The sequence below is a fragment of the Hyperolius riggenbachi genome, chromosome 10, assembly GCF_040937935.1.
Source record: "Hyperolius riggenbachi isolate aHypRig1 chromosome 10, aHypRig1.pri, whole genome shotgun sequence".
NCBI classification, from domain to species: domain Eukaryota; kingdom Metazoa; phylum Chordata; class Amphibia; order Anura; family Hyperoliidae; genus Hyperolius; species Hyperolius riggenbachi.
In genome coordinates this window covers 218,765,727-218,906,862 of record NC_090655.1, presented here as the reverse complement: position 1 = coordinate 218,906,862, position 141,136 = coordinate 218,765,727, and the positions used below count along the sequence as shown (strand labels likewise).

General features: G+C 44.0%; 4 protein-coding genes across 6 annotated transcripts in view; all 4 read left to right on the top strand.

Moving 5' to 3' along the window:
- Positions 1-20,325: 20,325 nt before the first annotated feature.
- LOC137534516 (oocyte zinc finger protein XlCOF22-like) lies at positions 20,326-44,922 on the top strand. The gene is made up of 3 exons (XM_068256048.1): positions 20,326-20,371; positions 36,297-36,700; positions 43,306-44,922. Exons 2-3 carry the CDS (start codon positions 36,319-36,321, stop codon positions 44,292-44,294), a joined length of 1,371 nt encoding a protein of 456 aa, XP_068112149.1. The 5' UTR covers positions 20,326-20,371; positions 36,297-36,318; the 3' UTR covers positions 44,295-44,922.
- A 6,270-nt stretch (positions 44,923-51,192) lies between these two features.
- LOC137534515 (zinc finger protein 271-like) lies at positions 51,193-101,141 on the top strand. Of its 2 annotated transcripts, XM_068256046.1 has the most exons (4): positions 51,193-51,246; positions 72,642-72,770; positions 77,000-77,767; positions 96,133-101,141. In XM_068256046.1, the coding sequence occupies exons 3-4, from the start codon at positions 77,032-77,034 to the stop codon at positions 97,749-97,751; spliced, it is 2,355 nt and encodes a 784-aa protein (XP_068112147.1). In that variant the 5' UTR covers positions 51,193-51,246; positions 72,642-72,770; positions 77,000-77,031; the 3' UTR covers positions 97,752-101,141. The 2 variants fall into 2 exon arrangements, with proteins under 2 accessions (XP_068112147.1, XP_068112148.1); XM_068256047.1 differs by lacking the exon at positions 72,642-72,770 and having other exon boundaries at positions 51,199-51,246.
- A 10,649-nt stretch (positions 101,142-111,790) lies between these two features.
- On the top strand, positions 111,791-115,320 carry LOC137534513 (uncharacterized). The gene is made up of 3 exons (XM_068256045.1): positions 111,791-112,185; positions 113,429-113,591; positions 114,102-115,320. Exons 1-3 carry the CDS (start codon positions 111,900-111,902, stop codon positions 114,919-114,921), a joined length of 1,269 nt encoding a protein of 422 aa, XP_068112146.1. The 5' UTR covers positions 111,791-111,899; the 3' UTR covers positions 114,922-115,320.
- Positions 115,321-133,305: 17,985 nt separating this feature from the next.
- The window catches only part of LOC137534481 (zinc finger protein 260-like), a 13,911-nt gene continuing 6,080 nt past the window's right edge, over positions 133,306-141,136 (top strand). The window contains exons 1-2 of one of the 2 annotated variants that reach the window (XM_068255994.1): positions 133,306-133,368; positions 133,847-134,015. The gene's annotated coding sequence lies outside the window, so the exon portion shown is untranslated. The remainder of the gene's footprint in view (positions 133,369-133,846; positions 134,016-141,136) is intronic. The other variant, XM_068255995.1, reaches the window with a different exon arrangement.

Genomic DNA, 141,136 nt, shown 5'->3' with positions numbered 1-141,136 from the left:
TTTTCAACTGCTCCTTGTTTGGTGCTTGTTGGTCCTTATCAATGCATGGTATGGATTGATATGGCTCTATGAAATAAGGGTTGGAGCAGGACTAAGGAATACCCAGACAGCTCAGAACCACCTGGAATGTATAAAGGGCATAAAGAAACAAATAAAACCTCTATTTAAAAGCAAGGCTAAATGTAATTTTGTCTTGTAAACACAGAATATATTTGCAATAATTCAGCTCTTAATGAGCAACTGTGGTGCAAATAATCTCTGTATGCCCTTGAAAATTACGCTGCTCAGGAAACACCCGAGAATTAAATAGCAATATCTAGCTCTGGCTAAGCCTAGTGGAGGTTTGGGGGGCGCTGATTCTTCTACACTATTATTTTGCAGCCATACTTGCTCAGCTATCACAGTGGGCACCCCCCCCGGGGTACAACTCTTTGGGCTGAGTTTGAGGCTGAACTTCTTCTGGGGAGTCTGCTCCCCCTAAATGGCTTTTAGCCATTTATTTAGGAAAGGGTTCTTTACAGTAAGAGTGATTAAGAATTGGAATGCATTGCCACAGGAAGTAGTTATAGCAAATTCTGTATCTGCATTTAAAGGGGGCTTAGATGCTTTCCTTGCGTTGAAAGACATCCATAGCTACAATTACTAGGTAATGCGTAATGATGTTGATCCAGGGATTTTATCTGATTGCCATCTGGAGTTGGGAAGGAAATTTTTTCCCTTTTGGGGCTGATTGGACCATGCCTTGTAAGAGTTTTTCGGCTTCCTCTGGATCAACAGGGATATGTCAGGCAGCAGGCTGGTGTTATACTTTATTTCTGGTTGAACGTGATGGAGGTATGTCTTTTTTCAACCCAAATAACTATGTAACTATGCTCTGGACCCCTTGGCCAGAGATCCATGTCCCACCACCACATGCTCATATCCTTTCCGAGCCCTTATTCACTTGGAAGTCCATACTTAAGGGCCTTGAAAGGCTGAACGCCTGATCATCTCGAAAGTCTTTTTTATAATTTTGAGAAGGTAAAGAGGCGCCCAATATATATAAAACACTCTAAAAACAATAAAATGAGGCGCCCCGAATGCAGCAAATAGACTGCAGCGGCACTTTTATTTGGCCTGAGGAAGTGGGCATAGTCCCACGAAATGCGTTGCCTGTGCTTATTTCTCAATTAAATTTCTCAACCTAAAAGTGAATTGTCGTCTGTGAGGTAAGCCACCTCATCGTTTATTTTATTGTTTTTAGAGTGTTTTATATATATTGGGTGACTCTTTACCTTTTCCTGTGCCTTACTCCCCCCGCTTTTTAGTGAGGGGAGTCTTGCGCATCTGATCCAGGGTGGAACTCCACCACCTATGGTATTCAAGGTGCGCAGGATCTTTTGCTAAGAGAGCGACTGGATTGCTGATATACCTTAGTGGGGTCAGGTTTAAGACACTCCACCTGCCTGAAGTGGTTGGTTGCCCCTTGTGCAACCCACCTTTTTGAGTATTATCATACAGACACCTTTTAGTACTCATACTTGTGACATATTGCACCATTTGGGCTCCCAGTATCTCGCACTCTTTTCTATAATTTGGCATTTGCGCCGGGATGTGAACCAATAGTCTGGCTTCCATGGTTATCTAGAGGGGTTAGTACTATTCGGCACCTGATGTTGGAGGATAAACTCCTTTCTTGGCCTGAGGTTATGGAAAAGTATCAACTTCCTGCCACACAGGTATTTTGATACCTCCAGGTTCTTAAAAGTCTGCACATGGGAGTCATAAGGGATATAGAAAAGGAGTACGCAGGGGTCTTTTATACTCTAACAAATTCTCTGTTTTCTATAGCACTTTGTGGTACGAGAAGGTCCCTGAGATGATTCCTCCAATACAAAAATGGCAGGATAGGTTGGGGACTGAAGTTGATCAGGAGGGGTGGATTGAGATATTTGAGGGTATGGGTAGGGCATCTACTAATTGCTTTCTAAAAGAAAGAGCATATAAAGTATTTTTTGATTGGTATAGAACCCCTATGCAGTTGTATAAGTGGGGCTTACTTCAAGATGACTCATGCATCAGAGGTTGCATCGAGCCAGCCAATCAGACCCATGCATGGTGGCTTTGTCAAGCTGTTTCCGAATTTTGGGACATGTGTTTCTTGGTTATGTCTGAGGTATTACATGTTCAGGTGGTTAAGGATCCCCTAGTTTCTCTTTTTCATAATCCCTCCCTATCTTCGGATAAAGCCCAGAACGCTTTTGTAATTCAAGTTTGTAGTGTGGGCCAAGCAGTCTTCTTGGCTGTACACTGGAATACCCTTCTGCTCCCACATATAAAGCTCCTTAGGAATATCCGTTTCATTTATGCTATGGAGAAAATAACGCTCTCCTTTTTGCACCATCCTTGTAAGTTTTTCGACATTTGGGATCCTTGGCCTGCCTGGTATGCTGCCAATGCCCGAGTATACGTCTGATATTAATAGTCAGTTTAGTTCTGACCAGCTCCAGGATTTTATATGAACCTTAAAGAGAACCCGAGGTGGGTTTTAAGAATCCTATTAGCACACAGAGGCTGGTTCTGCATATAATCTACTGTTCCCCCCCCCCCCCCCCAAGCCCCTCCTGCGCTCTGCTGTCCCTCATAAATCAAACCACCATGCTAGCAACACGCAGTGTGTCACTAGCAGGCTGTTTACATGCAGACTGTCACTCTCCGCCGCTCCCCCGCCTCCTCTATATCACCGCTCCACACCTGCGTCCCTTCCCTCCAATCAGCTTACAGAGGCGGGGAGGGAAGGGACGCAGGCGGGGAGCCGCGCTATAGAGGAGGCGGGGGAGTGGCGGAGAGTGACAGTCTGCATGAAAACAGCCCACTAGCGACACGCTGCTTGTCGCTAGCACGGCAGTTTGATTTATGCGGGGCAGCAGAGCACAGGGGGGGCCTCGGGGGGGAACAGTATGGTAACAGAGGCTGGTGATTATATGCAGAACCAGCCTCTGTGTGCTAATAGGATTCTTAAAACCCACATCACGTTCTCTGGAGTAAAGTTATCCCTGTCTTAGACATTGCTGTGGGAGGTATAGGGGATGTTGAGTGCTTCATGATAGGTCAACTTTTATTTGGGTTATGTCAATAATGTTAATGCGGTCCCAAACCAAACATTTTTTTAATTCAAAATATTTAGTTGCACCACTCTGACACATATAAAGATAAATAAACACTCCTTCAAGCCTATGAGCATTTCAGAGAAGATGCTGGAGGCTGGCACTTCCAAACATAGAAAAAGCTCTTTATTGAACCATTAAAAACAGTGGCAATACAGCGACAGCCCGCTGTTTCAGGTATCAGCCCTTTTTCAAGCTGTTTTAACCAGCTGGTAAAACAGCTTGAAAAAGGGCTGATACCTGAAACAGCGGGCTGTCGCTGTATTGCCACTGTTTTTAATGGTTCAATAAAGGGCTTTTTCTACGTTTGGAAGTGCCAGCCTCCAGCATCTTCTCTACACGTCTTGGATCTATAGGTGTGAGGATCCTTTGAGGCTTGGGCACCCACATCCCTATTGATGAGTGCTACTCTTTTTACCAGTATTTCTATGAGCATTTCAGTGCATTCTTTTCACCCTTCTTTTTTCACAACTAGGTTTATACAGGTGGCAGCCATTAGCAATTCCTCCTTTGCTGGACACTACCTACTCCACCAGTTTGCCGGATCCTGTCCCGGCAATATGAAAGGAAGGGAGGGGTTTCTCCATTAAATGTAAAAAATTTTATATTTGTCATAATGCAACTGAAAAAAGGCTGCTATTTATCATTATAATTTAGAAAATAGATTTTATTTCTGAAATCTTGTATTTTTAATTTGGGTCCACTTTAATAGATGAACATGTTTTCTTTCTTTTTTCTTTTCTTTTTTTTATCTTTTTTTTCTTGCCTCTTCAATGGACATAGTGTGCTATAATACTGTATAGCATGTCTTTTCTTTCAAAAATAAATAAAATAAATATTGATTGTTGAAAAAGAAAGTACGGCTGCTCACTTGCACACTTAAAGTAGAATTATCGCTAATACCTTCTGTTTTAGGAAGGCAAAATTACATTTAGCATTGATTTGTAATAGACTGCTTTTTGGTCTCTTTAAGCCCTTTAGGACTTCCAGGTGGTTCTGGATGTTCTATAAGTTACCAAAGATTGGGAAAAAAGCCTTTGTGTTGCTATATGATTGTAGTTACTGGAAATATATGTGACTTTTAAAATTTGGGTGAACTATGATAGTTGTCCTTTAAGCACTCACATGTAATTGCTGGCCATACAATCCTTGCCCATATTCCTCCCCCCACCACCAGTATTTTGCAACATGTTTGGTGAATGAGCCCCCGTTGCTTTATCAACTGGTTGTTACCAGAGTCTCATGGGATTTGCACCGCATTGAATGCCTAGAAGCTGCTCTATTTTATTATGGGAGCAGCCCCAGGACTCTGGTGCACCGGCGCCACTGCTAGTCCTATTTTGAGAAACTCCTCTGTTGAATGCTTAGGTGGCCATACATCTAGCGATGATGGGCAGATTCAGCCAAGAGACAGATTTCTATCTAATCAGAGAGAGATCTATCAGCTGCCCACACACTGCAGGCCGATTACCGATCAATTTCAGCATGAAATTTTGCGGAAATTGGCCTAATGACGCCACCTTGTCATCTACCTTACCCCCCTTAGTGTAAAATGTGCCCCACTGGTGCCCTTGCATGAAAACTTTACCTATCAGTGTCCAACGCTAGCTCCATCTCCACGCTCTTCCTCACATACTATGATCACGCAAGCGCCCACGTAATGCTGGCAACCACGTGGGACAAGTGAGTGTTTGTGAGGAAGGGGGAGAAATAGAGCCAGCGGTGATGGACACCGAGAGGTGATGTATTCCTGCACAGGCCCTGGGGGGGGGGGGGGGGACACATTTTTTACGCTAGCTGGGACAGCAGCACCAGGGGTTCCGTTGCATTTGATGCTCTCCTGATATTGCGGCCGTTAGTGCCGCGCACCCAATCGAGCATGTCGGGCAGACATTTTGCAGCATGTCTGATCGATACATGCAACCAATTTCGGCCTGCAATTTGTTGCATTGTCAATCGGGATTGCTCTGGACAGTACCGATTTTCATCCAATTTGATTATAATCATCAAATTGGATGGTCGATCGGCCGCCAAGTCGCCTGATGTATGGCCACCTTAAGCTCCCTTTGTGTTTAGTTATGCTGCTGGTCAGTCTCCTGGTCCATTGTTTCATTCAAACAGATCTGACACATTGCCATGGCTACTGCTACAATCACCCTGATATCACATAATGCCAGTGGATTTAACTCTTCTCCTAAAAGGTGGAAAGCTTTTATGGAATATGTTAAACATTGTCCAGAGGATTTCTATATATGGGAAATGCACTTTATTACTACAGTACCTATTGTTTGTCCTCCGCTTCATAGAAACCTAGAGGAATGATTACTTTCCTTTAGAACTACACTCTTTAGTCTCCAACACTGATGGGTGTTTTGTTATATTGGTGCTTGTTTAGTGAATATGTATGCCCCACCTGAGGGAATTGTATCAACTCTAAACAAGATCATCGAGGTTTAAAGTGCCCTGAGCACCCATCACCCATCACCCCTTTTTCACAATGTTCCTAGTGCAGTATGTTATTGGAGGGTTAGCGGGGGGCGTCATTGCTTACCTATGAGGGGCTGCTCTTGCCATCCGTATGGGATTCAACATCAGGGGCCACAGTTCAAGGCGTATGCCTTGGAGCGCACTCCCAGCTACAATGCATGCCGGGAGATGCATGCTGCAATGCATGCTGGGAGTTGTAGTACTTAGCTGATAGTACATCTCCTGGCATGCTTTGTGTCTAGGAGGGTACTCTATAAGTGGATTCTATAAACCGTGACCTTTGTGGCCAGTGATGGTGAATCCCATGTGGGGGGGGGGGCATCATGGCCAATCTCCTAGTGGGGTCCCTACCCTAACATCTGCATTCCCATCCTACACATGAGCACAACTGAATACGTTTGGTACAGGATAAGAAGCCTGAGAGCAGACTTACCTGAGGTCACCTGCAGGGCCATGAACACCTTACCTTGCAGGATGCAGTCTGTGCCTGTCGGATATGTGGCACCAATAATCTTGTTTATTTTGGGGTGTTTAGTTAGCTGCTGGCGATCTGTGCATTTTAAGACTAGCTGTCTTTAAAGCGGACCTGAACTCAGAACTTCCTCTCTGCTCTAAAAGATAGCAACGGCATAATAACCTTTAAACATAAAACATTTCTTTGTTACAGCGGATACAAATCCTAAAATAAATCTGCACTGTTTCTACTTCCTGATTCATGGAAGCAGACATATTGTTAACAGCCTGTGCTTTCAAATGGCCTTATCTACCATAAGCAGTCATGTGACACAGGGGAGATAACAAATTACAACTTGCAATGAGACACAAATGAGGGGCAATGAAACAGGCTAAAACTCTCTAAATACATACAGGGTGCATTTCTCTATGAATTTCTTCAGTCCTGTGCAAGCGTTCAGGTCCACTGTAATTTTTGTACTGAACTGAGGAAAGTAGATTTCCCAGTCTCTGTCTGCCTGTGTCTGTTTCATATTCAGAAAAAAAGTTTTAAGCTGAATGCACAAAACATGTGAACTATTTGCATTTTTATATACACGCTATCATTTTTATTAATAAGATTGCTTTATATATGTACAGTGTATATGTGTGTGTATAAATGTATGTGTATATGTATATCTATATACAGTGGAGGAAATAATTATTTGACCCCTCACTGATTTTGTAAGTTTGTCCAATGACAAAGAAATGAAAAGTCTCAGAACAGTATCATTTCAATGGTAGGTTTATTTTAACAGTGGCAGATAGCACATCAAAAGGAAAATCGAAAAAATAACCTTAAATAAAAGATAGCAACTGATTTGCATTTCATTGAGTGATATAAGTTTTTGAACCCCTACCAACCATTAAGAGTTCTGGCTCCCACAGAGTGGTTAGACACTTCTACTCAATTAGTCACCCTCATTAAGGGCACCTGTCTTAACTAGTCACCTGTATAAAAGACACCTGTCCACAGAATCAATCAATCAAGCAGACTCCAAACTCTCCAACATGGGAAAGACCAAAGAGCTGTCCAAGGATGTCAGAGACAAAATTGTAGACCTGCACAAGGCTGGAATGGGCTACAAAACCATTAGCAAGAAGCTGGGAGAGAAGGTGACAACTGTTGGTGCGATTGTTCGAAAATGGAAGGAGCACAAAATGACCATCAATCGACCTCGCTCTGGGGCTCCACGCAAGATCTCACCTCGTGGGGTGTCAAGGGTTCTGAGAAAGGTGAAAAAGCATCCTAGAACTACACGGGAGGAGTTAGTGAATGACCTCAAATTAGCAGGGACCACAGTCACCAAGAAAACCATTGGAAACACATTACACCGCAATGGATTAAAATCCTGCAGGGCTCGCAAGGTCCCCCTGCTCAAGAAGGCACATGTGCAGGCCCGTCTGAAGTTTGCCAATGAACACCTGAATGATTCTGTGAGTGACTGGGAGAAGGTGCTGTGGTCTGATGAGACCAAAATAGAGCTCTTTGGCATTAACTCAACTCGCTGTGTTTGGAGGAAGAAAAATGCTGCCTATGACCCCCAAAACACCGTCCCCACCGTCAAGCATGGGGGTGGAAACATTTTGCTTTGGGGGTGTTTTTCTGCTAAAGGCACAGGACAACTTGATCGCATTAACGGGAAAATGGACGGAGCCATGTATCGTGAAATCCTGAACGACAACCTCCTTCCCTCTGCCAGGAAACTGAAAATGGGTCGTGGATGGGTGTTCCAGCACAACAATGACCCAAAACATACAGCAAAGGCAACAAAGGAGTGGCTCAAGAAGAAGCACATTAAGGTCATGGAGTGGCCTAGTCAGTCTCCGGACCTTAATCCAATAGAAAACCTATGGAGGGAGCTCAAGCTCAGAGTTGCACAGAGACAGCCTCGGAACCTTAGGGATTTAGAGATGATCTGCAAAGAGGAGTGGACCAACATTCCTCCTAAAATGTGTGCAAACTTGGTCATCGATTACAAGAAACGTTTGACCTCTGTGCTTGCAAACAAGGGTTTTTCCACTAAGTATTAAGTCTTTTATTGTTAGAGGGTTCAAAAACTTATTTCACTCAATGAAATGCAAATCAGTTGCTATCTTTTATTTAAGGTTATTTTTTCGATTTTCCTTTTGATGTGCTATCTGCCACTGTTAAAATAAACCTACCATTGAAATGATACTGTTCTGAGACTTTTCATTTCTTTGTCATTGGACAAACTTACAAAATCAGTGAGGGGTCAAATAATTATTTCCTCCACTGTATATATATATATATATATATATATATATATATATATATATATATATATATATATATATATATATATATATATATATATATATATATATATATATATATATATATATATATATGTATGCTTTTTCTCAGTGGTAACTGCAAGCCGGCTAACAGGTGTCTAAAGCTTGCTAATCTTTCTTCTGAAAATGTGTAAATGTGTGGTAGACACTATCTGTGAGTTTTGAGACCAGGTCTTTTTAAATTTTGCTCTGAACTGAGGAAAGGAGATTTCCCTCTCTGTGTCTGTTTCTTATTCAGAAAAATAGAGTTTTAAGCTGAATGCATAAAGCATGTGAGATATTTCTATTATTATATACAAACTCTATCATTTTTAATAAGATCATTATATTTTTTATTCAGTGTTAGGCTTATTCTTTAAAGGTACCCTGAGCAAAAGAATACAATGGAAATCTGAATTTACCTGGAGCTTCCTCTGTCCGTCAGGTGCGCAACTTCTGCCAAAGTCGTGTACAACTGTGCATGAGTGGCTCGATCACGTGACGTCGCCTTAAGCATCTTGTGCATGCATGGTTCAGTCTTTTGAGAACCTGGCTTGCACAGAATGCTCACAATGACGAGCGGGTGATTGAGCCTGGTGCATGGATGGACGGAGCATGCACAGCTGCTCATGACTTTGGACGAAGTCACGTACCTAACGTCGCCACCAGCAAGACTATGGAATGGACTCAGAGGACGCCGAGGGATCTCGTGGGCTGCATGGGACTGGAGGCAGTCTCAGGTAAGTTCAGTTTTCGATTTTATAACTCTGCTCAGGGTCCTTTTAACTGTTCTTTGTAACTGCAAGCTGTCTAACAGGTGTCTAAAGCTTGCTACTGTTTCTGATGAAAATATGTGAGCAGACTCCTATTCAAGGTTTAAAAACAGCTTGTTGCAAATGTTTAGAGCAATGAGTTGACTGTAAGCATCTGAGCTGCAAAACATTATAGTCTGAATCAGAGGACTTGGCCTTTTGCAATGCATTATGGTCTGAATCGGAAGGCTCAGCCTGATGGAATGCATTATGGTCTGAATCAGAGGGCTTGGCCTATTGCAATGCAGTATGGTCTGAATCAGAAGGCTCAGCCTATTGCAATGCATTATGGTTTGAATCGGAAGGCTCAGCCTGATGGAATGCATTATGGTCTGGATCAGAAGGCTCGACCTATTGCAGTGCATTATGGTCTGAATCAGAAGGCTCAGCCTATTGCAATGCATTATGGTCTGAATCGGAAGGCTCAGCCTAATGGAATGCATTATGGTCTGAATCAGAGGGCTTGGCCTATTGCAGTGCATTATGGTCTGGATCAGAAGGCTCGACCTATTGCAGTGCATTCTAGTCTGAATCAAAAGGATCAGCCTACTGCAATGCATTATGGTCTGAATCAGAATGCTCAGCCTGATGCAATGCTTTATAGTCTGAATCAGAGGACTCGGCCTATTGCAATGCATTATGGTCTGAATCAGAAGGCTTGGCCTACCACAAGGTGTAAAAATACTATAAAAAATCAACTTATTAATGTGGAGGATGCATCTGTGATATTTATGTATAACTGCATGGCTGTTAATCACAGGCTTAGTAAGATTGGATGAAGACTGCTTACATTCTGATTACCAATTCTATGTTATATGTAACTTTGAAATGTTACTAGATGTGATTGCTAGAGGTATTACAATCATATCAGTGACTGCTTATTTTTGTATATAATAAGGTGAATAAATGATTGTTACATTTACAGGCTGGAGTAATTGTCTTCATTTTATAGAGGAATATCATCATTTAAATTCTTGTTAGTTATGAACCGATTCTCACAGTACCCAATGTAGTCAATGAGATGCAGATAAATCCGAGTTGATGCAGTATTATGCAAATGCTGTATGCAAATTTATGCGGCTTCAAAAGGGACCAATCAAATGAAACCTTGGTGGGACAAGCATCCCGAATCGACAATTTGACCAATTTCAGGTCAAAATATGTTGAATGTATAGATCACACAAGCTGGAAAATCTCAATTTGACGTGGTTAATTCTGTGCGTGGCAGTAATGCCGTGTGATATTGCGAAGACTGCCTAACATGACGGTCCCCCGGCCACTGTACCCCACAAATGTAAATGTGACGCCCTCCCCCCAGTGACCGTGCTTTGTAAATCTCACCTGCTCCAACCATGGAGACTCCTGGTCTCCTCAGCTGTCTCCCCGAAGCACTGCAGGCACATGTATGTGATGTCACACACACCACGTGCTATATGTGGTTGCACTTGGTATGACGAGGGGTGTCGCCAGGGGAGACAGCAGAGGTAACCAGGAGCAGCTGGTAGGTAAGATTACAGGTAATGGCAGGTAAGATTACAATGCATGGGCACTGGGTGGGGGTGCACATTAACTTCTGGGGGGTAGGGGCTGCCAGGCAGGGGATGTGACATCACGAGATGCAGTGTATGGGCAGCCAGCATATCTCTCTCTGATCAGATTAATCAGAGAGAAATGTCTGTCGATCTGCCTATACATTGATAGATATATGGGCACCTTTAGACTTTCACATACAGGTAGTTCTGCTAATGTGGAAACTGACAAGTCCAGTAAAATATGGATAGAGGGATTTATCTTCCAGCAATGTTAAGCTGGACACACACAGGACTGATAGTCAGGGAGATTGGATCCAGTATTGTGTTCTACGAGTAGCTATGAGTACATACTGTAGTTACTCATAATCGAAAAATGTAAATTAGACCATGCTGCTGCCTTAGTCGATGCACTCCACTGACGTTCCATGTCGCGTTCCACCTCACTCCTATGCTTCTTGCTTAAACCCGGAAGAAGGAAGCATGAGAGTGATGTGGAGAGCATAGTCTAAGGCGGCAACATGGGTAAGTTAGCCCCCCGCCCGTAGGCAGCGCTGTCTAATTTTGATTACGAGTAGCTATTTACCCGTAGGAACTTGTAGTATTTGGATCACTCTAAGGCCAGAAACCCACTAGGAGTGATTTCTAATCGCTAGTGATTTGAAAAAGCTCTTTCTAATGTAATGTTATGGGGGATTCTTATAAAATCACATCACTTAAGTGGAATCACACCCATAGCATTACATTAGCAAGAGCTTTCAAATCGCAAAGCGCTCAGAAAATCGCTCCTAGTGGGTTTCTGGCCTAATGGTATTTATTAACACCGAATTATTTCTAGCAACAGCTTCCCACATTTACTAGAAATATACAAAACCAAGCTATAGGTTTTTTTTTAGGAACAGCAAAAGGTCCTTTATTCAACAATACAAAATCTTCTCGATTGCAGTTGTGAAATGTCGATAATCATTGCAAAGATTCCACCATACAGTAATAATAGTGTGATCAGTTGTGGTGATGGTGGACAGCGCATGATACATTTCCGGCAGCACAGATTGCGGTTCCCTAACCTAGAGTCTTTCCGATGTTTATGCAAGTGTGTGCCTCTGACTCTGAGGAAGCGGCTTTTGGCCGTGAAACACGTGTCAGGTGCATCTCCAAGTAAAGTGGGGTGTGAAAGTTTGGGCAACCTTGTTAATTGTCATGATTTTCCTGTATAAATCGCTGGTTGTTACGATAAAAAATGTCAGTTAAATATATCACATAGGAGACACACACAGTGATATATGAGAAGTGAAATGAAGTTTATTGGATTTACAGAAAGTGTGCAATAATTATTTAAACAAAATTAGGCAGGTGCATAAATTTGGGCGCCAAAAAAAAGAAATGAAATCACTATTTAGTAGATCCTCCTTTTGCAGAAATTACATCCTCTAAACGCTTCCTGTAGGTTCCAATGAGAGTCTGGCTTCTGGTTGAAGGTATTTTGAACCATTCCTCTTTACAAAACTTCTCAAGTTCATTCAGGTTTGATGGCGTCCGAGCATGGACAGCTCTCTTTAACTCACGCCACAGATTTTCAATTATATTCAGGTCTGGGGACTAGATTGCCATTCCAGAATGTTGTACTTGTTTCTCTGCATGAATGCCTTAGTGGATTTTGAGCAGTGTTTAGGGTCGTTGTTTTGTTTAAAGTTCCAGCCCAGGCGCAGCTACAGCTTTGTTACTGATTCCTGGACATTGGTCTCCAGAATTTGCTGATACTGAGTGGAATTCATGCGTCCCTCAACTTTGACAAGATTTCCAGTCCCTGCACTGGCCACAGAGCCCCACAGCAGGATAGAACCTCCACCATACTTTACTGTAGGTAGCAGTTCTTTTTCTTGGAATGCTGTGTTCTTTTTCCTTCATGCATAACGCCCCTTGTTATGCCCAAATAACTCAATTTTAGTTTCATCAAATCAAAGCACCTTATTCCAAAATGAAGCTGGCTTGTCCAAATGTGTTTTAGCATATCTCAAGCGGCTCTGTTTGTGCTGTGGGTGGAGAAAAGGCTTCCTCTGCATCACTCTCGCATACAGCATCTCCTTGTGTAAAGTGTGCCGAATTGTTGAACAATGCACAGTGACTCCATCTGCAGCAAGATGATGTTGTAGGTCTTTGGTGCTGGTCTGTGGGTTGACTTTGGCTGTTCGCACCATTTGTCACTTCTGTTTATCTGAGATTTTTTTTGGTCTTCCACTTCGAGCCTTAAAGGGAACCTTAACTGAGAGGGATATGGATATTTCCTTTTAAACAATACCAGTTGCTTGGCAGTCCTGCTGATGTCTTTGGCTGTAGCAGTGGCTGAATCACACACCTGAAACAAGCATGCAGCTAATCCAGTCTGAATTCAGTCAGAGAACCTGATCTGCATGCTTGTTGAGGGGCTGTGGCTAAAAGTATTAGAGACACAGGATCAGCAGGAGAGTCAGGCAACTGGTATTATTTTAAAAGGAAAAATCCATATCCTTTTCAGTTTAGGTTCCCTTTAACTTTAACTGAGCCTGTGGTCTTCTATTTCCTCAATATGTTCCTAACTGTGGAAACAGACAGCTGAAATCTCTGAGACAGCTTTCTGTATCCTTCCCCTAAACCCTGATGGTGAACAATCTTATGTTGCTACTCTTCAGAGAAAATGAAAAGAGGAGGGAGGCTTACCATTGACTCTCTTAAAAACTCTTTCTCATAATTTGATTCACCTGTATATGTAGGTCAGGGGTCACTGAGCTTACCAAGCCAATCTGAGTTCCAATAATTAGTTCTAAAGGTTTTGGAATCAATCAAATGACAACAGTGCCCAAATGTATGCACCTACCTAATTTTATTTAAACAATTATTGCACACTTTGGGCTTGATTCACTATGCGGTGCTAACCTACTTAGCACATCTAAAGTCTTTAGGCGTGCTAACCAGGGTGCTAAGTAGGTTAGCACCGGTTTTCTCAATCAGATCGTGCGCTAAGTCCCGCGCGCAAAGTCCTATGCGCGCGCTAAGTCCTATAGGCTTTAATGGGCACTTCGCGCGGAGCGCCCTGCGCTCTGTGCAGTGCGTGCCTAAAGTTTTACGCGCATAAAGTTTTGCGCGCCAAAAGCTCATTTAGACGTGCTGAGGGGGTTTTCACAGGCGTGCTAACAGTTGACATCGCTTTGTGAATCAAGCCCTTTGTGTAAATCCAATAAACTTCATTTTACTTCTCAAATATACAGTAAGCGTCTCCTACATGATATAATTACCTAACATTTTTTATCGTAACAACCAAAGATTTACACAGGAAAATCATGACGATTAACAAGGTTGCCCAAACGTTCGCATCCCACTGTATCTCTCAGCTGCTAATAATGTTATTCTTCTGGATATTATGCTGAATGTCCGCTGTATATTGTTTCCACAGTGTGGAGTGTTTTGTTCCTCCGCATGTAATGAAAGATTTCCTATTAACCGCATTATTCAGATCGGTGCAAGAAATAAATTGCACTGTTGCACTGTTATAATTAATTAGCCCATTCTAAGACCAGTGTTTGTAGCCAGAGCACTCTGTAACATTGTTAGTCTGTAGACTGTCACTAGCAATGGTTAAGGTGATGCACAAAATTCTGAGCTGATGAAAAGTGAAGTCAATTTTAAATGTAAATGTATGCAGCTTGAAAATGATCCCATCAAATAAAGCTGAGGTGGGATAAAATTGGTCTGTTTTTGAACTGCAGAAATTGAATTTTTTGCATCTCTGTGATCTCTTCTATCTTTCACCTATGATGTATACAGACATAAGCTGGAGCACACGCTGCCACCACGAAGGGACCCCTCACCTGCTGATAAAAGGATCTTTGAATAATAAACACCAAGAACAGTAGATCCACCCAACTGCACCAAACCAACAGGTAATCAGAAAGTAATCCAAGCTTTCTTTACCAAAAATCAGCAAATTTAAAAAAATAAAATTAAAAAAAGAACAATGATAGTAGGACAAGATTGCCAGCTGGCCGGTAGAGATATTCATTATTGTAAGTCTGTTCTTTTTAAGGTCCATACCCACACTGGTCGAAAATTGGCCGTGGTCGACAAAAGCTACCCCCATGGCTGAGAATCGGGCGGTCAGACCAGCGTGGGTACAGCAGCGCAATCAGGGGCGTAACTAGGAATCGCCGGGCCCCCCTGCAGAAATTCTGGAGGCAAATGCAGAGGGGAGAGCCTGAGGTGAGGTAGGGGGGCCGTCCCCCCCCCCCTCCCCGCCGACATGCTACCAAGCTCTCCACTCATGCTGCGACCCCACCAGCCCCCCAAAACGTCCCTGAGTGGGCCACCCACGAGAGCAGGAGCTGCATTCCCTTATTGTTACGCCCATGAGCGCAATAATGATCATGAAAAATCTGGTTTGTACGGTCTTTAGCGATGCCCAACACCTGCGGATTACACAATTGTTTATTATTTATTTATTGTGTTTATGAAGTGCCAACATATTATGCAGCGCTGGGCACTAGTTATGGTTACATAACTTCAATAATTAGGGGTGAAATACAGCAATAAGACAATACAGGGATACATGCAAACCAGGTCATACAGCACAGTATAAGGTAATGCTTAGTCAGTCACTGGATGGGAGCATGGAGATTAGGCAAGTCAAGGTCATTTAAGAGTACACTCAGATCCATACGATGGGTGTACGGTAATGGAGGTGTGTGAACACGTAAGAGACACAAGGAGGAGGACCCATTGTTCTTGCTGATCTGTAACACGCTTGTCCTTAGCATCCCCCCCCCCCCCTGCATAGCAACGTAGGCATCGATGGGCAGAGGCTAATGAGTTGTATGTACAGCATCTTTAATGCTCTGTCATCCTGCAGGAATTGGTACCCGATTCCTTGGGGGACAGAGATCCAGCAGACCGACACAGATCGTCACCAGGTGAGTATATAGATTTATTTCTGTTTCTCACAACAGATTAGGAGGATGTATTTATTGGTGTTTTCAGATACTGATCACTACTCTAAGACCTGTAACATTTTACTGCTACTATAGAAATTACGTGTGCAGTCCTGTCCCTCCATTATTGTTCTGGTTTTTTTTGTTTTTTGTTTTTTTAATGGCTCTTCATCAGTCAAAAACAATCTTATCAGTCTGCCGACAACTTGTACTCACGTGCAATTGTTAGCAGAACGACCGCACTGTGGGAAGGTCTGATGGACCCGTCGTTTGAAAAAGTACGGTGTGTGTACGCGCCTTAACTTGCATATTTTTGGTACATAAAGCTTGGATTACTTTCTGATTACCTGCTGGTTTGGTGCGTGTGTGTGGCTCTTGGTATTTGTAGTAAATTGCTGAGGAATTGCTCCAATTCTAAAATCAATCATACCAGTATTCATTATTATTTAGCTGATATGTAAATGATGACGTTGAATTTCCTTTGAGTTAAAATATAAACAGTTTTACTCCCAATACAAACTGCAAAATTTCACATATGAAGTTGTGTACATCCCAACCAGGGAATGCTTCATTCAGGAAAACGCTGTCTAATACTTCTGCGCAAAAACAGGGATCCTTAGTTACATTTACTGCAGTAACCAAGTAAGCTAACCAACCGTTCATCAATGTGATCCCTTATCTGGTGACTCCTCTACCTGGTAACCTGCCTCTGTACCTGTGCCATGCACCATGCTCAGACTGGACAACTAATTTCAGGGCATGACAGGAAGTAGCTGTGGACCTGCAAGCTCCGAGCATAGTATATAGGCATGCTGCCAGCTAGTGTAGGATTGTCCAGGTAATGCATCACACTAATGAGCCGTATGTTAGCTTACCAAATTACTGCAGTATTTGTATTTAACTTGAAATATCTATTCTATAACAGAAGCGTATAGGCAAACCCTGCGATTATGGGGAGGGAGGAGCATCACTAGATATCAGAGATTAATCTATGAGGGGGGGGGGTCCACCTTGACACCAGGGATGCATTTATGGGGAGCAGGAAGGAATCATTAGACAACAAGAATGACTGCATGGAGGAGGGGGGCACACTAGATAACAAGGATCACTGAATGTGGGATGGAGGGGGGCACACTAGACACCAGAAATCACCGTATTAGGGAGGGAGGGAGGGGCACACACAACCTGGGATCACTATTATGAGTAGTAGGGGGCACTGAACATAACTGATCAGACACAGTACTGTAAGTGGAGGGTTAAGTTCACACTAGATGCCTGGGATTACTGTATGGGGAGGCATACATCTGAAATCGGTGCCAGTACACTTGGGCGCAGGATACAGCCGGTATATGGCTGATCCTGCTTCTGCACAAGTCCCGGCCGTGTTAATTACTATTCCCCCTCCAGGCCGCCATGGATAGTGGGGGAATGATATAATTCGGCTTCCAGCGATTGCTGGAGGTCGAATTATTGTGTTTTTTAAGCAACCTCGGCTCCGTCTTCTGACGGCGCCGACATTACTGAGCACCGCTCAGTTGTGATTCCTATTGTAGCCTATGGTGGCACCGGCTGCGCCCAAATCTAGCAGCGCCGCAAAGCACTGCTCCGAACCACTCAACACCATTGATCAATGCATTTGGGGCTGGGGGGGACTAGACACTGTGGATTACCGGGGGTGGGGGCTAGACTAGCCTCCAGGGATTACTGTGGGGAGGAAGGGTGCCACTAGACACCGGGGAACTTTATAATGTAGAGGGGACCACTAGACACCATGGAACTATGTTTTGCCAGAGACCAGAGAACTGTATAGGGGATAATCACAAGGTTAAGGGAAAAATGGGCAGAATCTTAAATAAAAAATCCAATTATGTCACTTGTACGGGAGTATTCAACTCTGGCTAACACACTACTGTATTAAGTAAAAACGTGAACAGTCGTTTCATTGTGTTCAAAAATGTATTTAACAGGTGCAAAAACAATATAGCAAGGCACTAAAAAAAATACCTAAAGATAGTTACAACTTTAAAACAACAGCATTGTGGTCAACAAATATACCATTGCACACATTGCCACGCTATACCAGTAAGCATTAACATACACACAGACACATATGGGCCCAAATCAGCCACACAAAGATGTTCCAAGGAGAGCAACAAGCCTCCCACCACTTGATCCTTTTGCATCAAACAATTCATGAGTTAGGGCTGGTGCACACCAAGAGTGGTTCTGAGCATTTTTAAAAACGCGCTTTGAAAAGCGATTGGCTAATGTACAGTATTTCATTGGGATGGTGCACACCAGAACGATTCGTTTTTTCCCCAAATGTGAAGTCGGTTCCTGCAGCATTTTTGTTGATTTCTGAGGTGATTCAGCCTCAATGTCAAATATAGGAAAGTTGAAAATCGCTCTGAAAATCGCTAGATCAGAGCGATTTTTCAAGCGTTTTTGTTACAGAAACTGTTCAGTTACAGCTCTACTGTAACAAAATATAAAAAAATGCTATACCAAAACGCTCCAAAAATCACTAGGCATGTGTAGAAAATTGCTCTGCACATGCCTGAGATCGCTCTAAAAAATCACTTCAAAAAGCGTGCTCCTTAGATTAAAGGACACCTGAAGAGAGAGGGATGTGGAAGCTGCCATATTTATTTCCTTAAGCAATACCAGTTTCCTGGCTATCCTGCTGATCCTCTGCTTCTAATGCTTTTAGCCGTAGACCCTGAACAAGCATGCAGCAGATCAGGTGTTTCTGACATTTTCGTCAGATCTGACAAGATTAGCTGCATGAAAGTGAAACTTAAGTAAAACTTAAGTGGAAAAAAAAGTAGGGGCTTCTACCGGCCCCCTGTAGCCACCCTGTGCCAGCGCCGGAGCAAAATTATCACCCGATCCACTGCCACAGCTCTGTTTTGTTTTTGGCATCTGAGCCTGTCACCGGCCACTGAGCCTGCACAGCCCTGGCCACATGCGTCCTTGATCACGCTCCCACTGTCAGGAATGTCCTGTGCAGACACAGTATGAGAAAATATCTACTGCGCCTGCACAGGATGCTCCTGGCGTCTGGAGCGTTATTGAGGACAGTGACCGATGACAGGCTAAGTCACCAAAAACGAAACTGAGCCGTAGTAGGGGACTGAAGGATCGTTTTGTCCTGGCGAGGACACAGAGTGGCTGCAGGGGGCCAGTAAAAGCCCCAGTTAAGTTAAACTCTTTTTTTTTTTTTTTTTTTTTTTTTTCTGCTTCACTTTAAGACAGATTATAGAGAACATAATTCTGATGATTTAAGTAAACATCTTGTTTGGTAGAAGGGCAAAGTCAGTTAGTTTTATTTTTTATTTTTTTTTAACAAATCAATTTTTATTGATTTAAAAGTAGCAAAAACAAACAAGTACAGCATACAGTAAAGATGAAAGCAGCGAGTCATCATCAATACAGCATATAGGAAATACAAGGAGCGAGGTGACAAAAATAACCCATTAAAAGTGGAAGTATAAGATTGTTAAGCATATTACATCTTGTATAGGTAATCAATTCATGGAACAGTGGTCAGGCAGAAAACAGGACATTTGATTAACAATGTGTAGCTCCATACGATCACAGTTTTTTCAAGCCAGATCGATGATTAGAAGCAGAAGTAAAGAGAGAAAGAAGAAGATAAAGACAAGAAAAGAACTCTGGTGCAAGCCTCCGCATCCCAAACTCTATTTAGAGAATGGACTTATAAAATTGTCTACAGTGATAAATGAATAAAGAGGTGAAGTATTTAAACCTAGTCCTCTGGACCTGCAGGGAGTGCCTCTACATTGTTATACCAAGGGGCCCAAATTCAAATGTGCAGACTGCCTGGGACTAGCAGGGTAAACAGTGCCGTAATTTCCAGGAACGGCTGGAAGAACTCCAATTATAGGTACAATACTCTACTGCTCTATCATTATAGATTGAATGATTGACAGGCCATATATAGGCCATCTGTGAAAACTCTAATTATGGAAGCCGATAGAAAGTTCCTAAAGTGATTGACATCCATAACACCCCCATGGACCACCTAAAGTGGGATAGAACTAGTTAACCCTTGCAAAGCTTGAGGTTTCTCTGTATATAAGAGCAGTCCCTAGTGTTTATGGGTATTTAACATTAACTTTTTGCTTTCCTTTGTTGCAATGTAGCCTAGTGTAGTTTACATCTGATGGAACTTAGCCTAGTTTAGTAATGCTGACTTCAGGATAATGGAGCCATTTACAGGTGAATGGAGAGGGACACAGCCACAAGGGAGGCATGCTAAGAGACTGCACACCTGCCCATACACTAACATAGCGTCCTATGGTCTATACCCCTTCGCATCAGGAATACTTTAAAGGTGCTAGCACTTCTTTTTACTGTTTAGTTGAAACCTTCTGTAACTATGGAGCCACGGTCAATTGACAGCTCTTCATCTCCAGGAACTGGAGAATAATAATAATACATTGCTGATTGCAGGTGATTCCACAATTAAATAAGCTGCAGTTAGCCTGTTCACCACAAGATGGCAATCTCACCTCCCCCAGGTGGAACGCACAAGCTAGAAGTCATGAAGCCAAAGACAGGAAGTAATGTAAATGTAACACAGCAGGAGAAGAAGTTGAAATGGAGAGCAGACAATGTTGGAAAAGGTAATTGAATGAATATTGTTATATATTGAGCAGTACAGAGGCCGGGGTGGACATACTTACAAGAGGATGTTATATTATACATGTCAACTATCCTGATCATTTCCTTTGAAGTAATTGTTATACAAGAGAGTTTTAAATAACTGCTGTGACTTGTTTACCAGTTTTCTAGTGGTCACTTTACATGTGCCATAGATTATGGTTGTCATCTCACCTTCCTAATAATGATTCAGTTCAGTCACATCACAGAGACAAGAGATGTATTGTATATGGAATATAGGCATGTCCCTGCAGTGCTGGCGTTTCCTCTGTATAGCCGCTTCTGCCCCCAGTATTACCGTATTACCCTGCAGTGTAGCCATATGCACAGGGCCGGATTAACCATTAGGCACTGTAAGGCACATGCCTACAGGCGCCTGATGATGGAAAGGCAGATCACTCCACTCCCGAAGTGCCTCCCTCCTTAACTATGCAGAGACCCAAGCGGAGCGTAAATGAGAGGTTACTCACAAGGGTTTCTACATTCCACTGATGAGATCTCCCTCCAGTCGGGGGCACCTCTAGCTCGGGACAGATAAAAATGGCGCACAGCTCCTCGGGATAATTATGGCTCCACCATTCAACTGTATGGTAGAACGTAAAATACCGTATTGAAGCTAAAATCGTGTCGCACGGAATCACTAATTACCTGCAAGAATTACAGTGGTCTGCAAAAGTATTCAACCCCCTTGAAGTTTTCCACATTTTGTCATATTACTGCTACAAACATGAATCAATTTTATTAGAATTCCATGTGAAAGACCAATACAAAGTGGTGTACACGTGAGAAGGGGAATGAAGAACATACATGATTCAATTTTTTTTTTTTTTACGAATAAATAACTGCAAAGTGGGGTGTGCGTAATTATTCAGCCCCCTTTGGTCTGAGTGCAGTCATTTGCCCATAGACATTGCCTGATGAGTGCTATTGACTAAATAGAGTGCACCTGTTTGTAATCTATTGTCAGTACCAATACAGCTGCTCTGTGACGGCCTCAGAGGCTATCTAAGAGAATATTGGGAGCAACAACACCATGAAGTCCAAAGAACACACCAGACAGGTCAGGGATAAAGTTATTGAGAAATTTAAAGCAGGCTTAGGCTACAAAAAGATTTCCAAAGCTTTGAACATCCCACGGAACACTGTTCAAGCGATCATTCAGAAATGGAAGAAGTATGGCACAACTGTAAACCTACCAAGACAAGGCCGTCCACCTAAACTCACAGGCCGAACAAGGAGAGCGCTGATCAGAAATGCAGTCAAGAGGCCCATGGGGACTCTGGACGAGCTGCAGAGATCTACAGCTCAGGTGGGAGAATCTGTCCATAGGACAACTATTAGTCGTGCACTGCACAAAGTTGGCCTTTATGGCCAACTTTGTGGCGTGGCAAGAAGAAAGCCATTGTTTCCAGAAAAGCATAAGAAGTCCCGTTTGCAGTTTTCCACAAGCCATGTGGGGGACACAGCAAAAATGTGGAAGAAGGTGCTCTGGTCAGATGAGACCAAAATGGAACTTTTTGGCCAAAATGCTATGTGTGGCGGAAAAATAACACTGCACATCACTCTGAACACAGCATCCCCACTGTCAAATATGGTGGTGGCAGCATCATGCTCTGGGGGTGCTTCTCCTCAGCAGGGACAGGGAAGCTGGTCAGAGTTGATGGGAAGATGGATGGAGTCAAATACAGGGCAATCTTGGAAGAAGACCTCTTGGAGTCTGCAAAAGACTTGAGACTGGGGCGGAGGTTCACCTTCCAGCAGGACAGTGACTCTAAACATAAAGCCAGGGCAACAATGGAATGGTGTAAAACAAAACATATCCATGTGTTAGAATGGCCCAGTCAAAGTCCAGATCTAAATCCAATCGAGAATCTGTGGCAAGATCTGAAAACTGCTGTTCACAAATGCTGTCCATCTAATCTGACTGAGCTGGAGCTTTTTTGCAAAGAAGAATGGGCAAGGATTTCAGTTTCTAGATGTGCAAAGCTGGTAGAGACATACCCTAAAAGACTGGCAGCTGTAATTGCAACAAAAGGTGGTTCTACAAAGTATTGACTGAGGGGGCTGAATAATTATGCACACCCCACTTTGCAGTTATTTTTTTTTTAACAAATGTTTGGAATCGTGTATGATTTTCGTTCCACTTCTCACGTGTACACCACTTTGTATTGGAACGTGGAATTCCGACAAAATGTGGAAAACTTCAAGGGGGATGAATACTTTTGCAAACCACTGTAAATAATGATTGTATTCTGGTATTCTGGTCAGGTGGGGGAGCTGTAACAACACCGCAACTATGGGCTCGCTATGCACAGTCCTACCTCTGTAATCATCGCGACTACAGGCACTTGCCTGAGCCGATCATCCTGCAAAGTCTGCTTGCTGATGGGACTTCACTACAGGCAGGAGAGAGAGGTAAGCTACAGAGCGATGGGAGCTCTCAGTCCTGCCTTAGCTGCTTATGGCTCGCCCCCTGTTCAAAAAGTAAAATATCGGTAAACCCTACTGATATTTTACTAACAGGAAATCAATTTAAACTGAAATGTTCATAGTAACTTTATTTAACGTTTTTTGTTTTAAAACGTTAAATAACGTTGCTATGAACATTTCAGTAATGTCTTCACAATGCACCGTTTTTTTATTTTTTTATGTACTCCCTCTATCTAACTAATACTGAGGATAGCTCTGGCTACTTAATACTAAGGCCCAACTGTAGTTACCTATGACAGGCAAGGGAAGTAAGGGAGAAGTGACAGCGGAGCCGGCTTGCACACTTGCGGTTTGGTGGGGGTTTGTGGATTCATGGAGGGTGAAGTCTAGGGTGCCCGCACATATGTGCCTATAGGCTCCTGTAATGTAAATTCGGACCTACATATGCCCTCCACATTATTATCCACCTTGGTATCGTAACACCCTCCTAAGGTCTTAGGTAGTTGTCATCTCTCTTGCCCCTTCAGAGCAGCTCAGTTAGGGGGTTTGAGATGTATCTGATGTCTTTATGTTTAATGATAATGATAGGGACAGAAGCAGGTAAAAGGACTTCTGAGGCGAAATTAAAAATCTATGTTTTACTCACCTGGGGCTTCTTCCAGCCCTGAGCAGCCATCTCAGTCTCTCGCTGCAGCCCCGGTCTTCTTAGGTGTCCCCGCTGGCCACTCGCAATGAGGAGACCCACTGTCAGGGTCGGCTCTTCTGTGCCTGATGCCCAGGAGTCTAAGTCATCTGGCACATACTGCGCCTGTGCAAAACTACTACCCAGGCACAGTACGCGCCAGATAACATTGATGCACAGGCTCAAGTACCCGCGCAAAAAAAAAAAAGTACCCGCGCAGAAGGGGCAACCCTGCCAGCGGATCGCCATCATTGCGGGCAGCCAGCAGGGATAACCAAAGAGGACCGGGGCTGCGGCGAGAGACTGAGACTGCTGCTCAGGGCTGGAAGAAGCCCCAGCTGAGTAAAACTTATATTTTTAATTTCGCTTCAGAAGTCCTTTAAGAGGAGAGGGTAAAGATCTCACTGTGTAAATCATAAAGGTGCATACACACATCCAGTTTTGATTGGCCAATCTTACCACTTCTATGTAGTATGAGAGCTTGTCTGTTCATAGCATTCAAAATTCGTTAGCCCTCATACTACATGGAAGTGGCCAATCAAATCTGGATGTGTGTACACTCCGTAACTTTTCCAGATATTTAAATTGCGCTACATTGCTATGTTATCAGTGACTGTAGTGAAACAGCTCATATGGCTGAGAGATGTCTGATGAGAATTTTATACCAATGTAATAGATGAATTTTTAGTGATATGAAGGCTGTAAGCAGAAATCCAGGTGTGTACATCTTTGACGACTTATGTGGTTTGAGACAGTATATCTACTTCCCACAGGACTCCAGTTCTTGCCCTGGGACGTAGATATTCATCTGTTGCGGCGTATGGCTACCGATTGCTCCCGCACCGTTACTTGTTGCCACTCTGTCAGTTTTCATTGATTGATCTACTGTATATTCCGGCGTATAAGACGACTGGGCGTATAAGATGACCCCCCAACTTTTCCAGTTAAAATATAGAGTTTGGGATATACCCGCTGTATAAAACTACCCCTCTTCCAACGCACACCAAATAAAAAATAAAAAAATCATATACTGGTGCTATGTAAGGTCCTTGGGGCGTGGTTTGCGGGAGATCGCGTGCATAGGGTCCATCCCCGCTCTGATGACAGAGCTCAGCTCCGCCTTAAGTCTTCCAGTGGCAATCGCCGTCTTTTTTATTGCTGTACAGCACTGCGATCTACTGCAACGCTGTACTGGGGACAGCCATGTGACACGGCTGTCCCCCTGGGAAGCACCACAGCGATCCGCTGTCATGGGCTGAAGTCTATGACAGCCAATCGCACAGATGATATATTTATCCCGTTTGATTCATGGATTGAAGGATTTTGTGGTTTTGAACAAGATTTCAGTCCACAGGACATTTGATTTGGCTGCTAGGGCAGCGTTTGGACCCTGTGAAAAGAAACTCACGGACTATTCTCCTTCGTGCCAGAGTAAGATGGAATCTTCATTCTTGTACAAGGGAAATTCTTTTTTTTTTTTTTTTTTTTTTTTTTTATAAAGAGCTTTATTGTACAATAAGGCAAATACAACAACAAGCTAGAGATAGCAGAACAAATACAAAAAAAAAGAATAATATCAAACGTGGATACACATCCTACGCATATATATATTGAAGAGCGAAATACCAATGTCCATACCGTTGAACCTAGGAAATGGGGCACAAGAGTGCCTCCTACTGAGATCCTAGGGATCAGTCCAATCTAATAAGTTCTATAGTACGTTGCTCTTCTTGACTGAAAGAAAAACCTCTAAACTAAAACCAACCCCAAAATAAAACCAAAAAAAAAGGAAAAAGAAAAATAACATCCTGTCTAAACACAAGAGTCCCGAATGTCATAGAGGTATTCAAACAAATAGAAACCCATCACACATCTGTCCAAGGGGAACTAAAATTGTCTATACGTTTTCCATGCATCCCAAATAAGATCAAATCTTGTTATATTCTCAACACTATAATAATAGACTCGATCAATTAACATCATCAAGTCAAGACGCTGAGTAACCAAAGCTAACTCCAAACCAGTGGATTTCCACTGGAGGGCTATTGACCATTGGGCAGCCAATAACATGTATCTATATAAGGGCCGGAAACTTCCAGGAACTTCATCATTAGCCATATATAAAAGGGCCTGGGGTTCAGTCAAAGAGATTGGAAAACCGAACACGTCTCGTATTGTTCCATGAGTCCCAAAAACGTGCACGAGGGACAAGGGAAATTCTATGCTGGCAAATGAATGGTAGAGGTCTTGCCCCAAAAACCATCAACACAGAAGTTTGAAGTCTCTTCCTCTCTCTATTTTGTAGTCCCTTAACATGTTCCTCCCCTCAGATGGCATCATCTTGTTGCTTCCAATCATCACTGATTCCAGGTCACTTTAACTTTCTGGCTGGGTGGGCCTGCTGTGTCTTTGAGAGTAGCCTTTGAATAATTCCTTGTACAAAGAGTTTTGAGTTTCCAATTCCCCTTCAGGCTATTATCTGACTTCCATTTCTCCTTGAAACTGTTCTCTGAGTTTCGATTCCTCTGAGGCCAATTCTGTGTCTCCTTCAAGAATCCCTGGAAGGGGTTTGGAATTCCGGTTCCGGCGCCTGCATGAGCAGACGGAGATAGAGGAGCTCCATGGCCGTCAGCCCTAACTAGCTCCAGCAACCCACGAGACGAGCATACAGACCGGGCGAGAAGACCTCTGGGACAGCGGACGCACTCACACGTAGTCTCTGCGAATGGAGATGTACCACGATCGCAGCATAAAAGCCGTTCCAAAAACTCGGAAGGACAATCATCCAAGATGGCGCAGAAGCGGTCACAGCGTGGCGGGAGCCCAGAGAGAGGCCGGCACTCAGGTGACTGGGACAATTATAGTGGGGGTGAAGAGGGAGTCAGGCCCTGACCCAAAAAAGACTTGAGGGAAATAGCGGCAGAGGTGGCAAAGCTAATAAGCCCGGACCTTCAACACATAGTGGAGGGCGCAGTGAAAAAGTCGCTAGGCCCCATAACGAAACAGTTGAAAGAGCACGTGGGGTGGCTGGGGGATGCAGAGAAACGTATCATGCAACTGGAAACTGATCTAGATGAGGTAAATAAACAGTTAGACATCTTGCAGAAGAAAAAACAGTTCTTTTATGAAAAGCTGGAGGATTTAGAGAACCGCTCACTGAGAAATAACCTGCGGGTGGTGGGTCTCTCTGAAAAGCATACACAGGAAGATCTAGATGATTTCTGTGAGAAAACTTTGCCGGAGCTTCTAGGCCTACAAAGCCCGTACAAAGCAGAAAGAGCGCAATAATAATAATAATAATAATAAGCCCCCACGCATCGTGATGGTCAGATACTTAGATTAAAGGTTAAACAGCGCTTGCTGACGGCATTTAAAATACGTAAGAACGATCTCATGTATGAAAACCGGCGTATCTTGATCTTTAATGATTTCTCCCTTGATGTCTCAAAACGCCGCCAAGAATTCAGTGCAGTTTGCGCACAGAGCTGGTAAAAAGATTACGTTTTGCATTGCAATACCCCACCACCTTACGCATTACGGGATCGGATGATGAAACGTACATCTTTAAGAACCCAGGAGATGCAGAGAAATTCCTATCACACCCAGCAGCTATGCGAATCTCTCCCAGAGCTTCCCTCTCGAGACGAGATGACCAAGAGGAGGAAACCTAATTTGGGGTAACAAAAAGTGGGAGACTGTTGTTTTCGTGTTTGATCGCCTGTTTTAACACTATGTCTGGTGATATTTACGGAGGGTTGCGAGACTATATCTTTTTGAAATTGTGGGACGAGGGCAGTGGAGTCATTGAGAAGACTCTGCGTCACGTCTATGGCCATGCAGGGAAGAAGTGAAGGCCGAATGGGTGTGAAGATACTGCTCCTGGGAACTTTTTCTTTATTACTCAAGGGTTTTTTCCCCCTTAGAAACATCTCTGGAGAATTCTAGGATACCTTCAGGAGCTCTTGGAAGGGGGGGGGGGGGGGGGAAGGGTTGTGTGGTGGGGAAGGGGGGAGGGTTAGGGTGGGTCTAAAATTACTCTCTGTTCAGGGTCGAAGGTAAGGCAGATGGCTGGGGGTAAGACTTTATTTGCCAGGTGAGACTATGTAAATCTATAATGTGTATGGACCGAATGCAAACCAAAATTCTTTTTTACAGAATCTACAATGGAAACTCTCTGATCAGTCACATGTAAAACGTGTGATAGGTGGAGACTGGAACAAAGTCATGAACCTACATGAAGATAGATCTGGGAAGGGGTTACCACAAGCTAGAATACAGTCAGGAGGTGCTACCCCTCTCTCACGTTTTAGGAGAGGTCTTCGTCTGGTGGATGCCTAGAGGTTTCTCCATCCTTATGATCGAGAATACTCATTACATTCCATAGTTCATAATATGTTTTTCACACATTGATTGCATTTTTGTTAATGAACACCTGATCAATAGAGTGCAAAGAGCGGAAATACTGGATATGGTCATATCAGATCATAGTCTGGTCACAATTGAACTGAGTGAACAGATACAGAGAGGCTCAAATATACTTTAGAGATATCCTGAGCATCTATATAAGGACGAAGACTTTCATCTATTGTTATAAAATTGGTGGCTAGAATATAGGGAGGATAATAGGGAGCATAGAGGGGACCCCCATCTCTTTTGGGACACTGCTAAGGCAGTATTGCGAGGTAGGGTAATGGCGTACACGGCAACAAAGAAAAAATAAACAGCCAAATTATACAAAGAGGCGGTTCAAAGAGTGAGAGAAGCATATAAACAATATAGAATAAACCCCAATACACAAAATAGAGCTAAATGGTTGCAGGCTAAAGCTAATGCAGATCAGTGGTTCAAAGAAAGAGAGGTACAGCAAAAATCATATAGGGACTTACAATATCACAAATTTGGAAGCAAAGCAGGTCGTCTCCTGGCCCTTATGGCAAGAGGCAGTTTCTATCCCCTGGTCGTCAATGCCCTTAAAGACCAGACTGGAAAGGTGGTACATCATCCACAAGAGGTAAATTAAATCTTTGCTCAATTCTATCGTGCATTATATGGCAAACAGGGGTTGGTAGATGTCCAAGGAATGGAAAATACTTTAAAGGATATCAAACTCCCAAAATTATCCCAAGAGGACCTAGAAATATTTAACGCGGACATAACTGAAGGAGAAATTAACTTCCTTAGCGGTATGGACGAGCTCAGCTCATCCATTATCGCCGGAGGGTGCCGCTCAGGCCCCGCTGGGCCGATTTGCATAATTTTTTTTTCAAACACGCAGCAAGCACTTTGCTTGCTGCGTGTCTATTTTGAACGCCGCCGGCAATACGCCGCTACGTGCCGCGATAGAGCCCCCCCAGACCCCTTGTGCAGCCTGGCCAATCAGTGCCAGGCAGCGCTGCGGGGTGGATCGGAACTCCGGATGACGTCACGACGTTGATGATGTCATCGCGATCGTCGTCATGGCGACGGGGGAAGCCCTTAAGGAAATCCCTTTCAGAATGGGATTTCCTTATGGGGCTACACGCCGACGGCGATTGGAACTACGCGCTGGACGCTGCAGGGAGGGGGGCATCATGTAGCTAGCGCTAGGCTAACTACATGATTTTAAAAAAAAATTTTTAACAAAAACTGCTGTGCCGCCACCCTGGCGCAGGTAATAGAACACCAGGGTGGTTAAAGAAACTATAAAGTACCTCTCCAACCATAAAGCACTAGGCCCTGCTGGGTTACCTGGAGAGTTTTATAAAATCTTGAAAGATGACATTGCCCCTGTTCTGTGTCGGATATATAACAAAGTACTTAAAGGGGAAAAAATATTAGATTCAGGGTGTAGGCTTAACTTATCTTAAACAATTATAATATAACCTTAAAATTGATTAGTCACATAATTTGGTCAGCAAATGGCATGCCAAGGGATTCCATTCACATGAATAATACACGGACAAAAGTGCTGTCTGGTACAAGTGAACAGAATGACGTGTTTAATGAATTCTCAACTTAAATAGAATTTAACCACAAAAGGCACATGCGCAGTCATTATACATCTTATAGGGAAACATTTAAACTTATAAAAAATATCTAAACCTTTTGTTGCAGGAAATATCAGAACCAGTCAACAAGTGTGAAGCTGTTTGGCTGTGTGCCCAGAACATGTGGTGGTGGGCCATTAGGGGAAATGTATCATAGGTGTGACAACGGATATAAGCTTGTGGTTTAGGCTTCAAAGGAACATATCTGTGTAGTGACATTTAATATCATAGCTAAATCATATCATTCCGTCCCATCTTATCATATGGAGATACAAAGTATATATGATTAACTTAGACTGGACAATATGGTGTCCTTAGGCCTATGAAGCACCTTCTGCTAAGCCTCAGTGTGCATACAGTCCCTGAGCCGAGCATAATATCCTAATAGTAGGATTATATGAATATATCAACACTTATGTTCTTTTTTCCACATTACTGACACAAAGATGTCAAAGATTCAGCATTACAGGAAGTAGCTCACCTGCGGTTTAGCAGCTTCCTGCAGTTGTTACTGCTAAGCTTCTTGCGGTTTCTATAGGAACAGTGCAGCTGATTAGCAAAAGGAACATAAGTTCCAATTACCTTAACTAACAGTTTCAGCTAATAAAGCAGATATCATAGTTTCTTATATATGTGTTTTGATATAGAAAGATACAAAATGGAGGATGCTATGCATGTAATCCTTCACAGGGCAAATAGCATACATCAAACTACTCTTAAAAACAAGGGAGGGATCCTCAGAGCCCAGGCTCATATCACCCAGTGTCACTAATCAATCAAGACTCCAAACTTTTCACAAAAATTATGGCAGATAGACTGGCCCTACTACTCCCAAAACTAATCCATGGAGAGCAAGTCGGCTTTGTGAAAGGCAGAGCAGCTGTTTCCAACATTAGAAAAGTACTTTCAGTTCTTGAACAGGTGCGAGCATATCCCAAAACATACAAGAAAAGCGCCATAGTTACTTTCAACGCAGAAAAGGCGTTTGACGCTGTAAGTTGGGCATGGACTGAAAAGGTCCGCATGAAGATGGGCTTTGAGGATTCCTCCCTAATATGTTTTGCCTCCTATATAAAAATCCTAAAGCTATAGTTTATACCCCGGGCTTTCTATCAAATCCGTTCAGTTTACATAGAGGAACATGGAAGGATTGCCCCTTGTCCCCACTTTTATTTAACATTGCCTTGGAACCTTTAGCCAGGAAATTGCACTTAGAGCTTAAAGGAATGCAGATAGGAATGCTGAAAGTAGTCCAAACTCTATTTGCGGACAATCTGATGCTATTCCTTTCTGACCCTGAGAGCCAACTGCCAAAAGCCTTACAAATTATCAAAGAAATAGGCTCCCACTCAGGTTTTAAGATAAATATAGACAAACGTGAGCTCCACCTGATTTCAAAATTAGCGAATCCACAGGATCTAGGGGTAAAATTAGTACATAACAAAATTAGATATTTATCCTACCTCCCTTTACTCGCTTAATTATTCCCCACTATTCAGATCAATAGCATCACAATTGCAAAGTTGGCAGAATATCCCTTTAGGATTCATAGGCAGGACTGCTTTAGTCAAAATGACTATAAATCTATAAATTACCATGGGAAATTTCTAAATACTTCCCCCTAGTGGGGAGCCCGAGCTTTATTCCGGGTAATGTTCACACCAATTATAGTAAATGGGCAGACATGGGAATTACCAGATTAGGTAATCTACTGGATCTGCGGGAAAATAGATGGCACACCCTCAGAGATCTAAAGCCCAATCTACACGATACGATTCTTTGTACGATTAGATTACAATTCTATTTACGATTCGATTAAATCCGACATGTCCGATCAGCATTCGATTCGATGCAATTCGATTTGCCATTGTTTTGCAATTGCAAATCGAACTGAATCGAATCCCGATCGGACATGTTGGGTTTAATCGAATTGTAAATAGAATCGTAATCGAATCGTACAAAGAATCGTATCGTGTAGATTGGGCTTAAGGCAGCAGTATGGCGTTCCAGGACGAGATTTTCTAGTTTTGGCACAAGTCCAGTCTTCTGCTCGTGCCCATATACATAATATCTCCTCCATAGCTCACATTACACCCTTTGATATTTTCTTGAAACCCACAGGAGGTAAACTGTCTTTATCAGAGATACAAATGGGCCTGAAAGGAGTGAACATGCAAGAGAAAGCAACACGTAACATGTCAGGATGGAATAAATTCTTTCCAGTACCTAATATAGAGAATAGGGTTATAGAAAGGAATAATCAGATTACAAAAGTGATGGCGAGTGAAAGATGGAGGGAATCACATCTTCTTATGATATATCAGACCAAATATGCATATAATATTGTATATAACAAACCACATCCAGGCTATTTAACTCATTGCCCTAAATGTTTGTTGCAGAAAGCAAATTATGATTTATTGTCTGTGGTTTTGTCCATAGATCCAAAAGTATTGGGATGAAGTCATCAAATTTGCCAACAAATTAAGCAAGTATACCCCAACTAAAGATCCTATGATAATTTTGTTCCATTCACCAGAACCAACCAACCCCCCAAAGCAAATTCCAGATTTGACACATGTATGTTTAACAGCCCGGAAAGCAATTTACAATAAATGGATTTATTCCACAACACCTACTGTTTGGGACTTGAAGGAGGAATTGAAACATGTTGTGTTGTTGGACAAATTAGATGCCTATACACATAAAGAAAAATCAACCAAACACTTTTTCAAATGCTGGAAGCTTACCTGTTACAAACAATGTCTCATCAGGATCTACAAGTGCTAGTGAATCCTTTCAAACATACCTCTTGGTATGCCACGGAGAACTGGTTAACAATCATCCTACTCATCCAAATATATTGTCTTAAATTCTGAATGAACCTGGATAAGGGCTCCACTGGTAATGTGGACAACATAGCCATTGGACATTATTAATAAGAAACTCAAATATTTTGTTTAGTTATTTGATAACACCCTACGAGAAGAGAGAGTGAAAAAGGGGTGGCTGGGTGGGGGAGGGAGGTAAGCACGTTTGAGAAAGCTTTCATTTTATATGTACATGTCATTTGGAAACTGTTCATGTGTTTTACATTTTCTAAAACCCAAATCTGCTGTATGATCTAATCCTCCAAAAAATATCCTGCGCCTAAACCTACTGTAAGGATATGTATACCCAAAAATGGGGAGCCACTAGTGAAATTAATTGTTTGCAAGAAATAGAAATGGATCACTAATGTCTACAAACATATCTTCCTTTATTCAAATTGTGCTAGTACAAAACGCCCCTCTTGACCCATTAAAAGAGCAGATCTGCGGTGTCCCACCTAAGCTGTATCACAGCCGGCTGTGCCATCCATCCATGCTCTCACTACACACAAGCACACCAACTCAGGTAGTCTTATGTACTCCCGGGAGTGTTAATGAGCTGTCTGCACCTTTCTTGATGAAAATTTAAAGCATTTAGTAGAAGAGTTACCCTCGTACGCAAGAGATACGTGACAAGTATTGTACCTTTTGGAGAATCTGCAGGTGGGACCTGGGGAACACCTAGTAGGTATAGATGTTGAAGGTCTGTACACATCAATCCCACATCATGTGGGATTACGAGCAACTGAGTTCTTTTTAAGGAACGTCGCTAAAGTACAACGTGGTAGGTGCCAGCTACTCATGGACCTCCTAGAGATGGTGCTTACCTGCAATTGCTTCAGATTTGACAGGTCCTACTACCGCCAGATCAGGGGGGCGTCCATGGGCGCGGCATGTGCCCCAGCCTATGCTTGCCTTCATTTAGGACTTTGGGAACGCCAAGAGGTATATATTAACGCAGCTTTTGGGGCACACATCGCAACCTGGATACGCTACGTGGATGACGTCTTCCTGGTCTGGAGGGGTACAAAAGAGGATTTGGCGGTCTTTTTAGACCATTTAAATATGAACGACAGGAATATCGTTTTGACACACACTGTCGACCAACAGGAGATCAGTTTCCTTGACCTTGTTTATACAGAAGGAGGGCAGCAGACTGAAAACTTCAACGTTTATAAAACCGACTGCCGGTAATACTTTACTTCATGCTACGAGCTTTCACGCTCCATCTTTATTAAAGGGCAATCCAGTTGGACAACTACTTAGAGCACGCAGGACTTGTACAGATAGAGGGGACTATGAAAGGGAAGCAGCAGATATGTGCAAACATTTCAAGGATAGAGGATATAGGCCTCAATTCACTAAGCTTCTCACCTGTCTTTAATAAAATTTCGAGAGTTATCACCATGGTGATAAGGCATGTAGTATTCAGGAAACATTTTACCTCAGTTAAACCTAAAATTAACTCTTCTGTTTTTAAAAGAACTAGAATTCTTAAGTTAAAGACAGGCTGTTAATTAACTGCGTGTGAAAATAACTACAGAGGAGGTAACTTAACTACAGAGGAGGTAACTTAACTACAGAGGAGGTAACTTAACCTCCTTGCCGGTTATCCCGAGCTGAGCTCGGGGGGGTGACTTGCGCAGGAGGATTGCTCAGGCCCCGCTGGGCCGATTTTCACAAATTTTTTTTTATTGCACGCAGCTAGCACTTTGCTAGCTGCGTGAATAACTCGATCGCCGCCGATTGCCGCCGATTCGCCGCTACCTGCCGCGCCACCCCCCCCCCCCCCAGACCCCTTGTGCATCCTGACCAATCAGTGCCAGGCAGCGCTGAGGGGTGGATCGGGACTCCCTCTGACGGTGACGACATCCCATCCTGTCGCCATGGCTACGGGGGAAGCCATGCAGGAAATCCCGTTCTGAATGGGATTTGCTGCTTGCGCAGATCGCCGGAGGCGATCGGAGTGGGTGGGGGGATGCCGCTGCTCAACCGCTATCATGTAGCTAGCGCTAGGATAGTTACATGATTTAAAAAAAAAAAAAAAAGTGCTGCGCTGCCCCCTTGCTGCAATAATTGGACCGGCAAGGGGGTTAAGGAATGAAGAGATAAGATAACTATCTCACTGTGTGGTGGCAAGTTTTCTCTTGCCTTATTATCTCCAGCATGATCTTAGTGAATTGAGGCCAATGTGACAAGCCCTAAAGCAGGCCATACACTGGCCCGATTTGCGCCCGTTTCGACAGCAGATTCGATCACTGGGATCGAATCTGCTGCCAATCGTTCACGCTACACGCCGAATTTCGATCCATTTCGTCCGATCCCGTCAATCATGCCGTGCGGAAAATAACCGTCAATCGCCCGCGGGTAAAGAGCGTATCGCTAGCGGCGTTCGAGTGCCCGATGACCGACGCAATAGAGCCCGCATACATTACCTGCTCCGCCGGCGCGACTGCAGTCTCCCGGTCACCGCTGCTCTGTCTGCGCTCTGGTCTCCAGGTCCGGCATGCCTCGCTTCTTCTAGCCCGGCAGGAAGTTTAAACAGTAGAGCGCCCTCTACTGTTTAAACTTCCTGCCGGGCTAGAAGAAGTGAGGCATGCCGGACCTGGAGACCAGAGCGCAGGCAGAGCAGCGGTGACCGGGAGACTGCAGTCGCGCCAGCGGAGCAGGTAATGTATGCGGGCGGGCGGGGGCAGCAGCAGCAGTACCACCACAACAGATTGTGAACGGTTTGAGGCTGAAATCGGTTCACAATCTGTTTGCTGTAAAGGTAGCCATACGATCCCTCTCTGATCAGATTCGATCAGAGAGGGATCTATCTGTTGGTCGAATCTGATGGCAAATCGACATCGACCAGTGTATGGCCACCTTTAGAGACAGCAAGACAAAAGCCTCAATTCACTAAGATCATGCTGGAGATAATGAGGCAAGAGAAAACTTACCTCCACACAGTAAGAGAGTTATCTTATCTCTTCATTCCTTAAGTTACCTCCTCTGTAGTTAATTTACCTCCTCTGTAGTTATTTTCACACGCAGTTTATAAACAGCCTGTCTTTAACTCTGGAGTTATTTTAAGGATTGAAGAGTTAACTTAAAGACAGAAGAGTTAACTTTAGTTTTGCCTGAGGTAAAATGTTTCCTGAATACGACATGCCTCATCACCATGGTGACCACTCTAGAAACGTTATTAAAGACAGGGGATAAGCTTAGTGAATTGAGGCCAAAGAGTTGAGATAACTCCAAGAGAAAACCAGAGACAAAGAGTTTGAATTTGAATAAAGGAAGATATGTTTGTAGACATTAGTGATCCATTTCTATTTCTGTGTATGATCTATTTATCATTGTGGATGGACATTTATTTGCTTGAAACAAGCTCCTGTGAATCACTTGCAGGAATATATGATTGAGTCAAGAATACATGAAATAGCAACTGGCTTGTGAGCTCAAATTGTGATAAATCTTTGCCTGCTTATGCAAGTAAATCTTTAGGGGATTCCATTGAGTCCAGACCAGGGACACTGGGGACCCCCAGTTCTCAACCATGAACCAGTTAGCTGTCTGGAATATAGGCAGGGGACATCTCAGGCCATTGTGATCTTATGGGGGAGGGGCTTTTTCCTTGCTTGGGAATGTATATTGGATTATGGGATGGTAATACTGTATTTTGTAATAAACATTTTTGCTTTGTAATATATTTTTCTTACTCCTTTGTATTGATTATTACAGTTTTTTTGTTATGGTTAACAGGAAGTGTTCATTACCCAATTCCTTTGTTGTTTTTTCAGAGCTATATCACGGGTACTATATGTATGTCAGTATAGGCAGTGTACCCTCTCACTCTAAGGTTGTTTAATCATATATAATTTGTTACCTTTTTCAGAAGATCTGAACAATAGACCTACATGAGGAGTGATCAGCAGTCTATGGAGGAGGGTTACATGATGGAGACAGTTAAAGTGGAAGAAGAAGAAGAGAAATATGTGAGGAGTGAGCAGCTGGCTGTTGATGATGGTGACATGATGAGGACAATTAAAGAGGAAGAGACAGATGTGAGTGGTGATCAGCTGTCTGTGGAGGAGGGTGACATTATTAGGACAATTAAAGTGGAAGAAGAGGAGACATATATGAGGGGTGATGAGCAGTCTGTGGAGGAGGGTGACATGATGAGGAAAATTAAAAAGGAAGAAGAAGAGGTGTATGCGAGAAGTGATCAGCAGTCTGCAGAGCAGGGTGACATAATGGTAACAACTATAGAGGAGGACACTTTTACAGAGAGCAGAACAAGTGAGTAATCAACATTAAATATAGGATATCTTTTAGTTATTGTGACCGTGTCACTGCTCACCTACTGGCCTGATTCAGGGTTATCCTATGTACTCATGTTAGATGTTTATCATCTTAAACTCTAATTCTTGATTTTACAGTATTTTGTGAAAGCTTAATAACACTATAGACACCCTGATGGTTTCGGGGTACCATGTTCTGTTCTGGGGAGTGGGAAGTTGAGGTGATGAATGATTGAGACTTAGCCCACTACATCTCATAGTAAAAATACAATGCTTATCAGTCACTGATACAATGCCGCTGAGAGTCACTCATGTAGCTATATTTAAAACTTAATACAGGCATATTGTGCAGTCACATTACACACATCACACCCCTATTACTTCTCACATTTCCTATGTACATATTGTGTTTATACCTCATTACAGGTATACCGTGCAGTCATATTACACATCACACCCCTATTACTTCTCACATTCCTGTGTACATAGTGTGTTTATACCTCATTACAGCCATACAGTGCAGTCACATTACACATCACACCCCTATTACTTCTCACATTCCCTGTGTACATAGTGTGTTTATACCTCATTACAGGCACACCGTGCAGTCACATTACACACATCACACCCCTATTACTTCTCACATTCCCTGTGTACATAGCGTGTTTATACCTCATTACAGTCACACTGTGAAGTCACATTACACACATCACACCCCTATTACATATCATATTCCCTGTGTACATAGTGTGTTTATACCTCATTACAGGCATACTGTGCAGTCACATTACACACATCACACCCCTATTACTTCTCACATTCCCTGTGTACATAGCGTGTTTATACCTCATTACAGTCACACTGTGAAGTCACATTACACACATCACACCCCTATTACATATCATATTCCCTGTGTACATAGTGTGTTTATACCTCATTACAGGCATACTGTGCAGTCACATTACACACATCACACCCCTATTACTTCTCACATTCCCTGTGTACATAGCGTGTTTATACCTCATTACAGTCACACTGTGAAGTCACATTACACACATCACACCCCTATTTCTTCTCACATTCCCTCTGTACATAGTGTGTTTATACCTCATTACAGGCACACTGTGCAGTCACATTACACACATCACACTCCTATTACTTCTCACCTTCCCTGTGTATATAGTGTGTTTATACCTCATTACAGGCATACTGTGCAGTCACATTACACACATCACACCCCTATTACTTCTCACATTCCCTATGTACATAGTGTGTTTATACCTCATTACAGCCATACAGTGCAGTCACATTACACATCACACCCCTATTACTTCTCACATTCCCTGTGTACATAGTGTGTTTATACCTCATTACAGGCACACCGTGCAGTCACATTACACACATCACACCCCTATTACTTCTCACATTCCCTGTGTACATAGTGTGTTTATACCTCATTACAGTCACACTGTGAAGTCACATTACACACATCACACCCCTATTTCTTCTCACATTCCCTCTGTACATAGTGTGTTTATACCTCATTACAGGCACACTGTGCAGTCACATTACACACATCACACTCCTATTACTTCTCACCTTCCCTGTGTATATAGTGTGTTTATACCTCATTACAGGCATACTGTGCAGTCACATTACACACATCACACCCCTATTACTTCTCACATTCCCTGTGTACAAAGTGTGTTTATACCTCATTACAGGCACACCGTGCAGTCACATTACACACATCACACCCCTATTACTTCTCACATTCCCTGTGTACACAGTGTGTTTATACCTCATTACAGGCACACCGTGCAGTCACATTACACACATCACACCCCTATTACTTCTCACATTCCCTGTGTACATAGTGTGTTTATACCTCATTACAGGCACACTGTGCAGTCACATTACACACATCACACCCCTATTACTTCTCACATTCCCTGTGTACATAGTGTGTTTATACCTCATTACAGGCACACCGTGCAGTCACATTACACACATCACACGTTGAGCTGAAATTTTCGTAATTTCGCATTACTATAATTACGCATGCGAAATTTGCGATTACGATGCGAAATTAGCGTAGCGAAATTGCCATTAAAATCGTAATTGAAAATACCGTAAGCGTAATTTTCAACGCGAAATTTCGCGTTTCGTTCATGCCGTAATTTCGCATTAAACGCTACCGTAATTTCGCGTTAAACCGTAACGCTCCGTATAATATAAAAAAGCCGCCGACTTTAAGGGTTAATAGCAAAGCCCCCTTAAATGCTAAGAGCCTCAAATTTGGAGAATATATTAAGGAGATCAGGAGGAATAAGAGGAAAAAAATTTTTTTCAAAAACACCTTATAGTTTTTGAGAAAATCGATGTTAAAGTTTCAAAGTAAAAATGTATACATTTAAAAACCCGCCGATTTTAACGGTTAATAGCAAAGCCTGCTTAAAGTTTAGGAACACCAAATTCCTAGGGTATATTAAGGGGATCAGTGGGAATAAGAGGAAAAATTTTTTTTTCAAAAACACCTTATAGTTTTTGAGAAAATCGATTTTTAAGTTTCAAGGGCAAAAATGTCTTTTAAATGCGGAAAATGTCAGTTTTTTTTGCACAGGTAACAATAGTGTATTATTTTCATAGATTCCCCCAAGTGGGAAGAGTTTTACTTACTTCGTTCTGAGTGTGGGAAATATAAAAAAAAAACGACGTGGGGTCCCCCCTCCCAGACCTCTTTAACTCCTTGTCCCCCATGCAGGCTGGGATAGCCAGAATGCGGAGCACCGGCCGCGTGGGGCTCCGCACCCTGACTATACCAGCCCGCATGGTCCATGGATTGGGGGGTCTCGGAAGGGGAGGGGCAGCCAAGCTTTCCCCTCCCCCTCCGAGCCCTTGTCCAATCCAAGGACAAGGGGCTCTTCTCCACCTCCGATGGGCGGTGGAGGTGGAGGCCGCGATTTCCTGGGGGGGGGTTCATGGTGGAATCTGGGAGTCCCCTTTAAAAAGGGGTCCCCCAGATGCCCACCCCCCTCCCAGGAGAAATGAGTATAGAGGTACTTGTAGTACCCCTTACCCATTTCCTTTAAGAGTTAAAAGTAAATAAACACACAAACACATAGAAAAAGTATTTTAATTGAACAAAAAACATAACCACGAAAAAAGTCCTTTAATATTCTTAATTAACCATTAATACTTACCTGTCCCTTTAAATAAATGATCCCACGCAATATCCTCGGAAATGTTCTATCAGTTACAATGTAACAAAGTTATTACAATATAACAACTTTGTTACATTGTAACTACGCCGCACCCGACGTCACTCACCGCCGCCGCCGCCACCACGTCTGCGCTGCAGGACCCGAGCTCTGAGCTATATAGCTCAGAGCTCTCAAAAGCATCTTTGTATTTGGGCTCCAAGGAGCCCCATTGGTCCTTAGCAGACCAATGGGGTTCCTTCTGATTTGAAGGAACCCCATTGGTCTGCTAAGGACCAATGGGGCTCCTTGGAGCCCAAATACAAAGATGCTTCTCAGAGCTCTGAGCTATATAGCTCAGAGCTCTGTCGGGTCCGTGCAGGACGCTAAGTCCCCGCCGGCTCCGCTGCCCTCCCCGCCTCTCCCACATGTCACCCACATGTCACCCACATGTGGGTGACAGATGTGGGCGGGGTGGACAGCGGGAGCTGCGGGGACTTAGCGTCCTGCACGGACGCGTATGCGGCGGCTGAGCGGCGAGTGGCGTCGGGTGCGGCGTAGTTACAATGTAACAAAGTTGTTACATAATAACTTTGTTACATTGTAACTGATAGAACATTTCCGAGGATATTGCGTGGGATCATTTATTTAAAGGGACAGGTAAGTATTAATGGTTAATTAAGAATATTAAAGGACTTTTTTCGTGGTTATGTTTTTTGTTCAATTAAAATACTTTTTCTATGTGTTTGTGTGTTTATTTACTTTTAACTCTTAAAGGAAATGGGTAAGGGGTACTACAAGTACCTCTATACTCATTTCTCCTGGGAGGGGGGTGGGCATCTGGGGGACCCCTTTTTAAAGGGGACTCCCAGATTCCACCATGAACCCCCCCCCAGGAAATCGCGGCCTCCACCTCCACCGCCCATCGGAGGTGGAGAAGAGCCCCTTGTCCTTGGATTGGACAAGGGCTCGGAGGGGGAGGGGAAAGCTTGGCTGCCCCTCCCCTTCCGAGACCCCCCAATCCATGGACCATGCGGGCTGGTATAGTCAGGGTGCGGAGCCCCACGCGGCCGGTGCTCCGCATTCTGGCTATCCCAGCCTGCATGGGGGACAAGGGGTTAAAGAGGTCTGGGAGGGGGGACCCCACGTCGTTTTTTTTTTATATTTCCCACACTCAGAACGAAGTAAGTAAAACTCTTCCCACTTGGGGGAATCTATGAAAATAATACACTATTGTTACCTGTGCAAAAAAAACTGACATTTTCCGCATTTAAAAGACATTTTCGCCCTTGAAACTTAAAAATCGATTTTCTCAAAAACTATAAGGTCTTTTTGAAAAAATTTTTTTCCTCTTATTCCCACTGATCCCCTTAATATACCCTGGGAATTTGGTGTTCCTAAACTTTAAGCAGGCTTTGCTATTAACCGTTAAAGTCGGCGGGTTTTTAAATGTTTACATTTTTCCTTTGAAACTTTAACATCGATTTTCTCAAAAACTATAAGGTCTTTTTGAAAAAAAATTTTTTCCTCTTATTCCTCCTGATCTCCTTAATATATTCTCCAAATTTGAGGCTCTTAGCATTTAAGGGGGCTTTGCTATTAACCCTTAAAGTCGGCGGCTTTTTTATATTATACGGAGCGTTACGGTTTAACGCGAAATTACGGTAGCGTTTAATGCGAAATTACGGCATGATACGACTGTAATGCGAAAATTACGCGAAAATTACGCTTACGCGAAATTTCGCGAAATCCTTCTTCATTACGATTATGTACTTACGGCCATAATCGTAATTACACTAATTACGCGAAATTTCGCAAAATCGTAATTAGGTCATTACGCTCATCTCTAATCACACCCCTATTACTTCTCACATTCCCTGTGTACACAGTGTGATTATACCTCATTACAGGCACACCGTGCAGTCACATTACACACATCACACCCCTATTACTTCTTACATTCCCTGTGTACATAGTGTGTTTATACCTCATTACAGGCATACTGTGCAGTCACATTACACACATCACACCCCTATTACTTCTTACATTCCCTGTGTACATAGTGTGTTTATAGCTCATTACAGGCACACTGTGCAGTCACATTACACACATCACACCCCTATTACTTCTCACATTCCCTGTGTACATAGTGTGTTTATACCTCATTACAGGCACACTGTGCAGTCACACTACACATATCACACCCCTATTACTTCTCACATTCCCTGTGTACATAGTGTGTTTATACCTTATTACAGGCATACTGTACAGTCACATTACACACATCACACCCCTATTACCTCTCACATTCCCTGTGTACATAGTGTGTTTATAGCTCATTACAGGCACACTGTACAGTCACATTACACACATCACACCCCTATTACTTCTCACATTCCCTGTGTACATAGTGTTTTTATACCTCATTACAGGAACATTGTGCATCCAAATAACCCACATCACACCCCTATTACTTCTCACATTCCCTGTGTACATAGTGTGTTTATAGCTCATTACAGACACACTGTGCAGTCACATTACACACATCACACCCCCATTACTTCTCACATTCCCTGTGCACATAGTGTGTTTATACCTCATTACAGGCATACTGTGCAGTCACATTACATACATCGCACCCCTATTACTTCTCACATTCCCTGTGCACATAGTGTCATCAATGTCATCACTACACCTGGGACACTGGAGAGGAAGAGATTGAGGAGAGCAGAGCCTGGGACACTTATATACTGGGTTACTGGAGATTATGAGTGACATTAATCACAAGTGACACCATATAAGAGAATGAATGAGTAACAAGGTGCATGTGACTGACACACACATAAAATAATAATGAGAACGTGTAAATGAAACAAATTTGATCTACACGCATGATGCAGATGTCTTGATATAAATACATATAGAGCGGTTGTCACATGACTAAAACATTGCTTCCATTGTCTTATCTAGCTCTGCAATTTACTGATTGTCAAAGTATTGCTAATGCCTTCATTGTAGGGATAGTCAATGAGATGAAAATAACTCCAAGTTGTAAGCAGATAATCACATGCCTCAGGAAAAGCATTTGATTCCAATTGAATTCCAACCTGCATAAAATTTGCATGCAAGGCAAAGTTATTGTCATGTGATTGGCCACCTGTAATGAGCACAACCTTTTCCTGTTCTCTGTCAGGCTTATAGCTAGTGATGTGACAGTCAGTGACATGCCAATAACTCTAGGATGGTACAAATTATATACCAATTATATTCGAAGCCTGTCCATTTACAAACTGCATAAACTTTGCATCAACTTGGAATTATCAGCAGCTCACTGACCATAATGATAATTGTTCCTCCCCTTAGAATTCTCTAACAGGAAGTGATGATGTTTCTTTATTTGCAGCGCAAATCCTGGCATCGAGTCCTGGCATCAGGAACCTCATGGAGACACGTCTCTCTGGATCCACAGACTGTACAATGGGTGATGATGTCACTGGACAAGAGTCTCCTGCAGATATCCTGGTTACCCCAAATATTCCCAAAGGCTCCATTCACCTGTCTAACCCTGAAGGGCCTCCTACCCGGCAGAGCCCTCCCACTGCTGGAGGGTCTTATTCCTGTTCCACGTGTGGGAAATGTTTTGTTTGGAAATCTCAACTTCTCACACATGAGAGATCTCACACTGGTGAGAAGCCGTATTCATGTGCTGAGTGTGGGAAATGTTTTGGATCAAAATCATATCTTGTAAGTCATGAGAAGAAACTTCACATTGGTGAGAAGCCCTATTCATGTGGAGAGTGTGGGAAATGTTTTGGCTATAAATCAAAACTTGTCAGACATGAGAGATGTCACACTGGTGAGAAGCCCTATTTATGTGTTGAGTGTGGGAAATGTTTTAAAGATAAACGTGTCCTTGTCAGACATGAGCGAGTTCACATTGGTGAGAAGCCCTATTTATGTACTGAGTGTGGGAAATGTTTTGTTTTGAAATCTGAGCTCGACAGACATCAGAGATCACACACTGGCGAGAAGCCATATTCCTGTGCTGAGTGTGGAAAATGTTTTGCATATAAAACAGACCTAGTTAAACATGAAAGATGTCACACTGGTGAGAAGCCCTATCCATGTGCTGAGTGCGGGAAATGTTTTGGAGATAAAAGCAGCCTTGTGAAACATGAGAGATCTCACGCTGGTGTGAAACCATATTCATGTGTTGAGTGTGGAAAATGTTTTAAGCATAAACGAAGCCTAATCATACATGATAGATCACACACAGGTGAGACTCCATATTCATGTAGTAAATGTGAGAAATGTTTTAGAGATAAAAGAAGCCTTGTTTCTCATGAGAAATCTCACACTGGTGACAAGTCCAATTTATGTGAATTGAGGTGACATGATGTGATAAACATGGCTACATATAGTACTAAGTCCGGTCTTAGACCATAAACTGGCTTTAGCGATGCAGTGCGTCGCGCCCAACATACCGCATCGCACCATCAAAAACAGGCCTTCAGGGAACACCGCGCCATTGCATAGTGTTCCCTGTCTGACCACCATCCAAGCAGGAAGTGACGCGCTCTTGCCGTCACTTCCTGCTTCAGGTATGCAGACATGAATTGCAATTTTCCATTGCAAGGAATAATAAACCAGATACTTCTTTGTCATTATTCAGAGGAATGATTTACTGTTTATTTCTTCCCTGCCTCACATACTGCTCTCTAACGGATCATATGAGAAAAACCAAGAGCTTTTTCAGCTACAAGAGAAGGACCAGGCTGTGGGGTTGGTACAAAAATCATCCGATTACGACTCCTCAGTTTAAGCAATGAAACCCTAAGTTTAATGTAACCCATATAATTCTTAAACAATTCATCTATCCATATCAGAGTAGCATCTTGCGAGGCCGCTATGATACAGATAGATGAATTCTTTAAGAATTATGTGGGTTAACCAGTAGACGGCACTATGTTAGGCAATATCTACAGCTATATAAGGAATACAATGGGCCTGATTCACAAAGCGGTGCAAACTTTTTCGCAGACTTTTTCACGCGCAATTTGCCACGATTCGCGCGATCGCGGACTTTTTCGCGAATCGCGGCAAATTGCGCGTGAAAAAGTTTGCACCGCTTTGTGAATCAGGCCCAATGTGTATGTAGTTATATAGCACATCCTGATGAAGCTCCAGGGGTGGGGCGAAATGTGTAGACGGACGCTACGCAAATCCTTGCGCAACCATGAGCTGCCATGCTGCCCGGACTTAATGCTGCACTAATGACCTCTACCTGCTAAGCTAAACTGCTGAGCGCAACCGAAATTTGGATGGATACAATTCAGGAAGTGGATAAGTATACTTCACTTATTATATGGGTCATTAAAGACTGATCCTGTGACACAGCATTTGGGAGCGTTTGTAATTTATCCATAGAACTGGAAAGTGGTTATCCTGATAAATGGATATATGACACATATCCGGCTGGGTTGTGTATGAACAAGCTTAAAGTGAATATAATTGACTATCACATATCCCTTTGGGGTGTGCTATGAACTTTGCAAATAGCTCTTTTACTGCAATCTACTTTCCCTGGCCACGCCCCAATGAAGAGACATCAGGTTGTTTTGGAGGCAGCGTGTAGCATAACGTTGTGGCTGTGTGGAGCCGCTGCTATTTATTGAACAAGGCTGTGTTATAGAGAACTGGGGATAAGATCATGTAAACAGTTTTGGAATTCAATGCAATAATATTACATGCCTATGAAAGCTTACAGGATTGCTGCGCGCATAGTTGGACGTTTATAACAGACCGTGGTTCCAAAGTTTTGCAAAGAAGTGATACGCTATCTTGAAAGTTTGCTCATGCGGAAATATATATTAGATGTCTTCTCCGATGCAGCGAGGATATACATACTATGCAATCGGGACCAGATAATTATGCAGTGTCATTGGACAGCTTACGGTATTTTTAATTATAGGCAGTATTCTAGAATTTTGATGCAACTGGTGGCGTTGTTCACCCACAGTTGGAGATGCAATGTTATGTAGTGATCACATTGGTTGTTTTTTTTTATCTACCTCTATGAGTGTAATATACCCAGCTGTAGACACTTTAATCAGTTTTTGCTGTCAATCTATCTCTAACTACAATGATGTTTATGGCTGGAGTACCTCATAAATGTATTGGGGTTATGTTACAGACTAATTAACTGCTATTTATAATTGGTATTTATGTACACTATTAATATTGATAATGCTCTTTTGATAATTGTGGTTTATTAGTGGTGGAGTCTGGCAGCAAGTTAATACCTAATTTAGGTGTAAAGATAATATATTAAATTATATTATACCCTTTAAATATTGTGGGCTTAAACATTTATATAAAAAAAAATAACATGATCTGCTATTGATAAAATACAGAATATTTTAATAAACACCTACAGTTTGTGCAGCATATACTTGTTTTGTTTTGTAAGTGACGTGTAGTGTGTTGTGGTGAATTTATATGGGAGCTTCAAATACCCCCGAAGGTTTTTACCACACTGCTCCAAAATCAATCAATCAGTACCAATCAGTTCAAAGTGTAACATGCATGCATGGAGAAGAAACAGACACAGACATGCCATATAGGTCTATGAGATAATACTGAGCTTTCATTAATGACATAGCCTTATATAACAAAACACAGGTCAACTTATGTAAGTAGAGGAAAAGGGATGGATGATTTAAAGTGTATTAATCTGCAAACGTGATATGTAATCAGTAATGCTTACAGGGCCAGATGTACCATAAGGCACTGTAGGCTCGTGCCTGCAGGCACCTGATAATTGAAAGGCTGCTCTGTCCCCTCCCAAAGTGCCTCCCTCCCTCCTTCCCTATGCAGAGTCCCACGTGGAGCATAAATGAGAGTTTCAGCTAATTTTTTTAGAAGATCCTGTACATCTGACTATTCATTTTTAAAGGAATATAAGAATAAATGGTATACAGTACTTAGAGAAATAAACCCATATATATATTTGTGCATAAAACCTTTAAGCATAAACATTATAGAATGCTATCCAGCTATATTTTACTGGCTCATGCCCATGACAAGTGTAGCTGGAGTTTGCTTAACTAGGCAGTGTAACTTGGATAGAGACATTTTAGGGGGCGTGTCCATAAGACCCCCCTCTACCATAGACACACCTAGGTTTAGTTTTTTTTTCCCCCCTGATTTTTGCCCTCTAGACCTAGGTGCGTCTTATTTTCTGAAAAATACGGTATATATAAAAAATACAAATTCATGAAAACAGTCCAGGCATAAGGAAACACCCAAGAGGTTAAAACAGGAGGAAGACATGTATTTGAGGACTAGTGAAGAGGATAAGCCCAGAGCCCCCTATTCCAAATTTCTGCGCGCAGATTGTGGTGCTAATGCAGGGATGTCCATATCAACAGTATTAAAAAAAACAACAACGCCAATTGCTGGCAACCATTATCAGTTCCAGTTACAAAGGGGAAATATCCCAGTTGATATTGGCAATGGTGGCCCCTTACAGTTTTGGGTGAATTGGACTGACATTTGCCCACATCATGCCATTATTAATACACAGCAAGCCATTATAAATATTGATATATAAAGAGCCAACATATTCTGTGACGCTGTACAAAGTACTGTAAATAACAAAAATGGAGTACATAATAATACAGACAATGGTATACACCAATATACAAAATTGGTAACTATAGACTTGATACAAAATCCTACCTAATAAAACCTAACTGTCGCTCGGTCCAGCAGCCAGCTGTCCCTGTGTCCCAGGTTTTTTGTTACTGCGCATGTGCGCAGTAACGGACAGCTGGGACCAGGGAGCTGGGAGGACGAGCCAGGTGGGCGGGTGCAGGCACGCAGCGGTTGCGAGCATGCGCACTGGCAGCTGCGGCCACCGGAAAAAGACCTAGAGCCCGTTTTTTTTTAATGGGCTTGGGTCTACTAGTTGTTAATAAAAGTCACAAAAGTAACATGATGAATAAAAAAAAACACGTATAACAAATTTAAAGGCACAAAATGGTGAGAGAGCCCTGCCTTTGCAAGCTTACAGTCAAAGGAATGGGGGAGGGGGGAGCAAGAGGTGGGGTAGTATACAATATTCATACCTAGAGGCAGTGTGTTTTTAGGATATCTAGTAGACGTGCAACTAGGCCTTAGGTCAAAGGGAGACTGGCCTAAAGTAGAGCATATGCTTGTCAGAAAAAGTGAGTTTTGAGTTCGCGTTTAAAAATATCAAAGGTTGGAGAGTGACTGATGTGTTGTGGAAGAGCATTCCAGAGAAAGGGTGAAGCATGTGAGAAATATTGTTTATGTTAATGCGAGGAGGTAATTCTAGAGGAGGACAAAAGGTCATATGCACATCTGAGATTGTGATTGGGTTGGTATCTGGAAACTAGTGAGGATATGTACAGGGAGAGAGATTGTGGAGAGCATTGTAGGTAAGGGTTAAGTTTGAACTGGATCCTCTGGCTAATTAGTAGCTAATGACGAGCTTGAGAGAGAAGAGCAGCCGAGGAAGAGCGAGATTCAAGATCTTTTTTGCCCAGCATCCAGTGATCTGTCTGAAGACCCTTCAGTACTGGTGGTGGTGTGGTCACGGACAAATTATCACAACTGACACCAGATAATGTCAGTCGCCTCACTTTTTAAAAGAAAGAATGAGAGGTGAGTCGCTAACAACTACCAGCCTCCTACCACTGATGTCACAGGTTGATGCCAGAAAGATGCCAATTTGTGCTGCTTCAGTTACCCCAAACAGTCGCTGCCAAGACAACTGCTGCATTTGTGTAATGTTTCCACTAGTTAGTGTCCGATGGGTGGCATTCATGCTTCAAGCTGGCCATCTCTATATCTCTCAAGCAAAATTCAGTTTGTGAAAATGTAAAAAAAAAAAAAAAATGTCAGCTTGCACTCAGTGATGTATTACAGAGACCTCTGTTATCTTGTGATGAGGGAGAATGCTGACAAATCATGTGAAATTCTTATTCTTGTTAGTGTTCTGTTTTGACATTCAGTTGGTCGCAAGGCAAACTAGCAATCACATGCAATGAGAACTCCAGCTTCAGATTTTTGGGGGGCACAATGACTAGCTGGTGGGGCACACTGCTGCACATGACAAGAAAAGCATTAGTCACAGATCAAGTCTGTCCCCTATCCTTGGACCCTAACTACTACTAATGCTAAATGTATGAAATCCCTGTCTCTAAAATACCACTCACTACACACTATCACTTCACTTGTGCAGTAAACTAACTCTAACGCAATCACAAAGCAAATGATTTGTAATCTAAAGCCTCGTACACACGCCGTACTAAAGGCAACGACGGGTCCGTCGTCCCCTCCCGCTGGACGGGTTTTCAGCAGACAGTACAGCGTGTGTACAGTCTGTCGGTGGACTGATAAGGCTGTTTCTGAGCGATCCGCCCGGCGGATCACATTCTATCACAGAGACAGCACTCCCTGGGGTGCAGACCGACCTGATCACACTGCAATGTCTCCTGAGGGAAGATTGTTCAGCTGAATTGTTTGCTGAGGCTTTACCACCCTCTGTGGTGTATTGTGGCCCCTGAGTCCAACAAGCACTCCTCTCAGTGCAGGAATTTGGAGCTGTCATTTCACAGGAGATGTTGATACAATACTTTACAGATTGCGGCATTGACAGAAGACTGTTTAAGCTGTACATTTTAACTGTGTGCTGCTCTGATCCTATCACTGGAAATCCCTTAAAGAGAACATGTAACAAAAAAACCCTCTGGGGGATACTTACCTCGGAAGGGGGAAGCCTCAGGGTCCCTCTGAGGCTTCCCCGACCTCTGAAGCTTAGAGGAATCCAGTGCTGACTCTCCTGAAACCTCCCCCGACAAGTTTGACAAGGGATGATATATTGACCTCTCCGCAATCCTGCGCAGGTGAACTAGCGGTTTTTCCTTCGTGTAAGGCGGAAAAAGCTGAACCCGATCGTATCCGCTCTACTCCACAGGGGCAAAGGACCGAACGGAGAGCTGCTAGTGTAAATATTTACATTGCTGCTCTTCAGGAGTCCCAGCAATTGAACGAAGGGAAGGAGGAGGACCGGGGAAGCCTCGTTAGGATCCATAGGCTTCGCCCTCCCAAGGTAAGTATCTCCCAGGGAGGGTTTTTTCGTTGCAGATTTTCTTTAAAACAGACCTGAACTCAGAACTTCCTCTTTGCTATAAAAGATAAACAAGAGCATAATAACCTTTAAAGAAAAAATGTCTTTGCTACGCCTTGATACAAATACTGTAATAAATCTGCAGTGTGTCTATTCCTGCATTAACCCTCTTGCCGGTCCAATTCCCGCGGCAAGGGGGCAGTACAGCACTTTTTTTTTTTAAATCATGTAGAGAGCCCAGGGCTCGCTACATGATAGCCGCTAAACAGCGGCATCCCCCCACCCACTCCGATCGCCCCTGGCGATCAGAGTAAGCAGGAAATCCCGTTCAGAATGGGATTTCCTGCTAGGTTTCCCCGGTCACCATGGCGACGGGGCAGGATGACGTCGGGACGTCAGAGGGAATCCCGATCCACCCCTCAGCACTGCCTGGCACTGATTGGCCAGGCTGCGCAGGGGTCTGGGGGGGGCGGCTCGGCGGGTAGCGGCGAATCGGCGGGTAGCGGCGGCGATCGCGTAACACACGCAGCTAGCAAAGTGCTAGCTGCGTGGAGGAAAATTTTTTGGGGGAAAATTGGCCCAGCGAGGCCTGAGAAATCCTCCTATGCAGGTTACCCCGAGCTGAGCTCGGGATAACCGGCAAGGAGGTTAATGGAAGCAAACATAGGGCCAACATCCTGTGTTTACATATTAGCTGCTCTACCGATGCACCCAGCTAAAACAGCTGAGGGATCAAATTACACTGGTGATTAGTCACAGATGAGGGAGAATTAGACAGGCTAAACTCTGTAAATACATAGAGGGTGCATTTCTCTGTTTTACTTCTGTCCCGTGCAAGAGTTCAGGTCCATTTTAAAGGTGCCAGTTCTCCTTTTGACTATTTAACTGACACTTCCTGTAACTATGAAGCCACGGCCATATTATAACTCTGCATATCCAGTAACTGGGAAATAATAATTATTATTGTTACAATCATATTAATAATAATAATAATAATAATATTTGCTGAGCGCAGGTGATTCCACAAACAGACTGCAGTTAGCCTATTCACCACAAGATGGCAATCTCAACGCTCCCAGGTGGAACGCACAAACGAGAAGTAAATGGAGCCAAAGACAGGAAGTGATGTGCCACAGGAAAAAGTGATGTAACAGAGCAGGAGGTGAAAAGGAGACGTCGTTGGAAGAGGTAATTTTGTGCTTCTTATTAAATATTGAGCAAACTAGAGGTCGGGGTGGACATAGTTTGTTACATAGGAGGTCATAGTATACCTTTCAAGCTAATGGTAGCCTTAAAAAAACAGATAGTTACCTAAGGAGAGGGAAGGTCGTGGGTCCTATAGAGCCTTCCCGCTCCTCTCCCAGTATCCTCATTTAAGCGATGGCTCCCCATTTGAATCCCCCCCCTGCGGGAGGCTTAGGACGTCTTCTGGAGCTTGAGTCCTCCCGAAGATGGATAGCTCCATACTACATGGGTAAGCGCACTACTGCTGGCGCAGTACAGAGTAGCCTGTCTTCAGAGCACTCACACTCCCCGAAGACTCTTCTAAGCCTCTTCTAAAGCCTCATTTGGTGACAGAGAGCAGTATTTGACCAATTGGTCAAATACTGCTACCGGGGGAGCCAGCGCTAGAATGCGGGGACTGTTAGAGGAGCGGGAAGGCTCTATAGCAGGGGTCAGGCACCTTTTTGGCTGAGAGAGCCATAAATGCCACATATCTTAAAATGTATATCCGTGTGAGCCATACAATATGTTTCAAACTGGGACAGTGCGCATGCCAGCAGAAGGCTGTCCCTGTTGCCATGGTGATGTGTATACAGCTGATCCGCCAGGCAGTGGAAGTGTCAGACACGTCATCAGCTTCTCTTGGGTTTCAGCAACATCAGCAATTTCCCTGAGAGCCAGACAGGAGAAATACTGACTAACAGCTTGTACAATTAGCTAGCTGACTTGGGGATTTATTCACTTTGTAGGACGAGATCCCTGCACTTTGGCCCAATAGGCTGCCTGTCACTATTGGGCTAATCAAAGTGCGGGGATCTTGTCCTACAAAGTCACTGGACCTGACAGGGTCCAGAGTGGGACAAGTGAAGCAGCTGTTCGTTTTGGGGGGAGAGCGAGTAAGTTAGTGGTGCATGTTACAGCAGCAGTGTGCCTACTTTGAAAATTTTACTTGCGTTGCCACACTAAGCTGCGCTGCTTGAGCAGAGTAGCTTGGTGAATGAACCCCTACTGATTTGTCTGTAAACAGGAATGATCTCCAAATAGGATGTTAAAACATAACTTTTAATAAAATATTCATAAAATAGACAAAAGTCTAACGTAGGCTACCATCTGATATGATCAATTATCATGTAAATGAACTAGGGGTTAATAGTCAAATTTGTCTGGAGATACATTACTCCCCCCCCCCCCCCCCTTTACAGTTCACAGCAGTAATAATCAATTACACAAACCCCCCACCAAAAATACAACCCAGCATGCTTCACTTCCTGGCGGAAGCTTTTTCAAGGGAACAACGTGAAGGGCAATAAGTGCTAGGGTGCAATTACATTAAAACAAAGAACATATAGAGAGTCATATAGCGTGTCCGCTCATGACAGCAGCCTAATATGGTCTGGCTATGCTGAGGCCCTTTTATACCTCCTTTGGTCACATGAGCAGGGGTGTGTTCACAGACTACACCCCTGTAGTAGTATTGACTTTACTGATTGGTCAGAAAGTATGTCAGTCTTCAATTCAGCCAATCAATATGGAGGCCTATAGGGCTCAATATTGTTTCAAAATCACCGTAAAATACACATAGAGGCGTCCACAGACTAATATGATCTCCTGCGGCTCACCCCTAATAAGATAACAATACCAGAAACCCATGAGAAAGTCTCAGACGCATCTTTTTCTCAACGCAGATAATCGGCGTGTCTGATTGGCTCAGCGGGCTTGCCCAGTTCCTGGTGGATCCCCCAACCGCGTTGGGGCTAAAGTCGCCACCTCCCCTCCAGCCAATCAGCTCTAAGTTAGAGCAACATATCACGCTCCCTGATAGGAGCCATCACAACAGCGTCTCTTCGGCTCATTCCACACTACTGTATAGAGCGATTCACACGGGGAAACGACTCATGAGTCGTTTACATGAACCGGCTCATCTCCAAAAGAGACGGTTCCTTCTACATAAATGAATTACTAGTGCTTGGGACTGAAAATAGGCTCCTGTTGAGAGCCAGATGGTTCCACAAGAACACATCTCATCTCTTACAGGATTACCCCTCCATATTCATACTCCAGTATATTATTGTTCTTGTCATTTCCATGAGAAAGCTTGGGAAATCTACATTTCCTGATTCCCAACAGTTATGTTACCCAGATCTATGGGACTCATTATTTGGGATCAGGGTATTGTTCATCACAAATTTTAGCATTAAAAGGAGTGTATTGTAGGTAAGTATGTATTCAAAACTAAGACCACTCATTACTATCAATAATGAGAGAAAAAATATATAGAATGTAGATTTCCCCATGTTTTTTTTTTTTTTTTGTAACACTATTTTTATTGAATTCTAGAGCTTATATAAACAGGTACAATGCATGTCTGCACATAGAATGGTACAATTTTTCCTTTTTTAACAGAATACCGTGGTGTATGCGTAGGTGAACATGCGTAGGTGAACAGATTGTTTATAACTTTAGGAAGTGATTACGATATAGTTTTACCCGTATGGATTATAGAGTCATTGACCTTATTCGATGGAGTATTCAAGTCTCTTATATCCGTTTCAAGAAGGTAAACCTAGATGAGGTTGGAGATCAGTGGGGAGAATACCTAGAATGTGGAAAAATTGGGTAGAAATATCGATCGTACCTAGAACATTAAGTCGTCTGGATTTGTTCAAGTCCATTTGACTGATATTAACTGATAAAACATTGAAAAGAACAAAAATAAGAACAAAAACAGTATTTGAGGTGAATATTAATATCAGGTCGGTTCCCATGTCTAAGCGGATGGTAGTGGGGTGGTCAGAGCCAAGGTGGCTTACTTAAGACAGGCCTCGTAATATAGGGGGGGCAGAGAGAACAGTTTTGATTTTATTAACCATTATCCAGGTAGAGTTCCCATGGACCCCATATCTTGTCAAATCTGGCCTCAGTGTCCCTGAGGGTGGCTGTTAGCTGTTCCATAAGTTTAGTCCATTTTATTTTTGCTATGACATCAGGTAGTTCGGGGGGAGCTATTTTTTTCCAGTTAGAGGCTATTGATAGCCGAGCTGCAGTAAGGATGCGTATTATTAAGATTCTCTCGAATTTGCGGGCTTGAGGGATAGATTTACCTAGTAACATGAAGGTGGGGTCCAGGGGAATCGTTATATCCAAGACTTTAAAAATAAGATTTTGGATTTTACTCCAGAAGGGAGCTAAAAGAGGGCAGAACCAAAAAATATGTTCTATTGACCTTTTAAGCCCACATCCCCTCCAACAGAGATCCGAAGAGCCTGGGTATATACGTGATAGGGTAGCGGGAGTTAAGTACCATCTGAACAGTATTTTGTATATGTTTTCTTTAATTTGTACGCACATTGATGAGTCTTTAGCATTCTGCCAAATGGATTCCCAGTCTTTGTTTGAGATAGGCCGGGAGAGGGAAGATTCCCATTTGGTCATATAATCGTGATTTGGAGAAAGAGAGTATGAATTAGTGCACAGGAGGGAGTAGATTTGAGTAATAAGGCCCTTTTGATGCCCTTTGTGAGTACAAAGGTCCTCGAAGATCGTTATAGGTTTAATGGAGGTAGGATTAGGGATTAAGGATCTCAAGAAATGTATAATTTGATTATACTCAAAGAGGAGTTTAAGTGAGGGGGGGTACTTTTCACATAATTGATCGTAAGTTATTAAGTTTGTGGAGTTAGTTTGCAACCAGTCTTGTAGCCGAAAGTATCCCCTCGAGTACCATTGTGTCATGAAGTTATGCTCAAGGCCTGGTTTGAATTTGGGGTTACCCAGAATTGGTACTAGTCTATGGGAGGCCTGCAGACCGGTTTCAGGAGGAATAGAAGACCAGATGCGGATAGTGAATCTGGTAGAAGATAGGCCCAAAGAGGTTGGAGGAGAGTGAGATCTGTCGGACCAGATATACAGTATGAGGCCAGTGAATAGGGTAAAACTTGGGTAGCTTCTATCAGTGCCCATTTGGTTTTGACTGTGAAGTCTGACCATTCAGTTAGTTGACGCAGATGAGCTGCTTTGTAGTAAAATGCTATGTTGGGTAGACCTAAGCCCCCCTGATCCCTAAGGGCCATCATGACTTTTTTGGAGACCCTTGGTTTCTGATGGTTCCATATAAATTTGCCTATTTCCCGTTGTAGGGACAGTTGGGAGGAGGGGACTGCTATTGGTAGGGTTTCGAATAGGTATAGGATGCGGGGTAGTATGTTCATTTTAACTGAGTATAGCCGTCCTATCCACGAAATATGAAATTTGGTCCATTTATGGAGGTCTTGAATAATAGAGTGGATTATTTGGGGGAAGTTATGCTTATATAGGGAGTTATATGATGTTGTAAGGAAGATGCCTAAATATTTCAAGGAATGTTTTTTCCAATTAAAGTTGTAGGATGTCTGCAGTGTCTCAAGAAGAGGGGGAGGGATGTTGATAGGAAGAGCTTCTGTTTTGTCATGATTGAGCTTATATCCAGAGAGTTCTTCGTATTCTCGGAGTACCCGTTTAAGGGTCGGGAGAGTCATAAGTGGGTCGACCAGGCCAGGGTCAACAGGACGTCGTCAGCAAAAAGGGAGATTTTATGTTCCCATTTACCCTGGACAACCCCTTTAATGTCAGTGTTTTTACGAATGGCACAAGCCAGGGGTTCTATGCTGAGAGCAAAGAGTAAAGGGGAGAGTGGACACCCCTGTCTTGTGCCATTTTTTTATAGGGAAAAAAGTAGGGGGGGCTGCAGGGAGTTTAACAGATGTGGTGGGTTTAGAGTAGAGGAATCTAATTAAATTATAGAATGGGCCTGAGAATCCTTGATGTTCTAGGAGGGAAAAAAGAAAAGACCATGAGAGCCTATAGAAGGCCTTTTTACGCGTCCAGACTCAGGAGTACGGAAGGCCTCCGAGAGGCCCCCATGAGTTCTATTAAGTTTACAGCTTTTCTAGTATTGTCTCCTGCTTGTCTTCCTTGGATGAAGCCTACTTGGTCGTTGTTCACGAGGGATAGGAGTATGGGGTTGAGTCTGTTGGCCATGGCTTTTGTGATGAGTTTCAGATCGGAATTTAAGAGCGATATGGGCCTATAGCTCTGGGGCACCGAAGGATCTTTCCCTTGCTTAGGAATAACTGTGATCAGGGACCTCAAGAAGGAGTCTGGAGTTTGCTTTCCCGATAGGAGTTTATTGCCCAAGGTGATTAGGTGGGGAAGGAGGATAGGTTTAAATACTTTGTAATATTTATATGAGAGACCATCTGGACCTGGGGTTTTGGAGGAAGGGAGGTTTTTGAAGATTTCTTCAAATTCTTCCATCGTGAAAGGAGAGTTTAAGGAGGTTAGTTGAGAGGCGGAGAGCTTAGGAAGGTTTAGGGGGTCTAGGAAGGTAGAGATACGAGTGGACTGGGAAGGATCCTGAAGGCGGTTGGGGAGATCATAGAGGCCTTTGTAGTAATCAGTGAATATAATAGCGGTTTTAGAAGGGTCATAATGAATGGTACCTTTAGAGTCCTTCATAGAGTATATTTGGGCTTGTGAATTTTTGGGATTTAATTTCCTAGCCAAAATTGTATGAGGTTTGTTGCCCCTTTCAAAGATTAGTTGTCTGGTCCAGCGAAGACTTTTCTCCAATTGAGTAAGTTGAATCTGTTTAATTTCTAATTTTAGGGCTTGGATAGCAGCAAAGTTTTCAGAAGTAGAGTTTCCCTTAAATAGGTCTCGAGCCTCTGAAAGTTTTTGATATAAGTCGCGGAGTAGACAACTATTCATACGTTTTCTCTTAGTTCCTTCTGCTATTAGTATGCCCCTAATAAAGGCTTTGTGGGCTTCCCATACCACTCCAAAAGATTCGACAGAGGGGATATTAGTCGCGAAGAATGATTGAAGGTCGTCATTTAGTTTGGAGATTAGAGTTTTGTCCTGGAGCATTGATTCATTGAGTCTCCAGTGGAGAGGCTTATGGGGGTTAGCATACCAGTTGAGATCTATGGATACTCCCTGGTGGTCAGACCAGGCTACCGGGTGGATTTGAGAGTTAGAGAGAATAGAAACTACTGAGGCACGGGCAAAGAAGTAGTCTAGTCTAGAGCTTGAGGCATGAGGTGGGGAAAAAAAAGTGAATTCTATAGATTTGGGGTGGACTATTCTCCAAAGATCGAGCAATTGCTGCTTTCTCATTAGAACTCTGAATTGTCTAGAATTTCTTTCGTGTAGAGGGGAGGGGAGGAGTTTAAAGTCGAAGATCTGTCTAGATGAGAGGAAAAAGCTAGGTTGAAGTCTCCTCCTAGAATTAACGCGCCTTCAGTCACCTTTTGTAGTTTTAAAAGAAAGGATGAGAGGAAGGAAGTTTGATTAGTATTTGGGATGTAAACTGTAGCTAATGTTATGGGTTTTCCAGCCATAGAGCCTTTTAATATTAGGTACCTTCCCTGTGAATCGGTAATAGTGCGAGTAATTTGGAGAGGAACACCTTTTCTAACCAGGATTGCTACTCCAGCCTTTTTTTGAGGGCCCGAGGATAGAAATGTTTCTGTATAGAGCTTACTAATGAACCGTGGGGGGTCAGTTTGTTTAAAATGGGTCTCTTGTATCATTGCTAAATCTACCTCCAACCTCTTTAGATCTTTAACCAGCTGAGCGGTCTGGACGAGCTCAGCTTGTCCAACACCGCCAGCGGCTGCCGCTCAGGCCCTGCTGGGCCGATTTTAATGAAATAAAAAGCAGCACACGCAGCCGGCACTTTGCCAGCCGCGTGTGCTGCCTGATCGCCGCCGCTCTGCGGCGATTCGCCGCGAGCAGCGGCGAAAGAGGGTCCCCCCAGCCGCCTGAGCCCAGCGTAGCCGGAACAAAAAGTTCCGGCCAGCGCTAAGGGCTGGATCGGAGGCGGCTGACGTCAGGACGTCGGCTGACGTCGATGACGTCACTCCGCTCGTCGCTATGGCGACGATATAAGCAAAACAAGGAAGGCCGCTCATTGCGGCCTTCCTTGTTTATTCTGGGCGGCGGAGGCGATCGGAAGATCGCCTCCGGAGCGCCCTCTAGTGGGCTTTCATGCAGCCAACTTTCAGTTGGCTGCATGAAATAGTTTTTTTTTTATTTAAAAAAAACCCTCCCGCAGCCACCCTGGCGATTTAATCAGAACGCCAGGGTGGTTAAGGAGAGCATGTCTTTTCTGTGGAGAGTTAAGCCCCTTGGCATTAATTGTAAAGCATCTAACCATGGTCGAAAGAGGGGGAGTTGACTTTAGTGGGGTAGAATGGGAACCGACCTATATTAGAGCAAATAATTGCTGTGGTGAACCATAAACTATATATTAACCTCCTTAGCGGTAACCCCGTGTGTGACACGGGGTAAGCCGCCGGAGGGTGCCGCTCAGGCCCTGCTGGGCCGATTTACTTAATTTTTTTTTTGCTGGACGCAGCTAGCACTTTGCTAGCTGCGCCAGCACCCCGATCGCCGCCGCCGCGCGCCCGATCGCCGCTATCCGGTGCGGCGCGCGGCCCCCCCCCCCCAGACCCCGAGCGCTGCCTGGCCAATCAGTGCCAGGCAGCGCCGAGGGGTGGATCGTGTCTCCCAATGACGTCCCGACGTCGCTGACGTCGGTGACGTCATTCCGCCCCATCGCCATGGCGACGGGGGAAGCCCTCCAGGAAATCCCGTTCTTTGAACGGGATTTCCTGATCGCCTATCGCCGGAGGCGATCGGCGGGGCTGGGGGGATGCCGCTGAGCAGCGGCTATCATGTAGCGAGCCCTCGGCTCGCTACATGATTTAAAAAAAAAAAAATTAAAAAAAAACTGATGCGCTGCCCCCTGGCGGTATTTTTCATACCGCCAAGGGGGTTAAACACAAAACAATATATAACAAAAAAACAATGCGGTTGCCACTGTAAAAAACGTGGCTACATGTCAGGGCGGCATAATTACACCACCCAATTGAGGATGCCCAGAGAGGGGGGCTCTGGGGAAACAGATAACCCCCCGATCGGGGAAGCCTCCTGAGGAGCATGCTGGGTCTCCGAGTGCCCACCCAAGGGCCGGAGCTAGCGTATATAGCCTCCTGGGATATCGAAGGTCTTATTTCTCAGCAACAGACTAAAAACTAGTAATATGCACAACATTGAAAACAGGCCTAGAAATCAACATATCATAGGTTGAGAAGCATAACATTACTGATTATGGTTGATATATATGAAGTCAGACATCTGGGGGAAAGTATTCCTTTGAAAGTTAAGAGATAAAGCACATCAAGGTTTGAGTATGCAGTAGGCCTCCTTAACGAGGAGATAGGTGTTATAGTAAAATGATGATCTTTCCTGTAGCAGTTGCTTTTTATTCAGGTGGTTTGTGCGTCCATGTTTTCTGGGGCAGCTTGAGATGAGAAACTACGAAGAGGGACTTTGGTCCACTCGGAGATATGGCGGACTTTGCGCGGGGGAGATGCTTCCGGAGATCTGTGATTGGGGGATGCGTAGTTAGGAGGTAGTCTCAGGCCCATTTGTTTAAGGAAGAAATCTGCGTTGTCAATGTCAGTTAGGGAGAAAGTCATTCCTCCTTTGGTTGCGGATAGTCTGAAGGGGAATCCCCAGTGGTAGGGAATCTTTGCTTCACGGAGTAGTTGGGTGACTGGTCTGAGAGACCTGCGTTTGGCGAGGGTTATTAGGGAGAGATCATTATAAATAAATCTAGCTTTGGGATATTCCTTAGAGCTTTAAATAGTGCTTCTTTAGCTTCATAGTAATGTAAGCGGATGACAACGTCCTTTGGCCTGCCTGCTGTGGTCTGTCTCTCGCCCAGGGCCCTATGAGCCCTGTACATTCTCCAGAGCTCAGGGGGAAGGTCAGGAACAGTTGTAGAAAAAAGTTCCAATAAGTGTACATTAAGAGTGTCATTAGTAACTTTCATGGAGATACCTTTCACGCGTACATTCTGCCTGCGTTCTCTGTTCTCTAAATCCTCATGAGCAGAGCGGAGACTTTGTAAGTCGGAGGACATTACACGCTGATCGTCCTCCATGTTAGCTTGTTTGAGTGCAATAGAGTCCACTTTGGATTCCAGTGCGTTTGTGCGAGTCCCAATATCATTTATTTCTGCCTTCAGCTCATTTACTGCTGTTAGGATCAAAGACTGAAGTGATGATGTCATGATCGCTGCTGCAGCAGGTATTGCTGGAAGTAGTAGTGCTGCAGCTCAGGCAGTTCTGATCTCTTTCCATGCAAGCTGCATAGCTTTGTCTGCCTTTCCCTGATGTCAGCTTGTGACTGATTATCATTCACCTGTGTGGGAATTTGCATGTCTGCTCCCATTGGATGACCTCAGTATAAAGATCTGCTTCCTGCAGGACTGCTCGGGTTACCATAGCTTCAGTTTAAGCCCGTCTTGCTGTTGCTTCAGCCCCAGATCGTGTTTCTTGTTCTAAAGATACTTTGCTGGTCTTTGCATCATATATTGGTTCATTGCCAATATATATGCATACCAGCACGTTTATTATTTTCCTTGTATTCGTGTTACGTTGATACATCAGTGTCGCTGATGTATACGTACACGAACTGTTTATATCCTGTGTGCAGTTAGTCAGCTTTTCAGCACGTTTTGGTGGGTTGCGCGTATCGTGATCACCCGTGCTGAGTTAGTTACCCTGCTCCTGGTTCTGTTTGTGGATTGCGTTCATCTCTGCGAAGAGATAACGAATCCTTCTGAATCCTGTTCTGTTACCATTTGTGGATTGCGTTCATCTCTGCGAAGAGATAGCGAATCCTTCTGAGTCCTGTTCCCTGTATTACTCCAGTCCTAGTCAGTGTTCCTGCTTATGTCATATATCGGTTCATTGCCGATATATACATATGTTAGTCAGACGTTACAAATAGTTTCATTGATAGCTGTAATTGTAATACGCTAGGAAAACATACTTATTGTATATTTGTCTGTGTTACGTTCATCTATCTTGATCCTGCTATTTCCTGACTATCCTGTCCTGTCTTTGTGAGGCACGCCATCGCTGCAACGCATTGGCTGCCTCATTCCAGTCTGTCTTGTTGTGGACGCTTGCTGGCACTAAGTAGCGGCTAGCTAGCAAGCGTTCATTCTGTCTACCTGTCCTGATCTCCTCAGTTCTGGTTTATGCGCTCAGCGCTACTTTGCGCTGAGACGTTATAGCGAAAGTATTGTTTGTGGCTGTCGGATCTGCACCGGCTCTGTGCGCCACAATCTCCTATTGGAGTCAGTCCTCCCCTCCACTATACTAGGGATAGCCTGTTTCCTTGTGCTAGTGTGTGTACCTCCTCCACGTCCGCTCATGCGTTGCATGCTGACTGTGGAGAATACACCACCAAGCCTTACAGATGAGTGCATAGTCTCGTAATGCCTCTGTAAAGTAGCCTCTAATAATGTGGCAGTGATTCTTTCCGCGTTACCTTGCTGAGATCCAGCTCCTGACTGTGGCTGGGCGGATGGATCGGCGCCATCTTGGGAGGGAGGACAGAGGAATCTGTCCATCGTGCCTGCAGCCGTTCCGGGCTTAGTGGGAGCTTTGCCAGCCATATCCCTCTGTTCACGAGGGTGTCTGCAGGAGGAACGAGGTGGAGCCGCGCTGTGATGGCTTCTGGCAGCGGTGAGATGAGAGCTCCTCTCTTAGGCGGCCATCTCAGGGAAGCCCGCGCATGCGCCTTAGATTTCCCCATGTTTTAACGTCCTATTTGGAGATAATTCCTGTTAGCAATTTTGTAAAAATCAGTTTTTGTGAGTATGATTTGTCTGTGAACCAGATTCAGCCATCAAAAGAGCCACATCTGGCTCCCGAGCCATAGGTTCCCTAGCCCTGCTCTATAGGATCGAGAGACTTTCCTCTCCTTAGGTACCGTATTTTCCGCTGTATAAGACGCTCCGGAATATAAGACGCACCCAAGTTTGGAGGGCAAAAACCAGGGGAAAAAAATACTAAACCTGGTGCGTCCATATTCCAGGAGCGTCTTGTACATGTCCTTCTGTGTGTCCTAATGTGTGCTCCTGTGCTTTCCTTCTGTGTGTCCTCCTGTGCCCCCATGTGTCCTCCTGTGCCCTCCATGTGTCCTGTGTGTCCTTCTGTGCCCCCATGTGTCGTCCTGTGCCCCCCATGTGTCCTCCTGTGCCCCCCATGTTCCCTCCTGTGCCCCCCATGTGCCCTCCTGTGCCCCCCATGTGTCCTCCTGCGCCCCCATGTGTCCTCCTGCACCCCCATGTGTCCTCCTGCGCCCCCATGTGTCCTCCTGTGCCCCCATGTGTCCTCCTGTGCCTCCTTGTGTCCTGTGTGTCCTTATGTGCCCCCTCATGTGTGCTTCTGTGCCCCCCATATGTCCTCCTGTGGCCCCCAATGTGTCCTCATTTGCCCCTCATGTCGCCTCTGTGCCCCCCATATGTCCTCCTGTGGCCCCCAATGTGTCCTCATTTGCCCCTCATGTCGCCTCTGTGCCCCCCATATGTCCTCCTGTGGCCTCCAATGTGTCCTCATTTGCCCCTCATGTCACCTCTGTGCCAGCAATATGCCCTCCTGTGGCCCCCAATGTGTCCTCATTTGCCCCTTATGTCGCCTCTGTGCCCCCCATATGTCCTCCTATGGCCCCCAATGTGTCCTCATTTGCCCCTCATGTCACCTCTGTGCCCCCCATATGCCCTCCTGTGGCCCCCAATGTGTCCTCATTTGCCCCTCATGTCACCTCTGTGCCCCCCATATGTCCTCCTGTGGCCCCCAATGTGTCCTCATTTGCCCCTAATGTCACCTCTGTGCCCCCCATATGTCCACCTGTGGCCCCCAATATGTCCTCATTTGCCCCTCATGTCGCCTCTTTGCCCACCTCATATGTCCTCCTGTGGCCCCCAATGTGTCCTCACTTGCCCCTCATGTTACCTCTGTCCCCCCATGTGTCCTCCTGTGCCGCCCTGCCTTCTCCGTGTGCCTTCCTCCCTCCCACCTGAGTTTTCTGATCCCCCGTCCCCGAGTGTCAATACCCGCAACTTACCTTTAACATGGTCCAGCGCCGATCCCAGATAATTGCGCTGCCCCCCGCTAGCATGCGCTCCCTCCCCCTTGCGAATCTGGCCCCCCGGGTGTGTGAATCAATAGCGGCAGCTTACCTCCACAATGCACCCGCGATGAATGGAGACGTCCCTCTCCCCGGCACTTCGCGCTCTAGTGACTGGCTTGAACTGTGCGTCATCAGTTCAAGCCAGTCACTAGAGCGCGAAATGCCGGGGAGAGGGATGTCTCCAATCATCGCGGGTGCATTGTGGATAAAGTATAGAGAAACCGAGAGCCCAATATAGTGTAGTATGTTAAGCATAAATGAAATAAAGGTTATCGTGAGAAAATTATACTCACAAACATGGGTTACCACAAAGGCAACCACTGTATAGGCAGGTGAGGAGATTAGACCTGTCCTCACTCAGGGATAAGAAGTCGCTCTCTGTAGATGCAAAAGGGGGTAGATCACCCCTCCACCAGGGGTGGACACGGTATAGCAGTAGGAGAACAGAGGCGAGCGGGAGGGAGGGAGGAAGGCAGGCACGCAAGCAGGCACAGTACTATTTAATAAATGTGATTGCTACTATTCAGACAGTCTTTCGTGTCTGCTTTATGGAGGTAAGTCCACCACTTCCTCCTAGCAAATTTTAAAATTTTTATCCGCTTTTATCCTGCTGGCGCCTCTGTTCTCCTACTGCTATACCGTGTCCACCCCTGGTGGAGGGGTGATCTACCCCCTTTCGCATCTACAGAGAGCGACTTCTTATCCCTGAGTGAGGACAGGTCTAATCTCCTCACCTGCCTATACAGTGGTTGCCTTTGTGGTAACCCATGTTTGTGAGTATAATTTTCTCACGATAACCTTTATTTCATTTATGCTTAACATACTACACTATATTGGGCTCTCGGTTTCTCTATACTTTATCCACAATGCACCCGTGATGAATGGAGACATCCCTCTCCCCGGCACTTCGCGCTCTAGTGACTGGCTTGAACTGATGACGCACAGTTCAAGCCAGTCACTAGAGCGCGAAGTGCCGGGGAGAGGGATGTCTCCATTCATCGCGGGTGCATTGTGGAGGTAAGCTGCCGCTACTGATTCACACACCCGGGGGGGCCAGATCCGCAAGGGGGAGGGAGCGCATGCTAGCGGGGGGCAGCGCAATTATCTGGGATCGGCGCTGGAGCATGTTAAAGGTAAGTTGCGGCTATTGACACTCGGGGACGGGGCATCAGAAAACTCGAGCGGGAGGGAGGGAGGAAGGCAGGCACGCAAGCAGGCACTGAAAGGCAGGGAATCCCCGACGTGGCGGCGGGTCAGCGGTTCGTAGCGGCGGGCGTTCGTAAGTCGGGAATTCCCTGCCTTTGCCGTATAAGACGCAGGGACTTCTTCTCCCTATTTTTGGGGGAGAAAAAGTGCGTCTTATACGGCGAAAAATACAGTAAGTATCTGGCTGATTATTTTTTTTAGGTTCTCATTTACTTTCACTATCCTGATCATCCCCCTTGTGGTAATTGCCATACAAGAGACATGCAGGGACTGGAGACATTGTTGGAAGAGGTAATTGTGTCATTCTTGTTATATATTGAGCAGAGCAGAGGTCGAGGTGGACATAATTTGTTACAGAGAAGGTCATAATACACCTGTCACTATCCTGATCATCCCTCTTGGAGTAATTGCCATACAAGAGACTTACATAACTGTGGTGCCTTGTTTGCCAGTTTTCTAATGTTCCCCCTACATCTGCCATAGATTATGGTTGGCATCTCACCTTCCTAGTAATAATTTTCAGTGACATCACGGAGATAAGAGAAGATGTACACTCACCTAAAGGATTATTAGGAACACTATACTAATCCGATGTTTGACCCCCTTCCGCCTTCAGAACTGCCTTAATTCTACGTGGCATTGATTCAACAAGGTGCTGAAAGCATTCTTTAGAAATGTTGGCCCATATTGATAGGATAGCATCTTGTAGTTGATGGAGATTTGTGGGATGCACATCCAGGGCACGAAGCTCCCGTTCCATCACATCCCAAAGATGCTCTATTGGGTTTGAGATCTGGTGATTGTAGGGGGCATTTTAGTACAGTAAACTCATTGTCATGTTCAAGAAACCAATTTGAAATGATTTGAGCCTTGTGACCTGGTGCATTATTCTGCTGGAAGTAGCCATCAGAGGATGGGTACATGGTGGTCATGAAGGGATGGACATGGTCTAAAAAATGCTCAGGTAGCCCATGTGGCAAGAAAACATCCCCCACACCATTACACCACCACCACCAGCCTGCACAGTGGTAACAAGGTATGATGGATCCATATTCTCATTCTATTTACGCCAAATTCTGACTCTTATCGAGACTCATCAGACCAGGCAACATTTTTCCAGTCTTCAACTGTCTGATTTTGGTGAGCTTGTGCAAATTGTAGCCGGTTTTCCTATTTGTAGTGAAGATGAGTGATACCCAGTGGGGTCTTCTGCTATTGTACCCCATCCGCCTTACATAGTTACATAGTTATTTTGGTTGAAAAAAGACATACGTCCATCGAGTTCAACCAGTATAAAGTACAACACCAGCCTGCTCCCTCACATATCCCTGTTGATCCAGAGGAAGGCGAAAAAACCCTTACAAGGCATGGTCCAATTAGCCCCTAAAGGGAAAAATTCCTTCCCGACTCCAGATGGCAATCAGATAAAATCCCTGGATCAACATCATTAGGCATTACCTAGTAATTGTAGCCATGGATGTCTTTCAACGCATGGAAAGCATCTAAGCCCCCTTTAAATGCAGGTATAGAGTTTGCCATAACGACTTCCTGTGGCAATGAGGCCACATCTTAATCACTCTTAATCACTCTTACTGTAAAGAACCCTTTCCTAAATAAATGGCTAAAACGTTTTTCCTCCATGCGCAGATCATGTCCTCTAGTCCTTAGAGAAGGCCTAGGGAATGTTAATTAGATCCCCTCTAAGGCGTCTTTTCTCTAGACGAAATAAACCCAGTTTATCTAACCTTTCTTGATAAGTGAGACCCTCCATCCCACATATCAATTTTGTTGCTCGTCTCTGCACCTGCTCTAAAACTGCAATATCTTTTTTGTAATGTGGTGCCCAGAACTGAATTCCATATTCCAGATGTGGCCTTACTAGAGAGTTAAACAGGGGCAATATTATGCGAGCATCTCGAGTTTTTATTTCCCTTTTAATGCATCCCAAAATTTTGTTAGCTTTAGCTACAGCGGCTTGGCATTGAGTACGATTATTTAACTTGTTGTCAATGAGTACTCCTAAGTACTTCTCCAAGTTTGATGTCCCCAACTGTATCCCATTTATTTTGTATGGTGCTAGACCATTAGTACGTTCAAAATGCATGACTTTACATTTGTCAACATTGATTTTCATCTGCCATGTATGTGCCCATATAGCCATCCTATCTAGATCCTGTTGCAATATGACACTATCTTCCTGAGAGTTGATGATTCTGCACAATTTTGTATCCTCTGCAAAAACAGCAACATTGCTCACTACTGCATCTACTAGGTCATTAATAAATAAATTGAAGAGCACTGGACCCAGAACAGACCCCTGTGGGACCCCACTGCTAACAGTCTCCCATTTTGTGTACGATCCATTGACCACAACTCTTTGTTTTCTGTCCATTAGCCAGTTCCCTATCCATGCACACAAACTCTTCCCCAGTCCTTGCATCCTCAACTTTTGCACCAGACTTTTGTGGGGAACAGTGTCGAAGGCCTTTGCAAAGTCCAAGTATATCACATCTACAGCATTCCCAATATCCATATTAGCATTCACTACCTCATAAATGCTGAGCATGTTAGTCAAACAGGACCTGTCTTTAGTAAACCCATGTTGATGCTGAGAAATAAGATTTTCTACTATGAAGTCATGTATAGTATCTCTTAGTAACCCCTCAAATAGTTTGCATACAACTGATGTTAAGCTTACAGGTCTATAATTTCCTGGATCTGATTTTTTGCCCTTCTTAAATAATGGGAAAACGTGGGCTGTACGCCAATCCACTGGGACTCTGCCAGTTGCAAGAGAGTCACAAAAGATAAGATAAAGGGGTTTATCTATAACTGAACTTAATTCCCTTAGGACCCGAGGATGCATGCCATCCGGGCCAGGTGCCTTGTCTATTTTTAATTTATTTAGTCTTACCTTCACTTCTTCCTGCGTTAAGTATTTCCTGCCTTAAGGTTGTGCGAGTTGTGGCTTCACAAATGCTTTGCTGCATACCTCGGTTGTAACGAGTGGTTATTTCAGTCAACGTTGCTCTTCTATCAGCTTGAATCAGTCGGCCCATTTTCCTCTGACCTCTAGCATCAACAAGACATTTTCGCCCACAAGACTGCAGCATACTGGATGTTTTTCCCTTTTCACACCATTCTTTGTAAACCCTAGAAATGGTTGTACGTGAAAATCCCAATAACTGAGCATCTGGCACCAACAACCATGCCACGCTCAGAATTGCTTAGATCACCTGTCTTTCCCATTCTAACCTTCAATTTGGAGTTCAGGAGATTGTCTTGACCAGGCCCACACCCCTAAATGCATTGACGTAACTGCCATGTGATTGGTTGATTAGATAACTGCATTAATGAGAGATTTTACAGGTGTTCCTAATAATCGTTTAGGTTAGTGTATATTGAATATAGCCATATCCCTCAAGTGCTGGCATTCCCTGTATAGCCTCTTCTGCCCATAGCATTATTATTATTGATTTATTAAGCACCAATATTTCTGTGGCGCTATGCAAAGTAAGAAGCAAACATGGGGTACATAATAATACAGACAGTGGTACACACCAATATCCAAAATACAGAATTGGTATGGTAACTACAGTGACAAATGTAACATGATTAATCGCAAATTCCAAGACACGAAGGGGTGAGAGAACCCTGCCCTTACAAGCTTACAATCTAAAGGAATGGGGGGAGGACAAAAGCACGGGTAGTATACAATAATCATAGGGAGCGGCCTAAGGTAGAGTGTATTCTTTTTGGAAAAAGTTTTGAGGGAGTGCTTAAAGTTATCAAAGGTTGGAGAGTGATGGATGGGCTGTGGAAGGGTATTCCAGAGGTAGGATGAAGCACGTGAGAAATCTTGTACAGTATATGTGAATGCGAGGAAGACTAAAGAATGTCATGTGTAGCTCTGAGATTGCGGTTGGGTTGGTATCTGGAAACTAGCGAGGAGATGTACGGGGGAGAGAGATTGTGGAGAGCTTTGTAGGTTAGGGTTAAAGAGAAACTCCAACCAAGAATTTAACTTTATCCCAATCAGTAGCTGATACCCCCTTTTACATGAGAAATATATTGATTTTCACAAACAGACCATCAGGGGGCGCTGTATGACTGATATTGTGGTGAAACCCCTCCCACAAGAAGCTCTGAGGACGGCGGTACTTTTGGCAGTTTGTTACAATGTAACAAGGTTCACAGACAGGAATTAGCTGTTTACAGCTGCCTCTAACAGCCAAAACAGCTAGCAGCAGCTACATAACCTGCCCACAGTAAAAATGTCACCATGTAATAAATGTCAGAATGTAAATCGGGGAGAGGAAGAATTTTACAATGGGCAAACACTGACTAAATCATTTATACATAATTATTGTAAAAATGAACCTCTTTTTTTATTACATTATTTTCACTGGAGTTCCTCTTTAAGACTTTGAATTTAATCATCTGGTTAATTTGGTAGCCAAAGAAGAGCTTGACAGAGAGGAGCAGCAGAGGAAGAGTGAGAAGAAAGATGAGTGAGACAAGCAGCTGAGTTCAGTACTAACTGGAGTGGTGCACAAAATACTATGGTACAATAGTCCAGACTAGGGTTGCAATGGTATAAATATCCACAGTATGATAACCGTTTAAAAAAATACCACGATATGACGGTATATGGTCTTACACAATTATTTGGACCCGGGTCACCCCCTTACATTAAATAATATGCCCCCCACACCAGTATGGTAGTCAGATGTGCCCTACTACCTCAGCATACATATAATTAAGCCACCGAGAGATTTGGGCGCAGGGTAAAGCTGTAAAACAGCTCACCCTTCTGCAAAAGTCCTGGCGGTGTTAAATAATATTCCCCCTCCAGGTCGCTATGGATAGTGGTGAAAGATCTAATTCAGCTTCCAGCTATTGCAGGCAGCCGAATTACAGTGTTTTAATAGTAATTTGTGCTCTGTCTTTTGATGGCACCCAAATTACTCACAGAGCACCACTATAGCTGTAATTCCTATTACAACCTATGGCGGTAACGGCTGCGCCCAAATCTCTGGCGCTGTTTTCACAGAGCTCCACTCCCTCCAGTATAGCTAGTTAGGCGTAGATGCCCCCAGTATAAGTAGCCAGGAATAGGTGCAGCCAGTAGTAGGTGGCCCAGTATAGGTAGCCAGTAATAGGTGGCCGCAGTATAGGTAGCCAGGACTAGGTGTAGCCAGGAATAGGTGGCTGCAGTATCCGTAGCCAGGAATAGGTGGCCTCAGTATAAATAGCCGGGAACAGGTGCAGCCAGTAATAGGTGGCCGCAGTATAGCTAGCCAGGATTAGGTGTAGTCAGTAATAGGTGGCCGCAGAATAGTTGTAGACAGCAATAGGTGGCCGCATTATAGGTAGCCAGGAATGGGTTAAACCAGTAATAGATGGCCGCAGTATAGGTAGCCAGTAATAGGTGTCCGCAGTAGCCAGGAATAGGTGGCCACAGTATAGGTAGCCAGGAATAGGTGTAACCAGTAATAGATGGCCGCAGGATACAGGCCTGTGGAGTCGGAGTCGAGGCAATTTTGGGTGCCTGGAGTCGGGAAAAAATACACCGACTCCGACTCCTAATGAATTTAAACTGTAATTAAAATAGAAAATATTATAAAGTTCTATTGCTCAGATAATAGTCATCATAAATAATTTATACATACAGTAATAGCTGTGCTTAGTCTACAAAAATGAAATAAACCAATCAAAATTAATGACTTGTGCTGCTTCAATAAGGCAGTCCCCGTATTTTTAAAGTCAGATATACACATCTGATTGTGACTGTATATATGATGTGTACACAGGAATCTCTTATATATACTAAATAACATCTATGCTGTAAGTATAAAGCCTGATGTGTAGCCGTGTCACTAATAGAGATGGTCAATGAGATGGAAATAATTCTGTGCTGATGCGGGTTTATGCAAATGTTCTTTGCTCATGAAATCAAATAATTTGATATGTTGTTAAAATTTGATTTGGTGACTACGAATTAAATGGTACCTGAGAAGGATGAAAAGAAAAGTTTTATACATACCTGGGGCTTCTTCCAGCCCCCTTCAGGCTAATCAGTCCCTCGCTGTCCACCTCCACCACCTGGATCTTCTGCTATGAGTCCTGGTAATTCAGCCAGTCAGCCCAGTCCGGCTGCATGCCGCTTCCTTAGCCAGGAGCGTTCTGCACCTGTGCAATAGTGCTACGCAGGTGTAGTACGCTCCCGGCGGCGGAGTGTGTGCATGTGCACTACGCCAGACTGGCTCAAGTACCTGGACTCATAGCAGAAGATCCAGGTGGCGGAGGAGGACAGCGAGGGACTGATTAGCCTGAAGGGGCTGGAGGAAGCCCCAGGTATGTATAAAACTTTAATTTCATCTGTCTCAGGTTTACTTTGTTACACAGTAGTATACTCTACGTATGCACTCTCCACAGAGCTGCAGGGAATACACTGAGAATGTTGTGCACATTGAACACAGAGGTGTTGTCTGTCACCCATAAACCTTGGTCAGATTGTGCATGAAGAATGTGTAATAGTGGAAAAATCCCCTTATTCCCCTGCAGAGTACCTGCATATCACTCTTACATGTACCCACAGTCACATTGCCCAGGGCCTGATAGATGTTCTTTGTTCCGGTCTGTACCTTTTACAAGTACTCTTACCAAGGACTAGTTTTAGTCTAAAGGGAATAAATATAGTAGTCTACATATCCTTCTCACTTCAGTTGTCTTGTAAAATTCCTAAGCATTGGCAGTTAAGAGACGAATTTCATGTTACATACTTTCAATCAACAAAATTGTAATATGCAAATTGTCGGAGTCGAGGAGTCGGTGGAATCCTAAACTGAGGCGTCGGAGTCAGTGGATTTTTGTACCGATTCCACAGCCCTGGCAGTATAGGTAGCCAGTAATAGGTGTCCACAGTAGACAGCAATAGGTGTCCACAGTATAGGTAGCCAGGAATAGGTGTAACCAGTAATAGATGGCCGCAGTACAGGTAGCCAGTAATAGGTGTCCGCAGTAGCCAGGAATAGGTATAGACAGCAATAGGTGGCCGCAGTTTAGGTAGTCAGGATAGATGCAGCCAGTATAGAGAGACCGATGGAGGGGAGGGGGGGGGGGGGGACAGCGGCAGGGTTAAACTAATTCTCACTTGCCGGGGTCCTGCGCGTATACTTCTTTCTTCTTCCTGTTCTTGCGTTCCATTCCCTTGTAACAGTTACAGTGAGAAGGAATGCAAGAACAGGAAGAAGTAAGTAGTACACATGCGCAGGACCCCAGCAAGTGAGTATTTAACCCCACTGCTGTTCGTGCGCCCACCGCTGCATCGCATTTATATTCTGTACTTCTTGCTTTTTACAATACCTACCTTCTCAAGTAATGGTGTCACCTTCACCCCATAGTTCACTCAGGTTATTCCTGCATTATTTCTGCAATATTTCTTAGGTGGCTATCTTCCCACACACTATTATGGTCGCACCACTTTTAATTATACACCACTTTCTAATATGGCCTCAATAGTCCCTCCTCATCTTGTGGGCATGCACAATCATGCATCGATGCACAACAGGTTCACCTCACGGTCCGCCCGCCGCCATGTCACGCCCACTGTCGCCTTCACATACTTGCCCCAAGCCATTTATGTAGTGCAGATCACTACACTCAAACGCTGCAGAGGTGCCCTGCTTGTCCTGACTCTTATACAGGTAAACCACCAGCACCTATTTCTGCACAATTCTAGCTTATATCTGTCACTATAAATTTCACCTAACTTGATGTTGTACAATGTATTTTTTGTGTGAAATACCCTCATTAATTTAAAGTACTTTTAAATAAATGCTGGGCCAAGTATATTATACTATAATAGTGTTCTTTATTTAACATATGTGTATGTGTGGTGCTTGTATATAGGATATGCAAAGCGCTGCAGGTCCTCAACCTTTAATAATAATATAGGCTACTATTCCAACAGCCGTCACATACTATAGTGGATGAATACCAAGGGAATATGCATATGATTATATCACCCTATAGTTATTAAATGAAGTTCATTGCTACCATGTAAATATTTATTGTACATTTTTTAAGTCCAAATTTCTGTATTCCTTTTATTGTAGTTGCTCTTTTTTTATTTGCCTGAGGAAGCGGGCTGTTGATCCACAAAACCAAACACGTAGCAGCACTTTGTGAAATAAGAAACATTTGTTCTTAATCAATACTAACTTTTTCGAGTCTTCTGTGTCTAGGTAAGTCCACCATTATACTCCCCCTTTAACATATTTTATTTTGTGTTTGTGCCTCTGTTTCAAAAATAGAGTATGGAATATGGATCTTTGAATTTAGCTGTGAGGGCTGGTGCACACCAAAACCCGCTAGCAGATCCGCAAAATGCTAGCAGATTTTGAAACGCTTTTTTTTAATTTTTCTATGGCGTTTTGCTAGCGTTTTGCGGATTGCTGCTGCGGTTTTCAGTATAGTAGATTTCATATATTGTTACAGTAAAGCTGTTACTGAACAGCTTCTGTAACAAAAACGCCTGCAAAACCGCTCTGAACAGGCGTTTTTCAGAGCGGTTTGCGTTTTTCCTATACTTAACATTGAGGCAGAAACGCATCCACAATCCAAAAAATGCCTCACCCAGGCATTTTTCGTTTCTGCAAAACGCCGCCTGCTCCGGTGTGCACCACCCCATTGAGATACATTGACCAAGCGGATCCGCAGCCGCAAGCGGATCTGAAAACGCCCAAAAAGCCGCTCGGTGTGCACCAGCCCTAAGACGCTTATTGGCCACTTAGTAAGAGCTGTTTCTGTGGATTGGTTAGAGCGAAAGCCAGACTGGAACTGATTAAGCAGGGAGTTAGCAGATAAATAATTACTTAGTTCAGAATGTATGTGTCGTTCAAGTAAATTAGATGTAAACGGGAGAAGTGACACAGAGCAGTAGTTGGCGTGTGCATTGCCATATTGCCCTGCAGTGTAGCCATATGCCCTTCACAATATAACCCCCCCCCCCCCCCCAAATTATTGTAGCACCCTCCTTGGGTAGTTGTCATCTCTCTTCCCCCTCCGGGACATTTCAGTTAGGTGTTTGAAATGTGATCGATGTCCTTATGTTGAATGATAATGGGAGCTAAGGAAGTGGGTAAAGGGGAGGGGTAAAGACCTCACTGTATAAATTGTAAGGGTGCGTGCACATGTCCAATTGTGAATGGCCAATCTTACCACTTCCATGTAGTGTTAGAGCTTGCCTACACAATCTGTTTATAACGTTCAAAATTTGTTAGCCCTCATACTACTAAGAAGTGGTAAAATTGGCCAATCAAATCTGGATGTGTGTGCACACCTTAAGTTTTACAGATATTGAAATTGACAAATAAGACTGGCCCCTGAGCTACATTGCTATGCGATCAATAACTGGAGTGAAACAGTTTATATGGTTGAGAGATGTCTGATGGGAATTTAATACCGATGTAAATGATGAATTTTTAGTGACCTGCAGGTTGTGAGCGGGTATCCAGGCGTGTACATCTTTAGGAAGACAACGCGCAGGGAGTAGTAGAATGTTACTTAGTGTTGTAGGCCTTTAGTACTGAGAACTATGCAGAGTATTTACATGGTGGATTAGTTTAGATTTTTTTAGATTAGTTTATTTCTCTTACTGCTAAAAATCATGCATCTAAATAAACCATTTATCACTTGTGGTGTTTTACTTCAATGAGAAGTGTTTTTACGTATAACGCACAGCTGTTCTGGAAGGCAGGCCTGTATCTCTTCCCTGTGAAGGAGGACATTTTCCCTGATAGCTTTTTCCAGTAGCTGTTCATAGCAACAGTCGTTGATTCTTGCAGCCAATAATATTTTGAGTTGTTGCTGATCAGTGGAGGTCTCTGGGAGGGAGGTTCTGATGGAGCAGGATCTGCCCAGTGTGTCCATTTTCAGCAGATCAGTCAGTGCCTTTGGATGACTATATTCATTGCATCTCTGATAAAAGAAGCCAGTGTGGAGTCAGGAGCCACTGGTGTTGGGTAGTCCCACAGTGGGAGAGGTTGGAGTCTGCCCAAACGTGATGGCTGCTGGGTCACAGCTAGGGGGTGGAGCCAGGTGACAAGGGGCGTGGCTGGTAGGACAAGCAGAGAAGATAGAGGTTGCAGCCGGAGAGTGGTTCGGCGGTCTGTGCTGATTCGGTCCTGGTATTGGCTCTGTCCCAGCTGGGAGGTTTGTTGCTATGGCTATTGGAGGGTTTGGGGTTAGTATATGATGGGAAGGTGGGCTCAGGTATGGTCAGGATATGGAGCTGTTGTCCCATCTGCCCAGTTTATCAGGTGCCAGGGCCATAAGTGTTGATAATGTATTGCTAATTAGCTGCAGGCCTCGGTTCCCATCTTCCTCTGTCTCCAGCTGTTCTCTCTTCACATCCTCATCCATCTACCGCTGCCGGCACTGCTGTAACCTCCCAGGAATGTGTGCATGGAGAGGAGGAGAGACGCACCAGATGATGAGCAGGGCACACAGGAAGAGAGGACTGTGGTACTGAATGTGCAGAATACCACAGCTTATAGGATATTATCAGTCCCTAGCAAATTATGTTCTTGTCTGTGCTCTGTTTATTAGTGGTAATATCTTACAGATATAATTTGTTTAAAAAAATTAACAATTAAGGAAGCAGGCGCTGATCACTTCCTGTATTAGAGGCAGAGGATCAGCATGACTGCCAGGCAACTGGTATTGCTTAAAAGGAAATAAACATGGCAGCCTCCATATACCTCTGTTAAGTTGTCCTTTAACCAAAGCAGGAAAAAACTGTAATAATCAATGCAATGGAGTAAGAAAACCTATTAAAATGCAAAAATATTTTTATTTTTTTTTACAAAATACAGTATTACCATCCCATAGTCCCATATACATTCCAAAGCAAGGAAAACACCCTTCCCCCCCCATAAGATTACAAAGGCCGGAGATGTCCCCTGCCTATCTGCCAGAGAGCCAATGGTTCACAGTTCACAACTGGGTGTCCCCAGTGTCGCTGGTCATTGGAATCCACTAAAGATTTACTTGCATAACCAGCAAAGATGGATCGCAATTTGAGCTCACAAGCCCTTTAAATGAAGTGATTGTGTTAAAGGAATGCTTTAGTTGCCTCACATTTTTCTGCAATCATTTTGTTCAGTCCAATGGATTAAAGCTGAAAGTCTGCACTTCAGCTGTATCTGAGCTGTTGCATTTAAAATTCATTTTGGTAATGCACAGAACACTAATTATAAAAAAAGATGTCTTTGTTTAAATATTTACGGGCTTAACTGTAGATCTGCTGTGTAGGATCTGTTTATCATTGTGGATGGACGTTTATTTGCTTGAAACAAGCTCCTGTTAATCTTTAGCAGGAATATATAGTTGAGTCGAGGATACATGCAATAACAACTGGCCAGTGAGCTCAAATTCTGGATCCATCTTTGCTGTTTATGCAAGTAAATATTTAGGGGATTCCAGTGAGTGTGGACCAATGACACTGGGGACACCCAGTTGTGAACTGTGAACCAGTTAGCTGTCTGGCAGATAGGCAGAGGACATCTCAGCCTGATGAAGCGGGATTGTTACCTGCGAAACGCGTTGCATTGTGGAGCTTCCAATAAATGTTTTTTTTTTAATTAAAATACTGGTCTGTTGATCTACACGGGAGGTAAGTCCTCCATAACTTCCCCCTTTTTAAACAGTTTTTCAACGTTTTTATCCTAGTTTGGTGCCTCTGTTCAAATGTATACATATTGTCTAGGGGACATCTCAGGTCTTTGTAATCTTATAGGGGAGGGGCTTTTTCCTTGCTTAGAAATGTATTGGCCTACTGACATTTTAAATCGCTACATAATCTGAGCCCTGGATACATAAGACGTGCTGCAGCTTTATAGTAATCCCTGCATTCTCAGATCCACAGGTTCTAATAATCTAATCATACCCAAAGTCCACCTGAAAAAAGTTGACAGAGCCTTCTGTCATGCTGCTCCTACATTATGGAACTCCCGACCTCAGCAGATCAGGACAGCTCCATCTCTAGATGTGTTTAAATCCAGACTGAAAACACACCTGTTCAGTTTGGTATTTTCAGAAATATAATTTTTGTTGTGTTTATACTTCATTCTACTACCAACTACTAAATCTGAGAGAGCCTGAATTGCTCTGTGGGAGAAAAGCTCTATAGAAATGTTATTTGTTGTTCTTATTGTATATGGGATTATGTGATGGTAATATTGTATTTTGTAAGAAATAAAACATATTTTTGAATTGTAATAATTTTTCTTACTCCTTTGTATTGATTATTACAGTTTTTTTTGTTATGTTTAACAGGAAGTATTTAGTACCCACTTCCTTTATTGTTGTTTTTTCATATCTATATTGCGGGTAATATATGTATGTCAGTATAGGCAGTGTACTCTCCCACTCTAAGGTTGTTTGATCATATATCATTTGTTACCTTTTCCAGAAAGATCTGAGCTCAAAGAACAAGAGACCCACATGAGGAGTGATCAGCAGTCTATGGAGGGTTACATGATGGGGACAGTTAAAGAGATGTATGTGAGGGGAGATGAGCCGACTATGGAGACGGGTGACATGATGAGGCCAATTAAAGAGGAAGAAGAAGAAATGTATGTGAGTAGTGATCAGCTGTCTAGGGAGGAAGGTGACATAATGGGGGCAGTTAATGAGGAAGAAGAGGAGACTTATGTAAGGAGTGATCGGCTGTTTGCAGAGGAGGGTGACATGATGAGGCCAATTAAAGAGGAAGCAGAAGAGATGTATGCGAGTGGTGATCAGCTGTCTGTGGAGGAGGGTAATGTGATGAGGAAAATTAAAGAGGAAGAAGAAGAAGAAGAGACATATGCAAAATGTGATCACCAGTTTACAGAGGAGGGTTACATGATGATGAAAATTAAAGAGGAAGAAGAGGAGTCATATGTGAGGAGTGATCAACTGTTTGCGGAGGAGGGTGACCTCATGGGGACAATTAAAGAGGAGGAAGAGGAAGAGACAGATATGAGTGAGGATACGCTGTCTGCAGAGGAGGGTGACATGATGAGGACAATTAAAGAGGAAGAGACAGAGACAGATGTGAGTGATGATCAGCTGTCTGCAGAGGAGGGTGACATAAGGACAATTAAAGAGGAAGAGACAGAGACAGATGTGAGTGATGATCAGCTGTCTGCAGAGGAAGGTGACATGATGAGGACAACTCTTAGAGAGAGCAGAACAAGTGAGTATTCAACATTAAATATTGGATATGTTTTTAGTTATTATGACTGTGTCACTGCTCACCTACTGGCCTGATTCAGGGTTATTCTATGTACTCATGTTAGGTTTTTGTCATCTTAACCATTTCAGCCCACGGGTATTTTTCACCTTCTGCATCAGAGCAATTTTCCCCTCCCATTCATTCGCTAATAACTTTATCACTACTTAACACAATTTATTGATCTATATCTTGTTTTTTCTGCCACTAATTAGGCTTTCTTTTAGTGGTACGTTTTTGCTAAGAATTATTTTTTTATAAATGCATTTTAACAGGATTAATAAGAAAAAAAATGGAAAAAATTTATTATTTCTCAGTTTTCGTACATTATAGCTTTAAAATAATCCACGCTACCATAATTAAAACCTATGTATTTTATTTGCACATTTGTCTCGGTTATGACACCATTTAAATTTTGCCCCTATCACAATGTATGGCGCCAAATTTGGAAATAATGGTGCATTTTTTTCCGTTTTGTGTCCATCACTATTCACAAGCTTATAATTTAAAAAATGTTCCTAATATACCCCCTTCATATGCATATTTAAAAAGCTCAGACCCTTAGGTAATTTTTTTTTTTTTTTTTTTAATTGTAATTTTTTTTCCATTAAAAATTTTAGTTGGGTAATATTTTGGTATAGGAAATAAAAAGTTAATTTTTAATGTTGTTATATGTGTAAAAATTTTTTGTAAAATGTATGTAGATGTAGTTTTACTATTTGGCCACAAGATGGCCACCTTGAGTTTATTTTCTCCTGGTGCTTCTCAATCACCGGAAGCACAAGGAGGGCGGGGAAACTTTTTTATTTATTTTTTTTCAGAAAGACTGAAGCCTCCGGTAAGAGCGCTTCGTTTTTTCTGCTTGGGACACGGATCGATGATCGGGAACCATGTGCCCGTTTACTGATCCCAGGGCTAAGGGGGGACAGCACGGGGGCACGCCCGCGATCGCGAGCGGGAGTGTGCCAAAACGCGGCAGAGCAGCCGCCTGGACGCGAGGATCACGTCCAGGCGGCGAGAATGGTTAAACTGTAATTCTTGATTGTACAGTATTTGGTGACAGCTTAATAACAACACTACAGACACCCTGATGGTTCTGGAGTACCAGGTTCTGTGCTGTGGAGAGGGTGAGGTGATGAATGATTAAGACACACCCTGCTACATCTCGCAGTAAAAATACAATGCTTATCAGGCAAGGACTTTCCACCCACGAGAGTTGCATTTAGATGCATTTATAACTTATTGCAAGCATACTGTACAGTCACATTACACACACCACACCCCTATTACTTCTCACATTCCCTATGTACATAGTGTGTTTATACCTCATTACAGGCACACTGTGCAGTCACATTACACGCATCATAATCATATTACTTCTCACATTCCCTGTGTACATAGTGTGTTTATACCTCATTACAGGCACACTGTGCAGTCACATTACACACATCACACCCCTATTACCTCTCACATTCCCTGTGTACATAGTGTGTTTATACCTCATTACAGGCATACTGTGCAGTCACATTACACACATCACACCCCTATTACTTCTCACATTTCCTGTGAATATGGACTTGATTCACTAAGACAAATAGTATGCCTTATCAAAGTTAACACTCCTTATCAAAGTTAACATGCCTTATCAGAGTAGCATAGCGATGCAGGGGCTCAGGGCAGGGCGAGTGAAGCTTCCGTCATTGCCAATTAGCAGGCATAAGTTCGTAGTGCTCGCTATGCTACTCTGATAAGGCATAGTAACTTTGATAAGGCTTGCTATTAGTCTTAGTGAATCAAGCCCAATGTGTTTATACCTCATTACAGGCACAGTGTACAGTCACATTACACACATCACACCCCTATTACTCCTCACATTCCTTGTGTACATAGTGTGTATATACCTCATTACAGGCACACTGTGCAGTCACATTACACACATCACACCCCTATTACTTCTCACATTCCCTGTGTACATAGTATGTTTATACCTCATTACAGGCATACTGTGCAGTCACATTACACACATCACACCACTATTACTTCTCCCATTCCCTGTGTACATAGTGTGTTTATACCTCATTACAGGCACACTGTGCAGTCACATTACACACATCATAATCATATTACTTCTCACATTCCCTGTGTACATAGTGTGTTTATACCTCATTACAGGCATACCGTGCAGCCACATTACACATCACACCCATATTACTTCTCACATTCCCTGTGTACATAGTGGGTTTATACCTCATTACAGGCACACTGTGCAGTCACATTACACATCATACCCCTATTACTTCTCACATTCCCTGTGTACATAGTGTGTTTATACCTCATTACAGGCATACCGTGCAGCCACATTACACATCACACCCATATTACTTCTCACATTCCCTGTGTACATAGTGTGTTTATACCTCATTACAGGCACACCGTGCAGCCACATTACACATCACACCCATATTACTTCTCACATTCCCTGTGTACATAGTGTGTTTATACCTCATTACAGGCACACTGTACAGTCACATTACACACATCACACCCCTATTACTTCTCACATTCCCTGTGTACATAGTGTCTTTATACCTCATTACAGGCACACTGTGCAGTCACATTACACACATCATAATCATATTACTTCTCACATTCCCTGTGTACATAGTGGGTTTATACCTCATTACAGGCACACTGTGCAGTCACATTACACACATCACACCACTATTACTTCTCCCATTCCCTGTGAATATGGACTTGATTCACTAAGACAAATAGTATGTCTTATCAAAGTTAACACTCCTTATCAAAGTTAACATGCCTTATCAGAGTAGCATAGCAAGCGATACGAACCCGCAGGGGCTCAGGGCAGGGCGAGTGAAGCTCCCGTCATTGCCAATTAGCAGGCATAAGTTCGTAGTGCTCGCTATGCTACTCTGATAAGGCGTACTAACTTTGATAAGGCTTGCTATTTGTCTTAGTGAATCAAGCCCAATGTGTTTATACTTCATTACAGGCACAGTGTACAGTCACATTACACACATCACACTCCTATTACTTCTCACATTCCCTGTGTACATAGTGTGTTTATACCTCATTACAGGGACACTGTGCAGTCACATTACACACATCACACCCCTGTTACTCCTCACATTCCCTGTGTACATAGTGTGTTTATAACTCATTACAGGCAAACTGTGCAGTCACATTACACACATCACACCACTATTACTTCTCCCATTCCCTGTGTACATAGTGTGTTTATAACTCATTACAGGCATACTGTGCAGTCACATTACACACATCACACCCCTATTACTTCTCCCATTCCCTGTGTACATAGTGTGTTTATACCTCATTACAGGCACAGTGTACAGTCACATTACACACATCACACTCCTATTACTTCTCATATTCCCTGTGTATATATAGTGTGTTTATACCTCCTCACAGGCATACTGTGCAGCCACATTACACATCACACCACTATTACTTCTCACATTCCTTGTGTACATAGTGTGTTTATACCTCATTACAGGGACACTGTGCAGTCACATTACACACATCACACCCCTGTTACTCCTCACATTCCCTGTGTACATAGCGTGTTTATACCTCATTACAGGCATACTGTGCAGTCACATTACACACATTACACCCCTATTACTTCTCACATTCCCTGTGTACATAGTGTGTTTATACCTCATTACAGGCACACTGTGCAGTCACATTACACAAAACACACCACTATTACTTCTCACATTCCCTGTGTACATAGTGCGTTTATACTTAATTACTGGCACACCGTGCATTCACATCACACCCCTATTACTTCTCACATTCCCTGTGTGCATAGTGTGTTTATACCTCATTACAGGCATACTGTGCAGTCACATTACAGACATCACACCCCTATTACTTCCCACATTCCCTGTGTACATAGTGTGTTTATACCTCATTACAGGCATACTGTGCAGTCACATTACACACATCACACCCCTATTACTTCTCACATTCCCTGTGTGCATTGTGTGTTTATACCTCATTACAGGCACAGTGAGCAGTCACATTACAGACATCACACCCCTATTACTTCCCACATTCCCTGTGTACATAGTGTGTTTATACCTCATTACAGGCATACTGTGCAGTCACATTACACACATCACACCCCTATTACTTCTCACATTCCCTGTGTACATAGTGTGTTTATACCTCATTACAGGCATACTGTTCAGTCACATTACACACATCACACCCCTATTACTTATCATATTCCCTGTGTTCATAGTGTGTTTATACCTCACTAGTGACCTTAGCCCATTTAAAAACTGGCTAGGTCTGTCACGCTCATCCACCGCATACACGCCCGCGCTTCCTGGCCCAGTCCTCCTCTGCAAGCTGGGTCATTCCCCCAGCAACCTCCTCAGTGTCTCTGCACTCCTCTCTGCTCATGCACACAACAAAAAAATACACACATAGGGACATGGGGCGCAGAGAAACTGACGTTTTATTAGGTAGGATTACAGGCACACTGCAGTTACATTACACACATCACACCCCTATTACTTCTCACATTCCCTGTGTACATAGTGTGTTTATAACTCATTACAGGCAAACTGTGCAGTCACATTACACACATCACACCACTATTACTTCTCCCATTCCCTGTGTACATAGTGTGTTTATAACTCATTACAGGCATACTGTGCAGTCACATTACACACATCACACCCCTATTACTTCTCACATTCCCTGTGTACATAGTGTGTTTATACCTCGTTCCAGCCACACCGCGCAGCCACATTACACAATCACACCCCTATTACTTCTCACATTATCTGTGTACATAGTGTGTTTATTCCTTATTACAGGCACACTGTGCAGTCACATTACACACATCACATCCCTATTACATCTCACACCCCCTGTGTACATAGTGTGTTTATACCTCATTACAGACATACTGTGCAGCCACATTACACATCACACCACTATTACTTCTCACATTCCTTGTGTAGATAGTGGGTTTATACCTCATTACAGGCACACCGTGCAGTCACATTACACACATCACACCCCTAATTCTCTTTGCATTCCCTGTGTACATAGTGTCTTTATACCTCATTACAGGCACACTGTGCAGTCACATTACACACAACACACCCCTATTACTTCTCACATTCCCTGTGTACATAGTGTGTTTATACCTCATTACAGGCACACTATACAGTCACATTACACACATTACACCCCTATTACTCCTCACATTCCCTGTGTACATAGTGTGTTTATAACTCATTACAGGCATACTGTGCAGTCACATTACACACATTACACCCCTATTACTCCTCACATTCCCTGTGTACATAGTGCGTTTATACTTAATTACTGGCACACCGTGTAGTCACATTACACACATCACACCCCTATTACTTCTCACATTCCCTGTTTACATAGTGTGTTTATACCTCATTACAGGCACACTGTGCAGTCACATTACACACATAACACCCCTATTACTTCTCACATTCCCTGTGTACATAGTGTGTATATACCTCGTTACAGGCACACTGTGCAGTCAGATTACACACATCACACCCCTATTACTTCTCACATTCCCTGTGTACATAGTGCGTTTATACCTCATTGTAGGCACACTGTGCAGTCACATTACACATATCACACCCCTATTACTTCTCACATTCCCTGTGTACATAGTGTGTATATACCTCGTTACAGGCACACTGTGCAGTCAGATTACACACATCACACCCCTATTACTTCTCACATTCCCTGTGTACATAGTGTGTATATACCTCGTTACAGGCACACTGTGCAGTCAGATTACACACATCACACCCCTATTACTTCTCACATTCCCTGTGTACATAGTGCGTTTATACCTCATTACAGGCACACTGTGCAGTCACACTACACACATCACACCCCTATTACTTCTCACATTCCCTGTGTACATAGTGCGTTTATATCTCATTATAGGCACACTGTACAGTCACATTACACATCACACCCCTGTTACTTCTCACATTCCCTGTGTACATAGTGTGTTTATACCTCATTACAGACATACTGTGCAGTCACATTACACACATCACACCCCTATTACTTCTCACATTCCCTGTGCACATAGTGTGTTTATACCTCATTATAGGCACACTGTGCAGTCACACTACACACATCACACCCCTATTACCTCTCACATTTTCTGTGTACATAGTGTGTTTATACCTTATTACAGGCATACTGTGCATCCAAATAACCCACAACACACCCCTATCACTTTTCACATTCAATGTGTACATAGCGTTACCATGTACAAACGTCTATGAAAATTTTCTATACATGAAATAAAATTCTATTCTACCTAATAAAAGCTCTGGGATCAGAGTCCATTGGCTTTGTCCCTGTGAACTGGCGAGTGCGCAGGCAAGTTGACGCGTGGGCAGACGTGGACCTGCAGGTGGGTGTGTGCGGGCTGGAGGCCAATGTGGTAATTCTAGCGCCTGTTTTTGAAACGGGCCTAATTGAGTAGTATAAATACTGTAATTAGATAAACATACAAGTAAATTGCCCATGAGAAATAGGTTCATTAAAGATTCAGACATTCAAACCCCATTCTTTCATTAATGACAGGCTTCTGCTGTTACTTTTTTCTTAATATGACTGTCAGCCATGTTTCTTGTAATAAAGTCTTCACTTATCAATTTATCAAAACTTCTTGTAAAACACACAAAAAGAAGAGAAAGGGAATGAAAGAGTGGTGGGAAATTTCTTATACCATCACCAGTGGCTGCAGGGAAGAGGGGTGGAGGACTATATTTGGTGTAGCTTTCATTGGTATACTCACCCTCCTCCCTCATCTCTGGGCAGAATTATTAAAGAGACTCTGTAACAAAATTTTGAGCCTTATTTCGTCAAACCTATAATGTCCTATACCTTTTCTAATGTGGTCTGTCTTACTGCAACCTTTTCTAGTTGCACTGTCTCTGTAATAAATCTTATCTTCTTTCCTGTGTCGGCTGAGGCTGGAATGTGTGGAATGTACAGCACTGCTTGTCATTGGCAGAAGCTTTACACACCCTCTCCAAGCTCTGCATGAGTCACACAGTAAGCTAGTTTTCAGCCTATGATACTCTGGTTAGAAGCCAGTCTTTTGTTTGTAAACACTGCCTAAAACTGTCAATTACAAACCAGGATTGCAGCAGGGAGTGTCAGAAACAGCACAGAGGGGCACAGGAGAACATAATGAATAGAATGGTATGCTTTTTATTGTAAGAATTTTAGAGTACAGATTCTCTTTAAGTCAGACTTTATTCTAGGAGGATTTTTCAACCAACATAAATTCTCTGAATGCCCACTTCACTCCATTTAAAAACCGTATTAGGAACTGGGAGGGTCTGGCACACATTCAACAGTTGTGGCATAATGTTCATTTAGGATATGTATCCTCCTAAACCATAAAAACTTAAATTTGCTCCATTTTACCAGATCCTTTTTTTTATCACCGTTTTAAGACAAAGATACGTCAAAGCCCTCAATAACCCCCTGAAGGGAAAGTTTATCTCTTTTATATATCATTGATCTCATCTTATATCATTGATCTCCCCCCCCCCCCCCCCCCTTAAAGAGTAACTGTTAGGCAGAAAATACACAATAAGTTCTCTACTGCATGCTAATAGAGCAGTAGAAAGGATGCTAACCAGGCAATGTAAAAGTTTCAAATCATTCTTACTTTTGTAGATTTCTCTCCTCATGCCCCAGGCTCTAAAAGTGTACGCAAGCCGCAGAGAGAAGTGACAGGCATGCTGAATCAGCCTGATTGGCTGATGCCTCTGTCACTCATCTCTCTGCACTGCGATTGGCCGCCTGGTCTCCCCTTGTCTGCCTGGTAGCCGCTGCTGTTAGAGCGCACGGAGGGGGGCCAGAGGCTATCTCCTGTCACTGTCCTCTGCCCCCCTCCTCCAGTGGCATGTCCGCGCCGCCCCCCCCCCCCCACCCCGCCGTTCTGCCGCCCGCCGCCGCCGCATTCTCCTTTTTCCCCGCACTGAGCTTTGGGGAAGGGGATAAAGGTGGTGCACACACACAGACTCCCGGAATAATGGTTCCAGGCGCTGCAGTATCCTACACTCTGCACTAGTGCAGAGAATAGATGGGAACGACAGCGCTTGGATCCATTATTAGGTGAGTCTGTGTGTGGCTGCTGCATTTATTCCTCCCCGCTGTGCTCAGTCAGTGCGGGGAGGAGGGGGATGCGGGGGGGGGGGAGAGGGGAAGAAGATCTAGCCGGACACAAGATGGCCCCTGCCAGCAACAGGAGCCTTCTAATATATAAACATGAAAATAACAGAAATCAAAACGTGGACACTACGATACATCTGTCATGTAAGTAGAGCATGTATTTATTAAACACTTACATATGTGTTTTTTTGAGGGGGCATTTTAGAGCTAACAGTTGCTCTTTAATGCTGGGTACACACAATGCATTTTTTCGGACGATTTCCCATTCAAACCAATTTTGATTTGTTTTTCTGCTCGATTTCCCGCTCGATTCTCTTATCTTTTCTTATCAATTTCCATTCACTTCTATGAGAAATCGAGCGGTAAAAAGATCGAAAGTAATTTCGGACATGACGGAAATTATCGATGAAATGCATCTATCGATCGCAAAAATGCAACATGTGTACCTAGCATTAGAGGATAACTGTAGTGAGAGGGATATGGAGGCGTCCATATTTATTTCTTTTTAAACAATACCAGTTGCCTGGCTGCCCTGCTGATCCTCTGCCTCTAATACTTTTAGCCATAGACCCTGAACAAGCATGCAGCAGATCAGATGTTTCTGACATTATTATCAGATCTGACAAGACTAGCCGCATGCTTGTTTCTGGTCTTATTCAGACACTACTGCCGCCAAATAGATTAACAGGGCTGCCAGGTAACTTGTATTGTTTAAAAGGAAATAAATATGTCAGCCTCCATATTTTTCTCACTTCAGTTACCCTTTAAGGTGGCTGCTAATGATACAATCTCTTTCATCCAATCTTACCAAATCTATATAGTAGAAAGGTAAATTGAGTGAATATATAGTTAGTTATTTGGGTTGAAAAAAGACATACGTCCAACGAGTTCAACAAGTATAAAGTACAACACCAGCCTGCTCCCTCACATTTCCTTGTTGATCCAGAGGAAGGCGAAAAACCCTTACAAGGCATGGTCCAATTAGCCCCAAAAGGGAAGAAATTCCTTCCCGATTTCAGATGGCAATCAGATAAAATCCCTGGATCAACATCACCGGGCATTACCTAGTAAATGTAGCCATGGATGTCTTTCAACGCAAGGAAAGCATCTAAGCCCCCTTTAAATGTAAGTATAGAATTTGCCATAACTACTTCCTGTGCAATGCATTCCACATCTTAATCACCCTTACTGTAAAGAACCCTTTCCTAAATAAATGGCTATAACGTTTTTCCTCCATGCGCAGATCATGTCCTCTAGTTCTTTGAGAAGGCCTGGCGACAAAAAGCTTATCCGTCAAGCTTTTATATTGCCCTCTGGTGTATTTTTACATGTTAATTAGATCCCCTCTAAGGCGTCTTTTCTCTAGACGAAATAAACCCAGTTTATCTAACCTTTCTAGGTAAGTGAGACCTTCCATCCCACGTATCAATTTTGTTTTTTTCAATTCCAGCGATGCTGGTTAAGCCTTGCGCTCACTAATAGTGGACTAGTAGGTTACAGCAAACAGTGTATGAGAATCGAACCTTAAAAGGAGATTACAATGCAAATAATAGAAAATATTCATACATAAAAATACATCTGGTGGCTCAACAGCTAACCCAAAGCTGGGAGTCACCATGTACGTATATGAAAAGATTTGGCCCAGTCAAATGTCTGAATACTGTTCCAATTCACTTATTAAAAAACTACAAAGTCCCCTGGCAAAATAGTTTTGGCTTCACTAGAGACAATAACAGGCGAGTTTATCCTCTTTTTCAACTTAAAAACTTTAGAAAGCTTGACCAGCGCTGCATATATTCATATGTCACTCCCACCACCAGCACCACGTGGAGAGCGACTCACCCTTTAAGATGGACCATAAATTACAGTGGTCAGGAAACGCATCTGGGGCATTCAAGGCTCCCCTCACCTATAGATGCTATCCCTTCCTTCTGTTGTAGTCACCAGCATACAAAGGGTTCCAATAGATTCAGCTTTAAATGTTTCCTCGGATAAAATACATATCACTCATAGCGCAACATAGCATAAAACCAAGAATCTTTATTACAAGTGTGCACTCACAAGTTCCTGGAGTTTAGAATCACATAGAGTTTTTCCCGCGGGCTTTCCCCTGCTCGGCCTCCCGGTATGCCCCCCCAGTATAGTTTATAGGACTTACACGCCGACGTAGCACCGTGCCCCTGATGAGTCACGTGTGATGTGACGAAATCGAAAGTGCGGAGCTACGAACGGCGTTTCTCATGCACAGGCAATAGTCGGGAGGACAGAGTAGACCCGCACACACAGGGATTGAGGACACCTTCGGCCATATCGGCAAAGTGCTAGCTGCGTGTTGCAAAAAAAAAAAATATGCAAATCGGCCCAGCAGGGCCTGAGAAATCCTCCTGCGCGGCAGGAAGGTTAAACCCATGCTGATGCTGAGACCTAAGATTTTCTACTATATTCTACTATGAAGTAAAGTATAGTATCTCTTAGTGACCCCTCAAATAGTTTGCATACAACTTATGTTAAAGGGATACTGTAGGGGGGTCAGGGAAAAATGAGTTGAACTTACCTGGGGCTTCTAACGGTCCCCCGCAGACATCCTGTGTTGGCGCAGCCACTCACCGATGCTCCGGCCCCGCCTCCAGTTTACTTCTGGAATTTCAGACTTTAAAGTCTGAAAACCACTGCGCCTGCGTTGCTGTGTCCTCGATCCCGCTGATGTCATCAAGAGCGCACAGCGCAGGCCCAGTATGGTCTGTGTCTGCGCAGTACACTCCTGGTGACATCAGCGGGAGCGAGGACACGGGCGTGCAGGAGCAGTGGTTTTCTGACTTTAAAGTCAGAAGTTCCAGAAGTGAACTGGAGGCGGGCTGGAGCATCGGTGAGTGGCTGCGCCAACACAGGATGTCTGCGGGGGACCATTAGAAGCCCCGGGTAAGTTCAGCTCATTTTCCCCTGACCCCCCTACAGTATCCCTTTAAGCTTACAGGTCTATAATTTCCCAGATCTGATTTTTTGCCCTCAAATAATGGAGAAACGTGGGCTGTATGCCAATCTATTGGGACTCTGCCAGTTGAAAGAGAGTCACATATTGAATGGATGATTTAGGCAGTCCCTTATATTACCTAGAAATTGTAAGATAGGATGCAAAAGATTGTATCATTAGTGGCCACGATAAGGCCTCACAATTCCACACGTATTCTGAGATTAGAGAGAATATTGTATTTCTTGGATTCTATGAGGAGGCCTGGCAGGGCAATCTTTGGCTTAGTTATATAAAACAAGAGATGGTGCGCATACATTTATATTCCTTATCACTCACATTTATATTCTTTATCACTCACCTTTACTCGCTGATATCCATATTTTCCTTGTTATTCTTAAAAAGGAACTGAACTCAAAATAATATAATGAATAAAATTGCTTATTTTTTAAGAATATTCATTTATAAATTATTTAGTCAGTTTTTGCCTCGTGTAAAACCTTTCCTCTGCCTGATTTTCCTTCTAAAATGTATAACAGGTGGCGACATCTTTGATACTGGTAAGAAATCTCTGTGGAATTTTTTTTATTGAACGTTCTAAAGCCAATTGAAAAGATCTCTGGTCTCCCAGAATCCTTGGGGAAGGGGAGTTAATTCCGCATAATGAACAGCCTAAGGATAAGCCTCAGAAGGAGGGCGGGGCTACAAACCAATAAACAGCAATATATAGCTATAGGAAGTGTTTCTGAAGCTGAAACCAGAATATTTCAAGGGAAGCTGAAGTGAAAATAAACTTATTGTATGTGAAGTACAGCTAAGAAATAGAACATTAGTAGCACAGGTATGGGTTTCATATTGTTTCCAATACAGGAAGAGTTAAGAAATTTCAGTTGTTATTTATGCAAAAGAGCTTCTCTGAGCTCTCCGACCAACTTAGTCAGAGAAGACAGGGCTGTTTTCTGAAGCACTTCTTTCAACCTGTCTCTCACTGTTTTTTGTTTGTTTAAGTTTTTACTGCCAGGAAGTTCAGAGGGTCATTAGCTTTATGGTTTAAAATACAAAGTGTAATTTGTGAACTGAAAATATTAGAGAATGATGTAATAAAAAAAAGCTGTATAACAGTAAATAAAAATATGAGACTCTTTGCTTTGCTACTCGTGTTCTATTAATTAGCCGTACTACACAACCAATTCTTTATATCATAAGTTGTTTTTTTCTTTGCCTCATTGTCACTTTATCTCTTTAACGACACTCCACGCCAATTGGCAAGGACGAGGCGGCAGCCCCAGGACCGCCTAACACCAATTGGCGTGCAGTCCTGGGGGCGTGTTTTGCAGGAGATTGCGCACGTCGATGCGCGCATCTCCACTGCAATGACGGAGCTCCGCTCCACTATCAGTCTTCCAGCGGCGATCGCCACTAGGAGACTGTTAGATGGCGAAACTGCCGCCTATTTACATTGTACAGCGCTGCGATCTACAGCAGCGCTGTACTGGGGACAGCCGTGTGACATGGCTGTCACCATGAGAGGCAGGAGAGCGATCGGCTCTAATAGGCTGATGTCTGTGAGAGCCGATTGCCAGGATTGGCTGGCGGGGGAGGGAGGGTGGAGTTAGAGAAAAAAAAAGTAAATTTTATTAAGAAAAAAAAGGATATAAATATTTGTAAAAAAAATAAATAAAAAAAATCCCTGCAGGGATCACAGCCCACTAACAGAAAGCTCTGTTAGTGGGCAGAAAAGGGGGGGGGGAGGTCATTTGTGTGCTGGATTGTACGGCCCTGCAGCGAGGCCTTAAAGCTTCATTGGCCTAAATTGGGAAAAATAGCCTGGTCACTAGTGGGGTGTAAGCCTATGGTCTTCGAGTGGTTAAGTTCAGTCCCTAAAATAACTATTTATGTATTTTTGTAAAAAAAAAAAAAAATTATGCAAAAAAAAAAAAAATATTTGGGTACAATGGGAGGGAAGGAGTTAATTTTAAATGTAAGTGTGGGTATATTTATGAAATAAAATGTATTTAGGTGTAATTTTACTATTCGGCCACAAGATGTCCCCGCCCAGTATTTCCTATTCACGTACTTAATTGCGTGAATAGGAAGTAATGCATGGCACTGTAACTCCGGAGGATACAATGACGCAGGCATCTCATAGATAACTGTGTTCATTGACACAGGGACACATTCATTGATCTCCCCGCTAACGGGCAGTGATGACTACCTGCACTATAGCGCACACGGGAGCAAGAGGCGGCCGCTCGCCACTGAAGACGAATATTTACAGCCCTGGGACTTCAAGTGAAGTTTCCCCAGGCCGTGATTATACTGCACCTGGTGTAGTAAGTGGTTAATATGTATGACAAGAGGGTATATCACTGTTATTTTTCAATTTATGGGCTTGTAATTAGTAATGGACACAAAACTAAAAAAATGCACCTTTATTTCCCAATAAAATATTGGTGCCATACATTGTACTAGAGAAATATTTTAAACGTTGCAACAACCAGGACAAATGGGCAAATAAAATGTAGGGGTGTTATCCACAGTAGAATGTTTTATTTTACAACAATAATGGCTGAAAACTGAAATAATGATATTTTTTTTCTTATTATTCCAATTAAAATGTATTTAGAATAAAATAATTCTTAACATAATGTACCTCCCAAAGGAAGCCTAATTGGTGGCAAAAAAAAAACAAGATATAGATCATTTTGTTGTGATTAGTAGTGATTAAGTTATTGGCGAAAGAATGGGAGGAGCGCTGACAGGTGAAAATTGCTCTGGTCCTAAAAAAAAAAAACCTCATTGGTCAAGTCGTTAAAAAAAAAAAGTTTAAAAGGTGTTTGTTTTTTTTGTTTTTTTTTATACCCCTACCTAACCAATGAACCCCTTGTGTCACCTATACTTGGACTTAAAGTGTACCAGAGGTGGTGGTTAAGCTATAAAATATACATACTTGGTCCTTTCTTCAGCCCTCTCCGGCTTGATCGCTCCCATGGCGTCCTTGTCTCCCTCTCTTTTCGCCCTCTACTGGCCACGGAAAATCCATCAATCGGGGCCAGTCAGAGCATGCCCAGTCCAGCCAGGTGTGCTTTCCTGTCTCACTTCCATCGCCAGAAGCATTCTGCGCTTGTGCAGTAGTACTGCGCAGGTTCGGAATGCTCCAGGTGACGTGAGTGCGCAACATGGCCACAGATGTGCAGTTTGCCCTGGACCCGAGTACTTTCCGGGGTCAATTGTAAAGAAACGGCGAGAAGAGGATGCCATGGGAGCGATCAGGCCGGAGGGGGCTGGAGGAAGCCTCAGGTATGTATATTTTATGGCTAATCCCCCATCTCAAGGTCACTTTAAGATTTGTGAACACCTTTAATGGCTGCCGTCCATAGTTCTCGGATGTGATTGAAGGGGCTATGGTTAGGCGACCCAATCCTGTATCTCTATGTTGTTGCTATTGCCTAGCAATGTATCTGTACAGCATTGGGGTCTGCTGACCCCTATGTGTGCTATAGCAATCACATCCACCTGCTACAGGCGCACAAACTGGCAATAATGGCAAGCTTCATGCTCAACTAGTTATGAAATATGGCATGTAGGTATTCATTTTAATCGGGACAACCCAAATAATGTATTTTGAGCTGTCTTGTAATTGTGGCACTTGTGAAAATTAGGACGGGTGAAAAATGGAAAACACGTGCATTTTCTGCACGTATTTTTCCCCTGTAAAATGTGTACATTTGCAATCTGAGATCTTGCGGCCGGACATGGGGGGCGCTGCGTGCACAGCTAGCCGAGTATCTATGCCCCTGGCACTTTAGATGGTGATGTTGGTATACTGTAAATTGTGCGGCTAGTGGTTTAGAGATTTAGTGCCTGTACACACTGCTGCGTTTGCGCTGCATTTTTAAAATCTCGTGCGTTTTTTAAATCGCAAGGTCTTTAGAAAAATCATGAAAATCGTGATGACCTGTACACACTGGTGCGATGGCAGTGACTGCTGCACTCTTTAAAGAGACACTAAAGCGAAAAAAGATTATGATATAATGAATTGGTTGTGTAGTACGGATAATTACTAGAAGATTAGTAGCAAATGAAAATATTCTCATATTTTTATTTTCAGTTATATAGTGCTTTTTTTTATAACACTGCATCATTCTCTAATATTTGCAGTTTACACACTACTCAGCATTCTAAATGATTTTACAGAGCAGGCCAGTGAACTTTTGAACTGTCCTCTGCAGAGAAAAAGAAAATACTGTCTGTCAACACTTGAGATAACAAGCTACAGAAGACAGAGCTCTCTGTGACTTTGAAAGTCGTAGAGCTCAATGGCTCTTTTGCATAGATAACAGGAGTTTCTTAACTCTTCTTGTACTGGAAACAATATCAGACTTATGTCTCTGCTCCTAATGTTTTATTTCTTAGCTGCACTACACATACAAATCATTATATCATATTTTTTTTTCACTTCAGTGTCTCTTTAAGTATTTTGCTTAAAAAAAACGCATGAAAAGCACAATGCATGCGATTTTCATTGCGTTTTTTAGATAAACAGTCAGGAAAAGATAGCCTTAGCAGAATGGCAAGTGCACAAAAATCGCAAGTAGAAATTTGATTAAAAAACGCAATCATATTACACTGCGTTTGTGCTTGCAATTTTTACAGACCCATCCAGTTTGATCTGTGAAAACTTCTGTTTTTTGGGTTATTGTAAAATCATAATATCTTTATTTGCACAACTAGTAACAAAAGAGAGAAAAAGGTTCATTTACAAGGGGCATATGACTGACACACACACAATAGTAATGAGAACATATCAATGAAATAAAATTGCTCTACAAACATAATGCAGATTTCTTGCTATAAGTACATATAGGTCTGTTGTCACGAAAGTAAAACGTTGCTTCTGTTGTCTCATCATGCTGTGCAATTTACTGCTTTTCTATGTATGGCCAATGCTTTAGGTGCAGGAATGGTCAAGTAGATGAAAATATCTCCAAGTTGTATGCAAATGTAATGCAAATTGTATGCAAATTATCACATGCCTCAGGAAATGCTTTTGATTGGCTGAATTCCAAGCTGCATACAATTTGCATGCATGAACACAACCTTTGCAGTTCTCTGTCAGGCTGATAGCTAGTGATGGTCAGTGACATGCCAATAGCTCAAAGATGGTACAAATTACTTACTAATTATATTCAAAGCTGTAGGGTTGCCGCGGTATACTGGTCAGGCGGTATACAGCGGTTTGATTGTGCATGGTAATCATACAATGCACAATCCTAAATTACCGGTTTCCGCGGGGGATGACGACGCAAGGGCGGGGATGCGATGCAATTGCGGCCGCACAAACAGTGGCACGGTAATCACATACTGACTTGCTGGGGTCCTGCATGTGTACTACTTACTCCTTCCTCCATCCTGTTCTTGCATTCCATCTCCTTGTAACAGCGTAACAGCGCCCCCTGGGTGCATGCATGCAGGACCCCAGCAAGTCAGTATGTGTTTACCCTGCTGCTGCGTCCCCCCACCTGGCTCTCTATACTGCCTGCACCTATTACTGACTACACCTATTCCTGGCTACCTATACTGCGGCAACAATATACGTGGAACTCCGCTCACGACCTCCATCCACCGACAGTGCAGGAAAACGGGCTGCTAAGGCCTCAGATCCAATACTGTAGAAAGTGAAATCCGCACGATGTCGGTAGAATCAGTATAGCTTTATTCAATCAATACACATGACAGGCTAAAATCCAACACCACATGCTGACATGTTTCAGGCGTTACACGCCCTTAATCATAGCATAGGTATACTATACTGCGGCCACCTATTACTAGCTGCCCCTATCCTGGCTACCTATACTCTGGCCACCTATTACTGGCTGCACCTATCCTGGCTACCTATACTCTGGCCACCTATTACTAGCTGCCCATATCCTGGCTACCTATACTCTGGCCACCTATTACTAGCTGCCCATATCCTGGCTACCTATACTGCGGCCACCTGTTACTGACTATCTATGCTGCATCACCTATTATTGGCTATACCTATCCCTGGCTACCTATACTACGACCACCTATTACTGACTACACCTATCCTGGCTACCTATACTCTGGCCACCTACTATTAGCTGCCCCTATCCTGGCTACCTATACTGCCGCCACCTATTATTAGCTGCCCATATCCTGGCTACCGATACTGCGACCACCTATTACTGGCTATCTATGCTGCGTCACCTTTTACTGGCTACACCTATCTCTGGCTACCTATACTACGGCCACCTATTACTGACTACACCTATCCTAGCTACCTATACTCCGGCCACCTACTACTAGCTGCACCTATCCTGGCTACCTATACTCCAGCCACCTATTACTAGCTACCTATACTGTGGCTACCTATTACTAGCTGCCCCTATCCTGACTAACTATACTGCAGCCACCTATTACTGACTACACCTATCCTAGCTACCTATACTCCGGCCACCTACTACTAGCTACCCCTATCCTGGCTACCTATATTCCGGCCACCTATTACTAGCTACCCCTATCCTGGCTACCTATACTCCGGCCACCTATTACTAGCTACCCCTATCCTGGCTACCTATACTCTGGCCACCTACTACTAGCTGCCCCTATCCTGGCTACCTATACTCACTATCCACATCGACCTGGAGGGGGAATATTATTTAACACTGCCAGGACTTTTGCAGGAGCAGGGTGAGCTTTACCCTGTGCCCAAATCTCCCGGCGGCTTAAGCCTATGTATGCCGAGGGAGTGGGGCACATCTGGCTACCATAGTGGTGTGTGTGTGTGTGTGTGTGTGTGTGTGTGTGTGTGTGTGTGTACATTATTTTATGTAAGGGGGAGGCCCGGGTCCAAATAATTGCATTGTACCGTATACCGTGATATCATCATACCGTGGTATTTTTTTAGACTGTTATCATACCATGGATTTTCATACCGTTGCAACCTACAAAGCTGGTCCATTTACAATCTGCACAAACTTTGCATCAACTTGGAATTATCAGCAGCTCACTGACCATCCCTAATGATAATTGTTCCTTTCAGAATTCTCTAACAGGAAGTGACAATGTTTATTTGCAGTGCGGAGTCCTGGCATCAGGAACCTCTCAGAAACTCGTCTCTCTGGATCCACAGACTGTACAGCGGATGATGATGATGATGATGTCACTGGACAAGAGCCTCCTGCAGATATCCCCCCAGACTCCCCTCACCTCTCTAACCCTGGAGGGCCTCCTACCCAGAAGAGCCCTCCTACTGGTGGAGGGCCTTATTCCTGTTCCACATGTGGGAAATGTTTTACTTGGAAATCAAATCTTGTCAGACATATGAGATATCACACTGGTGTGAAAGCCTATCCATGTAATGAGTGTGGGAAATGTTTTGTACAGAAATCACATCTTGTCAGACATCAGATGTCGCACACTGGTGAGAAGCCTTATTCATGTGCTGAGTGTGGGAAATGTTATACAGAGAAACGCTACCTTGTAATACATGAGAGATATCACACTATTGAGAAGACATATTCATGTACTGAGTGTGGGAAATGTTTTAGAAAAAAAGACCACCTTGTCATACATGAGAGATCTCACACTGGTGAGAAACCCTATTTATGTACTGAGTGTGGGAAATGTTTTGCTAAGAAATCAGAGCTTGCCAGACATCAGAAAAGACATACTGGTGAGAAACCTTATTTATGTACGGAGTGTGGGAAATGTTTTGGTAAGAACTCAGAGCTTGCCAGACATCGGAAAACACACACTGGTGAGAAACCCTATTGTTGTGTTGAGTGTGGGAAATATTTTGCACATAATGCAGACCTTGTCAAACATGAGAGATCTCACACTGGTGAGAAACCCTTTCCTTGTGCTGAGTGTGGGAAATGTTTTGCATATGAAAGCTGCCGGGCCAGACATGAGAGAACTCATACTGGTGTGATACCATATTCATGTGCTGAGTGTGGGAAATGTTTTAGATATAAAGTAAGCCTTGTTGTGCATGAGAGATCTCACACTGGTGAGAATCCATATTCATGTAGTAAATGTGAGAAATGTTTTAGAGATAAAAGAAGCCTTGTTTCACATGAGAAATCTCACACTGGTGACAAGTCCAATTTATGTGCTGAGTGTGGGAAATGTTTTAGCTGTAACGAAAGCCGTGTCATACATGAGCGATCTCACCATGGGCAGAAGCCCTATTCATGTGCTGAGTGTGGGAAATGTTATAGACATAAAAAAACCCTTGTTATACATAAGAGAACTCACACTGGTGAGAATCCATATTCATGTAGTAAATGTGAGAAATGTTTTAGAGATAAAAGAAGCCTTGTTTTACATGAGAAATCACACACTGGCGAAAAACCCTATTTGTGTAGTGAGTGTGGGAAACGGTTTTTACAGAAATCAGAGCTTGTCAGACATGAGAGATCTCACACTGGGGAGAAACCCTATTCATGTAGTAAATGTGAGAAATGTTTTAGAGATAAAAGAAGCCTTGTTTCACATGAGAAATCTCACACTGGCGAAAAACCCTATTTGTGTACTAAGTGTGGGAAACGGTTTTTACAGAAATCAGACCTTGTCAGACATGAGAGATCTCACACTGGGGAGAAACCATATTCATGTGCTGAGTGTGGGAAATGTTTTAGACAGAAAAGAAGCCTAGTTGACCATAAAAGATCTCACTCTGGTGAAACGGTCTAATCATGTTCTGTGTGTGGGAAAAGATCAGTGCGAAAATTACAGCTTCTCAGCCCTAGGAAATGTCACACTGTTGAGAAGCCATATTTATGTGTTGAGTATGGGAAATGGTTTAGGAGTAAGGACTCTTTTCCACGGACTGTTGATAGGCAGTGAAGTGCCTTGCAAACTATCACAGCTGCTCGCTGCTGCCTGGTAACTGCTCAATGCTGCCTGATAACTCCTCATTGCAGCCTGGCAACTGCTTGCTGAGCACACAGTTCAACAGTCCATGGAAAAGAGGCCTAAATTGCTGCTTGTTAATGTCTGTGCTGAGGGTGGGAAATGTCTTGGCCATAACTGCTCTTTCACAATGTTTTGTTTTATTTCTTGCAAAGTGCATATTGAAGCATTTTTACACAGAAATCATTAAAGTCTCTGAACTGAGGTGACATGATGTGATAAACATGGCTACATATTGAACGTCACCCCAATCAGTAGCCGATACACCCTTTCCCATGAGAAATCTTTACCTTTTCTCGAATAGATCTTTATGGACTTCTGTATGGCTGATATTGTAGTGAAATCCCTCCCACAGTGTGGTCAGCACCTAGGTCCTAACAGTTTACTGTCTGTGAGCCTCATTGCATTGTGGTAAATAACGGCTTTTTTCAACTGCCAAGCAACCAGTATCTCCCTCTGTGCATATGTATATCTCTAAATCATGTATCTCTAAATATGCACACCTCTAAATCATTTAGCCTATTGCATTGTTGGGGGGGTGCTTTCTGGTTTTATTCATGTCTGCCAGTAGTTAAGATGTGCAGGCTGATTGTGGAACAAACAACATGAACAAATGACATGGTGAATTTCAATCATTTCTTGATCTTCCTTCCATTTTTTATCTACCCACTTTACAATTAATTTATTTTATTCCCCCCCCCCCCTTTTTGCTACAGTTCCTCTTTAAAACTCACCCGTGTTCTCTTTTTATATTTTCCATTGCAAGGGTTAATAAAAAAGATGCTTTATCTATGCAAAGGAGGCAGGACATGCAGCCAAGGCTCTCCTGAAGTGTAAGAGCTTGTTCACATAGGTTTCTGTAGGGCCTTTGATCTCTGTCTCGTTTCAACGGCATAGTTTAACGCCAGCTGTAAAGCTGAAGCTTTTAAAGCAGGAGGATTAGCCATGCTATGCCAGGGAAAAAACACATATATAGGTAGATAAATACTTAATCTACTTACATAACAGATGTATTGTACTGTCCATGTTTTGATTTCAGTGAATTATATATAGTAAATGAAGAGAATTCTGTTCCTGGTGGGAACCATGTCCTTTGCCCACCGTTTGAGGCTAAATACTGATGTCATTCTTCCCTTAACTTAACTACAGTGTAGCTTTTAAAGAGAAGACCAGTGCTGAGGAGTCGGTACAAAAATTATCTCACGGCGACTCCTCAGTTTATGAAGTTACCGACTCTGACTCCAGGTGCCCAAAACTGCTCTGACTCCTCGTCTCCAAGTCCACAGCCCTGAGAAGGACCCTTACTTTCATCCTGTTCTTGGATGTTCACACCCACCATTCAGAATGATTTCTTCCTGGCTGTAATCTACTGACTGAGATGACTTAAGAATGCAGGAAGCAGAGACACAGGATCGAGGGACACAGAGCTGCAGCTGATGCATTATTGACACATGCTGGGCTGCAGCTGAATGCTTTGATGCTGTGTCTGTGCTTTCTGACATTTTGAAGACATTTCAGTCACAGCATTACAGCCAGTAAGGACTGTCTCTGTATGCCGGATGGCGTGCATGCAATAAACACTCTGGTTAAAAAGGGCTTCAGCTATAAACAATAATAAATGTATCTTCTAGTAAAATGTTCACCAGGATATCACGTAAAATATTGTTTATAATAATCTACTAATCCCCACTGCAACTTCTACTTTTTACGTTTACTGAAATGAGGACCAGTAAAGCGATAGTATTATTTAATTTACCGAATGTGTACTACTTCATTCATAAAGTAAAATATAATATATACCGTTATGGTACTATAACCTAACCATTCCCTGCTCTCACACAGAACCTTCCCCTGGTGGTGCCTAACCCTAAGACCATAAGAAAAATGATCATTTGTAACATAGGTGGGAATAGCGGAAGCTGCTCGTTGTGGTACAAGAAATTTAAATGCAGACAATTTTTTCTAACAAAGCATAGATAATAGTTTTAGAAACAATTATACAGTTTTAGAAGCAATTATTTGTTAAACAATGGGTTATTGTAATCGATTATTTCAGTATGGAAATGAAAGTTAACGATAACAAGCAATATATGTTTTATATTTTCACGGCGCCCTTTTGCAAATGATATAATTGTTTTATATCAGAGCTGCGCCCTTTTTTATACACATGGCGCCAATAGAAAAAAAGATTTGCATTGATGTTAAGAGGCGCTCTTTTTAATAGGTGCCATTATTACAGTTACCGGCTGGATGTGCTGGGAATGGCCCCTATCTCTGCATGGTGCAGTCCTCCATAGTAATACCCACAGACAGAACTGTTCTCTGTGTATAGACCTACCATTAGGTGGTGTATTAGAGCACAGGTGTCGAACTCCAGCCCTCGAGGGCCGAGGTCCTCTTACATTTTTGGCACAGCTCAAATTAATTGATGAGGATGATTAAATCGGATCCGAGATGAAAAACTAACTATAACAAGTAACTAGTCTATATATCTTATCTAAAGTTTAGATAGTTTACACAGCAAATCTAGCTGCAAACAGTCTTCAACAGTTTATGATTATTTATTCCTGTGATACAATGAGAGCAGCCATGCTCTGTTTTTCACATTACACACAGGCAAGCTGTTCTGCATCTCCAGCCCTCAGCCTGTGAAACCCCCCTCCTCTCTCCTCCTCCCCTCTGCCTCTGACATCTCTGTCTAGTAACCTCCTCCTGCCCAGACTGAGCTCCCATAAGCCCTTGCTACTACGGCTGAGAGTGCCAAGGCTCTCAGGAGAAGCTGTGGGCGAGGCTTGTTTAGTTTATAAGGAATTAGAGTATTAAAACAAAACAAAAAAAGTATTTGGCTTGAGGAATGCCCTATAACCTATATGTAAGGAACACAATTATGCAATGAGTAAAAGTTTATCTCGGATCCACTTTAAGGAAAGGTGTGGTTCAGCAAGTAGAACACATTTCTCAGTCCATCCTAAACACCACCATGGATATGGCCCTTCACGGCTGGAGTTCGAAACCTGTGTATTAACCACTTAATGTCAACCAGACTTATAAAAACGTCCTGCTAGAGCCTCTTAACCTCCCTGGCGTTCTATTAAGATCGCCAGGGAGGCTACGGGAGGGTTTTTTTTTAATAAAAGTTGGCTGCATGAAAGCCCACTAGAGGGCGCTCCGGAGGCGTTCTTCCGATCGCCTCCGGCGCCCAGAATAAACAAGGAAGGCCGCAATGAGCGGCCTTCCTTGTTTTGCTTACATCGTCGCCATAGCGACGAGCGGAGTGACGTCATGGACGTCAGCCGACGTCCTGACGTCAGCCGCCTCCGATTCAGCCCTTAGCGCTGGCCGGAACTTTTGTTCCGGCTGCGCAGGGCTCGGGCGGCTGGGGGGACCCTCTTTCGCCGCTGCTCGCGGCGGATCGCCGCAAAGCGGCGGCGATCAGGCAGCACACACGGCTGGCAAAGTGCCGGCTGCGTGTGCTGCTTTTTATTTTGTAAAAATCGGCCCAGCAGGGCCTGAGCGGCGACCTCCGGCGGTGATGGACGGATATATTCGTCCATACCGCTGAGGAGGTTAACAGCTCAAGGACGTTTTTATAAGTTAAACAGTGCTGCTGCCGCTGTGCGCGTGCACCGTGAGATAAGTGAGAGAAAACACACTATAGAAAAAATACACCTTTATTTCCAAATACTGTATTGTCACCATAGTTTGTACTAGGGACATCATTAAAATCTTGTGATAACCAGGACAAATAGGCACATACAATGTGTGGGTTTTATGTACAGTACAAAAATAATAACTCTCAAATGGCATAGGTCAACTGGGAAATGATGTCGCCATATGAGTATTACAATGATCAATATTTTCATGCACTCTGCCAATGAGATTAAATAGGAAAAAAACAAGAAAGAGAATTGGCTCTTTGGTGCATGAAAATAGAATAAATACCTTTATTGAAAAAAACATATAAGTGTATATATATCCATCTGTTTTTTGGGATATATATATATCAGATGGATATATATACTTATATGTTTTTTCAATAAAGGTATTTATTCTATTTTCATGCACCAAAGAGCCAATTCTCTTTCTTGTTTTTTCCTACTTTATGTACAGTAGCAGTGTTTATATTAAAACCATTTTTTCATTGTTTTTCCCTTTATGCTTAGAAAATAAAGTATTTACTGAAAACAAATATCAACCCCAAAAAGCCTAATTGGTGGGGGAAAAAACAAGATATAGATCATTTCATTGTGATAAGTAGTGATTAAGCTATTGGAAAATGAAAGGGATGAGCACTGAAAGGTGAGAATCGCTCTTGTCCGTTAGGGTAAAAACCGCTTTGGGGTGAAGTGGTTAAAGTGTGCAGTTTTGGCTCATGATGATTTTTTTTATTACTGGTTATCCTGACCTGGGGTGTCCAGTGAGTCTTGATTTTGGTCCAAGTTTTGGTTGGTTACATGGACGATAGAGTCAGACTTATGGTTTATAAAGAATGGAGCTGGCAACAGAGAACCTTGTGAGGAGGTTGCTGTCTCTGCTCTTTGGACAGACTTATTTTGCCTATTACTGACTCTTTGCACACACAAGACTTTTTCTCTGTCTGTGCTTCTAGGATATAGAATTTTTGGCCACCCTGGGGAAGGAAATGTTATCATTGTTTTAAGATTAAATGACATCCGAGGTGAAAATAAACTAATGAGAAAAACAATTGTATCTATCCTCCTCCTCCAAATGACTTTTTTTTAAGCTATCCCACAGCTTTATTTTAAATGTAAATCTAGTTTTTAAAGTTTTAACTGTTTCATTGTCTCTGCTCAATGACACTCTCGTTTAAAGTATGCCAGAGCTCAAATCTATGAATTATTGACCCTTTTTATCTTCTTTCTGCTTTCAGACGCCATTTACTGACAGGAAAGTGGTTTATGGCTGTAATTACTTATCATTGAGGTTTATGCTATAGTAAGAAACTGTCACTTTCATGCCTGATGTTTAACTCTTTCAGGCAGAGAAAGAAAGGAACACAGCATAGTTATTTGTGTGCTAGGCACTGTACATACACATGTCTATCTCATCATGTCACATGTCACCTCGGTTGTCCTTTTAGTTAAGTTAAAAAATTATAATACTGCTTTGTAATTGTTGGATGACATGGAATGCTCTGTACATTTTTCCTTTTGCTGCATCAATAAAAAGATTTATTTTAAAAAAAAATCCTGTTCTCTGTGAATGTCATATTTTTTCATATATATTATGAAAAATGTAATTTTTGTCTTTTTTAAACAGAAGATATTTGCGATAATTCAGCTGTAAGTGAGCAACTGTGGATTCCCATGATGCATCACTCTCAAATATGCAAATTATCTCTTTATGCCCCTGAAAGCAAGGCTGCTAAATTGCTCACTTAGATCAGATCCACATTATAAGCACTTTTGTGAGCGCTTGCATTTGATTAGCACTTGCTGAGCACTTGTTAAAAATTGCTCCCATTCACTTTCATTAAAATCACGGTAAAAATTACCGCGATAGTGTATGCAAAAAAAAGTATGCGATTTTTACCGCGATTTTAATGAAAGTGCATTGGAGCGTTTTTTTTTTTTTTTAGCAAGCACTAATGAAACACAAGTGCTCTCAAAAGCGCTTATAGTGTGGATCCGGCCTTAACCACTTGCCGACCGCCCACTGTAGATTGGCGGCGGCAAAGTGGCAGCCCCAGGACCACGTAACGCCAATTGGCGTCGCGTCCTGGAGGAGGGGATTGCGGGCGATCGCGCGCATCGCCGGCATTAGGCTTCACCCACATGTGATATCAACCCGCCAGCCAATCTCCAGCGCCGGCGGGTTGTAACAGTTCAAACAGGCCAATAGAAACTGTATAATACGCTTTGTTAGGTAAACAAAGCATATTATACACGCTGCCTCCTCCCTGGTAGTCACAGCGCTCGATCGACCACCAGAGAGGAAGGCAGCACTGTGAGTCAGCACATGCACACACTGATCCTGCCCCCCTGCACACTGATCGCCCACAGCATCCATCAGACGACCCCCCCCCCCCCCCCCCCCGCCCACCTCCTGACAGCACTGTTTGCACCCAATCACCCCCTGTCACTATCTGTCGATGCTATCTTTTCGATCAGGTCCTAAACTGCCCCCTGGGGGCTCCTGATCACCCCACCACACCCTAAAATCCTCCCCAGACCCCCCCCCCCCCCCCCGTGTACTGTGTACAGCTATTCTCCCCTGTAGTAACCTGTCAGTACCCATCAATCACCCCCTGTCATCACCTGTCACTGCCACCCATCAGATCAGACCCTAACCTGCCCCTTGCGGGCTTCTGATCACCCACCTACACGCTCAGATTGCCCGCAGACCCACCCTCAGAACACCTCCCAAGTGCATTGTTTACATTTGTTCTCTCCTCTAAACACCTACTGATCACCCATCAATCACCCCCTGTCACTACCTGTCACTGCTACCTATCAGATCAGACCCTAATCTGCCCCTTTTGGGCACCCAATCACCCGCCCACACCCTCAGATTGCCCTGAGACCCCCACTGATCAAATCTTCAGTGCATTGCTTGCATATATTCTACCCTGTAATTACCTTCTGATCACCTATCAATCACCTTGTCACCACCTGTCACTGCTACCCATCAGATTAGACCCTAATCTGCCCCTTGCGGGCACCCAATCACCCACCCAAACCCTCAGATCGCCCACAGACCCCATCTCCCCCCCCCCCCCGCCAGTGCATTGCTTGCATATATTCTCCCCTGTAATTACCTATTGATCACCTATCAATCACCCTGTCACCACCTGTCACTGCGGGCTCCTGATCACCCTCCTCCCTGCCCTAGATCACCCCTCTGCCATTGTGTACATCTAATCTCCTGTCTGTAACGCTTGATTGTGCCTTGATTGGCTCAGATTGTCTCAATTGCCCTGTGCTTGGTTTTTGATTGTCCTGTGATTGGCTTCGATTTGTCCCGTGAATGGTTTTTGATTGCCCCGTGATTGGTTTTCGATTGCCCCGTGATTGGTTTTCGATTGCCCCGTGATTGGTTTTCGATTGTCCCGTGATTGGTTTTCGATTGTCCTGTGATTGGTTTTCGATTGTCTCGTGATTGGCTTCGATTGCCCCATGATTGGCTTTGCTTGCGCTGATAGACTTTGATTGCCCTAGAATTACTCTCATTGGCTCTAATTGTGTTGTAATTGTCTTGATTGCCCTCTGATTGTCTGTGATTGTTCCTGATTGCCCCCATTGCTGTCTGATCGCCCCCTGATCACCCCCCCCCCCCCCCCCCCCGGTCACTATCCTAGTGATCTAAAAACACTGTTTTTAGTATCACTAGTGTTAACAGTTAGGCCAGTTAGCTAGGCCCCTGTGTTAGTGTCAGTTAGCGCTCAGCCCACCGCACCACAGTCACTAATTAGTCGCTGATTAGCGCCATCACTGTCACTAATCAGCATTGGTACTATATAGTATCTGTAGGTAATCATTACTGATCGCACACAGATCTATATTGGGGTCACTAAGATCCACTAAAAACACAGTGTTTGCCGATCAGGCCTGATCGTTCGCCTGCACTTGCGTTCAGCCCGCCCCACCGCAGTGACAGAATTTTTTTTTTCTGATCACTGCAAAAAACACTGTACAATAGCTGTGGCACTGTAAAGATCAGTTTTGATTTTTTTTTTTAATCAAAACTCAGTGACCACAGCTTTCTGCTGCGCAAGTACTCCCTTTTGCTAGGTAGGTGCTCTTTTTCCTCGGTAGTCTCAGAGGAATACCCCCTAAATTTAGCAGTCCACCATGGCAAGAAAGGGGTATTCTGATGATGAGGTGTACAGGTACATGGCCCAGTTGGATGAGGGCGATTGGGATGTCTCATCCGACGAATCTTCTGGGTCAGAGTACGAACCTGTGGACAGCAGTGGCTCGCTGACCGGTAGCGATAACGAGGTTGAGGTCCCGAGTCGCAGCCACCAAGAAAACGGGCCCGTACTACCCATAGTCTTCCAGAGGTGCTGGCAAATCCCAATTAGCAATCCCCTGGTTCCGACGCACCCGTACTGCCCCCTTTCACCACCTAGTCTGGAGTCCAGGTGGAGACAGATAATCTAGGAAAGGCCCTAGACTTTTTTCATCTGTTCTTCACCGAGGATCTCTACGACTTAATTGTGGCTGAGACAAACCGTTATGCCACACAATACATCACCGACAACCCGGTAGGTACTATGCCCAGCCTTTCCAGTGGAAACCACTCCAAGTTTCCGAACTTAAATTTTTTTGGGCCTTCTCCTTAACATGGGTCTAGTCAAATTGAATGTATTGCGGTCTTATTGGTCTACGCGCCCAATATATCACCTGCCCATGTTCTCTGCTGTCATGTCCAGGGCACGATTTGAGATGATCCTGCGCTTCCTGCACTTTAATGACAACACAACCTGTCATCAAAGTGACCACCCTGCTTATGACCAGCTCCACAAAATTCTGTACCTTATAGACCACATGTCATCAAAATTTGCAGTTGCTTATACCCCTGAACAGCACATCTGTGTAGACGAGTCCCTCATACATTTTACCGGGCGCCTTGGCATCAAACAGTACATCCCAAGCAATCGCGCCCGGTATGGGGTGAAACTGTATAAGTTCTGTGAAAGGGCCACAGGCTATACTTATGGTTTTAGGGTCTATGAGGGAAAAGACTCAAAATTGGAGCCGGTCGGATGCCCTGACTACCTAGGGAACAGTGGCAAGATTGTGTGGGACTTGGTGTCACCTTTGTTCCAGGAGGGGTACCATCTTTATGTGGACAACTTCTACACAAGTGTGGCCCTCTATCAGCATTTAAAGATAGAAGGGATCCGCTGCTGTGGCACCGTGCGGCCTAGTCGCAGGGGCTTCCCCCAACGGCTCGTTAGTACCCGGCTTGCACCGGGGGAGAGGGCTGCCTTGTGTACCGATGACCTGCTTGCGGTGAAATGGAAGGACAAGAGGGACATTTACCTTCTGTCCACCATTCACACAGACACGACAGTCCAAATTCAACGGGCAACTGAGGTCACTGAAAAAACCCTCGCCGTCCACGACTACAATGGTAACATGGGAGGGGTGGACTTCAACTTCAATGATGTTAGGGCCCTATTTAGTTTCCCGCAAAACCAGACGCTGGTATAAAAAAAGTGTCTGTTTATCTAATTCAATTGGCTATTTACAACAGCTTTGTTCTCTACAGTAAGGCTGGGAGAACTGGATCGTTCCTTAAATTCCAGGAAGACATCGTTATGGAACTCCTGTATGCAGGAGGTGCCGTGGCCCAACCCCAAACTGCAGTTAGTCAGCTGCATGAAAGGCACTACGCCTTTCCCTTTCCGAGTGCCCCAAATCAACGCACCCCAAGAAAACATTGTCGTGTCTGCAGCAGGGCTGGAACAAGGCGTGACACCCCTGTTTACTGTCCCATGTGTCCTGACCAGCCTGGCCTATGCCTAGGGGAGTGTTTCCAGAGGTATCATGAGCAGATGCACTTTTAGAGAGTAGGGAACTCCAGACATAGCAGTAGGCACACAAGAGTCTCTGTGCTATTTTACACTGGCGTGATGCGTTAGGGAAAATTGCCTAGCGAAAGTCACACTTTGCAGTTCCCCCCTACGCCGGAAGTGCTTGACTTAACGCTAGTGCATGCCTACGTTACTGCGTGGCTTCTGCGGCAATTTGGGTCGGCCCGGAAGTCATGTTAGTCTACGGCGACGCTTACTAGGCCGAATGCGATTACTGTCGAATGCTACTCTTGCGGTATTCCCTGAAGGTCTGTTTGGGGCGATGCAGTGTGCGCGACCCACCGGATACGCCAATATGCAGTGTGAACCCAGACATCAGGTTTCCAGAGACCTTAATACACAGTGCTGCCAGAAACCTCTCCTTTCACTTGGGACAAAGTGCATAAAGTACTTCACCACATCTCTGTGCGATTTGCACTTTGCACATTGTCCCATGGGGGAGTAGAGGTTTGTCATCGGAAAGGTAAGAAAATAAAAACAAAACCAAAAAAAACAGGTAAGCAAAAAAGTTAATGTTTGGTTCCCAATGTTAATGTTTGGTATAAAAATGTTTATTAAAGTTTATAAAAGTTAATGAAGTTATTTTTTTGCTGCTTGCTTGTTTTTTTTTTGTGTGTTCTCTCTTTTTTCCATCCTTTACGCTTCCAGGTGGACCGACCGACCAACCAACCAGCTGCAGCACTGATGGTGCATCCTGACAGAAGCATTGTGTGTCTGTCAGATTACACACAAGTCGGTGCATGCAGCGCTGCAGGACGAGATTTCTCCTCCGCAGTAAAAAAGATACATTTGCCGAGGCATATGAGCTGAGGGGCGGTGTTGGAGCTCCTATGCTTTGGCAAGCACTTTGTATCAAAAAAGAACTCTGGCAATGATTTGTTCATCCACATCGATCGGTGTGAATGGATAAATCGGCTTTTCCAGGGCATACGAGCTGAGTGGGTGGACGTTTTTGGGTGGCAGCTCCTATGTCCTGGCAGACGCCTTCCCCTCTTTTTTTCGGCAGATATTTTTTCATCCACATTGATTGATTGTTTGTGGTCATTTTTTCTTTTAGCCCAGAGTGCATTACCCGTATGCCCAATGTAAGGAGTAAAATGCCAGGACAGACCCCACGAATGATGCCATTTTGGAAAGAGGACACCCCCAAAGTATTCCGTGAGGTGCATGGTGAGTTCATAGATTTTATTTTTTGTCACAAATTAGCAGAAATTGTTGTATTTTTTTTCACAACATGTGATTTTCTGCTAACTTATGACAAAAAATAAAATTTTCTATGAACTCACCATGCCCCTCATGGAATACCTTGGGGTGTCTTCTTTCCAAAATGGGGTCATTTGTGGGGTTTGTTCACGGTCCTGGCAGGGGGGGGGGGCTAAATTGTGAGCACCCCTGTAAAGCCTAAAGGTACTCATTGGACTTTGGGTCCCTTTGCGCAACTAGGCTGCTAAAAAAAGTTTCACACATGTGGTATTGCCGTACTCAGGAGAAGTAGTATAATGTGTTTTGGGGTGTATTTTTACACATACCCATGCTGGGTGGGAGAAATCTCTCTGTAAATGGACAATTGTGTGTAAAAAAATAAAAAAATTCTCATTTACAGCAATATTTCTCCCACCCAGCATGGGTATGTGTAAAAATACAACCCAAAACACATTATACTACTTTTCCTGAGTACGACGATACCACATATGTGACACTTTTTTGCAACCTGGTGTGCTAAGGGGCCCAAAGTCCTATGAGTACCTTTAGGATTTCAAAGGTCATTTTAAGGCATTTGATTTCTAGACTACTCCTCACCGTTTAGGGCCCCTAACATGTCAGGGCAGTATAGGAACCCCACAAGTGACGTCATTTTGGAAAGAAGACACCCCAAGGCATCCCGTTAGGAATATGGTGAGTTCATAGAAGATTTTATTTTTTGTCACAAGTTAGTGGAAAATGACACTTTCTGGGAAAAAACAATAAAAATCAATTTCCGCTAACTTGTGACAAAAAATAAAATCTTCTATGAACTCATTATACACCTAACGGAATACCTTGGGTTGTCTTCTTTCTAAAATGGGGTCACTTGTGGGGTTCCTATACTGCCCTGGCATTTTAGGGGCCCTAAACCGTGAGGAGTAGTCTAGAAATCAAATGGCTCAAAATGACCTTTGAAATCCTAAAGGTACTCATAGGACTTTGGGCCCCTTAGCGCACCTAGGTTGCAAAAAAGTGTCACATATGTGGTATCGTCGTACTCAGGAGAAGTAGTATAATGTGTTTTGGGGTGTATTTTTACACATACCCATGCTGGGTGGGAGAAATATCGCTGTGAATGAGATTTCTTTTATTTTTTTTACACACAATTGTCCATTTACAGAGAGATTTCTCCCACCCAGCATGGGTATGTGTAAAAATACACCCCAAAACACATTATACTACTTCTCCTGAGTACGGCAATACCACATGTGTAACACTTTTTTGCAGCCTAGGTGCGCTAAGGGGCCCAATGTCCTATGAGTACCTTTAGGATTTCACAGGTCATTTTGAGACCTTTGGTTTCAAGACTACTCCTCACGGTTTAGGGTCCCTAAAATTCCAGGGCAGTATAGGAACCCCACAAGTGACCCCATTTTAGAAAGAAGACACCCCAAGGTATTCAGTTAGGAGTATGGTGAGTTCATAGAAGATTTTTTTTTTGTCACAAGTTAGCAGAAATTGATTTTTATTGTTTTTTTTCACAAAGTGTCATTTTCTGCTAACTTGTGACAAAAAATAAAATCTTCTATGAACTCACCATACTCCTAATGGAATACCTTGGGGTGTCTTATTTCTAAAATGGGGTCATTTGTGGGGTTCCTATACTGTCCTGTCATTTTAGGGGCCCTAAACCGTGAGGAGTAGTTTTGAAACCAAATGTCTCAAAATGACCTGTGAAATCCTAAAGGTACTCATAGGACATTGGGCCCCTTAGCGCACCTAGGCTGCAAAAAAGTGTTACACATGTGGTATTGCCGTACTCAGGAGAAGTAGTATAATGTGTTTTGGGGTGTATTTTTACACATACCCATGCTGGGTGGGAGAAATATCTCTGTTAATGGACAATTGTGTGTAAAAAAATTAAAAAATAATCTCTCATTCACAGAGATATTTCACCCACCCAGCATGGGTATGTGTAAAAATACACCCCAAAACACATTATACTACTACTCCTGAGTACGGCAATACCACATGTGTGACACTTTTTTTGCAGCCTAGGTGCGCTAAGGGGCCCAAAGTCCTATGAGCACCTTTAGGCTTTACAGGGGTGCTTACAATTTACCCCCAAAATGCCAGGACAGTAAACACACACCACAAATGACCCCATTTTGGAAAGTAGACATCCCAAAGTATTCAGAGAGGGGCATGGTAAGTCCATGGCAGATTTCTTTTTTGTTTGTCACAAGTTAACAGTAATGGAAACTTTTTTATTTATTTTTTTTGTCACAAAGTGTCATTTTCAGCTAACTTGTGACAAAAAATAAAATCTTCTATGAACTCACCATGCATCTTAGCGAATACTTTGGGATGTCTTCTTTCCAAAATGGGGTCATTTGGGGGGTATTTATACTATCCTGGAGTTTTAGCACCTCATGAAACCTGACAGGTGCTCAGAAAAGTCAGAGATGCTTCAAAATGGTAAAATTCACTTTTTGCACCATAGTTTGTAAACGCTATAACTTTTACCCAAACCAATAAATATACACTAAATGGTTGTTGTTTTTTTATCAAAGACATGTAGCACAATAAATTTAGACAAAAATATATATAGAAATTTTACTTTATTTGAAAAATGTCAGCACAGAAAGTTAAAAAAATCATTTTTTTTGACAAAATTCATGTCTTTTTTGATGAATATAATAAAAACTAAAAATCACAGCAGCAATCAAATAGCACCAAAAGAAAGCTGTATTAGGGACAAGAAAAGGAGGTCAAATTCATTTAGGTGGTAGGTTGTATGACCGAGCAATAAACGGTTAAAGCTGCAGTGGTCTGAATGGGAAAAAAGTGTCTGGTCCTTAAGGGGTTTTATGACTGCAGTCCTTAAGTGGTTAAAGAGTAACTGTTAGGCATTAAATGCAAAATAATTTTTCTATTGCAGGGTGTTAGGGCTGGTGCACACCGAGCGGCTTTTTGGGCGTTTTCAGATCCGCTTGCGGCTGCGGATCTGCTTGGTCAATGTATCTCAATGGGGTGGTGCACACCAGAGCGGCAGGCGTTTTGCAGAAACGAAAAATGCCTGGGTGAGGCATTTTTTGGATTTCGGATGCGTTTCTGCCTCCAATGTTAAGTATAGGAAAAACGCAAAACGCCTGTAAAACCGCTTGATCAAGCGGATTTTGATGCGGATGCGTTTTTTTCAAGAATGCGCACTTCCAGGTCAAAGTGTGCTTCCTGTGTGGCAGATTTGCATGAGGGATTTTAGACTGCGCAGGAGGAAGATGGCAGCAAAGTGGTTTACCACAGAAAACCTGATAATTAGGATTGAAAACAGCCCAGAACTTTATGACAAGTCTTTGCCTGGATATAAAGACCACCAAAGGGCTCATGAAATCTGGAGCAACATTGCAAAAGATTTTCTTGGAGAAAAATGGAATACTTTGAGCCAAAAGGGCAAGGATTCTAAGAGTAAGTATATGTGTACAGAATTGTTGTATTTTATTGATTTCATGCAGCACTTTGCAGACAATATATCATCACCCCTCCACTAAATGAGTAATTAAACAATTAGAAATTTCATTATCACAGGTCTCTGGCAAAGCTGTTCTCTCTATAGCCATCTCTCCTTATAAACAGCAGGTACATGTGTGTGTATGTACTCACATGTATTATTAGGGCGCTATTTGCCACTTTAGAGTGTCATGAATGATATAGACATACAACACGGTTTCAAGAATGTTTATTTGCACAATAATACTGATCTCGTCATGTAAGTAAATAGCAGCCTGCAGGTTTTTTAGTTCTTACAGTTATGGCACGAAAATAATCAGCTAATTTGTCTCTGTTGTGAATGGCAGAAATGGGACCACGTAAAGTAGCTGGTGGTAAAGTGACAAGAGCACTGTTTGAAAGATCCCCCTCTTCCTCCTCTATGGTCATGCTATCTAGTGTTCTCACATAATTATGCAAAATACATGTTGCCTTCACCACTATTATAGCATACTTTGGTTGCATTTTTATAGCAGTGTGATAAATGCGCCATTTGTTTGCCAGAATTCCAAAAGCACATTCTACTACTTGTCTGGCTTTGGTCAGGCGGTTATTAAAGACTACTTTCTTATGAGTCATATCTCTCTGTGCATACGGTCTCATAACATGCTCAGACAGTGCAAAGGCCTCATCAGCCACAAACACACAGGGGTAAGGTGGTTCTACAGTGTCAGGCCAGGGGCGTGGTGGTGGTAAAGTCATCTGGCCTGTGCGAAGCTTCACGCCAAATCGACTGTGCTGGAAGACTGAGGAATTATGGGAACTTCCGTAAGCCCCAACATCCACATAGATAAATTTCAAATTAGGATCCACAACAGCCATGAGCACTAGTGAAAAGAATTTTTTATAATTGTAATAGAGACTGCCAGTGAATGCAGGCATAACCAGTCTGACATGTTTCCCATCCACTGCTCCAAGGCAGTTAGGGAAATCATGTTTCTCCCAAAAAAGCTGCATGTTAGCCTCCCACATAGGTACGTCAGGAGTTGGCATAAATTCCGGTTGAAGTACTTTCCAGATCAATTTGCAGGTGTCCAAAACTAAGTATCGGATTGTACTTCTTCCCATGAGGAATTGGTAGTGAAGTGCTGCATATGAATGCCCTGTTGCCAGAAATCTGCAAAAGAAAAGAAATAACATGTATGTTTATTTTTATTCCTAGTTGCCCTCCTGCGGACAAGATGGAAGTCGGTCAGAGACAGTTACAAAAAGGAGATTGAAAAGCAATACCATGAATCCAAAAGTGGGTCTGGAAGTTCGCAGCGAACAAAATATAAATATTGTGGCATATTAGAATTTCTAAGAAAACATCATGAACCGGCTGAGTAAGTATGGCGTAAATGTTAACCTATTGCAATGTTTGTCAACTTCGCCAATAGAACAGTGAAGGAAGGAGTAGGCCCACAATGCAATTCAGTAGTGTGGAACGCATAATCTGCCATCACTCTACCAAATATATTGGGGGACGTAGCTTAATGTAAGGATGGCATAGGTCCAGTTTAAAATGATTATTACATGACAGGAATGTGGACTGTTCGTTACCCAACATAACAGTTGCCTGACAGTGCTGGTTATATGTTTGGCTGCAGTAGTGTCTGCATCACACATCTGTAACACACATCTACCAAAATCAGTGCTAGTTTACTCAGGCCAGTTTTGCTCTATGCTTGCTCAGGGGCTGTGCCTAAAAGCTATGTACACAAATAATGGGAAAAATAGACAGGCTACTGCTATTGTTTTGCAATGAAAGATGCATCGCATTGTGCCCATATATTTGCTGTGACATCCATGGTCACTATTCCATGAACTAAAGTTGTGCTTTCCCCTTTCCAAAGGACTGAAGATAGCCTACCACCAGATCCTGAGGAGGACGATGTAGAGGTGCCACCTACCACCACCAGTGATGTGGAAGTTGAAGAAGACACTACACAGGATGTTGACACTGCTACACTGGAAGACAGTGACTCTACTACCCCAGATCACACACCACACAGCCCAGCGAGTAGTCGGACACGCACAACTGTCAGGTCTAGTAGAGGTGTGAGGGTAGCTACACAAGGCAGGAGAATAGGAAGAGGTATGAGCAGGGCTGAATATGACCAGAAGCTGATTAGTTCAATAGAAAAGGCTGTTGATCATATGGAGAAGCGAGAGGATGAAATGAAACAACTTAAAGAGCCATGCACACAGTATCTTTTAAGTTTGGTGCCACTATTACAAAAAGTGCCTCCTGATAAGCAATGGGCAGCCAGACATGCCATCTCTGAGACCCTGGGGAGATTCTTACTACCTGAGAGCCGTGCAGATGACAATGTGCACAACTACTTGCAGCAACCACACCTGCCTGCTTCCAGCCAACAATATAATGCACACCCACAACTCTCTTACCATATGCAACGCATTTATGACCCACCCCACTACCCACCAATGCATATGCATAACATGCCATATGGTCAACAGCCTCATTACTCTATGCCTCCACCTCAGCGCCCTGATCAAGGTATGCGATTTCAAACATCATCTATGCACAGTGACTCTACAGTGTACACTGATTTAACATCGCACAGCCAGCCTCATACAAATGCTGAATCAGGTACACATGCTTACAATCAGGGCCCTGGTAGTATGTGTGATTTGCTATCACAACATGACTAGTTTTTTGTACTTTTACATTTTATTTTATTGTTCAATGCTCAGATTTGGATCTTAGTTTACATTACCTCAATGTTATGAGGAGTCGCTCAGTTGGTGTGATTGCTAGGCGAAAGTTAGTGTCTTGTCGGCGAAGGGCATCCTTCAGTTTGGCTAAAAGGCCATCAAAACTAGGAAAAAAGAGCATGCTTATCTTTAGATCTACTGTTGTTTGTTGCAGAAACATTTTTCATTTGTGACATATTACTTTTGCTGCTGAAAGCAAAGTATGGACAACACATGTCCAAAATATTCTTTGCACAGAAGAACAAAACATTAAAACGAAAGATTTTGTTCAAACATTGCTTCATTACTGTGTCCCATATGCTGATTGTTGCCATATACTTAATGAAGTATGCACCAGGAGTATGTAAGGTCATAATATACTCCCAAATGTTTTGGGTAAACTATGGATATATAATATAGTAGTTACTCCTATAGAAAAATTAGATGAAGGCCTTAGGCATTGAATACATAACACACCAGGATCAAGTATCACAGTTATTTGGTTAGCTTATGTATACAGCGGATTGATTATTGTGTTGTTTTTCTGTTTACAGTCAAACACAGTTAACTAAGGGCCAAAAAGTGCTTCCAATTTCATTCCTCCCCAAAATACTTAGCCCCATGATAAAAATAAGTGACAAGTATTCTTACCTGGACACAGACATGCGGGTGTAGCCAAAAAACTTTTCTGGATGGTGCCTCAAATCTCTATATAGGGTCCTAAATTGACCCTTCCGGCGCCGCTCTTGTAGCATGGGATGCACCCAGTATCTCCTTGTCCTTGGCCTACGTCTCATATATGCTGCTACACAGAGCAATAACAGCACATCAGGAAACATTTTCAAAAACAAGTCACTCTTCTCTCCAAACCACAGTGTCACCTCTCCTGAACTAACCCACAATGTTGTTAAGGACCCCACCCTTTTTATATTGGGTTTTTTACTTCAATTGCTCAATGTGCTTCACATGTGTCATCAATATATCGCACTTTAACCCTTTGTTTAAGGTCTTTCTACCTCTTTTCCTGAAAAACGCAAAACGCTTCCAAAAACGCTTGCAAAAACGCACGCAAAAACGCACGCAAAAAACGCAAAACGCCCCAAAACCGCGCTATCAAAATGACACTAAGCGGTTCAAAAAACGCTAGCGTTTTGCGGATCTGCTTGCGGTTTTTGGTGTGCACCAGCCCTTACACAGCAAAAAAAAGGTGCTAGCAAGGCAAGTCAAATAGGTAAAATCAATCATACTTTTTTTCCTGATAGGTCTTTCCTCCTCATGCCGCCAGGCTCTATACATGTACGCAGACACAAAAGAGAAGTGACATGCAGACTGAATCTGCCTGATTGGCTGAAGCGTCTTTCACTCACCTCTCTGCGCTGCTATTGGCCACCTTGTCCCCCCCTTCACTGCGGTGGATCTAGCCGCTGTTAGAGCGCAAGGAAGGGGGCCAGAGGCTTTCTCCTGTCTCTGACCTCTGCCCCCCTCCTCCAGTAGCATGTCCGCTCGGTCTCTGCTCGTCTGCTGCATCTGCCGCCGCCGCATTCCCCCTCTTCCCTGCACTTATCAACGGGGAAGGATAAAGGCGGCGCACACAGACTCACCTAACAATGGTTCCAGGCGCTGCAGTTCCCCTCTATACCCTATGCACTGCCGCCAGCGGTAGTGCAGAGAATAGATGAGAACAGCAGCGCTTGGATCCATTATTAGGTGAATCTGTGCCTGCTCCATTTATCCTCCCTACTGTGCTCAGAATTATTGCAGGGAGGAGGAGGATCGGGGGGGGGGGGGGCTCTTATATCTACCCGGGGGAAGCAAGATGGCCCCTGCCAGGAGGGGGATAGTTTAGTAAGAGGAATAAAAAATTAACAACATCTAATAAGTGGACAGTGCAATACATCTGTTATGTAAGTAGAGCAAGTATTTATCTACTTACATGTGTATTTTTTAGGGGGGCATATTATGGCTATCAGTTGTTCTTTAAAGCAGAATTATCTGTTCTAAGAAGGCAAACTTACTTTTAGTATTGCTTTTTAATGGAGAGATTTTTGATCTCTTTAAAGGAGACCTGAACTCAGAGCTTCCTCTATACTCTAAAAGATAAGCAACAGCTTAATAACCTTTAAAGAAAACCTGAACTGAAAATAAAAGTGAAAATCACCATACACAGGTCATACGTACCTCCCATGTAGTCTACTCCTCAATCTCTTTCTCCTCTCCTGCGTCCTGTTTGTCCACTGTGATCGAGGGAATTCTCTGTCCTCCATTTTGAAAATGGCCATTACACCATAACAGCTTCCTGGTCAGCACACAGTTAAACTGTAACATCGCCCACTTGAGCCATAGGGAAACATCGACATATCAGCTCTCCTCTCATCTGTTACTGACAGCAACTGATATATTTCAGTTCTGACAAAATGTTGTCAGAACTGGAAGGGATCATTGTCAGAAGAAAATGGTGAGCTTATGAGAGGAACTGATGGCAAGGTAACTATGTAATGTTCAATTGAAGTTACCTCGTGTGTTTATTTTAAATAATTTTACTCAGTACAGGTTCTCTTTAAAGAAAAACATTTCTTTGTTACAGCTGATACAAATCCTGCAATACATCTGCAGTGTGTTTACTTCCTGTTGTCATGGAAGCAGACATTAACATCCTGTGTTTGCCAAATAGTTCTCTTTAGAGGCAGGCAGCTGACACAGCTGAGGGATTAAAATACAACTTGTGACTAATCACAGACGAGTGAGAGTTAGACAGGCTAAACTCTGTAAATACATACAGGGTGAATTTCTCTGTTTTCCTTCTGTCCTGTGCAAGAGTTCAGGTCCACTTTAAGCCCTTTACAGGGAGTATAAAACAAACACTAGGGAGCACCCTCCAGGCTCAAAAGTTTGAGTGTGTGCCAAGATCCTGGCCCCTATACCACAAGGGGCAAAAGTGCAATAGTTCCTGGAAGGATCGGCACCACACGAATGGTTGTATTTATAAGCTCTTTTGAATCTTTATTGCATTAAAAATGACAAGGCAGCGACAGCCCGCTGTTTCGGCCTAGTGTGGCCTTTCTCAAGATGCCAATATAGTCAAATGCCTTTGACTATATTGGCATCTTGAGAAAGGCCACACTAGGCCGAAACAGCGGGCTGTCGCTGCCTTGTCATTTTTAATGCAATAAAGATTCAAAAGAGCTTATAAATACAACCATTCGTGTGGTGCCGATCCTTCCAGGAACTATTGCCCTTTACAGGGAGTGCAGAATTATTAGGCAAATGAGTATTTTAACCACTTCATCTTCTGTATGCATGTTGTCTTACTCCAAGCTGTATAGGCTCGAAAGACTACTACCAATTAAGCATATTAGGTGATGTGCATCTCTGTAATGAGAAGGGGTGTGGTCTAATGACATCAACACCCTATATCAGGTGTGCATAATTATTAGGCAACTTCCTTTCCTTTGGCAAAATGGGTCAAAAGAAGGACTTGACAGGCTCAGAAAAGTCAAAAATAGTGAGATATCTTGCAGAGGGATGCAGCACTCTTAAAATTGCAAAGCTTCTGAAGCATGATCATCGAACAATCAAGCGTTTCATTCAAAATAGTCAACAGGGTCGCAAGAAGCGTGTGGAAAAACCAAGGAGCAAAATAACTGCCCATGAACTGAGAAAAGTCAAGCGTGCAGCTGCCAAGATGCCACTGGCCACCAGTTTGGGCATATTTCAGAGCTGCAACATCACTGGAGTGCCCAAAAGCACAAGGTGTGCAATACTCAGTGACATGGCCAAGGTAAGAAAGGCTGAAAGACGACCACCACTGAACAAGACACACAAGCTGAAACGTCAAGACTGGGCCAAGAAATATCTCAAGACTGATTTTTCTAAGGCTTTATGGACTGATGAAATGAGAGTGAGTCTTGATGGGCCAGATGGATGGACCCGTGGCTGGATTGGTAAAGGGCAGAGAGCTCCAGTCCGATGCCAGCAAGGTGGAGGTGGAGTACTGGTTTGGGCTGGTATCATCAAAGATTAGCTTGTGGGGCCTTTTTGGGTTGAGGATGGAGTCAAGCTCAACTCCCAGTCCTACTGCCAGTTTCTGGAAGACACCTTCTTCACGCAGTGGTACAGGAAGAAGTCTGCATCCTTCAAGAAAAACATGATTTTCATGCAGGACAATGCTCCATCACATGCGTCCAAGTACTCCACAGCGTGGCTGGCAAGAAAGGGTATATGTCACGGACGATTGCGGGGACGCAGGCGCGTCCTGGAACCGCCCGTGAAGAAAAGAACGATCGCACTCGATTCCTGCATCGATTGCGCCTCAGATCAATAGAACCAAGATTTGACGTGTAGTATCCCTATGCTTAGGAACAGCTGGGAAATCTGTCTTAGCTGAAATAACAGCCTGGGGGGAAGGTGTTAGTTAGCTTGGACATATTCCCTGTGGAAGGCACAATTTCCCTTTTGGCTCTGGGAACCAGGTGACACTTAGCTGATCTCATGGAGATGTTAATTAACCAAAGGATGCCTAGGTGCAGCCAAGCAGGCTACGAATCCACGGGAGGTCTTGACACTCTGTTCTCTGCTAAAGATCAAAGGAAAGTCAGCTGTTAGCAGCTAGAACACCTCTTGAATTAACCTGAGGCTCATGGCATAATCCATAACTTCCCAGATCTGTAATATTTCTGGGGTTCCTGAGATGGCAGCTTCACCAAACGTGGGGGAAGTGTAGCATGAGCCCCGGTGCTGGTTCTGAGGAAGTTTCAGAACCTTCGGAGGTAAGGACTGCCAGCTAGGCAGTTTCCACCCCTCATGTCTGGTATCAGGGCGCTGGGTAAATCGAGACAGACCTGAAAATGTTAATAAATCTGCCCTGACCTGTACGGTTCTGTGAGATAGAGCCCATATATGGGTAGATATGATTTCTAGCCCCAGTACAAGGGGAGGGCTCATCTCATCTTTGAAGGGGGTGTATGGCTCCCCGCCCTCACTCCCTCCTACTGAAGCAGGGGCATAAGAATGGCTGAGGACCCAAACTCAGTGTCCTCCACACTGAACCATCTTGCGCTCATCAGATGCCAGCTTGAGGATATGCTGGCATCCACCTGGTCTGAACTCTGAACTCTGGACTTTGAAACCAAGAACTTTATGATTCTTCCCACAATAAGGACATCTTTCCAGGAACGAAGTATTTTTCTCCCTTCTTTTATTTTTCATACTGGCTATTACTGTCTTAATAATTGTGATTTTTAATAATTGTCTGTATATATTAATTATTTATATTGCGTGAATAAACGACTTTCTCCAAGTCATTCACTGTTTCGCTACCCTGCTTATCAGCACACACAGAAATGATCCCGGGTCTCTGAAGATACGCTACTGTTTGTTTGTTGTTGGCTAGACAGAATATCGTGTGTTTAACCGTTTTATTCGCAGGATTAGTCAGTCAGTTAGTGGGCCCCACGGTCCCATAGTAACCGCGGTGGTGGCAGTTTACTCTGAACCAGTAGGTGACGTTGTAATTACCCGTGTCTCACAGGCTCCCTTCGGAGTTGTCTGCGGCTAATTCTTAACGGTTCCTGCGCATTGACTGCGACCAGAGTTCGCACGATCTGTGCGCTGGCACCGTTTAGAAGGCTAAGTGCGGTCAGCCACTGAGGGCTCATGTGACAGTATAAAAGAAGAAAAACTAATGACATGGCCTCCTTGTTCACCAGATCTGAACCCCATTGAGAACCTGTGGTCCATCATAAAATGTGAGATTTACAAGGAGGGAAAACAGTACACCTCTCTGAACAGTGTCTGGGAGGCTGTGGTTGCTGCTGCACGCAATGTTGATGGTGAACAGATCAAAACACTGACAGAATCCATGGATGGCAGGCTTTTGAGTGTCCTTGCAAAGAAAGGTGGCTTTATTGGTCACTGATTTGTTTTTGTTTTGTTTTTGTTTTGTTTTTGAATTTCAGAAATGTATATTTATGAATGTTGGGATGTTATATTGGTTTCACTGGTAAAAATAAATAATTGAAATGGGTATATATTTGTTCTTTGTTAAGTTGCCTAATAATTATGCACAGTAATAGTCACCTGCACACACAGATATCCCCCTAAAATAGCTAATACTAAAAACTACTTTCAAAAATATTCAGCTTTGATATTAATGAGTTTTTTTGGGTTCATTGAGAACATGGTTGTTGTTCAATAATAAAATTACTCCTCAAAAATACAACTTGCCTAAAAATTCTGCACTCCCTGTATACCTTCCAGGTGATTCTGGGTCACCATGAGCTGTCTGGGTATTCCATAAGTTATGATTAGATTGGAAGAAAAAAAAGCCTTTGTATTTGACTTTTAGAATATTGATTGACTCTGATAGTTTTCCCTTAGGCACTCGCACATAATCGCTGGCCATACAATCCTTGCCCATACTCCTCCCCCTACCACCAGTAATTTATTTTACCATCTTGCTGTTACCATCTGATCCTGGCTGAGTCTCGTGGGATTTGCCCCACACTGAATGCCTGGAAGCTGCTCTATTTTATTATGGGAGCAGCCCCAAGACTTCCAGCTCTGGTGCAGCGGCGCCTCTACTAGTCCTATCTTCAGAATAGCTTCTGTTGTATGCTTTGTGTTGCCTAAGCAGGGCTGTGGATTTGGAGTCGCGGAGCAATTTTTGGTTACTTGGGATCAAGAAACAAATGCACCGACTCCTATTAAATTTAAACTGTGGTTAAACGAAAGTATTAAAAATTGTTCTATTTCTCAGATAATAGTCATCATAAATACAGTAATAGCTGTGCTTAGTCCATAAAAATTAAATAAGCCAATCAAAAAATACATTATTTGTGCTGCTGCAATAAAGCAGTCACCATACTTTAAAAGTCAGATATACACATCTGATTATAACTGTATATCTGGTGTGTGCGCAGGAATCTTTTATATATTATAAATAACATCTCTGCTGTAAGAATAAAGCCTGATGTATAGTTGTGTCAGTACGAATGGTAAATGATATGCAAATAATTATGAGTTAATGCAGGCCTATTCAAAATTTGTATGCAAGTTTATGCACTCCCTTTGCTCATAAAATCAATGAATTTGATAAGTTGTTAAATTTGCGGTTGGTGACTACAAATGAAGTTACATAGTAGTAGTAGTAGTAGTAGTAGTAGTAGTAGTAGTAGTAGTAGTAGTATACTGTACATAAGCAATCCCAGCGAAGCTGTTGTGAATCCACTGAGAATGTTGTGTGCATTGAACGCGTTGTCTATCACGCGTACACCTGGTTCATATCGTGCATGAAGGATGTGCAATAGAGGAAGAATCCCCTCATTCTCATGCAGAACACCTACACATCACTCTTAAACTTTATAAGCAGACAGAGGAGCCAGAAGGATAAAATATGCTAAAAATGTTAAAATGAGAGGCACTGAGCTTTGTACTAGACCTGTTTGAGTTTTATGCTCCTTTTATATTGCCTGATGAAGCGGGAGATGACCGCGAAACGTGTTGCACTTGCACTTTTTGGAGTATACAATAAATCTTTTGTTGTTTGAATTTACACAACATTCGTATGTGTCTGCTTGGAGGAGGTAAGTCCACCACTGCCTCTTCTCATTTGAACATTTTTATCATATTTTATCCTTCTGGTGCCTCTGTCTGCGTATACAGGTCCTGAGTTCACCCTTGGTGGAGGGGTGTTGCCCCTTACTTCCTGTCTACAGAGAGTGGCTTCTTATTTCTGAGTGGGGACAGGTCTAATCTCTCCACCTGCTGAAATAGTGGGTACCTGGACGGTAACCCACGTTTGTGAGTATAAATACATACATACTTGTCATATCCATTTACCAGTACTTACTACACTACTGGATATTGGGCTCTCAGTGTCTCCATTTTGTTGATCACTCTTAAGCCTGATGCACACTCTCAATTAGGATTGGCCAATCACTGACCATTTTTTCAATCTTCATGTAGTATGAGAGATAACCTATACAATCTTTTCATTTTATTCAAAATCTGTTGACCCTTGAAAACTGAAAGTGTGTACCAGACTTTAGATGTACCCACAGTTAGATTGCCTAGAGCCTGGTCGATGCTCTTCATTCTTGTCTGCACCCCTCTACATGTACTCTTACCAAAGGAATAGTTTTGATTTCTAAAAAAACATGTAACAGTTACTCTACAGCAATATCCTAAGTTTAGTTAAAATGCATCTCTGGCATACAGAAAAACACAGAAGTATGCTACTGCTTAAAAGTTAGAACAGTTTTGTCACAGCTGAAGTGCCAAGGTTAGCCATCACTGACCTAGGCTCAATGTAATGTTTTCTACACAATTTCATGTATACTCTGCCCCCCAGCAGTCTGAAGTATGTTGACCCGGCCCTTGACCGAAAAAGTTTGGGGACCCCTGAGTTAGAATGTCCCAACACATTGTCTGTTTAATTATATTCACTGGAACCTTGTATTAGCTGAGTTCCTGTGCATAGCTCCACCCCCTTGCAGAAATTGGCCCTGGCCTTTTCTATATCAGAGTGGCTGGATAGCGTACTGGTTAAAGGACAACTGTAGTGAGAGGTATATGGAGGCTGCAAGTATTAATATCCTTCTAAACAATACCAGTTGCCTGGCAGCCCTGCAGGTCTGTTTGGATGCAGTAGTGTCTGAATAACACCAGAAACAAGCATGCGGCTATTCTTATCAGATCTGGCAATAATGTCAGAAACACCTGATCTGCTGCATGCTTGCTCAAAATATTCAAAAAATACACGAGCCTACAAGGTAAGGTGTTCATGGCGCTGCAGGTGACCTCAGGTAAGTCTGTTCTCAGGCTTTTTATCCTGTATCAGACATGTGTCCAATGGTGAACATTGTCAGATCTGGCAAGATTAGCTGCATGCTTGTTTCTGATGTGATTCAGACACTACTGCAGCCAAATAGATCAGCTTCCAGGCAACTGGTATTGTTTAACCAGCTGAGCGGTCTGGACGAGCTCAGCTCGTCCAACACCGCCAGCGGCTGCCGCTCAGGCCCTGCTGGGCCGATTTTGATGAAATAAAAAGCAGCACACGCAGCCGGCACTTTGCCAGCCGCGTGTGCTGCCTGATCGCCGACGCTCTGCGGCGATCCGCCGCGAGCAGCGGCGAAAGAGGGCCCCCCTAGCCGCCTGAGCCCTGCGCAGCCGGAACAAAAAGTTCCGGCCAGCGCTAAGGGCTGGATCGGAGGCGGCTGACGTCACGACGTCGGCTGACGTCGATGACGTCACTCCGCTCGTCGCTATGGCGACGATATAAGCAAAACAAGGAAGGCCGCTCATTGCGGCCTTCCTTGTTTATTCTGGGCGCCGGAGGCGATCGGAAGATCGCCTCCGGAGCGCCCTCTAGTGGGCTTTCATGCAGCCAACTTTCAGTTGGCTGCATGAAATAGTTTTTTTTTTATTTAAAAAAAACCCTCCCGCAGCCACCCTGGCGATTTAATCAGAACGCCAGGGTGGTTAAAAGGAAATAAATATGGTGGCTTCCATGTACATTTTGCTTCAGGTTCCCTTTAACACCACTATTAGTGCTTTTCTAAGTGCTTGTGATTTGTAAAGCTCTTGCTAATGTAATGCTATGGGTGATTTTTAAAAAAAAATCCCATCCCTCAAGTGGGATCACATATATAACTTTACATTAGCACTTGCACAAGCGCTTAGGAAAGTGGTGCTGGTGGATCCCAGGCATAAGGCGGCATCAGCTCATATTTGCCCATGCACAGCTCAGAAGTGATAGCTATGAGAACCTGTGAAGTTCTTGCAATGTAAAATCCTCATTTACTTAATATCCAATGTTTCAGCAGAAGACTATGGGCCAGATTTATCTAAGCATTACCAACAGTTTTGTCTTCTTAAACTGTTCTGAGCAGGGAAACTGTTTTGCTTGATAATAAGAAACTTCTTACATCCTACGCAATAGTGGCAGTTTAGCGTGGATTTCTAAAGCTGCACTACAGTTAAGAAAAGTGCAAATCGATCCCTAAACTGTCACAGATTAAGTGCTTAATAGCAGTTCTACAGATAGTGCAGCAGTACAGACTAGACATAATTTGTGAAGGGCTCCTCCCCCCTGCTGCCAGGTGTACTGTGAAGCTGTTCCGGGCTTAACCCTTCCACTGCTGGGCATTGATGCAATACAAGAGATGTATTGGTTAGTTACCTCAGCAACAGCAATTTCCCTCACACACTTTCTGAGAAACCTTCCTAACTACTCCGATTCCTAACAGTTTAAGAAGGAATCTGCACCACTTAGTGATTTCTTAGGATGTCTGAGACAGTTCTGCATGAATTTCTAAAAACCTACTAATATTTTGTCTCAGACACTCTTAATAAATGTCCTCCTGTATTCAGAATTCTCCCTTAAAGGGAGCCCAATGTGAGAGGGATATGGAGTCTGACATGTTTATATCCTTTTAAAGAATGCAGATTGCCTGGCTGTCCTGACGATCATCTGCCTCCTATACTTTGAGGACCAGTGCACACCAAAAACCGCTAGCGTATCCGCACACGCTATCGTTTTAAAGCGGTTTTTCAGAGCAATTGTAGGCATGCTTGTTTCAGGTGTGTGATTAAGTCCCTATTGACAATAAAAATCAGCAGGACTGCCAGGCAACTGGTATTGTGTGAAAAGAAATAATTATTGATTGAAGTTTCCACAGCTGGCCTGCATATGACCTGTCAAATTCAATCAATCAATCAATCAAGGAAGCCAATAGAAAGCTCCTAATGTGATTTACATCGATAACACCCCCATGGCCCACCAACAGTGGGATGAAACTAGTTAACCCTTGTAAAACTGAAGGTTTCTCTATATTAACAGCGGTCCTTAGTTTTTATGGGTATTTAACTTACACTTTTTGCACTGTAGCCTAGTGTAGCTTACTTGTGATGGAACTTAGCCTAGTTTAGTAGTGCTGACTTCTGTTTGCAATGCTGCCTAAGCCAAGATCTGTAATCTTATATAATAATTTCCCTGCCTCTGTGTAGTGTTGGGCGAACAGTGTTCGCCACTGTTCGGGTTCTGCAGAACATCACCCTGTTCGGGTGATGTTCGAGTTCGGCCGAACACCTGACGGTGCTCGGCCAAACCGTTCGGCCACATGGCTGAACTAAGAGCGCATGGCCGAACGTTCCCCGAACGTTCGGCTAGCGCTGTGATTGGCCGAACGGGTCACGTGGTTCGGGTAAATAAATACCCGAACCACGTCATATCTCCGCCATTTGTCTGTGGGTTTAGCTTTGGGTAGGCAGGCAGGGTAGTTCGCTCTCCAGCCACGCTAGCCAGGGTCCCCCCCAGTCATTGTGTGTCGCTGCTGGGAACAGTAGTACACCGCTCGCTCAGCCACACTATATATAGCATTGTTTACTGCCACTGTGTACCTCGCTCAGCCACGCTATATATATAGCATTGTGTTTTCTGACACTCTGTGTACACGGCTTAGCCTGACTAATATAGCATTGTGTGTACTGCCACTGTGCACCTCGCTCAGCCACGCTATATATAGCATTGTGTGTACTGCCACTGTGCACCTCGCTCAGCCACGCTATATATAGCATTGTGTGTACTGCCACTGTGTACCTCGCTCAGCCACGCTATATATATAGCATTGTGTTTTCTGACACTCTGTGTACACGGCTTAGCCTGACTAATATAGCATTGTGTGTACTGCCACTGTGCACCTCGCTCAGCCACGCTATATATAGCATTGTGTGTACTGCCACTATGTACCTCGCTCAGCCACGCTATATATATAGCATTGTGTTTTCTGACACTCTGTGTACACGGCTTAGCCTGACTAATATAGCATTGTGTGTACTGCCACTGTGCACCTCGCTCAGCCACGCTATATATAGCATTGTGTGTACTGCCACTGTGCACCTCGCTCAGCCACGCTATATATAGCATTGTGTGTACTGCCACTGTGCACCTCGCTCAGCCACGCTATATATATAACATTGTGTTTTCTGACACTCTGTGTACACGGCTTAGCCTGACTAATATAGCATTGTGTGTACTGCCACTGTGCACCTCGCTCAGCCACGCTATATATAGCATTGTGTGTACTGCCACTGTGCACCTCGCTCAGCCACGCTATATATAGCATTGTGTGTACTGCCACTGTGCACCTCGCTCAGCCACGCTATATATATAGCATTGTGTTTTCTGACACTCTGTGTACACGGCTTAGCCTGACTAATATAGCATTGTGTGTACTGCCACTGTGCACCTCGCTCAGCCACGCTATATATAGCATTGTGTGTACTGCCACTGTGCACCTCGCTCAGCCACGCTATATATAGCATTGTGTGTACTGCCACTGTGCACCTCGCTCAGCCACGCTATATCTAGCATTGTGTTTTCTGACACTCTGTGTACACGGCTTAGCCTGACTAATATAGCATTGTGTGTACTGCCACTGTGCACCTCGCTCAGCCACGCTATATATAGCATTGTGTTTTCTGACACTCTGTGTACACGGCTTAGCCTGGCTATATAGCATTGTGTGTACTGCCACTGTGCACCTCGCTCAGCCACGCTATATCTAGCATTGTGTTTACTGCCACTCTGTGTACACCGCTCAGCCAGACTATATACCGTTGTTTACTGACACTCTGTGTACACCGCTCAGCCAGACTATATACCATTGTTTACTGACACTCTGTGTACATGGCTCAGCCTGACTATAAAGCATTGTGTGTACTGCCACTGTGCACCTCGCTCAGCCACGCTATATATAGCATTGTGTTTTCTGACACTCTGTGTACACGGCTTAGCCTGACTATATAGCATTGTGTGTACTGCCACTGTGCACCTCGCTCAGCCACGCTATATATAGCATTGTGTTTTCTGACACTCTGTGTACACGGCTTAGCCAGACTATATAGCATTGTGTGTACTGCCACTCTGTGTACACCGCTCAGCCAGACTATATAGCATTGTGTTTACTTCCACTCTGTGTCTGCTGGGCCTGGGAACAGTAGTACACCGCTCACCCGCCACTGTATAGCATTGTGCTCTGTGTCGCTGCTGGGAATAGTGGTACACCGCTCACCCGCCACTGTATAGCATTGTGCTCTGTGTCGCTGCTGGGAATAGTGGTACTGTATAGCATTTCTGTACTGCCACTGTACTGCTGCCAGTCAGCGTGTACTGTAAGGATAAGTGAAATGAGGAAGAAATCCGGTGAAAGAGGAAGGGGCAAGGGAAGAGGTGTTTCCCCTGACGGTTCACGTACAGGCCACAGGGGAGCACCCAAGAAAACCCACTCAATACCGCCCATGTTGTCCAGGACAACAACCCTCACAAATCCAAAAGAACAGGACCAGATAATTACTTGGATGACCTCTCAAGCGTCCAGCAGTGGGTTAAGCAGCACCAGCACATCACGCACGAGGTCTGAGTCCTCAGCCAGTTACAAGGAGCCAGTGGGCACAAAGCTGACACAACCGGCAGCGACACCACGCACACAACTGCCAGATAACCAGTCCTATGAATTACCTCAGGACACAATGGGGTATTCGCAGGAGCTATTCCCAGCCCAACAAACTTCCACCTATGAAAGGTCAATGGAGGAACAGCCAGAAATGTTGTGCCCGGATTCACAACCATTAACTGTGGGAAATGCACCGCGCACTGAAATACAAGGCGAGTCCGAGGAGGACTCGGAAACCCAAATCCCAGAGCAAGTTGGGCAGGAGGGGTTGCAATTGCAGGAGGTCGGCCGACAAGATCTGGAAGACGACGTTGGAGTGAGCTGCGCAGAGGTTGTTCTGGGGAGCTCTACTCCACGGCGGCGGCCCCCCACAATGACATATGACGAGTTTGAGGAGATGGAAGAGGAGGGTATGGACAATGTGGACAGAGACCCAGATTTTATTTGTCAACGAGAACATCGCCGTCGTAGCAGCAGCACAGATGAGTCTGTTGAAGAACCCACTGCTGCACGAGTTCGCCTTGTGCCACAAGGTAGGCGGCGCGCAATTTCAGGCACCACAAGCGTGGAAGTTCAAGTGAGAGGCAAAAGAGGAGGAAACAGAAATCGCCAGCAAGGAGGCAGGTGCTCCAAAGTCTGGGCTTTCTTTGAAGACTGCACTGAGGATGTTACCATGGCGATTTGCAAGGTGTGCAAGACTCGCCTGAGCAGGGGGAAAAGTATTAACAACCTCTCCACCACCAGCATGAGCCGCCACATGCTATCCAAACATCCCACTCTGTGGGCAAACGCGGCAGGACAGGGTACCAGCAACACTGCCTCCCTTGGGTTCACCAGACTCACCACCAGACCCGCCTCAGCAGCAGCAGTAGCCCAGCCATTGCGTGGTTCACAACATTCACAAACATCAGACGACGCTGACACTGTCACTTTCCGGAGTAGTGCTCTTGAGGTCTCCCAGTGTTCATCAAACACAACAACCAACAGCCCTTCCGTGTGCAGCGCTACGGTTCAGTTGTCTGTGTCGGAGATGTTTGAGCGCAAGAGGAAATTGCCAGCAAATGACCCCCGGGCCGTGGCAGTAACAGCCAGCATAGCCAAGCTTCTGGCCTGCGAAATGCTGCCATATCGAGTGGTGGAGACAAACAGCTTCAAGGGCATGATGTCAGTGGCCATCCCACGTTACGTGGTTCCCAGCCGCTACCACTTTGCGCGCTCTGCAGTGCCTGAGTTGCATGAGCACGTGGTCAGCAAAATAACCCGAAGCTTGAAGAATGCCGTTGCCTGCAAGGTTCACCTCACCACTGACACTTGGACGAGTGCGTTCGGACAGGGTCGATACATCTCCCTTACCGCGCACTGGGTGAACCTTGTGGAGCCTGGCAGCGATTCCTCACCTGCTACGGCGCGGGTGTTGCCCACGCCGCAAACAGCTGCACCGCCGTCCCTCCCACTGGATAACAACAGCAGCACCTACCTCTCTGACTCCTTCTCCTCCAACGCATCTCAAAGCTGTACCTCATCCGGAAACGCTAACCCAGCAGCAGTAGGATCGTGGAAGCAGTGCAGCACAGCTGTTGGCATGCGTCAGCAAGCGTTGCTGAAGCTGATCTGCCTTGGGGATAAGCAGCACACAGGGGAGGAAATTTGGAAGGGAATAAAGGAACAGACGGATTTGTGGCTGGCACCGCTGGACTTGAAACCGGGCATGGTTGTGTGTGATAATGGGAGTAATCTCATTCGCGCTTTAAGGTTGGCTAAGCTGACACACATCCCTTGCCTGGCGCACGTGATGAACCTAGTAGTTCAGCGGTTCCTGAGGACATACCCAGGCGTGGCCGATCTTCTGTTGAAGGTGCGTCGAGTGGCCAAACATTGTAGAAATTCCAGTACTGCTTCGGGGGCACTCGCCAAGATGCAGGAGCGCTTCAATCTCCCCCACCATCGCTTGCTGTGTGATGTCCCTACGCGCTGGAATTCTACGCTGCACATGCTAGCACGCTTTTGTGAGCAGAAGAGTGCAGTGGTCCAGTACATGACGGCGCAGTACCGAGGCGCATCCGGACAGCTGCCAAGCTTCTGTGGATCCGATTGGGCCAACATGTTCGACCTCTGCCAAGTCCTCCAAAATTTTGAGCAATCCACGTTGCTTGTGAGCAGTGACAACTCTTCAGTCAGCATTACCATACCACTGCTGTGTTTACTGAAGAGGTCAATGTTGAAAATCAAGGAAACAGCTGTCATGATGCAACTGGGGGAATCTGAAGGAGAAAACGATCAGCGTGATGGTACCAACATCAGGCCATCCGCCTCAGGGAACGCTGGCCCCAGCAGCTATGATGAAGAAGAGGAGGAGGAACAGCTGGAGTTGGAGCAGGAATTTCATGCCACCACTGACGAGGGCCAGAGCGGTGCACGTTGGACTTCCACAATTCAACGCGAATGGTCAGCAGAAGCAGACCAGGAGGAAGGTGACGACTATGATGCATCACAACAACTATCACAACGCTCACAAGAGGATGATGAGGATTCTGGTAGGACTCTGGCACACATGGCTCAATTCATGCTAGACTGCATTGAACGTGACCCACGCATTGTGCGCATTCTGGACAACACCAATTACTGGGTTTATACCCTTCTGGATCCACGGTACAAACACAATGTTCCAAAACTGCTTGAAGAAAGAGTCAGACAGGTCAAAATGGAAGAATACCAGCAGGCCCTTGTGGAGACTTTAGAGAGGAGATTGACATCCTCCCCCTCCTCTAGCCAGTTGTACGCAGACAGACTGACTTCCGCAAACCCAGGACGACCAGGAGGGCAGCAAACAACGCAAGCCGCAGCTAGTGCCCAAAAGGGAATGGTATCGGCAGTGTCCTTGGAGTGGGAAAATTTTCTGACACCCATGCAGCAGCAGCCCACTGAACAGCAAGCGTGCAGATCCACCTCCAACACCGATCACCTGGAGAAGATGGTCAAGGACTACATGTCAGATGACGTAGCTGTGTCGAACAATCCATCTGCACCCTTCAACTATTGGGTATCGAAGCTAGACACCTGGCACGAACTGGCAATGTACGCAATAGAGGTGCTGGCTTGCCCGGCAGCCAGCGTTATGTCGGAACGTTGTTTCAGTGCTGCCGGAGGCATCGTCACAGATCGGCGTATCCGCCTCTCCACAGAAAATGCAGACCGTCTGACTCAAATTAAAATGAATCAATCCTGGATTGGAAATGACTACGCAACACTCCAGGACCCCAACCAAGTAACATGACCAATGAACATCTGGGATGGTGTAGCATTTCCGGTCCCTGTTTATTGAACCTCTCATCTGTATTACATTTATGACTGCATGGCGGCAAAAAGCATTGCTGCTATATCCGCACGCTTTTTGTCCTCATGCAAGGCCTAGGTTGTTGTGTCTCAAAAACCGTGGCCTTCTCCTCCTGCGCCTGCTCCTGTTCCATCACGTCTGCTGCTGCTGGGTTAGCGTTGCCGCGTGGTCCCTGTGTATTGAACCACTTATCTTTATTACATTTATGACTGCATGGCGGTACAAAGCATGCTATCCGCACGCTTCTTGCCCTCATGCAAGGCCTGGGTTGTTGTGTCTCACAAAGCGTGGCCTTCTCCTCCTGCGCCTGCTCCTGTTCCATCACGTCTGCTGCTGCTGGGTTAGCGTTGCCGCGTGGTCCCTGTTTATTGAACCACTTATCTTTATTACATTTATGACTGCATGGCGGTACAAAGCATGCTATCCGCACGCTTCTTGCCCTCATGCAAGGCCTGGGTTGTTGTGTCTCACAAAGCGTGGCCTTCTCCTCCTGCGCCTCCTCCTGTTCCATCACGTGTGCTGCTGCTGGGTTAGCGTTACCGGTCCCTTTTCCTGGAACCTCTTATATGTATTACATTTATGACTGCATGGCGACAAAAAACATGTTACCTGTGCAAAGAAAACAGACATTTCCCGCATTTAAAAGACAGTTTTCCCTTTGAAACTTTAAAATCGATTTTCTCAAAAACTATAAGCTCTTTTTGCTAATTTTTTTTTCTCTTGTACCCACTCCCAAGGTGCACATACCCTGTAAATTTGGGGTATGTAGCATGTAAGGAGGCTTTACAAACCACAAAAGTTCGGGTCCCCATTGACTTCCATTATGTTCGGAGTTCGGGTCGAACACCCGAACATCGCGGCCATGTTCGGCCTGTTCGGCCCGAACCCGAACATCTAGATGTTCGCCCAACACTACCTCTGTGTCCCATGTGCCTGTGCCAGTGCTTTTGTGCTGCGCATGTGTCGCACTGACAGCTGTTGGGACAGGACGAGGATGGGCCAGGGGGCCGGGCGAACGCATACTTGCTGACAGGCAGCGGTGACAGACCTAGAGCCTGTTTTTAAACAGGCTTAGGTCGACTAGTGATAATTATATTTTTGCTTTGCTGCTGTAACAAAGAATGTTGATGACATGAACACCTTGTATTTCTGATTGAAGCCAAAAACTGACCATCTGCAGGATACCGGAACCATTTACAGGTGAACAGAGGGGGACATGGCCACAAGGGAGTTACACTTAGAGACTGCACACCTCCCCATACACTAAAATTGCGTCCTATGTTCTATACTCCACATTGGGTATACTTTAAAGGTGCTGGCACTCCTTTTGAGCATTTAACTGACACTTCCTGTAACTATGGAGCTACAGCTATATAACAGCTCTTTATTTGCAGCAACTGGGGAATACAAATACAAAATAATTATAATAATAACAGCTTGCTGAATGCAAGTGATTCCACATACAAATAAGCTGCAGTTAGCCTGTTTACCACAAGATGGCAATCTCACCTTCCCCAGGTGAAACGCACAAATTAGAAGTCAGGAAGCCAAAGACAGGAAGTGATTGTAACAGCAGGTGGAGAAGTTGCAGGGAGTGGAGAGGAGACGTTGGAAGAGGTATTGTGTGATTCTTGTTTTATATAGAGCAGAGCAGAGGTCGGGGTGGGCATACAGAGGAGGTCATAGTACACCTGTCACTATCCTAATCATTCCCTTTGAAGTAATTGCCCTACAAGAGACTTCTATAAGTGTTGTGACTTGTTTGCCAGTTTCTTAGTGGCCCCCCTACATGTGCCACATAGACTATGGTTGGCATCTCACCTTCCTAGTAATAATACAGTTCAGTCATATCACAGAGATAAGAGAATTATATTGAATACAGCCAAATCCTTCCAGTGCTGGTATTTCCACCTGTATAGCCTCTTCTGGCCCTAGCATTGCCAGATTACCCTGCAGTGTAGCTATATGGCCAATACAATATCATCCCATCTGTTATCGTAGCAGGCGCCTGAGGTCTTAGGTAGTTGTCATCTCTCTTCCCCCTGTTAGAACAGTTAGGAGGTTTGTGATTTGATTGATGTCCTTATGTTTAAAGGAAACCAGAGACGGTAAAATAAAAGAATTTATACATACCCATCCACACGGATCACTCCCACGCTGTCCTCCTCAGTCTTCTGCAACTCCGGTACCGGCTCCCGTAAATTCAGCTAGTCTGCGCAAGAGAAGTGCGCTCTCTACGTATGTCACCGGCAGCAGAAATCCAGGTGTGTACGTCTTCAAAGTATATCTGAGATGATTGTAAAAATATATATATATATAAATTAATAATATATAAAAAAATATATATATACACACACACACACACACACACACACCTGGGGCTTCCTCCAGCCCCCTTGATGGCTCCCTCGCCGTCTTAATCCTTCACTAGGTGGCTCGGTAATTCCTTCAGTTGGTGTAGGCACAGTCCGACCATATACAGCGGGAGGCATGGCAGCGCTTTCAAACAGAAGTTAAACCTGAATGATTTATCTGCATGGATGTGCAGAGCTCCAGTAACTGGACAATATTGTACACCTAGCACTCAAAACAGGAAAAAGCCTGTTTCTTGGACAGAAACGTGTAGAATAAAAATACAAATATGGGTTCCAGCACTCATATTAATAAAATAGTCTAGCACTCATAATAATGAAGTAATCAACCTTAAACATATAGAAAAAGCTATCTATCTATCTATCTATCTATCTATCAATCAACTATCAAATCTAAGATTTTTTTTAAAACTGTGGACGCAAACTCATTTATTGACTACAAAACTTGCCATCACAAACTGTGGAGGAACAACATTCCTTATGGTCAGTTCCTAAGGATCCGCAAAATTGCAGCGACGAGAAAACCTTTGACAACCAAGCAAAGGTCCTAACAAAAAAATTCACAGACAGACATTGGTAAAAGAAGCCAAAAAGAAAGCGAGGCTTACCGAAAGAAAAACCCTGCTGAAAAACCCTAAACCTGATAAGACGAATTCTACTAGGGACAATGAGGTGAACTTCATCACCAGAGATGGCCCGAACCTCCGATTTTCGGTTTGCGAACTTTCGCGAACCGCAATAGACTTCAATGGGGGGGCGAACTTTGAAAGCTAGAAACATTTATGCTGGCCACAAAAGTGATGGAAAAGATGTTTCAAGGGGTCTAACACCTGGACGGGGGCATGGCGGAGTGGGATACACGCCAACAGTCCTGGGGAAAAATCTGGATTTGATACAAAGCAGTGTTTTAAGGGCAGAAATCACATTAGGCTTGATTCACAAAGCGGTGCTAATAGTTAGCACCCTGGTGAAAAGCCCCTTATCACGCCTAAACTCAGTTTAGGCGTGATAAGTTTAGGCATGATAAGTTTAACCTGCCTGGCGTTCTGATTCCCGCGGCCCTGCGGCCGCGAGAACGTTTTTTGCATATATTTTTTTTTCTTTTTCATGTAGCTAGCCTAGCGCTAGCTACATGATTCCCCCCTCCCTGCGGCATCCCTCCCACCCCTCCGATCGCCGCCGGCGCAATGGCCCGTCCGGAAATCCCGTTCTGAATGGGATTTCCTGGAGGGCTTCCCCCGTCGCCATGGCGACCCACGTCGTGACGTCACAGGGAGACCCGATCCACCCCTCAGCGCTGCCTGGCACTGATTGGCCAGGCAGCGCACGGGGTCTCGCCTGGGGGGGCCCTGCATCGCTGCGGATTCGGTAAGGCACGCAGCAAGCAAAGTGCTTGCTGCGTGTTTTAAAAAAATATTATTCAAATCGGCCCAGCGGGACCTGAGCGGTGACCTCCGGCGTCTCTGGACGAGCCTAGCTCGTCCAGAACGCTAGGGATGTTAAGCACCAACTGGGTTAGCACCACAGTGCACAGCTGATCAAAAGTTTTGCACTAGCAAAGTTTGGTGCACTTCGCATAGAGTTTAATGGCGCTGCTTTGCGCGCGGGACTTTGCGCGCGATCTAAACTTATTTAAACTTATCACGCCTAAACTTATCATGCCTAAATTGGCTTTTCACCAATGTGGTGCAATGGTTATCATGCCTAAAGTCTTTTAGGCGTGCTAACTGGGTTAGCACCGCTTTGTGAATCGAGCCCATTGAATACTAAATTGCAGGCCTAAAGTGCTTTAAAACATCTTGCATGTGTATACAACAATCAGGGAGTGTAATTAGTGTACTGCTTCACACTGACACATCAAACTCACTGTGTAACGCACCGCAAACAGCTGTTTGTGTAGTGATGGCTGTGCTGGACTGGTGCGCACCATGGTGAGAGTGCAGGCCGTGGCGGTGTTCAAGCCCATATGGTCGCCGGGCTGTGGTAGCTCAATGATAGAACAACAGTGACTGCCCAGCTGATCAAATTTGGTCTGTCCACAATGAAGCAACAACCTTATTATCTTCGATGTGAACCTCCCTCGAGACACTTATATAGCCGACGGTCATTGCTTCATTGTGATACGCAAGCCCCTTCACTGCGGTAAGGTAATGATCACAAAGGTGAATTGGCACATGTACATGCCTTTTGTTTTGTTGCTGCAGCAGTTCAGCCAGAAAAATTAGGCAGGCATGTAGACGCACCAGAAAAATTAGTATAGAGGTGGCTGCTAGCAGCGGCCTTAAAAATTCAGGAATCCACCTGGAGTCCTGGATCCTGTTGATGGTGGCGGAGAAGGCAGTCAAGTGGCCTGCAGGCAGAGATGCTGTGTGGGGTGCAACTTAGTCTTGGGGCAGGCAGTCACACGGCGTGCAGGTAGAGATGCTGTATGTGGGGACTGACTTAGCCTTCGGGCAGGCAGTAGCCCTCCGGGATCCATGCCTCATTCATTTCGATAAAGGTCAGGTACAGAACACTTTTGTGATTTAGGCGACTTCTCTTCTCAGTGACAATGCCTCCAGCTGCACTGAAGGTCCTTTCTGATAGAACGCTTGAGGCAGGGCAAGACAGAAGTTGGATGGCAAATTGGGGCAGCTCTGGCCACAGGTCAAGCCTGCGCACCCAGTAGTCCATTGCTGCTCATACTGTCGATGGTTCTTTCTCTACCATTGTTAACCCTCCTGGCGGTTTGCAAAAAAATCGCCAGGGGGCAGCAAATCTTTTTTTTTAAATTTTTTTTTTTTTTTTTCATGTAGCGAGACAAAGTCTCGCTACATGATAGCCGCTGCTCAGCGGCATCCCCCCAGCCCCTCCGATCGCCGCCGGCGATCGGAGATCCGGAGATCCCGTTCAAAGAACGGGATCTCCTGGAGGGCTTCCCCCGTCGCCATGGCGACGGGCGGGATGACGTCACCGACGTCATCGACGTCGTGACGTCAGAGGGGACTCCGATCTGCCCCATAGCGCTGCCTGGCACTGATTGGCCAGGCAGCGCACGGGGTCTGGGGGGGGGGGGGCGGCCGCGGCGAGAGGAATTGCGGCGGATCGGCGGGTAGCGGCGGCGATCGGGCACTGCACGCAGCTAGCAAAGTGCTAGCTGCGTGCAGCAAAAAAAAAATTATGCAAATCGGCCCAGCGGGGCCTGAGCGGTGCCTTCCGGCGGCATAGCCCGAACTCAGTTCGGGCTTACCGCCAGGAAGGTTAAAGAAACCATACGGCCGGGGAGTCAGGGTTCGATTCCGGTCCGGAGTTGGAGCCTGAGAAACGGCTCCACCACACATCCAAGGAAGGCAGCAGGCATGGCATGCAAGTCCCAAGGTAGTGACAAAAAATAACAATACAGTAACAGGAGGACTTTCGAGGCCCTGCTGTATATGACACTAATAGACTTTACTACCTTTAACGAGAATCTGTTATGGAGGGCAAGTCTGCCATCCATTCAGGTGAAAGGTATGCACTGACTGCCAGGTATAATACAATGTGCAGTCACAGGTGCAGTGAAAGGTATGCAGTGACTAGTATTACAATACAATGTGCAGCTGTCACACAGGTGCAGTTAACAGGTATGCTCGGAGTAGTATATTACACAGCGTGCGGTCACACAGGTACTGTGAACAATTATGCAATGACTGGTATTACAAATGTGCACCTGTCACACACAGACAGGTACCGGACAGGCACAGTGACACTGCGTGCTCTCACGTAGGTAGGTGGGTGCACTGTGAACAACAGGTAGGTATATGCAGTGATGGGTATTACAATGTGCACCTGTCACACACAGGTAGTCACTGAACGTGCTGGGCCTGGCAGTGGCACACACAGTAGGAATTACCAAGGCTGTCTATGCAACACAAATAGTCTCCAGTACAGGGCTTTGGACGCCATCTTCCCGTAGCCCTGCTCTGCCTGCCGGAAGACTATGCAGGCTGGAGCGGGGCTGCGGGCTATGAACCGGCGCGGCATCTATTTACACGTCGCGGCCAGTACAATGCGGTGGCCAGATGAGCAGCGATGGCGTGCCTGCAGATGAGGCTACTATGGCTCTATGGCAGCGATGGCGAACCTATGGCACGCGTGCCAGACAAGCCACGCGTGCCATAGGTTCGCCATCGCTGCCATAGAGCCATATCAATCCCTGCCATGCACCGATGAGGACCAAAAGTATGAAACAGGCTGTCTACATGTGTGTTTGATGTGGCTCTGTAAAATGTAAAGCAGTTCTGGATGTAAGCTTGGCTTTCAGGGGCATAAAGAGATAATTTGCATATTCAGTAGTAGTGCATTGTGGCTAACCACAGATGTTCACTTAAAGGAATACTATCAATGCCCAAGTGTTCTAAAATGACACTGTACAAATAATGTCTAATAGTTGTGTTAACATTTTCCTACTATTCATGTTAAATATCAGAGGCAAAAGCTTTAATTCATTGTGTGTAGATTTTAGCTAAGTTTGGAATGTCTCATTTGCAGAGCTGAATCTCTGCAGTCTGACATGCTAAGTACAGTGTAATATTGAAGCAGATTATATGAAAACAGGTATCAGGTTTCACACACTATAGTATTACAAATGTTTATGTTGCACATAAGATACATTTCCTCTGCTCTCTGTGAGAGAAAGTTCTGCCTGTCTCTGACTGAGCACTCTGCACACAGAGTTAACAGATACACTGTGACGGAATTTCTCCCCTCCCTTCATGGCTGAGTCTGCTGTCAGAATTTACCTTATTTTCCGCCGTATAAGTCGCACGGGAATATAAGATGCACCCAGGATTAGAGGGCAAAAAACAGGGAAAAAAAATATAAACTAAACCTGGTGCGTCCACATTTCAGGAGTGTCTTGTACATGCCCTCCCCCAAATGGTGTCCTCCTGTGTACCTCATATGTCTCGCCCTGTCTACCCCTAAGTGTCCTGTGGTCTCCCCCTGTATCCTCTGGTCTCCCCGTGTCCTGTGGTCTCCCCCCTGTGTCCTCTGGTTTCCCCGCATGTGCCCTGCGGTCTCCCCCTGTGCCCTCTGGTCCCCCCCTGTTCCCTGTGGTTGCCCCCCTGTGCCCTGTGGTCTCCCCCTGTGCCCTGTGGTTGTCCCCCTGTGTCCTCTTGTCCTCCATGTGGTTTCCCTCCTGTGTCCTCTGGTCCCCCCAGCGTCCACATGTTTCCCTGCTGGGCCTGGCCTGCCCCCTGCTTATGTCTCCGCTCCCCCCCCCCCCCCCCCCCGCTTATGTCTCCGGGTCCCCCGTGCAGTCTGTGCCGGCAGCTAACCTCCTTCATCTTGCCCGCAGTGATTGAAGACATCCAGCTTCCCCGTGCGGCTTCCTCTAGAGCCGGCTTTGATGACGCGTCAGACTGCACGGGGCCCAGAGACATAAGCGGGGGGCAGGATAAACACACAGGGAATCCCCGATGGCGGTGGGTCGGCGGTTCGTATCGGCGGGCGTTTGGAAGTCGGGGATTCTCTGCCTTTGCCGTTTAAGACGCAGGGACTTTTTCTCCCCATTTTTTGGGGAGAAAAGTGTGTCTTATACGGTGAAAAATATGGTAAGCTGACTGCCGTCAGAAAAATGTAAAAGGAATTAGATAACAGTAATCAAATAGATTAGCAGTCAAATGTATACACCAGTACTTAGCAGCACTTCCCATACATTTCCTATCTCAATTGAAAAAAACATGTTGACCGACACTGTTCCTTTAGGGCTCTTTCACTCTAAGACGTTGCGTTAGATGCGACGTTAAGGTCGCATAACGTGCCCTAACGCAACGCATGTTAGCTTTGAAGTTGGACGTTACATTGATCTGCGTTATGCGTCTCTTGATGTGTACATGATGCGTACTTTTTGACGCATGGGGATCGAACGAAAACGGTGCATGCGGCACATTAAAAAAAAAACATTACTGAGCATGTGCAAACATCCAAATGCAGCAACATACGAGTATAACGCACAGCAATCTGAACTTTCATTTACCGTGCTGCGTTATACTCCAACGCAACGTGGGCACTGTGAACAGCCAATTGATTTATTATTGCTGTGAGTTGGGCTGTGTTACAGGCTGCTGTGACGTGGGACTTTAACGTCCCACTGTGAAAGCAGCCTTAAAGCTGAATTATGGTAAATCCCTTCGTTTTAAGAAGGCAAAGCACAATAAGCATTTCTTTTCAGTAGGAGGGCTTTTCAGTCCCTTTTAGTCCTCTATACTCTCCTTGTAGCTGTGGGTCACCCTGAGCTGCTTGGTTACTCTGTTCTAATGAACTCTGGCAGCGTTTGTCACTACAGGTAAACACAATAATCAACTGATCTCTCAGCCAGAGAGCAGCAACAAACAGTGTTAAAAAGTCAGCCAGTCTGAAAAGAAAAGACAAAAAAACTTTGAAAGGACAGAGGCCAAATTGTTTTGATTCATAAATACTCCTTTAAAAAGGCAGCACACTCAAGATTTGTATTTAAACAAGCAGATAACAATCTTTATTCATACAATAAGTAAATCCAACACTGCATCATGATCCAAGACATTAAAAAAGCATCCCTTAAAATCTCCATGCCGTTAATCATCAGTTGCACAAAAGGTATACGTTATGGCTGTACCACTATAATACAGTCTGATCACCTCCACACAGTGGGATCCCACAGGTGGTTTAACCCAAGTTCAGTAATGCATCCTAGTGATTATACAGCAGCAATGCCACATCAAGTGTAAATAAATAACTCTGAATGGTGAAAAAAAAATCAAACACAAAAATGAATAGCAACCTATATATAAAGTGCTTAGTGCAAAATCACACGTGTATATACATTAGGAGAGAGACGCCTATATATACAGTGAAGCGGCCCATACAAAGGTAAAGTGCATAGTGAATGAATGGAAATATGATAGTTAGCCCAGAGAGATGTCAGGGGGCACGAACAGTGACAATGAGAGGCAGAGGACCCTCTCAAACGGACCCCACTAGTTTCGCGGGCGTTACCCTGCTTTATCAAGGAG

Bases quoted from the DNA above. Each gene is read 5' to 3' on its own strand.
- LOC137534516 (XM_068256048.1), top strand. From the start codon at position 36,319: ATGAGGAGTGATCAGCAGTCTATGGAGGAGGGTTACATGATGGAGACA. The intron at 36,701-43,305 runs GTGAGTAATCAA...CTTTATTTGCAG, and splicing joins TTTTACAGAGAGCAGAACAA to CGCAAATCCTGGCATCGAGT.
- LOC137534515 (XM_068256046.1), top strand. From the start codon at position 77,032: ATGAGGAGTGATCAGCAGTCTATGGAGGGTTACATGATGGGGACAGTT. The intron at 77,768-96,132 runs GTGAGTATTCAA...GTTTATTTGCAG, and splicing joins TCTTAGAGAGAGCAGAACAA to TGCGGAGTCCTGGCATCAGG.
- LOC137534513 (XM_068256045.1), top strand. From the start codon at position 111,900: ATGCGGATGCGTTTTTTTCAAGAATGCGCACTTCCAGGTCAAAGTGTG. The intron at 112,186-113,428 runs GTAAGTATATGT...TTTTATTCCTAG, and splicing joins AAAGGGCAAGGATTCTAAGA to TTGCCCTCCTGCGGACAAGA. The intron at 113,592-114,101 runs GTAAGTATGGCG...CCCTTTCCAAAG, and splicing joins AAACATCATGAACCGGCTGA to GACTGAAGATAGCCTACCAC.